The 107500-nt window shown below is 42.1% G+C and overlaps 6 protein-coding genes and 1 long non-coding RNA gene across 8 annotated transcripts in view; 2 read left to right on the top strand and 5 right to left on the bottom strand.

The window, feature by feature from the left end:
- The window catches only part of LOC308168767 (DET1- and DDB1-associated protein 1-like), a 2496-nt gene extending 989 nt beyond the window's left edge, over positions 1–1507 (top strand). The window contains exons 4-5 of the mRNA XM_080543405.1: positions 1–59; positions 610–1507. The exon at positions 1–59 is cut by the window's left edge and continues 3 nt beyond it. Of these exons, the coding sequence (XP_080399531.1) occupies positions 1–59; positions 610–714 (164 nt within the window). The 3' untranslated portion in view covers positions 715–1507. The remainder of the gene's footprint in view (positions 60–609) is intronic.
- Positions 1508–4594: 3087 nt separating this feature from the next.
- LOC308168584 (anoctamin-8-like) lies at positions 4595–16854 on the bottom strand (the record flags this gene model as incomplete). Its single annotated transcript, XM_080543183.1, has 18 exons — positions 4595–5311; positions 6226–6336; positions 6765–6896; positions 7119–7310; positions 7535–8197; positions 8913–8987; positions 9247–9302; positions 9439–9565; positions 10553–10705; positions 11594–11755; positions 12230–12357; positions 13100–13216; positions 13514–13610; positions 13950–14061; positions 14591–14720; positions 15244–15354; positions 16304–16558; positions 16803–16854. The coding sequence occupies 18 exons, from the start codon at positions 16852–16854 to the stop codon at positions 4595–4597; spliced, it is 3390 nt and encodes a 1129-aa protein (XP_080399309.1).
- A 7303-nt stretch (positions 16855–24157) lies between these two features.
- Positions 24158–25127, bottom strand: LOC308168645. Its single transcript, XR_013937738.1, has 3 exons — positions 25024–25127; positions 24877–24934; positions 24158–24288 (listed from the first exon to the last, which is right to left on the bottom strand). It is a non-coding gene; the product is annotated as an uncharacterized lncRNA (long non-coding RNA).
- Positions 25128–43374: 18247 nt separating this feature from the next.
- Positions 43375–54302, top strand: nr2f6a (nuclear receptor subfamily 2, group F, member 6a; the record flags this gene model as incomplete). Of its 2 annotated transcripts, none has more annotated exons than XM_080542786.1 (4): positions 43375–43646; positions 44782–44876; positions 45470–46054; positions 51222–54302. In XM_080542786.1, the coding sequence occupies 4 exons, from the start codon at positions 43375–43377 to the stop codon at positions 51494–51496; spliced, it is 1227 nt and encodes a 408-aa protein (XP_080398912.1). In that variant the 3' UTR covers positions 51497–54302. The 2 variants fall into 2 exon arrangements, with proteins under 2 accessions (XP_080398912.1, XP_080398913.1); XM_080542787.1 differs by having other exon boundaries at positions 43467–43646; positions 45473–46054.
- A 633-nt stretch (positions 54303–54935) lies between these two features.
- Positions 54936–62057, bottom strand: LOC308168343 (occludin-like; the record flags this gene model as incomplete). The annotated part of the gene is made up of 7 exons (XM_080542903.1): positions 54936–55080; positions 56141–56182; positions 56850–57021; positions 57263–57496; positions 58027–58169; positions 60893–61054; positions 61314–62057. 7 exons carry the CDS (start codon positions 62055–62057, stop codon positions 54979–54981), a joined length of 1599 nt encoding a protein of 532 aa, XP_080399029.1. The 3' UTR covers positions 54936–54978.
- A 2831-nt stretch (positions 62058–64888) lies between these two features.
- On the bottom strand, positions 64889–72619 carry LOC308168220 (MARVEL domain-containing protein 2-like). Its single transcript, XM_080542725.1, has 6 exons — positions 72604–72619; positions 69307–70474; positions 67163–67362; positions 66586–66757; positions 65889–65939; positions 64889–65566 (listed from the first exon to the last, which is right to left on the bottom strand). The coding sequence occupies exons 2-6, from the start codon at positions 70432–70434 to the stop codon at positions 65441–65443; spliced, it is 1677 nt and encodes a 558-aa protein (XP_080398851.1). The 5' UTR covers positions 70435–70474; positions 72604–72619; the 3' UTR covers positions 64889–65440.
- Positions 72620–82290: 9671 nt separating this feature from the next.
- On the bottom strand, positions 82291–106154 carry kcnn1a (potassium intermediate/small conductance calcium-activated channel, subfamily N, member 1a; the record flags this gene model as incomplete). The annotated part of the gene is made up of 8 exons (XM_080543368.1): positions 82291–82596; positions 85097–85166; positions 90427–90554; positions 90772–90882; positions 91545–91686; positions 101402–101820; positions 103039–103131; positions 105789–106154. 8 exons carry the CDS (start codon positions 106152–106154, stop codon positions 82291–82293), a joined length of 1635 nt encoding a protein of 544 aa, XP_080399494.1.
- Positions 106155–107500: the final 1346 nt, after the last annotated feature.

The raw sequence follows: 107500 nt of genomic DNA, 5'->3' as shown, positions 1-107500 counted from the left end.
TCGTCACAGAAAAGACAAACATCCTATTACGTTACCTTCACCAACAGTGGGACAAAAAGGTACGCTGACGAGATACCATGCAATATTTACTCACACTTCACTGTTTATTTACATGTTATTGTTACTATAGCTCTTACTTAAGCAATATCACACGAGAGGGAGTGTGTTATACTGAATATCAGCACGGCTGTGATTCGGTTGTAGGTACACTGATATTCAGTATAACAGCACGACCTCGAGTGTGATATTGCTTTTATACAACAGTTCTACAGCGCAATTTATTAGTTAACAGTAATAAGCGACAACAGATTATGATTTGTTTGTTTATTTAATCATAAAAATAAATAATTTCGCAACTGAACTTCAAATGGACTGTTGCCTAGTAACCTGAACACAAACATGTAGTCTAATTAACAGTCATTTAGTAGAACATCTGTGCGGCGGAGTGATACATATAGTTAAAAGACCCAGTGCTGTTATACTGTATATCAGCACTCATGGAATGCCTCTTGTCCAATCAAATCCAATCAAATGACTTGGTCGGAACTAACTGTTGTATAATGTATATTAACTTGTTCTGAAACCTCTCCATCTCTTCTGCCTTGACAGAATGCGGCCAAAAAGCGGGAGCAGGAGCAGTCCGAGGGGGAGAACACAGCGCCGCCGAGGAAAATCGCCAGAACAGACAGCCGGGAGTTGAACGAGGACTCGTAGAGAGATGTGTCATCCACATGCTCACCCAAGACTCACACAGATGTACACACAATTGCAAACAGAACTATGGATAAAGAAGCACACAAGCAAAGCTGCATTTGACAGACAGACAGACAGGACAGACCACTGCCTATATTTTTTTCAACATGATTTTGGGATGCTGACAACTTTGTCTCTTTAGTATTTGTTTTTTTGCTTTTTTGCATTTTGTTTCTTTTCTCTTAAATGCTATCCTCTGTAAGTCTTCTGATTGGCATATACAGTAAGCTGCAAAGCTCTGTATTCATAACAAAAGGCATGGCAACATATCCTCTCACTCGTGGATTCACATTAGCTGTTGCTGAACCATATTTTTTACGCTGGGAGGATTTCAAGTGTTCTGTTTCGCTTTCATTAGTATACTTGTACTTCATGTTCTCATGATCTGCATGTTTTACGTTGTGTTTATTTAATCATTTAAGTTGCATGCCATCGTACATCATCCTGGGCTTGGAGTGGGCCTCCACAGCCTTGTCGTTTTTAGTAAAAAAAAAGAAATGTATCTGATGACAGAGGTCAATACAGTAACCCTAAATGATGCTTGATAGATCCCCAATAGGCCTACTTATTACTGAAGCTGGCCATGTATCAAATGAAGGCCATGTATCAACTTGTGACGTTAGAATTATAAGGTTCTATCTCAATTTGTTAAAATTGAGTTTTTTACATAATCTGATCCATTAGGTGTTTATTAATGCCTGTGTGGTGTTATTTTTAAAATGTTGACATTTCTGAATAAAATACAAAGGTTCCATCTCACAAAACATAATCCGATTTAAATGGAATGTAAAAACTTTGACGCTCAATATCTTTGAACTGCCCTTAACGGAGATAGAACCTTATAATTCTAAAATAGAACCGTATAATTCTAAACTCACGAACTGCTTAGATTGAGTTAGTCTCAGGTAGTGCTTGTGGGGTAAGGCTGTCTCAAAGGGTTCTGCTAAAAGTTGTGTTCTCCCCTCTTCTGAGTGATGATGAATTGCCTTAATGGAAATGTATTTCTCTAACAGTTTATGGCTCCTCCTTCTGTTAACATTGTGATTTACAGTGGAGGAAGTACACACACTTTTGAACTAGTGAGTGGATTTTTTCTTTTGGATGTAGAGATGATGACTGCTACAAGGTTAAATTGGGGGTTAATTTAAAAGCTTACCAGGTAACAAACCCTTTCACTGTATAAACAATTTTGTAGCGATACATAATAGGAAAATTAATTAATTTAAAAATGACATAAGACATTATGCTCAATATGGCTTTATCAATGTGCATAGATTGTCATCACGTCTACATTTAGAGTTTTAATTGATACATATGTGTCTGTGGATGTAGGCCTAATAGGAATATTTGATTAACCTGACTGTTAACGTGAATTGGCTCCACGAGCAAAAGCATAGCTATCCAGAAGAAACTTGGCTTAAGTTTGTATAAAGACTTATACCATGTTCGTTGCTTCAGGACTTTTAAATATTATATTAATGTGCCGTTCAGGCGTAGAACCTTGTTTCAAAAAGTGATCCACCATTACAAAGCATGATGTTTAACTGTTGAAATATGATGTGTACGTAGTAGTGCTTGCAACATATGATTGACAACTGTACATACGCAACCACATGGGGAATATTGTTCAATCGTTCTGCTCTTTCCTCCTCTGCTGCTATTTACAAAGACCTGGTATAGTCAAGTGAACCCTGTCCAAAAGTATGGTTTATCAAGTCTGTGTATACGTATGGTTTGCTTCCTCAAACCATTATCAGGTAGTAGCGCAAGGGACTTGCTGGGCCCAGTACCTTTTAGATTTTTAAATTTTATTTTACCCGAAACAGCCACACCTAATTGTTATTTGAATGCAGGCCATATGTTTTAGGTGGTGTTGGATCATCACCTATGAGAGACGTGAGGATAGGCTGACTATCAGCAACCGTTCCTTGGTAGTAACAGGCTACATGTGTTCATGTGGAGTTTGTTTTCACAGGGTAGACAAAAGTGGGTTGTTGTTTATGGTGTAAGATGCACTCCCTCTCCTAAGCAGTAAACAATATAATGACCTGAAAATACATTGTGTGCTGTGATATAACCGTGGCGATGTGGGGTCATGCCAAGATTTCAGGATCATTTTGAGTCTTGATATGTCAAGATATGTCATGACATGGATAAAGGTTAATGGAATCTTTCCAGTACAAGAAAGGGTAAGCATAAACGCTGAATTTCTTTTGATTGATCTCATATGGAAATGACCTTCTGCAGAGACATTCTTCTAAAGTATTTTTATGTTTCAATTCGAGTTTAATACTTTGATCATTGTTCCCAATAAAGTGATCTGAGTATTGTGTCAGAATTTTCTTGTTTGTTTCTGCACTTAAATATACATTTACATTTTGGGCATTTAGCAGACGCCTTATTCCAAAGCGACTTACAATCAATACATTTGAATACCAAGCATGTGAATCATCAATCCACCATTCGTAGCAGGAAGAGTAATCCAGCTCAGGCCCGGGTCATTGATAGAAGGACAAACCTTCTCCTATCACCTCTCTCTAAACCTAGTTGTTTTCTTTTTTTACACTGGAGAAACAGAGAAACAGTACAAGGGGGGCAATAGAAGTTCTTAGGGACACAGTAAAGGGGAAAGCAGGTGTCTTTCGGAGACGTAGTGCTGAGGGGCAGAAGATGTCTCAGTAAATATACCATCAGAGCTGAGGTTTCAGTTTCATTCATGGATTAGAATGAACAAAAACTGAACATAATGAAATAAAAAAAGTGTCACGCTAGCAAAGTCTGTAAAGAAACCTATTTAGATACGCCAGCTGTCCATGGTCTCATGATAATGTTTATTGAAGTGAGTTTTTTATTTGCATCATTGAGGTACATTCACTACTTTATGTAATAAAATAATTCTTAGAAAAACAAAGTTAACAAAAATAGAATATCTTTCACAGTCACAATGAATGCACAATTCTGTGCTATTGCAGGAATATACAGTACAGCGGCTTTCAAGGTGCTCAATAACTGAGGACATTTATGCATGCAGAAGACTCATGCTTTTCAAACAGGCATTTAATGAGAATATTCCAATCTGGATTTTAAGAGCTATATCCAGATTTAAAAAAACACATTAAATTAAGATGATTAGAACCACAATGCCGTTTTGTCATGCAGCAGTTTTATCACTGTTTTATGTGGGGCTCGCTGAAGGGATTAATATTCTAACTTTTAAATGCTAGTACAGTATATACACTCATATAGAGTATGTGAGAACATATTTAATTGTGAGGTCATTTGGATTATGGTGAGTGAACCGAAACCAGCAGACCTTATATACGAGTCATTTGGCTGACACATATCTAGAGTGATTAACAAGAAGTGCAAAACCTTATCAAGTTATCAAGGGTGAATATTTCTCATATTCCTTTCCTGTATTTTCTGTATTGTCATGATGGACTAACACTTCTGGCCAGGGGTGTCAGCATCGATAGATTGTCTCTCACAGATTGTCTTTCTCCTTTTTCACTCGATCGAGGGGGGTAACTCCTCTAGTGGGGTATATTCACAGTAGCCTACTGGGTAGCACTGTGTTTTGGTGTTTGCAAAGTTATGTTCTGACGACAGACTTTACAGTGTGTGTGCGATTGTCAGTGTGAATGGCACATGTCACTAAAAACTACAACACAACATTGAAACAGTGTGGACCTCAGTTCTTTCATAAGTTTATAATAATAACATTGGCGACGAGGATGGCGTAATGAGTTTACATTACCACCACCGGCACCTTTCTTGTCTGTGCCCGGCGGTGAGCGATTTGAAGAAACATAATAGCTGGACACACAGACATCAATGTCAATCATGGCTTTTTTCCGAATAATAACGAGCAACTTCTGGTAGAATCTGTATCTGTTTCTATCGCATTATCTGTGCTTTTCGATTTCCGAATAAGGTGTTTGTATTCGGGCACATCCCTAGTATTCAGATCAGGCTTGGTGGGCCGAGGGTTCTGAGCCTGGGGGCTCAGATCGTCCAGTTTAAACGGCTGAGCCCCGTTCACACACACCACACTGCCCTCTGACCTGCTGAAGTTGCTGAAGAGTTTACCTGAACTGAAGGTCCTGTTGGGAGACTGTTGGGACCTCTCCTGGCTGCCAGATGTGGCAGTCACAACTGTCCCTGCTGATACTGCTGCTGTTACCAACACTGGCTCCTTCTTCACTTCAGGAGACTTAAAGAACTTTAAGCTAAGGAAACCAGGCAGTTTGGCGGCTTCACTGCCTATCGGGGACACTGACTGAGGGGAGCGGGCCGTGCCAGAGCAGAACTTCCCTTGCAGCGGGATGATCTGTTTGAGCTTCATCACGTTGTTGTTACCCAACAGAGAGCTAGGTCTCTTCGGCTTGTCTCCAGGCTTCCAGGCTTCCCCCTGCTGCTGGCTCTTGTCGTGCTGGTGGTGCTTGTGGTCCTCGCTCTCTTGCCTCTTGAGCTGCTCAGTCTGCCTCTGCAACTCCTCCTCCTCATGCCGCCACCTCAGCTGCTGCTGGAAGTGCTGCTGGGCCTGACGCTCCTGTTTCTGCTCATACATAAGGGATTTATACAACAGTTAGTTCCGACCAAGTAATTTGATTGGACAAGAGGCATTCCATGAGTGCTGATATACAGTATAACAGCACTGGGACTTATAACTATATGTATCACTCCGCCGCACAGATGTTCTACTAAATGACCGTTAATTAGACTACATGTTTGTGTTCAGGTTACTAGGCAAAAGTCAATTTGAAGTTCAGTTGCGGAAATATATTTCTTGCATATATTTCTTATATATATATATAAAAATATTTTCTGTTTATTTTTATGATTAAATAAACAAACAAATCACACTCCCTCTCGTGTGATATTGCTTAAGTATGTCTCAGTGAGAGAGTAGTTTATTGATTTGAGAGGGAAAGAAAGAAAGAAAGCAGTGGCTAAGCTGGATAAAAAACAGTTTTGACCAGTTAGCTTACCCAAACAACAGTTTGGTAGCCTCATGCCTATCAACCTTTGTAAGGTTAGTTTCATACACTGATATCAGCTGCTGCCACAATGAAAGATGAAAAGATGAAATCTGTGTGTTATGTAGCGATAAAGTAAAGTGATGCCCTATTAGCATACAGTGACACACACAGTGATATCCTGATGGACCCAAGCATGGTTTTATCACTCTGAGACAGTTGGATGAAGAATGCAATCAGACACAAGCATACAAAGGGATTCCAAATGACATTCCAGACACTGTTGCAGGACACTACATAATGGTGAGATGCGCATTGTCTATAGTCTCTACTCTTTATGTTTTTATCCCTGTTGTAAAGCACTTTGAGCTGCATTTCTTGTATGAAAGGTGCTATATAAATAAAGCTTTACTTACTTACTTACTTACTTACTTACTTACTTACATGTTGTTCTGGATTTGGCCAAAAATCTTTCAAGCTACATTGACTTTACCTTCAAAGCGTCCCTTCGACGGTACTCCAGTTTGGCCACCCTATCTGCCACCCATCCAGGGATATCAGGGATGGCCACATGGATGACATACTTTAGGAGGATGGCAAAATGCTGTAACCAACGACAACAATGGATGGGCTTGTCAAACAGTGACACAGAAACACTGAACTGGCTATTCTATATTTTGTGATTGAAATCAACATGGATGTATTACTGCAATACAATAAATACATTCAAAACGAGACAACATCTTTGAATGTATATACCGTATGTTACGGTACATGTGGGAATACGGTACATGTGGGAAAACTAGGGTTAGGGTTAGGTGCTACGTCGACTTGGTACATGCTGGCATGTCTAACCCTAACCTTAATCCTACCCCTAACCCTAACCCTAACCCTAACCGTAGCACCCTAGCACCTAACCCTAACCCTAGTTTTCCCACATGTACCGTATTCCCACATGTACCGTAACATATATACAATCTAAACTATAGAGGCTATCATGGCTGCCCCCCTGCAAAGTGGCAGTGGCTGTACCTCAAGCAGTACGATGGAGATGATGATCATCTCAGGGCTTAGCCAGGGGAAGAGACGCTGCAGCTGACCACACTGGCCAATCAGGTAACAGTTCACTATTATGGCTATCAGGCCCATGGCCTCCATTGCTGTCTGCACAAACAAGAGAGATAGGAGAAGAGTTTCCTTGCAAAATGCTATATCCACCATTTTCTAAAACGTACTTTCCTTTCCATAAAATGATTGCTGTCCTGACCTAAAAAGCCTTTGTGATACATTTGAGACAGTAGCTTTATTACGTTTGTTGCTTTAGGTTTACAAGAAAGTTTGAACACATACTTTATCTCATGTCACAATTCTAATCCAAAGACTGACCTGCCACTGTCCGATACTCTCCACTCTCTGGCCGAAGGGCCTCTGCATGCCTGTGCAGAGCTTTAAGGCGTCACTGCGGATCTCGATGATGTTGTTGATGAGGGCACACATGGCAGCCAATGGGAAGGCAGAGGAGAAGAGCACCACATAGCCAAACTGGATGAACATCTCCTGGTAGTCTTGCAGGGTGTCCTGCCAGGTCAAATGTCACACAACAGAGGATGTTGTCTTAGAGAGAGCATTTGTATTAAATCCTTTTTTTTTTCTCGTATTTTGTCAATGTGGTCTTAGCCGTTATATCATATGTGGCTGATTCAGGCTCGTACAAAACCTTTCTATTAAACAGAATGCACAAGACAGTGTAGTGGTACATCGATTAAATAGACAGAACAACGTATGTCAAGACAAAGACGGACCTCATAGGTCTGCATGCAGCCCTCCATCTCAGCTTGGGTGAGGGTAACAGACTTGGGCTCCTCGGGTGGGTCAATCCAGGACTTCTTGACCCCCTCTCCAGGGATTGGAAACTTCAACCTACATCCATTTGTAGGAGAGATACCACTGTCCATTGTCGTCTCAAAGGACTCACTGTCACTGTCATCGTCACATATCTCAAAGATTTCGGAGGAATCCATGTCTTCCTCCACCAACGTGGGACTGTCCCTGAGGAAGCTGTCCTCTGCAGTCTGGGCGGCCACCATGGCAACATCCTTGTCGTCATCCACCATCTCTGTGAAGCTAACCTTCCGTTGCCTCAGCCCACTGTCATTCTGTTCCCATTCTTCCTCTGTTAACCGGAAGCCAGCCTTTAGTTCACCCCTCTTCTTGTGATCCGGCTGTCCGTCGCTGGGATGATTGGCACCGTTTAGCCCTTTGAGGCCTAGAAGGGACCGGAGGGTCAGCGAGGCCTGGGCCTTTCCTAGAGCCAGACGGCCGTACTTCAGCACTATCGCCTGGAGCAGGTCCCAGAGAACCTTGGGGGTGAACACCCCCAGTTTGTGGTGCTCGTACACGTAAGGTCGAAGCACCTCGTTGATGTTCTGTAGGAACTGCCGGAATATCAAGAGAGTGGCAAGCATCTGTGGAGATAAAGGGAAAAGTTCTATGCAGGAAAGGAGGAATAATACCTCTCATACCTCAGTTTTAGATTCAGATTCAGATTCAGATTCAGATAACATTTATTGCCATTATGCATACACATATAGGAATTTGCTTTGGCATTACAGTAAGTGCGTTTATACTTTTTTCACGTGTATACATGAACAAAAACAAATGCAAAAAACAGGACAACACAGGACAGACAACAGTGCATTGGATAGTGCTACATATATAAAAGTGCAGTGCAGAGTTTTTACAGTGAGTCCAGTGCATATCCAGTGCATATTAAATCATCCTCCAGTTCCTGTAGTATATTTCTACTTAAACACACACACATGCATGGATTGTATATGGTATGGGCCTGTATGTATGCTATGAAGGAATGTCTCCTGACTGTTATAAAATGGCTCTTGTGATCTGTGACCTGCCCCCTGACTTAAGGCCAGGTGACATCATATTGGGGTCTCCTACTTTTCACACCTCAGACATCTATGTAGTGACTGTGATAGGATCATTGTTGTACGTAGATGTTTGCATACGAAAGGACATAAAGGAGCGCTCAGGGAGAAGCTCGGTCTCTTATTCACCCCAGCGGACCATCAGACCAGACCAGAGCCAGACCAGACCATCTGTATACTAAAGTACTTTGTTCTTTGATTCATAACCAACAAGAGAAATAAACTACATTCCCCTTACCTCTTTCAGACGTTCCATATCCTTGAGGTAGAATCCAATGTAAAAAAGGCTAAGATAGGAATTTATAAACTCAAACTGCAATATGAAAAGAATAAATTAGAATGCTATTTTTGTGGGAGACATTTCTAAACATAGATGTCACAGAAGTCACACTCAATATTCCTTTGGATAATCATGGTAACAATAATAGAATAGAAACATTTAAAGGGACACTTCACTGATTTTGTTATCTCATATTTATTATATCCCACACAATACCAGTGTACATATTTGAAAATGCGATTTGATCTAACCCCTTAATATAAATAATATATAGACTTCAAGTCTCACTTACAAAAACCATTTTGATTATGAGATTATTCTCATAGGCACTCTGAAGTCTGTAGTTCTCTGCAATAGAAAGAAGATATAGCATCAACAAAGCATCACAAATGCTAGTAAATATTAGTACATTTTCTATATCTACACTTTGGGACCTTTTGTAAAAACCTATCCAGATCAAACCAGTCTGTATTGCACATCTTACCTATGTCATTCAGCCAATAGGCAATCTTCTTATACACCTCATCACATATAGACACAGTGATGGCCAGCATTAATTTAGGAATGAATCTTGTGATACTGGGTAACTCCTTAATCTCCATCACTACCTCCTGGAAAAAAAAAGGAAAAAAAGGAAAAGAAGCAAAACCACACCTGAGCCATTTTTGTTTATTACAGTTGGACAGTTGTGCAGATATACAGCTGTGTAAAAACTCAAGAGACCACTGCAAAATGACCAGTTTCTCTGGTTTTACTATTTATGGGTATGTATTAGAGTAAAATTAACATTTCTGTTTCATTCTATAAACTACTGAGAACATTTATATCATTTTTTTTTTTTTTTGTCATTTAGAACATTTATTTGCAGAAAATGACAACTGGTCAAAATAACAAAAAAGATAGTGTTTTCAGACCTCGAATAATGCAAAGAAAACAAGTTCCTGTGAACGTTAGTTCTGCGTGCTGCCGGAATCGCCTCCATGCCTCAGGTAAACACGTCGACTCCCAGTCCATCTGTGGAGCTGGAACACCATAGGACTCCATCTTCTTTAATGACAAGTGGGTAATATACTCCTCTACTCTGACACCATGGTATTGTTTGCCCTCTGGCACACTTTTATATATCTAGTAATTACTTGTGAGGTCGTGAGGTCCGTTTTATAGCACTTGTGTTTATTGATTCCACCATATTAATTCTGACCCCCGTTCCTTGGTCTCGCAGGGGAATAGCCCACGTCTAACCTATGGTAAACAGTTTGGTATAGTCTTATCCTGTATCACATATCAGGATGTTACAATGACCACAGCAGTGGTTTTTAATACTTTTTCTTATGAGAATGAGGTGTGTTGTCCTGTGTTGGAATGACACTGGAATGGAATGGCTGCTATACATCTAGAGATTCTGATTTAAGAAACAAGCTTTTTTTAGAGCTGTATAAGCCACTATAAGCAACAGGTTTCTGTTTACTTAAATGGGAATGAAAACAAAAATACCTAAAAAGGTTGAAAAAAATCAGAAATACATGAATACCACCTATATCACCACCTAACTAATGATTTATATATTTATTGTTCCTAATCTGTTTCCTGTCTCTCACCTGCAGCTCCAGACAAAGGAGCATGGCCACGAAGACGAAGCAGAGACAGAGGAGGCAGATGGGAAGGCTGACCAGCCATCGGAACATGGAACTCTTCCAAGGAGGGTAGTAGAGCTCCTCACAGCCTGTTATCGGGCTGCACCGCTTCACACCCTGACAAGAGATCATAGATTCATTGACACTACATAAATGTATATAGAAGGATCTCTATAGGTTCTTCATACATAATACACTTAAAACCAGATAAGGCCTTATCTAACTTACGTACAGCACAGACACTCTCTGCTTCATTATGATAAATACGAAACGTAATTGAGGGGAACAATCTAAAGACCTCCCACCCAACATGGGGCTTGAACCCACAAGCCTGAGATGACGAGTCTCACGCTTTACTAACGGAGCTAGCCATGCTGGTAGAGACAACAGCCTCCAAGACAAAGCGTGACGTTAGAATTATAAGGTTCTATCTCCATTTTTGGTCAAAATTGAGTTTTTTTACATAATCTGATCCATTAGGTGTTTATTAATGCCTGTGTGGTGTTATTTTTTAAAATGTTGACATTTTTGAGTTAGTAATTCATAAAATACAAAGGTTCCATCTCACAAAACATAATGGAATGTAAAAACTTTGACGCTCAATATCTCTGAACTGCCCTAAACGGAGATAGAACCTTATAATTCTAAGCTCTAAATAATTCTAAATGATCATATTACTCATCACTGCACACATGCAAACCCTTGCTCTGGCACAGTCGCCTGAACCTGCTGATGTTGTCTCTTCTCTGGAGCATATGAGGGTAATATGCACATCCCAACACCGGTAGAACAAGTCTTTTACAGGGTAAACATAATACAGACAAAGAAAGAAGTGTTACTCCATGACCACAGTCATGGATGAGAAAACTGCACTTTCTTTCTTTCACTCTATTTCTGGGGGACGGAACACCAGTGGTTGCATATGTTAGTGTTAAAATGTTTAAACAAAAACTTACTAGGTAGCCCATTCAGTAATGGATTGGAATCTGAAATAAAGTTACTCACCCGAAACTGAGGCCGGGGCTCTTCTAGGAATTCGGCGGTGGTGTCCAACGTGCCCCACCGGTACGCCAGCTCCGCCTCTCTCCGCTTCCACTTCTCCAAGAACAGGGTGGCCCACACCACGTTGAACAGGGCGAACACCACACAGCAGATGTCCTGGCTGGTCTGTGTGTGAAGTACATGGATCTATTGAAAATACACTAACAATGGAAATATATCACAGATGACACAATTTAAGACATGGCTGAAAGCCATGGAATTCAGCGGTGGTGTCCAATGTAACCATGGTTACAGAATGTACAAATTAATTAATTGTTTATGATATTTATACTGACAGTAATATTGAAAATTCAGTGGTCTCTGCGGCTGTGGCACAGGAGGTAGAGCCGCCGTCTAATGATCACAAGGTTGGCAGATCAGCGGTTCGAGCCCCAGCTGTCCACATGTCGAAGTGTCCTTGGGCAAGACACTGAACCCCCAAAATTGCTCCCAGTGAGCGGGCCAGCGCTTTGCATGGCAGCTTGCCGCCATTGGTGTGTGAATGTGCGTGTGAATGTGTGAATGAGAGGCTGTTGTAAAGCGCTTTGGAGCAGCAAAAAAGTGCAGTCCATTTACCATTTACCATGTTGGGCAAATCACCTGGTCTGCTTCAGCAAGGATCCACAGTAGGAAGCCAATGACTGCAGGGTACAGCATGTAGTTGGTGTAGAAGCCTAGCCAGGCAAAGTACATGGCAATCTTCACCCCAAAGTAATCGCAGATATCATCTGACACAAAGGGATAAAGACATTAACAAACAGAGACAGATACCATGTGCTGTTCTGTCTCAATTAAACTAGTTAGGCTAATGTGTTGCTTTGTGGGATGGGGTGTGAGGGGTTGCCATTGGGGGTGTGTAGGAATGGAGAGTTTCATGTGGTTTGTTTGTTCATTTTTTTATTTTTATTTTTTTATTCAGATTTAAAAAATCTTGCTATGCATGTTAAAAAAATCAATACACGCTTTCACACCAAAAATAAGAACTTTCACATCTGTATGTGTTGAACATCAACAGTTCGTCATGAGCATTTGCCTGCATTGCCTGCATTCACGAATCAGGCAGGTGTACTGTTTCAATAACATAGAGGACATACAATATTCAGAATATTAATCCTGAGTCAAAACTCTTGACACATACTATTCGGTTGTTAAGTCTGACGTCAAACGTGACGTTTAGCAATTTCCGGGTCCAAACCAGAAATTCCCTGCACCAGAGTACCAGTGTACTACAGTGGTAGAATGACAGTTCAATCGTTTTTAGACTCAGATCTATTCATACAACAAGGGACACAGCACTTTCCCGTTTCCCCCATATTGTCAGGGTCTTTGAGCCTCGGAAAAGCGCTATATAAATATAATGAATTATTATTATTCGAAGAGAGGCATTTCGAAGAGAGCGCCTCAGCCAACTTTGGACCCGGAAACACGTCACGACTTAACAACCGAATTGTTTTATCTGGTGGTGCTCACCGATAGGCTGCCTCTCACAGACAGCCTGGACCCATGATGTCATCAGCTGACTGAGGATCCTTCGCTCATGAAGAGGAAACATTTGATGGATCACTCCTCTGGCAACAAGCTCTGGGACTGAGGTGAACATTATTAGTACATATTACATACATGAACATATTAGTCACTATTAATATATAACACACACACACACACACACACACACGTTTAGGCCAGCCAGTTGTGCTTCCTGGCACCGTGTGGCAACGTTAGTTATTCACAGAGCTATTTGGGAAAGTAACAGCAGATACAGCTAGGAGCAATTCTCAATAAAATGTGTCGAAAGGTTCTTTGAGTCAGTCGCAAACATGCTGGTGAATGGGGTTGGGAGGGTTATATTGTATTTGTCTGACAGTCACATAAAAAACGGTTTACTGATAGGCTGCCCCTCCAGGAAGTGGATGTTGTGAAGAACCTCCCCTTGTTTGGCACGTAGATTATCCAGCCAGTACTTGATAATGCTCTGACGCTCCTGAGGACAGATAATGGTAAAACAATTAAATAAAATCAATGACATGCCATGTAGAGTGGCAAAAGAGATGTTTAGGTGATGTAAAAGTGAGTGTAGCCTAACAGTATACAGTACACGTGACAGGGTTGGATGAAAAGGTCCTCGTGTCGGGAATTGTGAAACCTCGCAATCGAGCCAAACTTTTGTGAAGAAAAAAATCGTTTTAAATAATTATACTATTATTTAATATATTTCTCAATGCTGCAAATATGATTCTTTTCATAATCTGGAAAAAACAGAAAAATGACATTGCCAGACTTGCAGACCTTTTCATCAAACCCTGTCACACATGACACTAACCTGTGAGGTGAAAAGCCTACTACTCTTTATGTTCTCCTCACAGGAGGAAAACCTGCACATTCCTGCTCTGTATTGTGGTTTGATGCCCATCTGCTCGGCACCATGCTGTAAGCTAAAGAGAAGAAGGAGAAGATGAGGGAGAGGAAATGAACCTGGTCAGATATGTTACTGACACTGTGGTGGAGTTCCACTACATAATATGGTGTCATACCGTGACGTTAGAATTATAAGGTTCTATCTCTATTTGTCAAAATTGAGTTTTTTACATAATCTGATCCATTAGGTGTTTATTAATACCTGTGTGGTGTTATTTTTAAAATGTTGATTTTTTTTAGTTAGTAATTAATCAAATACAAAGGTTCCATCTCACAAAACATAATGGAATGTAAAAACGTTGACGCTCAATATCTCTGAACTACCCTAAACAGAGATAGAACCTTATCATTCTAAGCTCACGATACATGCACGCACGCACGCAGGCAGGCACGCAGGCAGGCAGGCACACACGCACACACACACACACACACACACACACACACACACACACACACACACACAAATAAACGTATTCTATCATAATAGCAATGCAGCCAATTTGACATTTAAAACAACCTGGTCCGTAGACAGGTTCGGTATCTTACTTCTCAAACGTTGTTGTGATGAAGAACGCATTGCCCAAGTGTTTCTGCTGTCGGACCTGGATGGTAACTTGTGGGATTCCAAGCCGGATCTGGTCAAGCAGCCACTGCAACGTGTGGTCATCTATGGTGTCTGTGAGGAATAAAGTGCTAGTCAAGTGACTGATTCAGAGCTACTGCATACTCCATGTCATTTACTTGTCCATTTGCTATTAATTTACATTGAACCTATGGCGAAGCTCCTTCAAAGCTTGTTTACGTTTCACATTCTAGTCACATGGACTCTCTTATCCCACCCGATAAACTCACAATAAGTGAATTTAAAGGAGACAGATTCTCCAAAGACTTACAAAGGTAGGGCCAGTCAGTGAAATGTCGATCCAATCATGTATGGTATCTGTTTAGTGGTAAGGCACCACAACAATCTTTTGTAGACCAGCTACATTTTGAATGATGTAGTAAACTTTGATTAAAGACATTGATCCACATTCCTGCATCATGAACAGATTACTGTAGTGCCTTAATCTGTAAACATGTAGATAATGGATTTTATTAAATCCTCCCTCCCAGACTGTTCCTAGTCATGTCTCTGAGAGATTGGCTGATTGTCCTCACGAGCCGGTGAGATGCTTATGACTTGTGGTGATTAACCATACCTGAGAATGTCATTAGGACATCACAGTTTTCCGTGGGCACCATTTCCAACCAGGATTTACGGGATAGGATGTACCGTCTGACCTGCATAAGGCGTTTCCCAAACAATTTGTCTACAGACACAGAGAGAGAGAGAGAGAGAGAGAGAGAGAGAGAGAGAGAGAGAGAGAGAGAGAGAGAGAGAGAGAGAGAGAGAGAGAGAGAGAGAGGGACACTGTTGACAGAGTGAGTGGAAGATTTTGCCAAACTTGAATCCCAGATAGAGTGTTACTCGTCTTCCAATCATCGAGGTAATTGTCTGTACTGACTTTCTATAACTCTAAATATGTAGACATGTGCATAAAATCTGAATGGATTATCGTTATTATTATTATTATTATTCCAGCACACCTGTCAGGGGTGTGCTGAGGTTGCTTTGTGTTTGTACAATAAACAGGCCACACCCACACGAAACAGGCCACACCCACACTAAACAGGCCATGCCCACACTAAACAGGCCACGCCCACACTAAGTCTTGGTGTACAGCCTCCTGGTGTCCAGGACTTTCACAGATACATAATTTGAAAATTTACAATCTGCACTTTCATAATCTGCAATGACCATGCCCTACTTGAGGACTTTTTAACCAGACCATATCACATTTGACCACCTGCTCAACCACACTGTTGAGGCATTCAATAGTATGGACACTCCCCCTTTTCTTTCAGTCTGAGGTCAGGTACTCCTCAACATTGTTGCTTTTAAACTGCATGATGTAGTTGCAAGAGACCATGTTTGATTGCATACATAACCAGTAAGTACTTGGTCTCATTGATAATTCCTGTATAACTCTTGTGCATGGATATGCTAACCTGTTCATTCACTGCTTGTGATATGGTCTGGTTACTGCTTGTAAATTCCGTATCTGAATTTGTATTGCTTCTTACTATGGTAAACTGTAAAAACTGCCGTAGTCCTATTTTGCAGGACTATTTTGGTCAACTTTTTTTGGTTGATATGCAAAATGGCTGACAACTCACTTTCTCCTGCACTGCACCTGGGTCCACAGCACACACACCAACCCGTTACAGATCGAGTAACCGGGCCATCAGGGACCGGGAGGCAGGACAATGCCGCAGCGCGTTGGCAGCCCAGCATGCCCCGGAACCTGCGAGAGAGGACGAGGAACATCCGCCGGCGCCGACTGACTCTCTCCATGCTGAGCCTGGTGGACAGCCAGTCCACCCCCATCCAGGCAGCTGGTGGGGTGGAAGGGGCAGCAGCGGAGCCCTCCAGTTTCTCCGGAGAGGAGCGGACCACCTGTGTGCCCCGGTGGACTATACTGGACCCGGGGCTTATTAATATAATAATTAATTAATTCTTCTTATCGCATTTCCCCCCATTTAGTGATACCGGCACTTATTAAAGTGAAGTGCTCTTATGACACTTAACTCCTCCTACTGTCGCCGCTTGTTCCAGGTCTCTTGTGTATAGTGGAGAACGTATCCTACCCAGAACTTTTCTTATGCGTGCTGAGCCGAGCCGAGCCGAGCCGGTCAATGGAAAAGCGCCATTACATACTTCCGTCACCCCAACCATCCAGAGTCAGGATGTGCCGGCTGGTGCCGTCCATCGGGGGAGGGCACTGTTACGGTTGGTGTCACCGTATCCTTGGCGACTCCTTGGTGCCTCCCTCTGGCGGCCCCATGTGGCCTGGGACGCTACAACACTCCCTTGTTCTCTCTTCATTATGGACGAATGTGTGTCACCTGTGTATGTTTGGCACTTTGCGTGTATATATGTCCTCACTTCCTGTCGGTCGATCTCTGTCTGTTCAGTGTGTGTGTTCTGTTATGTATCTGCCTTGCACAGGGCAGAGTTGTGAGCTGCTCTAGCAGCCGGTGGTTCTGGATAGAACCTTGTGGCCCAGGTCTACAGAATTTTGCACCGGTTTTAAGTAGCGCCGTTCTCTCTGCGGGCTTCTGTCTTGTTTTAGCACAGGAAGAGGGTTTCTTCTTTCTGTGGCTTTTCATTCGTTTCCTGTTCCAGTAAAGTGTCCTTAGTTGTGCCATTGCCAACTGCTGCCTGCTGTCGTTACTTTGTCCTTGCACCACACCTGGGTCCGCAGCACACACCAACCCGTTACAGACATGTGCTTTTCAAAATGGCCAAACTTAAAATGTCCATGATTCATGTCACCGTGGTGATATTGTCAGCCATTTTGCACATTAGACAAACAAGTTGACCAAACAATGAAAACCAGGATTAAATACATTGACGGTTAACTATACCATATAATATAATACAGTAATGGGTACACTCTACAACTATGGTAAATGGACTGCACTTATATAGTGCCTTTTTTGCTGCTCCAAGGCTGCTCCAAAGCGCTTTACAACGGCCTCTCATTCACCCATTCACACACCAATGGCGGCAAGCTGCCATGGAAGGCGCCGGCCCGCTCACTGGGAGCAATTTAGGGGTTCAGTGTCTTGCCCAAGGACACTTCGACATGTGGCCAGCCGGGGCTCGAACCGCTGATCTGCCAGCCTTGTGATCATTAGACGGGGACTCTACCTCCTGCGCCACAGCCGCCCCACTAGAGTGTCAGCATCAGTGGCAGAGGTGTGTCCACTTTAATGCGTCCATCCAATTTGGCTGAGCATTTTTTTATGAGTAGGTGCTCCCGATGGGTGTATAAATAATCCATAATAGAGAATCAATGTACACGTGCTATCCTCAGTCTTTGCTATCCAACTTATCCAACAATATCACTTCAGACCATTCTGCCTCCTGTGCAATATTTTGTTGTGTTGCTCTGTGGGGAGTTTTCTCAACCATTGCAAAGAAAAAGTATATCAATCAGTCAGCTCTAAGCCTCTCACCTCTGCCACATAGGCTACTTGAAAAGTGTCTGTGTTCATCTGATAACTGTAGGCCCACTGTGACACTCTTGATAAGTCCAGAGACTAAATGTCTATTTGACAAAACCGCAAATCGGAACATTTTGCAGGAGGTTTTGCGGCCATCGATATGTGTTTCAGTAAAATAAGAATGTTACATGTAAGCTGATTGTTGTTGGTTGCTGAATGTTATCCACAATGCACTTCTTTTTCGAGGGGAACTGGATGATTCAAGTGGGGTTGCATGTTTGCATGTTTTCACTAGTCACACCTTCCAAAATGTAAAGAGCTTTTTGTCTCACTGTGTTAAAATATCCAATTTAACTGTAGCCTATGCGCTGAAATAAATATGCATGAATCATTTTTAAGCATAATATAACATTGCACTCTGACTCTTGGGTGGATGAAGAATTGTCAAATATAGCCGCACTGGACCCATACACCTGTGGACACGACAAAGCCTTAAAGCAGTCACTTTGACTTTTCGGCCCCTCTAGCATTTAAATGCGCAATATTATGGACTCGACGCACCAAAAAACTCATAACAAATCGACTATCGCACCCAAAACATTGATACGAATCCTGCATCCTGCATCCTGCATCCTTGCACGGAATTCATTCAATCATTTCGAATTTACGCATCAAGACGATACGAGTAGTTAGGTTTCTCACGACAGGCTACTCACCCAGGACACCAGACGACATTGAAGATGTTTCTGGATGAGTTATAATATCCTCATCTGTTCTCTCCGTCTCCATGTCCTCCCGGGACATCTCGTCGTCCGTGGTAGTGTTTAGAGAAGCGGCGGGATTCAGCTCCTCTTACGGTGGTGATGGTGCATGCATTGAATCATGCAATGAATTGCAATGCGTGCATGAATCCTCAGTCGGAGTGCTGCACAGTGCTGAACAGACTGGAGAGGTGATGCTGCATGTACGTACGTTGCATGACCAGGGTTGGGGGTACCCCAGGCTACCTGATGATGGGCTGCACGCGCCAATACGTGACGCGGAGTTTAAGGGGGACACCGCGTGACGTCCCGTGCAATACAGACTGTCACTGGACTGAAGAAGACAGATTAGGTGGATAAATAAATCAATCGCCCTTTTTAATTTATTTCATATACAGGTGCAACTCAAAAAATTAGAATATCGTGCAAAAGTCACCATTCATTTCAGTAATTCAACTTAAAGGGTTAAACTTAAATATGATATAGACTCATTGCATTGTACATATGCATGATTATACTTTTCAGAGGGCTGACATTTCTGTATTTAAAATCCTTTTCTTATTGATTTCATGTCATATTAAACATTTCTGAGATATTTAATTTGGGGTTTTCATAAGCTGTAAGCCATAATCATCAAATTTATGACAAATAAAGGCTTTAAATATCTCGCTTTGCATGTAATGAGTCTATATAATATCTAAGTTTAACCCTTTAAGTTGAATTACTGAAATAAATAAACTTTTGCAAGATATTCTAATTTTTTGAGTTGCACCTGTATACCCCACAGAAAGATAGAGCGGGTCAAATTAACATGTCAGCAGTCAAAATGATCAGGTAGGCTAATGTTCATTAGAGTCAGGGTTAGGGTTAACATGTCAGTACACAGTGTCAGCAGTCAACATGATGGCATCGGGTAGGCTAATGTTTATTAGAGTCAGGGTTACCTTAATTCTGATTTCTCAGAAATCCACTTTTTTCACTTTACACAGTGTTTTTTACAATGGCATAAAACAAGCTTATATTTTGGGTTCTGATAGGGTAAGACAGTTTAAATAAACTCATAAGGCATTTATAATATTCCTCAAGAATCAATTCCTATATACACTCACCAAACACTTTATTAGAAACACCTGTACACCTTTTCATTCATTCAGGTGGTGTAATGGTGTGGGGAATGTTTTCTTGGCACATTTTGGGCCTGTTAATACCAATCAATCATCTCTTGAAGCCTATTTGAGTATTTTTGCTGACCATGTGCATCCCTTCATGGCCACAATGTACTAATCTTCTAATGGCTACTCCCAAAATGATAATGCACCATGTCACAAGTGAAGTGAAGTGAAGTGAAACTTTATTTATATAGCGCCTTTCGTACACGGATGCAACACAAAGCAAAAGTCGTCTCAAACTGGTTTCATGAACATGACAATGAGTTCAGTGTTCTTCAGTGGCCTTCCCAGTCACTGGGTCTGAATCCAATCGAACACCGTTGGAATGTGGTAGAATGGGAGATTCACAGCTTGAAAGTGCACCTGAAAAGTCTGCAGGAATTGCTTGATGCAATCATTTTCATCATGGACCAAAGTCTCAAAGGAATGTTTCCAACATCTTGTGGAATCAATGCCACGATGAATTGAGCTGGTTTTGGAAGCAAAGGGAAGGCCCTATCCAGTATTATTATAGTGTTCCTAATAAAGTGTTTGGTGAGTGTATCATTAAATGTCCAAAAATGGATGTACCAATCCCAGATTGCCCCTTTAATGGCTGTTTTGTCTATCCTAAATGAACTTTTGTATTTTCCTTTTTCTTTGGTTTGCTGGATTTTTTCAAGTGGCACCCTTACAAATTATTTAATTTGTTGATGGAAGTTTTGGTCATTTAGTTTTGGTGTATTGTTTTTTTTACTCACTTTATGAGAGTCATATGTTTGTACATAATGCTCTTAACGTTTTTAGCTCAGATGTCAAGAAGAAGGTGTAACAGGCTCTCTCTGTAGCTTACCTGGAAGGCTTCTTGTACTCAAGAAGGGGTGACCTGCACAAGGATAGTAGACCTATTTTTTTTTATCACAGGAGCCAATTATTGGCCTGAGCTGTCATCATTACATCACAGGTACGAAGAAAGTGTAAAGGAGTCTTTGAGACAGACCCATTAGCATTTAGGGGAGGGCCAGGAAGATCATGGCTGACCCCGCACACCCAGGCCACGGTCTCTTCGCCCCGCTCCCCTCAGGAGGGTGCGGTCCCTAAAAACTGTGAAGGCCCGACACGCACACAGCTTTTTCCCCACAGCCATCCGGCTCCTAAATGCTGCTGCGTCCCCCCCCTAAATGCTGCTGCCCCCCCCCCTGACCTGACCCCTATCTACCTACCCTCCCTCCACCCCCACCCAGAGAGCTTTGGACTGTCTGGACATGAACACTTGAACACTTGATCTTTGCACTTCTTATATTTATATTATTTATTACTCTTGCACTATGATGTTGGGTTGCACTGTCTTGCACCTGTCCTGCTGTAAACCGTGCTCCACTGTCCCAAACCAAATTCCTAACATGTTTACATGTCATGGCAATAAAATCTTCTGATTCTGATTCAGCTTTAAAAAAAAAAACTCTAAAAATCCCCTTAAAGCCCACTAGAGGGCATCAACTTCTGGAGGATCCTACTCAATTGCTGTACTTCTGGTTCTGCATGGTCGTTAGGGTCCAGTAGTGGACAGAAGTGTGAGAAGGAAAGAGGCGTTATGCTGCCCAGAATCATACACATTCATAAAGCAGATATGCTTCAAACAGGTCTGACATTAGTTCATCTTCTGCCTACATCATCCGTCTAATCTTGGCTCTTTGCAGGATGAGGACTGGAACACATGGGTAGTAGAGCCAATGAATTGACAGTTTTGATCAGCTGAACCAACAAGTCTTCAGGTCACAGTTACTTGCTACTGTTCAAACCACATATACCCCAAGGTTGACCCCCTCAAGTGATTGACCTCACCAATCTCTGCATTACATCATTCTTCTCTTCTTTTCTTTTTTTCAGAGTAGGGCCCACTCATATTTTTCATTCTATTTGACGGAGATAGTGAAGACAGACAGGAAAGCATGGGAGAGAGGGCATGTCAGCAGGGCATGGGCCAGATTCGAACCCATGCCGACATGGGCATATGTGTGCACTGTAGACCACGGTGCTAGGCCACTGGACCACCCCAGGCCACGTCATTCTTGTCTTCTAAAGAGGCCAAGGTGATACCAGGTTGGACAGCTTACAACCAGGGACAACCATCGTCATTAAAGTCCATTGTTTTTCCTCCCAGCTGCTGTTACTGTTTACCTCTGGCTCAAGTATCAACAAGAGAAAGGGCTATCCCTCCTAATGTCTTTACCAGTCAGGCGACCATGGGACTACAGAGCGGGCCGGGCAAATAGGAAGTGCAATTAGCACTCATGGTCAAGAAGGAACATAAGTGGCCAGAGACAAAACAAACCTGCTTTAGGAAGGAGGTAGTAATAATATGCGTATATCCCATTCCCTTCCTGCTGTTGGGGTGTGACGGGGAGACGTGGTCTCTCTGGCCCTGGGTTCCACAGCACCTAAAGAATCCCCCTAACCCTCTCTGTGTACGTTCTCAGTCTCTGTATATGTTCTCAGTCTCTGTGTACGTTCTTAGACGTTCAGTCTCTGTGTACGTTCTCAGTCACTGTATACGTTCTCAGTCTCTGTGTACGTTCTCAGTCTCTGTGTACGTTCTCAGTCTCTGTGTACGTTCTCAGTCTCTGTGTACGTTCTCAGTCTCTGTGTATGTTCTCAGTCTCTGTGTACGTTCTCAGTCTCTGTGTACGTTCTCAGTCTCTGTGTACGTTCCCAGTCTCTGTGTACATTCTCAGTCTCTGCAAAAATCCAACTACTCAGTATCAACATTACAGTTTCTTTCTTTTGCACACCTCTTTCAACTAAGAGGCAATGTTGTCTTCTAGCTCAGTGTGCAAAAGTGGATTCAGACCACCGACCTACGATCCCCTCTTGAGACACAAATGTTCTAATTGGAAAAACACTTGATGTTAAACAAAGGATATCCTTTAGACAGGATAGAGGTTTCCCTTACTGAACTCTACTATTTATTAATTGGCGTCCAGTCAATCCACTTTAATTTTGTTATTCTTTAACAGTCTGTTACCTTTGGCGTCCTCCCCAACAGGATGTTTGTTATCAACATGTTGAGTTGTTGCGCTACCTCTACCTTTCAATCAATTCCTCCGACTGCAGTTTGTGTCAGTTCCATTTTATATTTCGATTCAGGAAAAGGCTGTGCAATTTGAATAGAATCCTATCATGTGAATTGTATATACTGAATATACTGTATGAGTAGTTTTCAATATTAATTTCTTTTCCAGATATGAATTCAAATAAAAATTGACCCTGACCCTTGACCCACAAACATCTGCATATCACCATGTCATTTAAACATCAATGCCAGCCAGCTCATTGAGTAACAATACTGTTTTAGACTGATAAAGTATGTGTTGGTATTATGGGAGAAGGGGTTGCTTGGATGCTATTTCCAACTGTTTATATCCCATAGATGGAACAATAACAATAGAAAACGTTGTTTGGTGGCCAAGGCTATTTTAATGCCACTTTTTGGGAAAGGACATACTGAAAAGTCTTGATGGATAACTTCATCCTTCCCTCCCTCAATGTTTTCATTAGACTTTCATGTTAAGTGTATGGAAATCCGCGGCCAACGGAACAGAGGGTATTGTTAAAAATGTGGTCTGTATACACCGGTGTTTGTACCTCTCCCTCCCATCTGCCCCCATTGGCCTGTTGACAACAGGTTGGCAGATAAACATAAACATCTCAGTTAGATCAAATGGTTTGCTAGTAAATGATGTATGAAACATTACAAGAGGGATGGAGGTGGCGCCTGTGGAACAATTGCCCTCACAATGGGTGACGCAAATGGGGACAAACAAAGTCTTGGATGAAGTAGCCTATGTCTTAAAACAAAAACAAAAATCTAAAGTCAGAGGTGTGAGATTTATTTTATTTATTTTAAAAGAATAAATTGGACATTAAAGTTGTTTTTAATAAAATATATAATATATATATACGATTATATATAATATAAATTGAATACATCATATTTACGACAACCTATTTAGAATTTGCTATGATTAGATCAACATACTCAAATAATACATGCATTGCTGATTATGGCCAATAAATTCTAAAAAGTGCAAATGTTGAATACTAGTAGCAGCTAGTAGCTCTTATGATATACTACAATGTAGCTTCTGGTGGTGAAAAAAAATAAAACACAAAATCATACATAGTATATTGACATACGAGAACTCAATATGAGGAGTTATAATATATATAGTTTTGTAGATGGAGCAGAATGTATCATTTCATCGATTACCCGGATGGCTTATCACTGAAGAAGAAAGAAAAGAAAAGGAATTGTTGTTCAGATCAATGTCATACATATTGCATCTGACTTTTCTTTACATACTGTGTTGTCAGTATTGTCAGCCACTGAAGTTGAATTAAAGTTTATCATTAGAGGTCGTTCAAAGGCTTCAGGTCTTTGACATGTTCAAAACCAACACTTGTTGATCATGTTTTATCTTAAATGTTATTCTTAACCTGTGTAGAAACAATGTAATTATTGTAGTAACAACCTTGTATTAGTAGCCTAATCTAGCAATTGCGTCATAATAGCTCTACTAAGTAACAAGATTTTAATTTTACAATTTTAAATAAGGACCTACCTGTTACCAAAAAACCTAAATACAATGTTGTTTGTTTATTAATTACATTGTTACTACACATATAATCTGGAGTGTCTGATTTAGACTAATTAACAGGCATAAATAGTGTTAAGCCCAATGCACACCACCGAAGTGAGTGGGTGTGAATGGAGAATCGAATGTTGTTCTGCGACAATATCGCACGCCATGTGCATTGGGCTTTACAGACTTATTTAAGGGTCTGATCAACAGGGGTTTTGTTCTGTACTCACACTGAGCCAGAGGGGTTGGAATAGCGATCCAGGTCTCGTAAGTGTTGTTGGAGAGGGCCTATTAGAACAACAAAACAACAATCATTCACCAAAAAACAGGATATAGGAATAAAGTGATCAAAGCTATTAAACGTCATTGAGTCTTACTTAAGATGTAGTTGTTTGTGCCGACCATGACTGGTCCATTCATTCTTCCTCCAGCTGATGATGGCAGGCTTGATCCAGCCCCACCGATGCCACCTGAAACTGACCCTGCACCGCCTAGTCCTGTGTTGCCCAATCCTGTGTTGCCCAATCCTAATCCTACACCCCACCCACCTGTAGACCCAAACCCAGTTCCAATCCCTGTGTTGCCATATCCCGTCCTAGTTGACACTGGCTTCTTACCTATTCCTAGTCCACCAACCCCTGTGCTACCTACTCCTGTTGAACCCATCCCGGTTGACCCAATCCCAAACGACCCCTGACCTGTTGAGCCTATCCCTAGAGAATTTGTTATCTTGGGGAAAGTGTTTGATGCTCCAGGGAACTGGAATCCAGGCTTAGGTGCACCAGGCTGAAACATAATGAAAGATGGCAATAATGCATACCATTAATGTTTACAGATCGTGACGTTAGAATTACAAGGTTCTATCTCCATTTTTGTCAAAATTGAGTTTTTTACATAATCTGATCCATTGGGTGTTTATTAATGCCTGTGTGGTGTTATTTTTTAAATGTTGACATTTTTGAGCTAGTAATTCATAAAATACAAAGGTTCCATCTCACAAAACATAATGTAATGTAAAAACTTTGACGCTCAATATCTCTGAACTACCCTAAACGGAGATAGAACCTTATAATTCTAAACGGAGATAGAACCTTATAATTCTAACGTCAAGAGATGTCTTAGTCACACTTAGTGGCCAGTGACAAAAGGGCTGTAAAAACGACAACATAATAACACATTTATATGATACATGCAAATTCTAGTGCAGGATGATTATGCTGTGGCTAGGGCTAAATAGTGAATAAAACGATGGGTAACCCCAGTGTGCGAATTAAATCACGGTGTGCGGGGGAGCCCAGGGATTAAAGCAAAAAAAAAAAAAAATCTCCTGACGGAAAAAAAAAATCAGGCCAAATCGGGGCCGGTGGCTTTCCGTGCGCAAAGCGCGCGTGCGATTTTCCGTTCTACGTTCTAATGCTTTGACTTTTCTTTCGAAAAATGTGAATACATTTCCGCGTTGTCGAAAATCAATGACACATCGCTAGTCAACTAACACGGCTTGTTTTGTGAGCCTGCTAACAATGTAAAGTAGTGTTGTAGTTAATTAGGTAACAATGTAAAGTAGTGTTCTAGTTAACTAGGTAACAATGTAAAGTAGTGTTCTAGTTAAAACTAGGTAGCAGTCCAATCCATTTCGCTGCTGTATTTTGGCTTGACTAGCGAGTTTGTGTTGTGATTCTCAACAACGTTTCACCCTTTTCCATAGTTTTGAATAATACATGTGTGGACTGACGATGTAGCGCAGCCTAACTTATTCTAATAATTATTTAACATAGTTTTATTCTGATAATGATTCCCCCCTCCTCCCAGACTTACAAGGTCACATTATTATTGGATTGGTTGTTTGGTGCCGGGTGAAGTTGGCTAAACATTTAACCTGCTAGCTAGCAAGAGAAACATCATGTCACTCTCCAAAGGTCTAAAGAGGAAAGTTGACGGTGAAAACAGGGCATTTAAAGAGGAATGGACAGCGAACTATGCGTTCATCCTACCTGGTTTCATCAATGCAAAGCCGTTATGAGAGACTCGCATTTTCCGTGCTCACAATGAATGTTCCCTTCCACCTATACATGCGAGTCGTCCTTTTCGTCAATGAATGTGATAAAGACGCGCTAGAGGAATCGATTGGTGCATAAAAACCTTGAGAACTGCCGGATTAAAGTGACGTCCATAATAATAATAAATAATAATAATACATTAGACTTATAGCGCTTTTCTAGACATTCAAATACGTCCATATCACCAGATAGCCAATAAATAGTGACCGATGGGAGATGCCAGTTTTCTCATTAAGTGAGATTTAATAGCCTAATATTATTTTTTCTATTTTTAATGAATGGCTCATTGTAATTATTATCCCTAGTAATGTAGCGTGTTTGCTCTGTCATTAAATGTTTTTCAGGAGCATAGGCTAAGCAGATTTTTTAATATTTTTTTTGCACCGATTTAGTTGTCAATGTTTTTCATAAAATTAAACTGCATTTGCTTTGTTACTGTTCACATGTGTGGTGCAGTCACATTCACATAGCCTATAAGTAAACATTAAGTTTGAATTATTTACTGAGCTGGCGTTACTTTTTTCAAACCACACACCGCATGTCGGCTATTTCAGCACCACGCGTTGTCCACCTACTTATCACTATGAGGGGTTCAGCGTCAGTGCACCCCGCTGCAAGTTACTGTCGCATAGTTGTAGCCAATAAAGGCCTATATGTAGGCTATAAAGGCTATTATATCATTTATATACCTAATACCAACATCAAAATAGATTGTATGCCTCTACAAATCATATTACACAAGGTAAAATCCGTCACAACTTGGAATAAATCCATCGCAATTTTTTTTTATTTTAGAGCTCCCCCAAAATTTCACAAACCATGTTTCCAGGGGAGCTCATGTCACCACTAGGGGAGCTATAGCTCCCCGAGCTCCCCCTTATTTCGCACCCTGGGTAACCCCTGAAATCCCTGAAGTCTACAACACTAATGCTAACAATGGCAATGTCATGGAGCAGGTGGATTAACACAGTTCACCATCAAAACAAACAGGTCCATAAATGGGTTAAATGGTTTTATACCACACTACATTTTCTAAATAAAAAAAGATTATTGACAAAAAGAGTTTTGGTATAAACCACACAGCAGCTCTTCCCTTACCCTGGGGACGGAGTTAGCCAGGGACGCGTTGAGACGCTTGATCTTGTCGTTGAGGATGTTGATCTCCCCCTCCTTCACCTTGAGCGCTGACTCCTGCAGCTCCTTGTCACCATACAGCCTCCTCCTTTCCAACAGCAGCTTCTCCGTTTCCTTGTCGTGCTTCTCCTGGGTCCTCAGCTGCCTCTGGCTGTTCTCCCAGGCCATGTCGCTGCGGTTCTGTCTGCACCATTTGTTGTCCTCGTCCAGCCGGCTGTTCTCCACCTGCAGATGGCTGCTGCGGCCCTGGATCTTGGACACGTCGTTGCCCACGTCGTCCAGGTAGTGTTGGAACTTGGTCTCCACCTGTCGTGAGAGGCTGGTGCAGTTGTTGCGGATCTGCTCCAGGTGGTCGTGTTGTTTTTCGCAGGTGAGCTGGAACCGGGTGAACACGGGGAACAGGGAGTCGATCTTCTCCAGGAAGGCCTTGGTGACGTTGGAGATGCCGCTCAGAGACCGGACGAAGTCCTCCTTGCACTTCCTGCCGTAGACCTCCAGCTGAGTCTTGAGGGAGGCCTTGTCCCTCCGCAGGCCGATGAGCTCGAGGTGGTGGTCGTTCCGCTCTTTGACCGTGTTCTCCATCTCCATCCTCATCAGCTGGACCGTCTGGGTGAAGTTGAACACCACTAGTTTCAGCTTGTCCTGCAGAAGAAGGACCTGGTTGCTGTTATTGTTGCCTGTAAAAAATAACAACAAAACATTTCTTCAGAGATCTTTGATTCTACTTTGACACCAAGGATGAATCCAAGAATCTCTCTCAAAGTTATTGCCCTTTGCTTTATTCTACAGTACCCTATTGATCTAGTATTCACTTAATAACTACATGATATAACAGTGTAACTACATTATTATTACTACCTAGTAACTACTCCATTGTCACAAATACCAGAAAGTCGCCTACCAATTGGTAACTAGAAGCTACCAATTTTGGGAGGAAAAAAAAGTCAGAACTGAATTACCTCGAAAATACCAGTGGGAATAAAAGTGTAAAATAAAGCATTACTACTCAGTGAATTATTCATGTTCTCTTACAGCATGTTCTGTCATCTGGTTTTTGAAGGATTCAGATAATCTCTCCTAAAATCATCATGATATTGAAATGATGCTACCAGTTTGATTCATAATCAATCAATGTAGAATGGTTAAAAAAACTGCTTGTTCTTGTCCATAGAAACAGTTGGAGGAAATCTGTGAAAAAGGATGAAATGGGAGTGGAGTGGAAGTTGGAACATGGAGAAGTACAACTGGAGATACTTTAAAAACGTATGATTGTCTTACCACAATTATGGGACATGAGGCATGGGGGGCAGCCACTGCGTAGTATCTGTGATGTTCTCCTCTCCATTTCACACTGACCCTATGAATTTTCAACAATGAAAGACATGCATTACTTTATTCACCAAATAGCAGTAGTCAATTTAGTTGGTGTGTTCAGACTTTTTATTTTCTTAATTTTCTTCATCAAGCTCTTAACTTTATGACTATAGAAAAAACCCTGATTTGATGTGCTTTATCCTGTCTTATCCTGATAATAGCCAATAATGTAACATATTTTGTTTTTGTTTTAAATGTTATATCTTAACAAATGTATAGATCCATAGGAAAGTCAGCAACAACTTAAGCAAAACTGTTCTGTTCTTATAATAGTTTTTATTTAATTGTATTTGTTTTGCACATTTGATAAGCAACAAAAAAGACAACCCACTACTGTATATGCACTGTATCCCTCTTTTTAGTTCAACTATAAACTAAGACACACCACCATTTATCTCAAAACTATTTAAAATGATGCATGCTTTTCCCCACAGGTTTCTCCTAACATCAACCTCAGAATATGGACACAATTAACAACCTCAGCTCTTACCATTCTTGCACTCAGAGTCCTGATAGTTGTGCCGGAGATGTTGGACAGGTGGCGCATTATAAACAGGTCCTTGTTGTTGAGTTGTTGTTGAGTCAGGGTGACATTCAGGCGCCGAGTCAGGTTGCTGGTCTTCTGCCTGAGGGCCACGTTGTCCAGGGTGAGGCGACTGAAGCTCTGCTCTAGGTCCTGGATGCGCTTCTCGCCCGCCGAGTCCTGGGACTTCCCATAGACCAGGAAGAGCACCAGGCTGACGATGATGAGTGACTGGATGAGCGAGGAGAAGAAGAAGACAATGCGCATGTAGTAACCGCAGCTCTTGCCCTGCGGTTTGTGGAGCTTGTTCTTGGCCTCCAGTCCGAACTTTGCCTGAGAGTAGCTGCTATTGTACATAGCTGCTTATAGCAACAGAGGTACAGTACAGTACCTAAACCCTTAATTAGAAGCAGCCAAGAAGTCCCGTTCAAATGGGGTCCAACTATGAACTAAGAGGGTGTTGTAATCAAAGCACTATGCCGCTCCAGAAGTCTCCTTTAAATTAAATACCTGAAATTATTTTCAGGCAGGCAAAGCAAGTCCAATCCCTGATAGTGTTGTGGTTTTGAGAAAGTAGAAATCCCTCTTCTGATCTCCAGTTCCAAAAGTGACAGCCTAAACACTACGCAGCTCCAGACGTTTCCTCTCCAGAACGTAATATCGTGCGAGAAGATAAGATTGTGTCTGAGGTGTAAACACTGTGTGGAGTTTATAAATGTCATGCCACACTTCCCATTCTGAGAGTCCTTCCTGGCCCCCTCCCTCTGCACCCTGGCCCTGGACATCATGCCAGGGGTTAACACAACATCACGCACACACACACACTTGCACACATGTAGGCACACACATATGCACACACATTCACACACACATACACACATGCAAGTACGCACACAAACACAGAAGGGGCGAGTTCAGATCATATTGTTTCCAGTCCTGCCCCCCTACAAAGCCAACCTCTCCTGTATATACTGAATACTGTAATATCCTTATATTCTTGAGGAGTAGGTACTGTATATGTACTGCATGCGGCCTGCCATACTTTTGACACTTATAGGTTCCTCTGTAAATAACAAATTAATGTTTGCTTTAACCAGGTTGTTGTTAATTACATTTAATGCAGGCATGAGAAAGTGGACAAAGATTAAGATTCATTGAAGACAAAAAGGCCATTTCCAAATCACAAAGTGGAGTTTCAAATTGTCTTGTAAATTGTCTAAATATAATTGGTTCTATTTCTACAGTGGCTCTTACCTTTCATACATTTACACCCATAAAATGACAGGTTGTAAAGACCCCATGTTGACATGAAGTAATTTCCAAGAAAGATCCCACCTTTCGTGAGCATAAACATGGTTTCCGGTGCAACGGCACCAGTTGTGAAGTGACAGGACAATAGCACATGTTGTTCCACAGACACTCTCATCCAGTATTTGAGCCAGCAGCTCTTTGACATTGTGTGTCTCAACCCAACTTGATGACGTGGGCAACTGACAGCCATAGTAGTTCTTTAAACAAGGGAGTCGAGGGAACGCCGGCTCTTTTCCTGCCAGCCATTGTTGCCGGGCCAACCCCTGTCTTAAGAGGAAGCTGTAATTCATGGACATGCTCTAGATGGGCCAAATTCCTAATTACAATCAGAACAGTTCTCGGATAAACCTGGGAAACAAAACAGGACATCAGGGAAAGATGCAGACACATACAAAGTGTTGACTCCACTGAGGATGGACTTGACTGTTTATCTTTATCCCAAACAACTGGTTCTGGTGGATGCTTGCTTGTTAGAATAGCTTTGGGTTTTGGTGTTCAAATGTTGGACATTAGGGTTAGGGTAATAATTCGTCTATGACGTTTCAGTTCACACACAAAGAAATGTGCATTCATTTATCAGTTGTAGTATACTCAGGCACATACTATTGGAAATTATCATATGTTTAGGGTATGGTTTACACAATGGCTGGGTGTACTTTTCACCCTTTAACTTGCCCCTATCCAGTTCTAAAACCTCTGGGTGGCAGGTAAAAAAGGGCTGAATGTGGGAGTTGGACCCCTTTCTTCATAGGCCAAGCTGCAGCGGGTGATACGCTCGGCGGAGAGGGTGATTGGCTGCCCTTTGCCCCCCCTTGAGGCCCTGTTTAAAAGTAGGGCTCTGGGGAGGGCCAGGAAGATCAGGAAGATGGCTGACCCCGCACACCCAGGACACGGTCTCTTCGCCCCGCTCCCCTCAGGCAGGAGGGTGCGGTCTCTAAAAACTGTGAAGGCCCGACACGCACACAGCTTTTTCCCCACAGCCATCCGGCTCCTAAATGCAGCTGTCCCCCCCCCCCCCACACCTGACCTGACCCCTATCTATCTACCCTCCCTCCACCCCCACCCAGAGAGCTTTGGACTGTCTGGACATGAACACTTGAACACTTGATTTTTTGCACTTCTGATATTTATATTATTTATGACTCTTGCACTATGATGTTGGTTTGCACTGTCTTGTCCTGTCTTGCACCTGTCCTGCAGTAAACCGTGCTCCACTGTCCCAAACCAAATTCATAACATGTTTACATGTCATGGCAAATAAAGTCTTCTGATTCTGATTCTGATTCATCTATCAGGTCTGTGCCTCTTGTGTCAATAACACGAACTGCCTCCTTGTGGTGATAGTAACAACTGCAACCAATGTTCCATATTCCATTGCTTACGTCAGACACATTACTTTTCTTTTCAATAATGGTATGTAGTCTACCAGAATAGGAATTCTTGAAAGAGAAAGAGGTAAATATCAACAAAGCATGAGAATATATATAAAGATTGAAAACTGAAGGAAAAAACAACACAAAATGATACAGTAAAAGGTGGTTGTTAACGTATTAATGGTTTGTCTTATTTAGATCAGATTTGTTGTTGTTTGTATTTGTTAAACGATGGCCTGAACCACAGATCTTCTACAGCACTGAATAATTAAACCAGAAGTTCCCTAAACATGAAACATGTTTCTCCTCAAGACAGTCCTTGTGGGGGTTTTTCTTCTTCAAAAGAGGTCTAGTCGATTGTAGACTTTCCCAAAACTTGCCACTCATATGTATGCTCAAGAGGGGCAGGTAGTCCACTGAAACATCATATTTTATCCTACAGTGGAGTGACCAAGCCCCACCGGTTACAAGACTAACCATGTTGTTCCTTTTCATTCCAGCAGTCGGAGACATGCACTTGACTTCCACAGTCATTTTATCCATACAATGTTATTGCATCTTTTTGTCAATTGGAACACATTTCCAATGTTTGGGATGTAACTAATATTAAATAGCAGATATAGATCTAACAATAGAGCTAGAAATTCTAGAAAAAGGCTCATTGTAATGCATGGAATGGAATCAGGAATAGTATTTGATTTCTCCCTCCACCAGCCTCCACTCCACATCTAAATAGAGCTTGATATATAATCAGCAGGTGTACATATTTGTTATTCTGTTGAGCCAGTAAGGGTCTACCCTCCTCTATTCAATTGTGTTGAATGTGTCAATGCGTCGAAAGCTTCGTTTCCCCCATCAATGGCTGTAATGTTTCTTCTTGTTAAGAAATAAGAGTTCATCTACAACTGTTTCTGACTCGTTCTAATTGCCTGTAGGTGTAATAACTCTGAAGACCTATAGCGACCTCTGTAGGTCGATGATATATATATAGCCGAGCGTAGACATCATAGATAGACAACATAAAGACAACGTTTTCAATATTAAACATTTGTCTAACCTACAACCTTTCAATTAAACTCTTAAAACGTGTTTGTTATTTTCCTTGTTTTCCCAAAGCTCCCTATAATAACATTAATAATTATGTTACGGTACATGTGGGAATACGGTACATGTGGGAAAACTAGGGTTAGGGTTAGGGTTAGGTGCTAGGGTTAGGGTTAGGGTTGGGGTTAGACATGCCAGCATGTACCGTAAGTCGGCGTTTTATGCTGCCATGTCCCCGGAAATGCCAACATAAACCGTTTTCCCACATGTACTGTAACATATATATATATATATATATATTTTTTTACACATACATTTCTCTTTAAGGTTATACTTCCTCTATCAGTCTCTCTGGTGGTCTAGGTAGGTCTAGCTAACCTTCTCACAGCTGGTGTGTCAGTCTTTGTGGTTGGTAGAGGAGAATCATCAGTGAGTTGGTCAGGACTTACACTGAGCTCAGGACCTTGTTCCTGAAAGTTCTCCTGAGTCCTGAGTAAATTCCTACCGTTCCTCTCGAGCACTTGTCCATCTTCAGATTCTACAATTAATGATCTGGTATTCACTTCCTTAAGGACAGTCGCCTTTCTGTTCCAGGTATTGTGATCCTTAAGAGTTCTTTTTCCAAAAGAGCTTCCATAGTTTTGTCATAGTTCTCTTTCTGTTTCGGCTAAAGCTGTTGCTGTTTCTTAATCACTCCTTTTGTTGTCCTTTCCAGATGGAATGTGTGGCAGTGTGGTACGCAACTAGCAGCCCATGAGGGGATCAGCAAGAGAGGCCCCACCACCCGCCAATGGTGCAACATGGTAGCTCAGTAAAGCTAGGCCTAGACGAGGATCAGTTCCACTGTCCCGTGACTTTTTCAGAAGTCTCTTAACAATTTGGACCCCCTTTTCAGCTTTGCCATTTCATGACGTTAGAATTATAAGGTTCTAACTTGGTCAAAATTTAGTTTTTTACATAATCTGATCCATTAGGTGTTTATTAATGCCTGTGTGGTGTTATTTTTAAAATGTTGAAATGTTTTAGTTAGAAATTAATAAAATACAAAGGTTCCATCTCACAAAACATAATGGAATGTAAAAACTTTGACGCTCAATATCTCTGAACTGCCCTAAACGGAGATAGAACCTTATAATTCTAAACTCACGATTTGCCTGTGGGTACAGAGGACTGGAGATGTTGTGCTGAAACCCATACTGCTCTGCGAACTGCCTGAATTCTCTGCAGCTTCAGTCCATTGTCACTAACCACAGATTGTGGGATGCCATGTCTTTAATGTGTGTGATAACACAATTAGCTGAGCAGTTAGCAATTAGCAAGCTGTACTACTTCAGGATAGTTTGAGTAGTAATCGATCACCACAAGATAGTCGTTGTCCTTCAGATGGAATAAATCAGTTCCCACCTTTTGCCAAAAATATGATCTCTTCAATGGCAAACTGGTATTTGTCTTTATCGAGCTTCAGCCTACATGTTGCTGACGTGTGCTTCCCCATATCACAGGTCATCCATGTACACTCTTATGCCTTATAGACCCTCTATTATCGTCCCCATCACTCTGTGGAAGATCTCTGGCGCTGAAATGATGCCGAACGGGAGCCTGCGAAAACAGTATCTCCCAAAGGGTGTATTATTAAGGCCAAAACCCCTGTGAAGCATCGGGTTTACTGAAAAACGTTGCACCAGCCATCTCACTGGTGGTCTCTTCCCTCTTTGGAATCTGATAACGTTCTCTTTTTATGTTTTTCATTCAGATCCCTGGGATCCAGGCAGACTCTTAACTCACCATTTGTTTTCTTCACACAGGTGATGGAGTTAACCCAGTCCGTCGGCTGTTCAACCCGTTCAATGACCCCCCATCCTATCCTATCCAGCTCCTTCTTCAGACTGGCATGAAGTGGTGGTGGCACTCTCCTTGGGGCATGCACCACAGGCTTGGCATCACTTTTCAGTTGGATTTTGTAGGTGAATGGTAGTGTTCCATGTCCTTTAAAGACATCTGGAAAACCATTTACAATGTCACTTTCCCCTTTTGCATTGTGTGTCCAGTGTTACATTTCCACTGTTGATCTGATAAATCCTTTTTAACCAATCCCAGTTCCTCACACGCTTTGTCTCACATTTAATTGTGCAGCTTTCCTTTTACAGTCACTTTCAGTCTAAACACAGTCCTTTTGTTTCTATGGGCAGTTTATTATATGCTCTAAGTGGAACTGTGTTATCTGTCTTATCGTCTTAGGTTTCTCTCTTAGTGCTTTGACATCATTTATATTAATTTAATTGGCCTTCGCCCCTGTGTCAAGCTGAAGTGGAACCAGTGTCCCATTGGCCACAAATGGTGCAATCCATTTGCTCGTATTCTCTGTACTCACAGTTCGACCACTGTCTGCACCTTTCCTTCTTCCTACCTGGATACCACATTGATGAGTAATGAATCACTGGGGTCATCACTGTCATCTGTGTTATGTGTTATGTGTTAGGTCATTTAACTATGTGTACCTTGTGTCCTTTCTTGTGTCTTCTCCTTGGAGAAACACATTTTCACATAATGGTGTTGTTCCTTGCATTTTGAACATGTTTTTCCGTAAGCAGGAAAACCACTGCCTTGGTTTATGCGCTCATCACCACACCACTTGCAACTGAACACATTATAGGATAATTAATATCCTTGTATTTGAACCTGGCAGGGTTCTCTTACTGAAATGGCATCTACTGCCTCGTGACTGGCTGCTCCACGTGTGTTGTCGTCAAATGTCTTTACATGCTGCTTCGCTAGCTCACTAGCCTAGCATATCTTTTACTGCTGTTGTTACCAATGTGAGTTCCATTTCCCTAATAGCTTTTCCCTAATCTTTTTGTTATTAATTCCAAATACTATCTGGTCACAACAAATCATAGAGTCTCTAAGTTCACTAACTACTTTTAGCTTGAGGTCTGTGAGGAAACGATCAAACGACTCCCCTTGCTGCTGCACACGCATGCGAAACATATGTTTAATTTTTCTTCGACATGCAGTGCTCACCACATTTCTTTCAGACCTTTTCAAACGTATCTTTGTCCTCTACCTGAGCGAACACAAAGGTGTTGAAGACTTCTTCTAGCGCTTCAGGTTCAGGTTCAGGTTTCCTGCCTTGAAAAGGCTTAGGAGAAATCGCACAAGAAATCCATGTAAAAACTGAGAATAAAAAAATGAATTGTCCCGTAATTCGGTCACCGCAGCAGCAGGGGGTGCTAGACTATCATTACGTTATACGCAATACCTGTGGAAGGTTAATTTGTACGGAGCCTCTTATGGGACATAGGTAATGTTACCTTTCCAGCTTATTGGCCCCGAACGCGAACCGTAGTTTAGCCAGGCTCGTAGCTGGTAACTAGCCTTAGCAATCCCAGCCGCTCTGCTGATGAAGGATACTAGCGAGATGCTAGTGTTGACGTTCACAAACAGGAGCTTTATTTCCTCTGCAGCATGAACACAATTCACAGCCATATTATAAGGTAACACTGTTATTCTGTAATCCTATTATATTATAGTATGTTTATAAGTTTCTATATCTATGTAGTTTACCATATTTCGGGTCCTATCGCGTACGCGTACCATCACGCTCCACCTCCCTGACAGAGCGGGCGTTTTTTAGTTGTTTACAAATCCTTCTATAAATATTTAAAATATTCACATCTTGAATGTTTTGAATCGCATTTAATTTGTTATACATCTCAATAATGGCAGCACAACGATTATAAGAACAAGCACTGGGTTTGCAGGTGCAAAGTTATGTTACGGTACATGTTTTTTTGCTTCACCTTCACTTCTACCACCTAACCCTTATTTTGAGCCAGAAAAAACCCCTGGTTGTGTTGAGGTTAAGGTTTGAAAGGTGAATTCTGGGAAACCACAGACCAACACAGTGGGGAGAGCACAGTACCAATCGCTCAAGCCTTATTTATTTCATTCAAACTTCAATGGGGGCACTATCAGTTCAGAAGATAAGACCAAGCTATTTGACTTCCTGCTCAAAATCTCAATAACAGTACAGCAACACATTTGAATGAGGCCTTGCAGTTAAAGGAGTGACAAAGACTGTACTATGACAGAACTGCAAAAGTGCTTCCACTATTCGGTTGTTAAGTCTGACGTCAAACGTGACGTTTAGCAATTTCCGGGTCCAAACCAGAAATTCCCTGCACCAGAGTACCAGTGTACTACAGCGGTAGAATGACAGTTCAATAGTTTTTTAGACTCGGATCTATTCATACAACAAGGGACACAGCACTTTCCCGTTTTGACCCATATTATCAGCATCTTTGAGCCTCGGAGAAGAGCTATATAAATATAATGAATTATTATTATTACTGAGGCATTTCGAAGACAGCGCCTCAGCCAACTTTGGACCCGGAAACACGTCACGACTTATAAAAACCGAATTGGCAGCTCAGGACCTGCACCTCATTAATATACAGTCAGAACTGAGGATGGGACTGTGGATCTGTGCGACAGGCAGGGGTTGCTGAAGAATGGTGAGTCATTTCAAGCTCGGCAGGACATGTACATAATGCCAGCTATAACAAATGAACGCTTCAACAACCATAGTACAGGTTAACGACACTGCTGCACAGACCACTGACACTCTCAAAGTATTTGAGTATCTTTTTGGCTGATCCTACTTATTGAGACCAAAAAAAAAGAAAAAGAAAAATTAATAGCAGTACACATTGTGCTGCTGCAGCAGGATTGTGTTAAGACTATTGTATCATTCCTTATGGCTAAGAGCTGTTATAAGACACGGTCGGTGGTGGGTTGTGGGGATTGGTTTCCATCAAATACTTTAACTCAGAATCAGAATCTATGGAGTCCCCCTGGGGTCACATGGTAGAAAACAATTATTTGATGTGTGAATCCGCTCCCGCGGTTTAGTAATTCGTTCCCTTGGTTTAGTAATTTGTTAGGGTTAGGGTTAGGGTTAGGCCCTACGAGCCAGAACGATCGCAAGGATTCTAACCCTAACCCTAATCCTTGCGATCGTTCTGGAACAGAATCTTGGGAACAGATTTACTAAATCGAGGCAACGGATTCACACATCAAAGAATTGTTTTCTACCATGTGACCCCAGAGGGGCTCCGTAGAATCAGAATCAGAAGTGTTCTGTGAAACAGAATAGTGACTCCCCAGGCTTATGGCCCTGGCAGATGTTTTCCTTAGAGTGGAACAAAAGGCCCCTGTTTTTGTTACCAGGTTCGCCCATTCCTTTGGGGTCAGAGGTCATCTGGTCTCCGCTGTCCTGGCAGGTCAAATGGTTTGACAGCCGTCGGAGCACGATGAAAATATTCTAGTCATGCATCCATGACAACCATTATTAGTTTATGTTGAGAGCCTACTTTATTATCGTTAGCCTCATAGCATAATTGCCTAAGTCATATTTTGGCCAAATTTAGATATCTGCCTAACTCTACTCTCCTAACACTGCTGATTCACTGTGCATTATTGCCTATGCCATCAGAATGCTTGTTACATTCCAAAATCACTATCTGCCCAAGTCATCTCTTTGACATTGACACTACATACTGGCTCGGCTGACCACAAGTGAAGCATGACTTAGGCAATTATGCTATAAGGCTAACGATATGATATGCTGCTTGAGGGTACATTTACCAACAACACAGGAATTATTAGGGCTGCCTTAGAGATTGGACAGTGTTGTTGTTATTTATAAGACTTATGGAGGAATTCTGGTTTGTCATTGGAATGCTCACCATCACTTTATGGGCAACTTCCTGGATCAATTGAAGCAACCTACAACTATTCCAACAAACACACTTCTTGTGGGGAGGTAGAATAATAATATGGGATATATGAAATGACAGCAAACACATAAGTTAGGCTTATAGGCTGCTTTAAGTCTACTGCCGCCTGTTTATCAGTCAGCTGGTTTGATCTGCAGTAATGTGATGGAAGCCTCACTGCTACTCTGCGCTGTAATGACTCAAGGATGTAATTCCTGGCTTTTAGAGAGTGAAACTCCCTAGGACCATAATAATACCTTGTGTGAGTGACTGTGTTAATGACAAATATCAGGTTCCACTTACAGAGTTTCCTGTAGGCATCAATTAGGCCATGCTGCCACCGGATGTGTGTGTGTGTGTGTGTGTGTGTGTGTGTGTGTGTGTGTGTGTGTGTGTGTGTGTGTGTGTGTGTGTCATGGTGTGTCATGTTTATGCCTGGCTGTCGGCTCAGTGTCAATGGGAGCTTGGCAGACGTCGTTTGCAATCTTGGCTTACTGGACCCTTCACCGAGAGCAACCACATTCCTGACTAGTGGTTCAAAGGCCAAGACACCCCACCACCAATGCACACTTATACACACACACACACACACACACACACACACACACACACATTCTCCAGACCAGATACACTAGATAGCAAGTATAGATAGGCCTAATCAAAATGAAGAGAAGGAGAACCCAACTGTTTCAATGTCCTCCATCCTCCCATCCCCCTCAAAACACACTCCCACACACATTCACAGAGATCCATTATTTGGGAAAGCCTAATCTTGACCAACAATAGAGGTGACAATCAACAGACACACAGGCCTAATTAAAGGAACTTTTGTTCAGCTTAAAACACACCTCTGACGAGCCATTAGCCACACAATGGACAGGACAATGCTATACTGTGACTCACAAACACACACACACACATGCACGCACGCGCACACACACACACACACACACACACGCACACACACACACACACACACACACACACACACACACACACACACATTCACACACACACACACACACACACACACACACACACACACACACACACACACACACACACACACACACACACACACACACACACACACAGAGAGATTGAGAGAGAGCCTGGCAGAAGGATTTTGACTTCGGAATTTATTTTTTAATTATCTACATCTACATTATGATTAATAATTATATGAGTGAGCTTTCGTAGAAGAATGCATTTCTGTCACCATCTCTCTCCAAATGCCACAGCCATGCCATGATGTCAGTAATCAGATTCCTTACATGTTTCTCTGCTCTAAACCATGATTGTTTTTCTTCTCTCTCCTCCCCTTTGTTTCTTTATCTGCGGGTGACCCTGGGCTTAGCCATGCAGGGGTGTGAAGGCAGTTTGACCTTTTGGGATAACCTCAAACACAAATCACCATGTGCTCCTCAAAGGCAGGATAGAGGACCTTTTGTGAGATGGCGTGGCAATGGTCGAAATGTTCCTCTGTAGCACAATGATATGGGTCTTAAGTCGGGCTATCTGTGAAATAGGGACTTAGAGATCAAAGTGTAATTTGCCAGTCTGAGAAGGATTCAGCTCGCATAACTTAAGGAAGGAACGTCATAGGAAAAGAGTAAACAAATATGCAAATGTTAGGCCTACATTTGTCAAAAAGTAAAACCAATCTAGCTCAAATGTGGTGGGAGATGAGACTAAAACACGATAACAACAAGATGTCTTATCTATTTGTTCGAGGGCGTTAAGGTTATTCGGCGTTGTATAGGTTAACTTTGGCCGTGTGCTTTGAGTCAGGCCTTAGGGTCATGCCTCTCTGAGGAGAGCAAACCTCCACATTCTTCCTGTGTGTGTGTGTGTGTGTGTGTGTGTGTGTGTGTGTGTGTGTGCTCAGCCCCACACAGCCCACTCTCTCTGCTCTTTGACTTCAATGTCCATATAAGGCAGCCGGTGCCATGGCAACCGCAGGGCTTGAATAGCAGTGTCAAATCCCTGAGCACACACACACATGCCCCCGCCCCCCTCCCCCTCCCCACACACTCCCTCCCTCCCTCTCTTGCTCTCTCTCTCTCTCTCTCTCTCTCTCTCTCTCTCTCTCTCTCAGACACACACACACACAGGCTGAGGAAAACGGAGGGAGAAGGAAGCAGGGAGAGAAAGAGACAGAGAGAGAGACAGAGAGAGAGAGAGAGAGAGAGAGAGAGAGAGAGAGAGAGAGAGAGAGAGAGAGAGAGAGAGAGAGAGAGAGAGAGAGAGAGGACGCTCTGTGGTGGCCTCACAACAGCCAGGCTGTCTAGAGGGCTGTGCCTTCTTTTTAAAATCTTAATTCAATTTGTGGACACTGGAGCCCAAAGGGAGGGAGGAGAGAGAGAAAGCCCTGTCCCTTCCCCCCCCTTCCCTTTTGCCTGAGCCAGGGGGAAAGAGCACACACACCACACCACGGACCGGCGGAGCAGAGGGCTAGGCCGCAAGTCGTTAGTTCTCGGTGGGCAAGCACTGACAAAAGGCTGGAGGGAGAACAGCTTTTACCAGCTAAAGGGATTTTCTGAGGGCTTGTAAAGCCAAAGGAGGCTTTTTTGGGATTCTATTGCTCATCTGCTCTCTCTATTTTTGGAGAGGGACTGAATTTGCCAGCTGGTCTAGTCTAGTACCACCACAGACAGAGGATATTGCTACAACCTAGCTCTCTTGCCTTGCAACAACAAACAAGGAAGAGTGCCACTTCCTTGCTTGGCTTGAGCAGCCAAATCTACACAGAGAGCAAAAGAGAATGAGTGAATTAGTTTAAACAGAGGGGGTGTAAACAGTGGATGTTGCAGCCGATGTTGGGACTTAGCTTTCGCCTGTGAGACATTTTTTGACACACATCTTACTTAAACCAAACCGTAAACCTGGTCGCTACCACGTTTGTTCTGAAGGATTGGTTGCAAAGTTTTTTTTTTGCCAAAAAGTGGGTTGTTGCATGGGAACATCAAGTTGTTTTTGCCTGTGGGTGACCTGGAAGAGCCTCTTTGTGAGTCAGAATGTTGTCGTGGCTGAATGGATCTCTGGAAAATCTGCCTCTTGCTGTGCTCTGTCTGCAGTCTCAGAGGTGGATGTAAAAGGGGTGATCTAGGGAAAAAAGACTTGATATTTTTACCACGTTCCCCTGCCTGAATGAAGGAAAGCAATTGTTTTCCTGTTTTATCTTATGTGAATGCACTTTCTTTCAAAGGTAAGCATTTTTAATATTGTGATAATATTATGAATTAGGTTAATTGAAAACAGATGTGAAAGGAAATACCTGGCTGTAAAGACTAATGCCTGTTTTAGTACGAAGGGTGCATGGCAACATCTTCTCCAGGCATGTGCTAAGGGCTACCGAAGGTCCTTTTTCAGCCATTATTGTTGCTAGAGAGAGAGCAAGGGGGAGTGAAGCAGGAGTAGTCCACCATTCTAATAATTTGCTACGTATTATATTATATAGTATATATTGCTGAATGGATTGTGTTTTGTAGAATTTGTGTGGTTGGAATAATTGTTTCCTGTAAAATGTTCTGTTTGGTTTGGCTGAAGGGTGAACCATTTTACTGTTTTTATTAACAGGAAGCCCTTCCTAAAGACAGGCAATCGCAGGAGGTGGACCAACAGAAAAACAGAAAAAGAGTGAATAACATAACAGAAAAAAGGAGAAAGAATAAAAAGAAAAAGCCACAGGCATGCAAAAACAAAAGTTTTCTAAACTGAAAAGGAAAACTATTTCCAGGTCATAGTGGAGAGGGAGGAGACAAAGCAAGCAGCCCTAGTGGGGTTTTTTTCCTCACATTCTTCACCACATTGTTTTTTAACCCCATTTTACTCTCATTTTACCCTTGTTTGCATGGCTAAAATGAGGGTGTGGACATAGTTACCTACCTTTTGAAAAAGTTGGAAAAAATAAATTCAATGAAAGAAACTTCTTTGAAACTATGTTTGTTAAGCATGGCTAAAATGAGGGTGTGGACATAGTTCTACCTTTGAAAAAAGTTTAGTATCTTGGAAAAGAAATACATTCTATGAAAAAAACTTGAACTGAGAAGCCACACAGACAGAAAGTTTTTTATACCACAACCCCAGAGGCTTTGGCTGTCTCCCATTCCCTCTGTGGTCTGTTAATCAAGCAATGGCCATGGTGAGTGGGGGGTGGGGAGATCCCAATGGGGGCACCAATGGGCTGGGGGGGGAGAAGGGCTACCTGAAGGGTGAGGAGGAAGAGGGCTCCCCCCAGGCTGGGGGCAGTGACATGGAGGCCGGGGACGATGAGAAGACCTGTGTGGTGGACTGTGTGGTGTGTGGGGACAAGTCCAGCGGGAAGCACTACGGTGTGTTCACCTGCGAGGGCTGCAAGAGCTTCTTCAAGAGGAGCATCCGCCGCAACCTCAACTACACCTGCAGGTGAGAGCATCTTGGGTGATGATGATGATGATGATGATGAAAGCATTCGATGAAATCTTAGGTTAAAGCAGTTTACACAGTAAAGGGGAACTCACCTCACCCACAACCAACTTGTAAGACCCCATCTAGGTACATCCTAATATGTTTCATGAGAAGTTATCTTAAATAACTTTTATATTTCATCCCGTAGTCTATTATGGATATCCCAACTGTACAAAGCAAATGGATGTATTAATGAATGTGACTCATTCATTAATACATTGTTGACTCTGTGCAGAGCTGTTAGAATGGTCCACAGCCGTGTGTTTACTGGATGTGTGGGTGTGTGACTCATCATTCATTTAACCGTGGGCTTGTTCATGAAATCTCTAAAGAGACTAACATACTTATACAATACCACATCATCAACAATCAACAACATGTAGGCTATTTAGATTTTCATAAAAGCATCATGCAGCAATTAAAACCTATGAATATAGTTTCCTATTGTACTAAATTGGATTGTTCATCATCATATTATAAATGATTATGTCGTGTTGTAGTGGGTTTTGCTATTTGCTTAACATAGTTTGTCGTATCTCACATAGGCCTGTAACATCATACATAATACATCATACATCATACAATAAAGTCCATTCATTCATTCATTCATTCATTCATTCATTCATTCATTCATACAAATCAACACAACTGGTTTAGAAATCAGAGATGATTGAAACATTTTAGCCAATGCTATCTAGCCATCCTTAGGACAATCACTCTGCCCATATAAAACATCCATGAGCATGATACAATATTTATGAGTCATGGAAAGAAACAGAGTGATGCACACTTATATTGTCGGATAAACCAGCTTATACTATACGTATGTACAGACTAGGCCTACATACATTCATGTATTACAGTTAAAGAGGCTTATTTTGTCTCCCATCTTGTTTATAACTGCAGCTTTTAAATCGGCCCTCTAGTCATATTTCTTATGCATTCAGAGTTAACCTAAAATTGCCTAGGATTTTTAAAATTCTTTACTTTGAAGTGATAGGATGTTATACAAAAGATCCCTGAGGGGAAGATATGTTTGGCTGCTTTGTAAATTGGCATAGTAGTTTACGAAATATCTTGAAATTCATTTCAGGTCGAATCGTGAGTGCCAGATCGACCAACATCACCGCAACCAGTGCCAGTACTGCCGCCTGAAGAAATGTTTTCGTGTCGGCATGCGCAAAGAAGGTACTCATCCATCCTGTCCAAAGTAGTGCATCACATTGGCCCCACAGAGCATGTAGCATGGATGTCCTAGTCTTATCATAGCTAAGCTTGGCAAGTGGGCCGGCTTGATGCCATGTACTTAGTTGCCTAATCTACCTGTCGTAAGTGAGGTAGAGGGATGCAGGACTGAGATACCTGCGTCCCTGAGCACCTGTCACATCTCTATCTAAACTTCCAGCTCTGGTGGGGATATCAGTCATGTAGCTATTTAGTCCCTTTGACTGAATGGTAAGATGTAGTGGGCTAAATGGTTATTTTACATTAACCATTAAGTGGTGAAGCTGTGTGAAGTTCGGTCTCATCTTATGATAAAAGTGCTATGTTCCACTGTGTCCCCCCCAAATTTAAAATCCTGGTTTTAAGACAATAATTCTATACTGAAACCAAAGTAATATTGCCCCCTCCCTCCCACCCTCCCCCACCCCCCACCCCCAATCCTAATGCCTTCCGGCCTTTCCTATACTCCACTCTCCTTCTTAACTACGAACCCCAACACTTTCCCCCTCTTCTGCTCCGTCTCCCCGATCCCCCTTGTTCCTCCATCCCCACTTCAGCAGTTCAGCGCGGACGCATCCCTCCCTCACACTCCAGCCTCAGCCCCACTGTCACCCCGGTTGGGGCCCCCGGTAGTGGAGTCGGAGTCGGAGGCGAGTTCTACAACAACAACGGCGGGCAACCCGTGTCTGAGCTCATCTCCCAGCTGCTTCGTGCCGAGCCCTACCCCAGCAGTCGCTACGGCCACCAGTACAACCAGCAGGGCCAGGCTACCGGCGCGGGCGGGTCCGTCATGGGCATCGACAACATCTGTGAGCTTGCGGCGCGTCTCCTCTTCAGCACCATCGAGTGGGCCCGGAACATCCCCTACTTCCCCGAGCTGCCCGTGTCGGAGCAGGTGGCTCTGCTGAGGCTGAGCTGGAGCGAGCTCTTCATCCTTAACGCCGCTCAGTCCGCCCTGCCCCTTCACATGGCCCCTCTCCTAGCCGCCGCGGGCTTCCACTCCTCGCCCATGTCGGCCGAACGGGTGGTCTCCTTTATGGACCAAGTGAGAGTGTTCCAGGACCAGGTGGATAAGCTGACGCGTCTGCAGGTGGACTCGGCCGAGTACAGCTGCCTGAAGGCCATCGCCTTGTTCTCGCCAGGTGAGTTGTCTGTGACATAATCCTAATAAATAAGGCTGCAAGCAGGCAGCCATGACCCGGGGTCCTAGCCTTTTTCCCCATTTTGCTTTCTTTCAAACATAACACCCTCATTTTATGAATCAGACAATTTAGTTTTGGTACAACACCCCACTAATCCCTCCCTGCCAAGGGATGGTGGTCTGAGGTCATGTTCTCACATGAAAGTCCGAATCGAGACCCGGCGCGAGTGGATGAGTTTGCAACATTGTTGCATAAATTATTTCTCTGATTTGCGTTCTCACAGCCCTTCGTGTAAACAAAGTAACATACGCAATCGAAGCAACAGACGTGGTAGTTGATTGGTCAGAAAAAAAAGAATTGCCCGTTGTCCCTCTCTTTCTCTTTTCCAGACCAACACGCGTGCGCTGTTGTTTTCCTATGGACTGCCTCGAGCAGCATTCTCACCGAAAGCGAAGCGAAGCAAAGTGATGCATGCGTCGTTTCTAACCGAAGCGAAACCACCCTTTTCAAGCGGAGCATCCGACGGGTATTTGCTCCGGGAGTTACTTCGAATGCGCGTTCTCACAGCTCCAAACGACGCAGAGCAAAGCGAACTTTATCCTAAACTCTGTTTCAAGTGAAGCAAATGTTCTAGTGAGAACACACCCTTAAATTGGTGGTGCCAGCGTTTGAACCCCAAGGGCACTAACCCCGTGGCAGCGTTAATTATAGGAACTAGGCCTATTTATTTTTGAGACACCATGTCAAGTGAACCTTTGGAAATCGTCATGAAATCTAACTTTTAGTTAACTAGCTGACTAGTTTTAATATCTTAAAATCAATCAAATATTGTTTGGCTGTGCATTATGCTATCTGTCATTTTGCTATTTTTGCTCACCTGTCCTGTACGCATTTAATGTGGAAATTACGGATGCATGACGGTGCTTGCTCTCGCTCACAGGTAATGTGGGGCTGGTGAGAGGCTTGATAAGCCTCATATAATTTCTATATCGCCATTAAATAAATATGTTGTGTTTCGGCTCAACGGTGAACTTGTGACATACTATTGTAATGAACCTGTATAAGGTGAGTTAATCCTCTTGGTGTTGTGGTTAGCGCAACCGGCGGTTATGCAGGAGATCGGGGTTCGACTCCCGCATTGGGGCGAGTTACACTTCCGGTTTCCGTTCGCTACATTGGTGTCAGAAGTGGGATGGGAGAAAGGCCATCTGAGAGCCGTGTCCATGTGAGAGACTTGGTATAGTGAAGCGGGAGGGCACGCTCTCCCGAATGGTGAGGATAGTGTAACGAACCTATATAAAGTCCGTTAGCAGCTCTACCAAGTGAATTCATTCTCTTGGTGTTGTGGTTAGCGTGGCCGGTGGTCATGCGTGAGATCGGGGTTCGACACCCGCATGGGGCGAGTTACACTTCCGGTTCCCGTTCGCTACGCTATGCAATTATTTTGGGGGAAAATCATAAAATGGTGGGAATCTAACCCAGTCTGCATGTATTAGCCTACCAACCATGGGGACTCTGTACTACGCTAGCCTCATGGCGGGTCTGGGGCTTGGTCAAATGGTCCAATATTGTGTCATTCGGCCACAAGTGTACACTATACCACCACAATTATGATACGTTTTGATGAAAAGGTCCGCAATTTTCAAGTCGTGCAAATGACCAAAATCATTTATTTTAGAAAACAATAATGATTTGTACGTTTTTTTTTTCTTCCGATTACGAAGGTGTTGAAGAGCCCACTCAATATAACAAAGAAGAATTTTAAGATCACTAAATACTGAATAATTTGTGAATTACATTCACCGTATCATCTGCTGTCCTGCTTTGTAGGCTACTGGTTTAGTGATGCATGTAAACAAACTTACATTTGAGGAAAAAAGTGTTCAAAAGCAAGGACTGTGTGATCATCTGATTATGTGTAGTTGTGTGTTTTAGCATGTTGATGTTCTATCAGCAAGTTTTGATATGGTAGTACATAGCAATGTTTTCTTTTTAGCTGCTAGATAGCTACCATGCGATGGTTGCAACGCATGTTTTGATTCAGAGCGTTTTTCTCCAATTCTCCGTTATAGGTGTGGCAACATTCATATAAGCGTATCTCCTTCAACTATTGTATAACACATCATTTGAAAGTTTACAATCTGCACTTTCATAGTCTGAAAGACCGTGCCCTACATGGGCCCTATTCCACGAAGGGCGATTAGAGACAATCCAGACTAGTTTTGATAATTCTTTGCTTTGCAACCAATCCTTCAGAACAAACGTGGTAGCGACCAGGTTTACAGGCTGGTTTCAGTAAGAAGTGTGTCAAAAATGTCTCACAGGCGAAACCTAAATCCTGACAACAACGACAGTTCCGTCAAGTGTCTTTTTGGAAATATTAGTTCCCACCTTTTACGAGATAGATTGATAGTTTGATAGTGTGCTAGATAGATACATACATACATACATGCATACATAGATAAAAAAGTGTAAAAAAATCGGCCTGTGTATCAACTTGCATCAGTAGTATCACAGTGGTGTGTTTGGCGCAGGGGTTAAGGCAGCCAGCAAGTTGTCCAAAGGTTGCTAGTTCGATTCTTGATTTAATTTAATGCCTGATCAAAATAGCAAAACTTTTGACCAATGTGCTTTTGACATACACACGATATTGAACGCTGATGCATCACCATAACAACAGAACAATCTAACACTGAGCGTCACTGTTATCCCAAAGTGCAGACATAACATTTCTCCCCCCCGGCAAGATTTCAAACATGAAATGTGAAGACAAAGGCCCAATCCCGATTCCCTTCCCTACCCCTACGGCTCGTTTTGGAGTGCCACTCGCTTTGGAGCCAAGACCTCTGAACAGAGCCACCAGGCATAGTGGTTGACATCTTCCCCTATGAAATGGGACAGTCCTTCAAGACCCTGATAGGTCATCAGTAGTGTCATAGAAAAGCATTGACACTCGCGATTCATTCACAACTTTTGAAAGTTTTACAGTCAACAGCTTTTACACGGGGGGTTTTGGATATCTCTTTTTATCATTCCATAAATCAGTAATACTGTCAACAGCCATACAAAGTAAATTTTCGCCATGTTTTTAGATTTATAATGTTACATGAATGATATATTAACAAATCCCATCTGTAAAAGCCTTCAGAATATAGATAGGAATAAAACTAGAAAGTTTGGTGTATGTAAGTGCAACTGAAGTGGAGATTTCTGGCTCAGAGAAAACTCATTTTTAGTAATATATAAGAGTTTGGTTTTTATTTTTTTATTTTTTTTATCCTTTTATTATGATGTATACAATGTTTACAATTGTCTGTCTGTATGTTACGGTACATGTGGGAATACGGTACATGTGGGAATACAGTACATGTGGGAAAACTAGGGTTAGGGTCATCACGTCGATTTGGTACATGCTGGCATGTCTAACCCTAACCCTAATCCTAATCCTATCCCTATCCCTAACCCTAACCCTAACCTTAACCGTAGCATTAGCTAATGTCATGGCATTAGCTAATGGGGATCCTAATAAACAAACAAACAAACAAACAGGTGACGAGGGTGGGGCTGGAGATGTTGAAGTGAGTCAGCACTGAAGGTGATGTAAGCTTGGCTTTGAGGGCCGCGCACAGCCTCAGTGCATGCCTAAGAACACACCCATGCAGGGTTCCCGCGGGGTCTTAAAAAGTCTTTCATCTTGGCGCTTAGGTGGCGTAGCGGGTTAAGCGTTGACCATGTAACCGCAGGGTCCCCGGGTTCGATTCCGGCCGAGGACATATCTTGCATGTCATCCCTCCTCTCATTCTCACCCATCCTTCCTGTCTAAAATCTCTACTCTGTCTGTCAATAAAAAAAGAAAAATATGACTGCCCCACTCAAAAAAATTACTTAAAAAAAATACTAAATAAAAAAAAGTCTTTCATCTTAGAATCTGAATTTTAGAGTCACATGGTCAGTCAGAGGAACACAAGACCTGTCAAAAACAGGTTCTGTGATCGCCGCTTCTTCAGGAGCATCAAGTGTGTCTGCCAGGGGGCCTCAGTCTGCGACAACAGCTCATGCAACATCGGGGATAATTGACCTGCGGACGACATTTGGGTGTACGTCAACCCTAAATGCAGAGGTGCTATGGGTGCTAAATACTGTAGCTAAATACCAACCCTAAAACAGCAACGATGGCATAGGTGAGCTTTTTAAAAAGATGTTCTGAATACCAATTAACCAGAACAGAGCAATCAATACATCACAAATATATAGGGATCATCACTCAGGCGTCACACCACAATCACAGAGCAATCGAACACTGATGCATCACCATAACAACAGAGCAATCCAACACTGTCAATCCATCACTGTTACCCCAATGTGCAGACATAACAATACAAAAGACTGGACACGCAAGTTAAGACTTTTCATTTCATTTCATTTTTCTGATTGGAAAACTGCATCTGCAGATGTTATATAGAGAGGAAGCACCAGTTGACTGTATACGTGGGGCGGATGTGGCGCAGGAGGTAGAATCATCTAATGATCGCAAGGTTCGCAGATCGGCGGTTCCAGCCCCGGCTGGCCACATGTCGAAGTGTCCTTGGTCAAGACACTGAACCCCAAATTGCTCCCAGTGAGCGGGCCGGTGCCTTGCATGGTAGCTTGCCGCCATTGGTGTGTGAATGTGTGTGTGAATGGGTGAATGAGAGGCCGGTGTAAAGCGCTTTTTATACGTAATGACATGCAGTATATTGTTGACCAAAGCCTAAACATGGGTTAGCTTCCTAGCTTCTAGGTTAGAGTATTGCACCCTCTTCTGGCTCAATAAAGTAAGTGCAGAGCACAGTCACAGGCCTTGTGGAAATGTGAGATTGTGCACTACACATTATGTACCCATGATCTTCATTTAGGTCAAGCAGACAATATAACATTTATTGAAACTTTACGTTTTCTTCGTTATTATTATTTTCCTCTCATTTGTACTTCTTCTGTAGCTTATACCAGTCTGTTCCATTATTCAATGCTAAGATAGATTCACTAGCCAGCCACCATCCGTTATATGTACGGATGAACACAACCATGGCTCATTATGTAAGCCTCCCCCTCAATCAAGTAGTGCTCCCTCCCTCCCACTCTGTCCTCACACCATCTCTCTCTATTTCCTCTTCTCCCTCTCTCTCAGATGCGTGTGGGCTGACAGACCCGGTCCACGTGGAGTCTCTGCAGGAGAAGGCTCAGGTGGCGCTGACCGAGTATGAGAGGATGCAGTACCCGGGTCAGCCCCAACGCTTCGGTCGCCTGCTGCTCCGTCTGCCGGCCCTTCGCGCCGTGCCCGCCAACCTCATCTCCCAGCTCTTCTTCATGCGCCTGGTGGGCAAGACGCCCATCGAGACGCTCATCCGCGACATGCAGCTTTCCGGAAGCTCCATCAGCTGGCCGTATGTCCCGGGACAGTAACCCCAAGGAGGGAGGTCTCCGACCTGGGGCAGTGACGACAAGGGACGACGCATACTCCTCTGACTCATCACGATCCATGTGTGTGATTCTAGTGCCAGCTGGGATGTCATACATACTGTACTGTCCCCATGAATCGAGCTCTGTCCATACGTAACAGCCTAGAGAACAGCTGGGCCTTTGGCCAGAACACCGGCACACCTACGGTGCCCCATTCTGGCGGTTCTGAGCCAGCCATGCCATCCACATACCATAGTGACGAAAGGACACCACACAATATATGCAGTACTGTCCTGCCAATGAAGGTTATTGGAACCGTGTCTATTTTGCCACTTATCCTCACCGGCAAACGACTTTCTACTTCTAAAATCTAACTGTGATGGTGTGTGACAAGTAAAGGCAGAGCTGTGCAGATTACACACATTGTGACACTGACAGGAATGTGGAGAACTTTGGATGAATGAGGTGAACGTTCTAACTCAAGGTCAAAGTTGTAGTTTATTTTTTGGTCCTTTGTCCTTTAACTTGTAGGACCTTCACCGTAGAAGATGTTACTCCATATTGCTTTCACCACCTGCCCCTTCAGACCTACTAACACCAAATGGCAGGAGCTCTGGACATGGACATGGGCTGAAATGGAACTGGAATATCATCAAACTCTTATCATCTATTATAGTAGATCAGCCAGGCATACTGAATTAGCCTAAGTGGAAAGGGCGAACAGATGGATTAATTTGACTGTTGCTATTTGCATAAAAAAATGAAATGTGAGCAATGTATGAAAAATACATGAATAGGGCTCTCACTGTTGTTGTATTGGTTAATCTTACAAAAAAAAGCCAAAATCACATGAAAATGGACAGATACTGTATCTCTCACAAGACATAAGAATGCTTTGAGCAGATTTCTCCATCATGTAACATCTTGTCTTTGTACAGTTGTTCACCACAAGCCGCCTTCTTTTCAATGACTGCCTTTTATTCAGTATGATTTGGTATGAACACTTCTCTATGAATTCTAGAAGGAATATAGTGCTCCAAAATCATTCATAATGGACACATTCTTTAAGATCCAAAACAGCACTGGCTTTGTTTTTAAACTTTCGATACAGATCGATATTTCAACTCAAACTAAATTAATGCAGCTGATATGTAAATGACAGGCTGATTGTTGAAAGAAGAATGTTCTAAAAAAAAATCATTCTGTGAGGTGGGAGGCATGTATTGAATCAAAATGTTTCGGCCAAATGCTTCACCTATGACAAATGAACTAGTGGAATACAAAGAGCAAATACAGATGGTACTTCCAAAATGCCAAGAAGTTACATCAGTGATGAATTATCATGTCAACTTAAGCTATCAGAATTGTACATATACGGTTGATGTGGGGAACCTCCAGAAATTGTATTGTAATGTAAAACCTTTTTTGAGGCGAAAGTCCTGCTGCATGTCACAACTTTATTATCTGTTTTAATTCAAGTTTCATCTCAACATGATGGGTTAGACAAATGTGTCTTTCTTTTGTAATGTTTGGCTCTCTGGTTCTTTAAAAAAAAAAAAAAAAGTATATTGATATTTTACATGAAAATACCTCTGCCATCCCTTGAGATGTAAAAAAAAAAAAAAAGACACGACGAGTCTCTGTGACAGTTAAAACTGACACTACATAGGTGCAGAACAAAGTGCTACTTTTGAGCCAATGTGTTCCCATCACGAAGTATCTCAGTAACTCACTGCACTAAACTGAAGTGGAGGCTATGATGCCAAAACATCACACTACCTGTGTGTGTGAGAGAGAGAGAGAATAGGTCCAATATCCTAGCAGAGACTAGGAATTACCTCATGCCCTGAGGGGATATCCTAAATGTGGGATAACCTAACTTATCACTCAACACACCGTGTCACCAATCATATCTACAAAAGATAAAATGTATGATTCATGTTTTACTATCTTTGTGTTGCTGAGTTCTTATGTTTTGGAATTTTCATGTGTATGAAAGCGTTATTAAAAGGCCAAAAACCACAAGGTGAGCACGTTTTTTTATTTATTTCCCTTGTTTTTAAATCCATGAATTACAGTTAAACCCTTGCCATTTTTCTCATCAGAATACTGTCATAGTGGCAACTATTGCTTTTAAGAGAGACATATCTACTGCTTCCTATAAAATAGTTCAATGACCAGTTTTCTTCTTTTTTTATGTTGTATAATTAAACTGTCATCAATTACACTTTGACTTAATTGTTGTATTCCTTCTCATTATTTTTATTCTACCATCTTGGTCTACCTTTTATGTTAAATTACCTTGGTAAAACAAAGGTTCAAACATTGCACCTGATGCAGTTGCTTAGTGAATCTGGCCCCATGTAGCTACACAAATACCACAGTACTACAATGTAGATACCACAGTACAGTCTGACAACAATGAACAAACGATTATAAAGATCACAATAACACTTAATCAGAATCAGTCAATCAAACAAGAACAGAACGAGACAAAACATGAAAATCACAACAGAAATACACCAAAATAATTATCTTGAAAAATAAGAATTAAGCAAAAAGTAAAAATACTAAAACAAAAATATATTAACGGGGTGTATAGCAAGAATATGGTTTTTTGAAAAGGAACTTAAAGGGATAGTTCACCCAAAAATGCATAATTTCTTACTCTTTCACATACCTTAGATGTATGTTGACCAGTAGTGACCATCTGTGAACCTTCTGTCATTCCATTTGCCATAGCAGCTGAGACCGAGCATATACAGTAGCTTCAGCTGTTTAATATGGATTCTCAATCTAGCCCAATAGATTGTCCAAATAAACATACTTAAACTATCTAAAAACAAAAGTAACTTTACCATTTGCCGATAAGATAAGATTTTTTATTTTAATTTTATGGCTATAAAGAAACAATACGTTTCAGAACTACTATTTGTACTAGCTACGGTTTTCACAGAACCTTGAAAAGAATACTAAGAACATCTTGCCAGTGTATCTGAAATTACCAAAAATAATGATGTCACCTTTATGAAAAAGATATATACAGTTTGGGAACATGCTGCATATACCAGTTCAGTTCGCCTACCGCAATAACAGGTCAACGGAGGACATACAAGCAACACTTACGCAAGGATGCTGTTCATTGACATCAGCTCAGCATTAAACATCATCATCCCCTCCAAGTTGGTCACCAAACTCATAGGGCTTTCACACCGGCAAAGAACACCTCCGAACGTTGGCGCTGTCTGGCGAACGAGCCCGCGTTCAACGCTCGTTCGGAGGTTCCCAAACGCGAACGCGAACCGGCACGGTTCTTTGCCGGTGTGAAAGCCCTATCAGTGACCCAGTATCAGCACCTCCCCCTGCAACTGGACCCTAGACTTCCTAACCAACAATCCCAGCTCGTGGTGTCATATCCTGTAAGACTGGATCGACAGTCAGCTTCGTAGGACATGATTGAAGATAGTACAGAGATGTTGGTTGATTCAGCAAAGGCCATTGTCATAGTTCTTCACTAGACGCTTGATGTGGAACAGTTTTTGTCTCAGCTCTTTGCTCTGTTGCTTCTTGGCCTGATAGTCTGGCGTCTGCAAAGGAGAAACAGACCTCAAATGTTCAATCATGACGTCAGTCTGACAAGGTGTTTACAGTAGCAGCAGCATCATTTTACATGCTTAAAACAAAGATTACACTACAACATATTTATAATTATGTCATCATAATATTGTAATAACCCTGTATACGGCCTGTTAGTATCTCCACCGAGGGAATTAAATTGAAACGTAACTTTTGGGGCAGTAGCTAGCTAGTGTGGCCAGTTGGCAAACGGAAGGGTGTGATTTTGATCCCTGCTGAGGGAGCAGTGGGATGGTGACCCGACCGTATGTGCCATCAGAGAGGCATTAGTCCATGTGAGAGATATTGTGAAGCACGAGGAGGGCACGCTCTCCTGAACGGAGGGGATAGTGTAAGGAGCTGTATAATTAAGCAATATCACATGAGAGGGAGTGTGTTATGCTGAATATCAGCACGGCTGTGATTCGGTCGTAGGTACGACCTCGAGTGTGATATTGCTTTTATACAACAGTTCTACAGCGTGATTTATTAGTTAACAGTAATAAGCGACAACAGATTATGATTAGTTTTTTTTATTTAATCATAAAAATAAACAAAAAATAGTTCTGCAACTGAACTTCAAATGAACTGTTGCCTAGTAACCTGAACACAAACATGTAGTCTAATTAACGGTCATTTAGTAGAACATCTGTCCGGCGGAGTGATACATATAGTTAAAGGTCCCAGTGCTGTTATACTGTATATCAGCACTCATGGAATGCCTCTTGTCCAATCAAATTACTTGGTCGGAACTAACTGTTGTATAAGGCTTGTTAGCATCTCCACCAAGGGAGTTAACCCTCTTTGGGCAGTAGCTAGGGTGGCCGGTTGGATGGTAAGCGGAGGGTTGTGAGTTTAATCTCCGCTTTAGGCAAGCTACTCTGCTACTCTGCTGTGCTACTATCCTGTGGTTCGCTACAATATTATGTTCCTTAAATCACTCACTTAAGAAAAACATGTGGGATTATATAAGGGAGTGCTTAATGTAGGTCTTTTACAGGTAAACATGGAACAGGAGCGATTCTCACTCACCCGCTTCAGGTCCTTTAGTCGGCTATATTCATCAGCCACTCCCTGAGACACATAGATTGTAACATCAGTTCCTTTGCAATATTTAAAACAAATACACACAGCCTAGCCTGATATATTGTATTAATTAAAGATTTGAATAGGAGCTCAATGTATCCTGTAATTGTTTGATTTCAAATCCAAACTGTTGGAGTATCGACCTAGAATAAGACAAAATGCTTCCTCTTTCCAATACTTATGGAGGGCACTGTATATTTCTTTATGTATTGTATTTCTATAGTTTTTCATTGCTAGTCAAGCTGAACAGGTTACTCCTTAACTGCTCCTCCTGAGACATCTTCTGTCCCTCAGCACTGCGTCTCCTAAAGAGACCCGCTTTCCCCTCTACTGTGTCCCTAAAAACTTATATTGCCCCCCTTGTACTGTTTCTCTGTTTCTCCAGTGTCAACATTTTTTACAAATAAAAATAAAAAACTAGGTTTAGAAGAAGGTGATAGAAGAAGGTTTTTCCTTCTATCAATGGCCCCCGGGCCTGAGCTGGATTACTCTTCCTGCTACGACTGGTGGATTGATGATTCACTTGCTTAGTATTCAAATGTATTGATTGTAAGTCGCTTTGGAATAAGGCGTCTGCTAAATGCCAAAAATGTAAATGTGTATGTATTTCAATAGTTTTTCATTGCTAGTCAAGCTGAACAGTCTCCCCCTTCACCTGGTACTTCAGCGTCCCTTCCTCCAGCGTGTCCAGCTCTCTGCTCAGCTTGTGCATCTGGTCGCTGGTGTCGTCCATCTCTGCACACAGGCTCTTGTAGTGCGCCAGGTCTGAGTCAAACTCCCTTTTATACTGGCGACGCTGTCTGTCTGACGTTATCTGTGGGTACTTGCTACGGAGGAATGTTACAAAAAGGACAAACAAGTTAAACTCCAATAGTGTTTTCAGTCACATTCCTCCTTTATATGAAGAGTGAAGCATCTTAGAACAATAAGGCTGTCACTATCACAAGTTCTCTTATCTGGCCTCTTCATCCCATTGGCACATGGCATGGCTATATATATTTTTTTTTACATACTGAAAAATAGACAGTATATTGATATAGTAGGTTTAGGTTAACGTATATGACCCACCTGTGCCAGTGGTCACGTTGGTCCTGATCCAGTTCATTGCCAGTATCCCCCCCAGTGGTGTAGCCAGTCTCATACGGGGACTCCTCCTCCAGTGGGGGGGTGTAGTCCTGTTCCCTCTCGATAGAATGGGGGGGCTTCTTCAGGCTGTCAGCCTCCTCTGATTGGCTAGAGCTTACCATGGTGTTCTGGTACAGGGGCTCTGGAGCCACACGCTCATTGGTGTTCCCTTGGCAACTAGAGACACAATATCAATCAGTCAGTGAGGCTCAGCTTAATACAATACTGGGTACATAGCATCTTCCTTATCGTCTTTATCTTTTTTCCTAAACATTATATGGGCTTCAAATACTGCTGGAACAGTTGTGCACATTTGCACAAGTTGCACATTTGCGAGACAGACAAATATCAGTTTTTAATGTTATGTTTTTATTCAAATACATTAATTTGTAAACTGTTGTGAAATCATTGCGGTTTAAAATGTTTCCTAGTTTCTAACCAGGCTTTACAACTACGCTACTCATTACCTACAAGGAGACATTGGATATGCACTGTCTCGGCAAGGACTAATCACTTTAGACTAGGACTAATCACTATGCAAGGACTAATCACTTTAGACTAGGACTAATCACTATGCAAGGACTAATCACTTTAGACTAGGACTAATCACTATGCAAGCCTTAGGATTACTAGAATTAGTCCTAGTCTAAAGTGATTAGTCCATTGCAAGGGTTAATCACTCTGAGCCTCCAGGGTTAGGCACTCACACATTGCCATTGTAGGTCCCCTCACTGTAGATGCTGACAGACACAGCACTGTTCTCTGCTCTAGAGAGGTCAGGGACGGCCCTCTCGAATAGGACTAGAGGGGGCGGCTGCTGTGTGCTTCGCCCGTCTGCCACATGGTTCACCTGAAACAACATACCGTCATTGGTCACCATGAATTACAGTACATACTTCAAACATTTGGTTGGCATTTCTGTGTTCTGCCTTCAAACTGAATACCCGATTGTAAATCAAGAATTCCCTTATTAACTAGAGAGCCTAGGTAGGAGGACGCTTAACATTGATCTTCACATAAAGAGTGTTTTGTACTTTAGTATTTCCCGGTTTACTACGGTACTCATCAACCACATGAGCAATAAAGAGCAGGACATGCAGGGTAACTGTAGATTGTCAATGGGTCCTCAACAGTACACTGAACTCACAAGCCCTCTTCACAAGAAAAATGCTTTCTCTCTCACATCCGAGTGCACACGCATGCACATTGCACACACGCACGCAAGCACACACACTCTCTATTACACATTGCCATGGCTGGCATGAGTCATAGTGGGACACACTGAGAGAAAATTAAAAGGGACTCCAACATCCATCAAAGATGGTCGACGGACATATCCTGCATGTCATCCCTTCTCTCTCTCTCACCCATCCTTCCTGTCATAATCTCTACTATATCTGTCATTAAAAAGAAAAATATGAGTGGGACTGCCCCACTCAGAAAAAAATAACTTTGTCGACAAGTATGCAAGACTAACAGGCCCTTCCTCCAGCTGCCCAGGATGATCAGTGTCTTATCTGTCAGACTTTCTCTTAGCAGGAAAAGCACCAGTCAATGGCACTCCGGGGAAGGAGGCACACAGAATCTCCCTGAACTGCTTTCTGCATGAGTAGAAGGGTTGTATATATATGAGAGGTTGAAAGAAAGTGTCTGTATCACCAGGTAACAGAGAGATAAAAAATAGAACAATTTCATTTGTGGTCTTTCCAAACCTTAGAGAAAAAAGCATGTGCGCAATAAAATAAACCAGATATTTTTTATTCATACTTTTTATTAACACCACCTGTGTTAATAGTGCCTTCTTTCACACTCATTGCACTTTATAAGACATATTATAAACAGTCATTACAGACCAGGTCCCCTTATAGCTTTTATTAGGCTTATAAAGATGCATTACACACAGCATAATGTTCTGTAGACGATATAACACGACATGTACTGAATGCCCTGGTGAAGTGATTGCATCATAATCGAAGAATACCATGACAACGAAGCTGTCTGAGCAGAAACATAGTAGTAAGTTTGTATTGAAAGCTTGATCGGAGACTAGTAGTTATGAGACTAAATGTTAATTATTTTAACAAATTTTTGAGCGTGACAAAATATTTTTATTTGATATTCGAGATGCATCTTGCCCACCCAATCAAAAGTGAAGGGGGTGTGTTTGAATGTTTAACCTCATATTTGCATTTACTGTAGGTTCATATACTATACATTTTGCCTATATAGCGATTTTGCACTGCCCATAGTCACCACCGGCTTTGCTAACGCTCTTTACAAATATTGGCGTAAAACAAGCTAATATTGTAGGTTCTGATGGGGTAAGACAGTTGAACGAAAAAGTCCCCAAAAAAGTCAAAAAAGTTATGTACCAAGGAAATGTAGGCTAAAAAAAGCAATTTTGGCCAATTTTCACTAACACCTTTTGTGTGAAATAAAGGTGTACTAGTGCTTTGCAGACTGAATGATTTAATGCTGTATACTATAGAGGTTTGCAGCAACACTGAGGCGACTCAATGTTTTCCATTATACATGAGACATACATTATATATGCCTTCCTGCAAGGCAAGCAACCCATTGCAACGAGAGGGTGCCTTTCAACAGTTTCTTCTTTTCTAATAGCTTTGATTAACACACTTTGTTTGGCTATTTAGATTGAGTGTGTGAATAAAAAAATAAAAAAAACACAACCACGTCCATGTAGGTAGCGTGTGCAGTACAGTTGCTCAATTCTGAGATTCTCAGATTGGAAAACACCTTCTTGAATCACTACACAGTAATAAAATGACTTGATTACTTGACAACACCTTTCATGTCACAATAGCGCTGTATAAGACTGTTTTTCTCAGTTTGCACAGCATGCCTATGATCAGTTGGCTAGTTAATGATCAACCAGAGTGAAACCAGGTGTGCCATAGACAAACACCTGTTGGTCCTTGAGACATTCCCACATGACACAGACATTCTAACACCTACGCTACAACACTATTGGGGCTTTCACGTTAACAAAAAGTGATTGATGTGGATACAATACATCAGTATCATCACAGTGTAGGGTGAAAGCCCATACAAATATCCCACCATGGGGCCACGTTAAGCCTACTATCCCTGACATCATAATAATGTGTTTCAAGCACTGTCCTGAGATGTGATATCTCCACTAAGTTACACTTATAAAGAGGTTTCCACCCCTGTAGCTTTTATTGTGCCAGAACGATCGCAAGGATCAGGGTTAGGGTTAGGGTTAGGGTTAGAATCCTTGCGATCGTTCTGGCTCGTAGGGCCTAACCCTAACCCTAACCCTAACCCTAACCCTAACGAATTACTAAACCGAGGGAACGAATTACTAAACCGAGGGAACGGATTACTAAACTGAGGGAACAGATTTACTAAATCGAGGGAACGGATTCACACATCAAATATTTTTTTTCTACCAGGTGACCCCAGGGGGGCTCCGTAGAAATTAGATACATGTGGATAATGTTATAAATAAAGTAATAGCAACCACATTATATATCTTTTGTAGAAATGTGATGTTAGTAAACTCTATACTCCAAGAAACTGTCTACTTACCCAGTCTTGGACATCCTGTCCCTCTGAGGCCCTGACCAGCGGCTGGTCCCAGTAGATGTTGGGTTTGCCATGATGCCATATCTTACTGCGGGTTTTGTAGGCATAGTATGCAGCTATTGTCAGTGCCACCACAACAAAGATGCCCAACACTAATGCCACTGCCTGAAACAGGGAAACGGTGTGTAAATGAGTAAAGTCAATGCCTGTATTCCAGTACTGCTCATCTCTGCCTGCTGCATGCATACATGTAACGTTCAAGTACTGTTAAATATTGGAAATGATCAACATTGATTTCAGTGATTTACATCATCAGTTCAATTAAGAAGCAACCTTGGAGAGAAACAGGGAAACATTTCACAACAAAACAATAGACCTACAGGTTTAACAAACAAAGCTCTGGATTTCAGTTACAGTATCCTACCTCCTCAGGGTCCATGTAGCAGTAGTGTTGGAGATACTGGGTGTACATGGGGAAACCCCCAGGGAACCCCGCTCCGATACTGCTGGGGCTTCCCTGCATGTTCTGGCACATCATCAGCATAGGGTTGTAGAGCATGCTCTGAGAGCTCTGGGACATGGGGTTGACCCCGATCACAAACACAATGTCAATGATACCCTGGAGGACCGCCAGGACTATGTTGCAGATGAACACAGTCAGGTAGAACCGACGACCCCGCATGGCCCATGACCGCGAGAAACTCGCAACAAGGAACCCCAAGGACACCAGGAAGTTAATGGCCGCCATGGAGATCATAGCCGACTTGGCAGAGTATGGGGTCATGTAGGAACTCGAGTAGCCATAGCTGCCTCCGTAGTAGCCTGAGCCACTACTGGCACTGCCAGACCCTGTCCCGTAACCCCCTATTCCTGCTCCATGCATGTCCCAGACTAACGTGGAGGCCACACAGGCGAAAATGAGAAAGCACATGATGACAGTGGTTCCCTCCATGGTTTTGACGAGTCCAGGTGGGGAGAACCATTTGTAGAAATGCTGTGGCCTCTCCTCCATGTAGAAGGAGTCAGGCGGTGGAGGGTTGTTAGGGTGGCTGTCGTAGTTGTTCACTCGTGTTGAGTGGACGCTCCTGGGGGGGTAGAATCCATTGGAGGTAGCGCTGTAAGGGGGGCTATACACAGGCGGGCTGTCATAGTGCCGCGCCTCATACATGATTCAGTGAGAGGGAAGGCCTGCGAAATCAGAAAATATAGTATGTCACCTTTATCATAATAATGATAGTATATAATCATTTGGTGTAGGACCCAAGAGTTGTTGGTGGTCAAAAACAATAGGCACTTCTCCTGTACATAGTGTATGATACAGATACATCACATTATATTACAACCAATTAGAATGACATGTCTTGTCAAGTGTCTTTCCCCCTCTGTGGTGTGTTCCCCCAATCCACTCTCTTGATATTGGTTGCCAATGTGCCCTCTACCTTAGCGACTCACAACTCATCAGTGCACGGCAACTCAACCCCATAGGCCTCAATAATTCATTGTGACATCAGAAGCCAGTGGGTGCAGTCATGCGTGGTGTTTTAACTTTCCACAAGGTGCACCACTCACTGTGCACTTCTAGTTTGCTATACTTCTTTCGGCCACGTATTTACATTTACATTTTTGGCATTTAGCAGACGCCTTATTCCAAAGCGACTTACAATCCAATACATTTGAATACTAAGCAAGTGAATCATCAATCCACCAGTCGTAGCAGGAAGAGTAATCCAGCTCAGGCCCGGGGCCATTGATAGAAGGAAAAACCTTCTTCTATCACCTTCTTCTAAACCTTTAGTTTTATCATCATGTGTCCTGTTTGTAGACCATGTGATGAACAGTGATGAACTACAATATAAATCTCACAGGTAATGATAGTGACTATGCAAACTTGTCACTCCTCAAACCAGAGTACAGGAGCTCGTGAGTGCATACTAGGGCTGCACGATTTGGGGAAAAAATCGAATTGCGATTATTTGGACAGATATCGCGATTGCGATTAATTTGCGATTATTATTTTTTAAAATAGCAAAAAAAAAAAAAAAAAAAAAAAGGAAGTTTTTGTAAAGTGTGGCCATATCTCCGGCTAGGAAGGTCGTATCAACGTGCAGTTTGTTTGTACGTCTTCAGGGGACTTAGAGGCTCCCTCCTCTAGCACCCCCACAGCCCGAGCTACGAGTGAAAGAACTAAACTTACATTGGGTTGCTTTAAAGTTGGGTTGCTTTAAAATCAAGCTTCAGATTAAAACATGTGATGGAGCATTACTAACCTGACTCAGGTGGTTTGTTTCACACAACCATCTAGGAAAGCTTAATTGGAAGCTGTTTGGAAAAGGGCAGGTACTTTCACGTGCGATGTTGTTGGTGTGCGTTCATTGACATTGACGTTCATTGACGTTCATGTTCATTGTTGACGTTCATTGTTGACGTTCATTGACGTTGACGTTCATTGACGTTGAATCCGACGCGCTGTATGACGTATCCCATACGGGTAGTGGTGGTCTAGTGAGTTGGACTTGTGATCGGAAGGTTGTGAGTTCAAATCCCGCCTGAAACCACACCACTACTAGTGTGCCCTTGAGTAAGGCACTTAGCCCTCAGTTACTCCAGGGGGAATGTCCCTGTAATTCGTAATTGTAAATCGCTTTGGATTAAAAGCGTCTGCTAAATAGCAAAAAAAAAAAAAAAAAAAAAAAAATCGCAGGCAAATCGCAGGCTTTGCGATTAACTAATCGCATCATTTCAAATCGCGATTTCGATTTAAATTCGATTAATCGTGCAGCCCTAGTGCATACACGGACACACACACATACAGACACCTGTGTTCTCGGATTACCAGTGTGCAGTAATTAATTCAAAAGCTGAAATGGGCAAACTCATGAAAGGTTGATACACATCGAAGCAAGCAAGTTCAAGGTTTTCAAAACACATAGACCTAGCCCCCTCTGCTTTGTTCACTGTCAAGTAGCCTAAATTAAATGAATAATTTCTTAAAGAGGCCATCTGTAATCTGTACATGGATTTTGGAACTTTTAAATTAATGATAGATATAGGCTAGACATTGATTCTTGAAGAACACACTTTATAAATGCCTCATGATTTTAGATTAATATCTTACCTCATCAGCAGCAAAAATATAGCCTAAGCTTGTTGAATTTGTTTAAAACAATTATGGTTTAAACTATCATGTTGATCTCATGGATGGTCAGTACCGTACTTTAATCCATAGCTCTGTCTATGAATAGCTCTGTCTATGAATAGCTGTGTCTTTTATTATTATTATTATTATTATTATTATTACACCCACTGCAAAGAAAATGCAAGGTACAATGAGATGAGATGCTATAGGCCTATCATAGAGTCCAGTAGTTAAGTAGTCAAGTAGTTTACAAGCAATCCAGCAGTGTGCAAGTAGTTATAATAATATAATATCTTCATTTCTGTAGTGTGCATGGGGTTGGTTTGGGGGTATTGTTGTAGCTTACATATAGTTTTTTTCTCATAAAAACACTAAACAGACAACTTTATTATAGCAACACGAGACATTCCTTATCTATCATCGCCGTTATCAAACTTGAGTTAAGAGTAGGCGTTGTTTAATTGGGTGAAGATAACGTTCACTTACCTGGGACCTTTTATCTAACGGATACAAACGCTCCAAGTTCCTTCCCGCATGATCTCAACATTCTTCAATGTTCGTTCAAGGACCAAGAATTGTATTTCAAAGTGTAAAATAACACTTTTCCCCTTTATTTCGTGTATTTCGACAGCTTCCATGGACAGTATTCCTCACGCCTGCAGGTGTTAGTTGACCGGGCCAACAAGTCTTCCACTTCAGTGCGCATGATCGACGGCTCCCGTGGTGTATGTCCCAGTCGATGATATAAGAAAATAGTGTCATGTTTTCCCTTTCAAAAATGTCACATTAGTAATTGACGGGATAAAGATCGAAAGATAAATGCCATAGATTTGACTGAAAAGTCATAGTACTTTTAGGTGAATGATTTTGTACAATTATGTTTTATTCTTTTTTCTTTTACACATGATTCTCTGTTGCATAATGTCATTATTGTGTTATAGACCAAAACATATTGACAGCTGTTGGTTTTTTGTGATAATCAATTCAGTGCAAGAATAATATCAGCAGAAAACACGCAAAAAACGTTTGGTCTCTGCACTCCACAAAAGTCCAAAGTGTACATTATGTTCTTAAACTGACATCACCCAAAACAAGTAATCTTTACATGCACAAAAATAGAATGTGTGAGTTGCAAAAACAATCTTAGTGACCAGAAATATGAAATCTAAGTGACCAAACACACAAAAAACACTACATTTACATTTGTACATTTTTGGCATTTAGCCTTATTCCAAAGCGACTTACAATCAATACATTTGAATACTAAGCAAGTGAATCATCAATCCACCAGTCGTAGCAGGAAGAGTAATCCAGCTCAGGCCACACTATTGGTCGCCATAACTAATCTCACTGCTGGGAAAAGAAATTCAAAGATTTTATTTGATAATAATGGCCCTTCTTATTCACTTTGTATGCTATTTGTTCAAGCCCCGACCATTTGCCATGGTGTTCTGGTCAAAATTGCGGATCATGTTCTTGATGTGGCTTAGTTTAGCTTTCAGATAGTCACAGCGTTCCTTCTTCTCCAGGAATTTAGGATCCTGTGGAGTCACACAGAAACACACATTATGTCGATTGTAGCACCATTATTCAACCCCCCCTCCCCCCTTCATATAACCTTCTCTTTCTGTTATGCAGATGTGTTACATTTAAATTCCAGAAGCCCCATTTCAATGAAGCAGCAATATTATCCATATGAGTGGGCAGCTTTATTTAAAAAAGAAAATAGTATAATAGTTTCCACAACAGTGACAATTCTAATAAATATTGGTTAAATGGTAAAATGATTACTGATTGATTTTTGGATTTTTGGAATTGTCTTAGACAATGTTAGAGGAATGTTAAGGGACCACCATCACTTACACTCTTTTTCTGCTCATATTTCTTCAAAACCTGCTTAATTCTCCTCTGCTCCTATACAAAATAATCAGAACAACAATACACAATTGAATTGGATGAAATATGAAGATGACAACATAACCAATTTGGTTTGCAATACAGCAAAGATGACAATATCACACTGTGATTTTTTTTAGCAGAACGTTTTGTGCATGATGTGGCATGTAGGCTACTGTACCCTAATTGAAATTGAAATATCATGCTATCATGTTTAACCTTGCTTTACAGAGGAGATCATGCTTGAGGTGGGATCATTAAAACAAATGTGTTTGCTGGTTCACAATACACACTAAATACTGTGAACAGATTTGAGCCATTTTAAGCTACTAGCATGGATTGACATGGTCTCTGCTTGTCTATATAGTACATTACCACCGTCTCAAAACTACACAGTGCCTAGGGGGTAACAATACAATAACGACACACCAGATGAGCCTGTCTGTCCCTTTGTGTGGGGGTCCACCGCTGGGTGCTGGTAGGCAAACTGGTTAGTAGTCGCTCTATGTGTAGAGGGCTGCAAGGGAATTTTCCTGGCTACATAGTGTACAGGTTTTTACTTTTGCCTGCTTGCGTCTCTGTCAGTATGTGAAGGGCATTGAGTTGCATCTTGTAAGAAATGCGCTATACAAATAAAGTTTGATTTGATTTTGATTCGTCTCACCTCCTGGCTGCTGCCATCTCTGAGGAGTTTGCCCATCATGGTGTCCAGCTCTCTGAATTTCAAAAGGGTGACGCTGACGTCTTTGTGAAGGTCCTTGTATTCCTGATACTGGTCATTAAAGATAGCTTTGTATCTCTCCCTGTCCTCTTCAGAGGAAATCTCTGGATACTTCCTTTAGGGATAAGCACAAAGTTATGTTAGACAATGTTTGTTAAATTACATTCTATTAAAGCAAATTCGTACTGCATGTCTCTTAAATTGTGTTAAGGCCAATGCACACGGCATGCGATTTTGTCGCATGACAACATTCGATTCTCAATTCACACCAATGAATGAATGAATGTGAATGGAGAATCGAATGTTGTCGTGCGACAATATCGCATCGCACGCCGTGGTGCATTGTCTCATTGAGATGCATTCAAAACAATGGAATCGAATTCGGCGGTGTGACAAAATCGCATTGGGCTTTACAGTATGTAATCATCAGTCATGGAACATGGTATAAAACCATTACATCTTGAACTAGATTCTTCTCTTGATTGATCTCGGACTTGATTTGTTGTTGTTCCACACTCACATGATGTATTGTGCAATGACATGGGGCTTGGGTACATAGCCTGTGGGTATAGCTCTGTTTAGGGAACCAGGTTCCTCCTGCACCTCAGTGATGTGGTGCAGGATATGTTTGCTGGGCCTCAACGATGGATGATCCATCTCATCCTCAAACACGATCCTCTTGGGTTTAGCCTGGGCCACGGGGATGGAGCGATGCTGCTTCTGAGGTCAGAGTTGAGTGGTTAGATATTTTACGGCAAATCACAATCACGTTAAAAACCTCATATTATCCACCATCTGCACTGTCACCTTCAGAAGTGCTTCCCTCTGGAAGAAGGTTGCGGCTGCCTAAAACAGTAAAGGCCCGCCACAGGCTCAGTTTTTTCCCCTCAGCCGCCAGGCTGCTAAAGGACTCTGGCTTCCCCCTCCCCCCGCCCCCAAGTCTGCTCAGGACTGAATATGCACTGGACCCATTGAAAAACTCTGCACTGCACTTTATATATATATAGCACTATCCAATGCACTGTTGTCTGTCCTGTGTTGTCCTGTTTTTTGCATTTGTTTTTGTTCATGTATACACGTGAAAAAAGCATAAACGCACCTACTGTAACGCCAAAGCAAATTCCTATATGTGTCAAGCATAATGGCAATAAACGTTATCTGAATCTGAATCTGAATCTGAAGTGTTTATCTATGTCCCCCAGTTGACAGACCTGAAGCTTATTTGGCTGCATTAGCTTAACTGGCTGATGCAACCGTTGTTTTCACCCGTAGCCTTCCACCCTTCCTTATCTGACATCGAATATATTAGCTCTGTTGCTTTTCACCCATAGGTGGTTGCTGTGCAAGCTGATAACATGGATTCCATTTAGTAACGATAATAGACTTGGCTGTTACAGCCAGCTGCAGTGCTGGATATATGAACCAATAGTGTCTTCTCCATATACACACACATCAGTAGTATTGCTCTCAAGAACAATGTTGACTCATCCTCACTCATAAAGACATGTTCAATGACCTCTAAATGCTGTATGAGCAGGACACCATCCTCCGAAAGTACTTCACATTTTGCAGTGCAAAGAGTAACTTTTCTAGCATTGAACTGTAAACATCAGAATTGTTGCATTGTTGTCATTGTTTTGATACCTAAAGCATTGATGATGTTTACAGTCATAACGGTAACTTCCATGACCTCTAAGTGCTGTTTGTATTGCTCCAAACAATGAACGGATGTTCTTTTAGACGGCAGTGAGCAACAGTGATGTCACAATGAGTCAGTGTCCTTTCTCAGAGTGTCACACCTTAGACTAGGAAAGGGCAAGGCAGCCAGAGAGACGCAGAGTCATGACGTTAGAATTATAAGGTTCTATCTCCATTTTTGTAAAAATTTAGTTTTTTACATAATCTGATCCATTAGGTGTTTATTAATGCCTGTGTGGTGTTATTTTTTAAATGTTGACATTTTTGAGTTAGTAATTCATAAAATACAAAGGTTCCATCTCACAAAACATAATGGAATGTAAAAACTTTGACGCTCAATATCTCTGAACTGCCCTAAACGGAGATAGAACCTTAAAATTCTAAGCTCACGTCTTGTAAGTTGTTTACAATGATGGGTCATTCACATGAAAGAGGATGTTATTATAATAGGATAGGAAGGATGAGAGTCACTTTGGCATTTAAGAATTGACTTCGAATGACAGGACATGCAAGAGTGCAGAGAGAAGTGATGTGGATGTTTAAAACTGTGGTGGAAAGAAATCTTAGGAGTCATATTGAGATGCAATGTAAACATGTAATAACACTGACAGTGGTATTTACGTATCTTTTAACCAATGCTATTGTTGTTGTTGTTGATGGAGTGCTGTAGTATACTCAGGACTAAATCCAGTTTTGGATAGTACCATTGTAGCTCCATATACCACAGTCTCAACCACCTACCTGATCTTTTTTTTTTTTTAAGTATTTTTTTCTGAGTGGGGCAGTCCCACTCATATTTTCATTTTTATTGTGACAGAGACAGTAGAGATTTGACAGGAAGGATGGGTGAGAGAGAGAGAGAAGGGATGAAATGCAGGATATGTCCGCGGCCGGAATCGAACCGGGAACCCTGCGGTTACATGGTCGACGCTTAGTCTACTACGCCACCTAAGCGCCCCCACCTACCTGATCTTTAAAGAACTCCATCTCTCTGCGGGCAGCCTCATGCCTCCACATCTTCAGACACACCAGGAAGCTGACCAGATACATGAACATATTAATGAAAAGGAAAACCGTGCCAGCCATCTGGCCGCCGTCCACCCGACACATACTGGACATGATGGGGTTATTGCCTATTGTCATGTGACAAAGCCCTCCACGATTGAGGTCATTCAGGTATACGATCCCAGCCGCCATATACAAGAGAAACAAGGCGAGGTTGATGAAGGCTTCTGTTAGTGGCCACCAGGTGGAATCCAGGAGGATGGCGCGGTAATACATGGTCATCCCCATCATCAATAGAATGACGGTTACTATCCATGACAGCCCAACCATTGCTAATATGAAAGGAGTCTTAGGTCCATTATAGTACGGTCCAGATCCATATTCATTGTTAGTGTAAAGTCCAACATTTGACCACTCACTGTCCTTCTGGATATAGGCACAGATACAAGCTAAAACCATACCCCCAAAGAGAAGCTCAAATCCGGCCAGAAGTCTTAATAATCCCGGCCAGGATTTCATATAGGAGTATTTCAACTTGTAGACTTCCACCTTCTCTGCATAGTACTCTGCTGGGTGAATACTAGTCAGCACGGAGTCCTCTGGCGGATAATGGAATAGGTCATCCTCTGTGGGGTTGAACTTTAACAAGGGTTTAGAGGAGCTCTTGCTGGAGTTTCCCAGTGAGTCTGCAGTGTCCCAGTACCTCCTCTCCAGTATAGGACTGACAGGTGGACTCACCCTGGTCCCGTTTGGTCGGATCTTGACCTCTGTGGAGCCTAGGTCAGAAGAGTCACTATCCCCCTTCCTCTTCCACTTTTGGAGGACACTACCCCATGATTGGGGAAGGAGTGTTGTCAACCTCTCCCTGAGGGTGCTGTCATCCCGTCCACCCTCTTTTTGGGCATATGGAGGGGTGCTTGGATTTGAATGGGCAGTGGATTTGGCATCGTCTGATTGGTCCTCGGCTGAGGTCATTTGAGGCACCAGCTCTATTTGGGCTTTTCTCAAGGACGTTGTCTTTGAAGATGAGGAGATCCCATCCACACGGTCGGGGTCTCCTCGCTTAAATATCCTACTCAAGCTTTTCATACTATGTGCTAATGTGAGGAGGTCTGGGCGTAGGCATTCACTAAGGATGGAAGAAAGATAAAGGATACAGTTAGGTCCGAAAATATTTGGACAGTGACACAATTTCCATAATTTTTACTCTGTATGCCATCACAATGGATTTTAAATGAAACAATCGAGAAGCAATTGAAGTGCAGACTTTCAGATTTAATTCAACGGGTTGAACAAAAATATTGTATGAAAAGTTTAGGAATTGCAACCATTTTTATACACAGTCCCCAATTTTCAGGAGCTCAAATGTAATTGAACAAATTAACATACCGGTAATCATAAATAAAATGTTCATGGTACAAAGTTAAACATGACACATTTCATGTTTCAAAATAATAAAACAAGGAAAAAGGCCTTGTGCAAAAGTTTGGGAACCCTGTCAGCTAGTACTTTGTAACTCCTCCTCGGGCAACTATAACAGCTTGCAAACGCTTCTTGTAGCCAGCTAAGAGTCTTTCAATTCTTGTTTTGGGCATTTTTCCCCATTGTTCCTGGCAGAACACCTCTAGCTCAGGAATATTCTTCGGCCTTCTTGCATGCACAGCATGTTTGAGATCTCTCCACAGAATTTCAATAATATTCAAGTCTGGGGACTGTTGATGGCCATTCCAAAACCTTCATCCTTCTTTCCTGGAGGTACTTCACACAACTTACTCAAACTCAACAGTGACAAGACAGAACTCATTCTCATCAGCACCAAATCCACACTCAATAAAACCGGACCCATCACACTCACCATTGAGGACACTACCATCACCCCCTCCCCCCTGGCTCGCAACCTTGGCGTCATCCTGGACCCCATCCTCATTTGATCCCCACGTCAGCTCCATCATGACCTCCTACTTCCACCTCCGAAATATTGCCAAAATTAGACACTGCCTCTCCCCCCCCCCCGCTGCTGAATCCCTCATCCACGCCTTCATCCCCTCCCGCCTTGACTATTGCAACTCCCTACTCACCGGCATCACCTCCCACTCCCTCCATAGACTTCAGATGGTTCAAAACTCAGCCACCCGCTTGCTCACAAACACCCTGTCCCGCGACCACATCACTCCTGTCCTCCACTCTCTCCACTGGCTCCCCATCAAAGAACTTATCAAATTCAAAGTACTCCTCTTCACCTACAAAGCCCTCCATAGCCTGGCCCCCCCTTACCTGACTGACCTCCTTCTCCCCCATCGCCCTACCCGCACCCTCCGATCCTCATCCACTGTTCCCCTCACTGTCCCACCCTCGAATCTCAAAGGCTTCAAGAGACTGTGCTTTTTCATGAGCTGCACCCCGCCTATGGAATTCTCTCCCTCAGCCACTTAATAATAATAATTATTATTATTATTATTATTATTATTATTACTTCATGGTTGATTTTGAGGCATGCTTCGGGTCATTGTCTTGCTGGAACACCCAACCTCTCTTCAACTTCTATTTCTGGACTGACCTTTGAACATTAGCCTCTAGAATGTCTTGATATTTGGTGGAATCCTTTCTTCCTTCCACCTTCCTGCCTGTGCCCCAGCTGCTACACAACCCCAAAGCATAAAGGATACACCTCTGTTCTTCTCTAAAAATGCTTTTTTGCACCCTACTGTATATGGTAATATCTCCTAGTCAGTTCTTCTCTCTTCACAATGTGTTTTTCAAAATGATGAGGCATAAAAACATTTTTAAAAGCAACATTTTATGTCATCTATAGATATTGCTCCTAATATTTGACCTATACAAAGACAATTAGGGTTAGGGTTAGTATTGGCATAATTATGTCACACTTGTTTTCTAACAGTTTAGGTTCTCTATGAGTTTCCTCAATCGCTCCCAGATCAAAAAAGGAGAGCACGAAATGTACACACTCAGTTCCAACAGTTCTCAAGACAATAACAATGGAGGCTAAACTGAACTTTGGCTCAAAGTAGACTGTAAACACTGGATAACAATAATTACATACGGTACATACAGTAACTGTCATAAAAACAAACTGGACTTGAGTAAATAACTGTCAGACAAAAACAGTCAAACTAACAGACTAACACTGAATAACAATAATTACATACATAACTGTCATAAAAACAAACTGGACTTGAGTAAATCCCCTTGAAGATTTTCTTAACATTGGCCCAGCAAAATATACCACAGACAGCTTACCTGGCAAGCTGCACAGTGACCAGTTGTGGAGCAGCAGAACTTTGAGAGCTGTGAGGCAGAAACTAACTGTTGTTAAAATGGCAGCCCCTACACCGGCCCAGTCAGCCCCTCTCAGGTGACTCAGCTCCCTTATCATGGGCGGTTGAGAGGGAAACAGCAGCTTAATGATTAAACCTGCACAGACCTTTGTGTCGGTGCTACTGGGTGGAACCTCTAGGCTAGGCTAATCTGTGGGAGAGTTCTGCTATTAATGTTTCCATTTAGAAAGCCAGATAGAGAGGGAAGAACACTGCTTAAGCAAAAGTGTGTTGTTCTTCAACAAGTGTTTTATGAGTGTTTTGAAGGCAATAATATTTCACATCCAGCTTCATGTTATTCATTTAGTTGTCATTGTTATAAAATAACAATGCTCCCCTGTGTCACTGTCTTAAAACATCCAAATATGAAAAACATAAAAGATAAAAGAAGAAAGAACATTGATGAAAATGTTCATATTAGTATCATGACTAGTTTGTGCAGAGTAAGGACTTCAATAAATTAAAGAGGGACATTCCTTGTGGATGATATCAATTCTACTCTATTAGTCACATTAAAACCCACTATCTAAGATATGCAAAATAGCTTATCTCATATCATCTATGAATAATTCAATTCCCACTGTATAATTATGAACACATTGGATATCTGACACAAGATGGCAGCATACTACAATGTGTGTGACCCCCCCCCCTCTCTCTTTCCCTCTCACACACTCTCTCCCTTTCGGTCGGTCTGTCTCTGTTTTCTCATGTCTGTCCCCCACTGTGGCACTGAGAACACCACCCAGCAGCCATGTTCCTACCTCCACTGACTGTGTTTTCTCAATCATGTGTAAAAAAAGGCTTCGGGCCTGATTTCCCTCCCTCTCCATGGTGGACATGGTTGGATTACAGGGCTCAGTGCAGACGATGCGGGCCAGATTCTACTGCTGTGCCTCGATCCAAACCTGCAGGTATTAGTAGTAGCATTAACCTGTAACGGTTAGGTTGGAATAAGTTAGAATCCATTAAAAAGTGTTTTTTCCTGTCAGGAAATTGCCTGGCTAAAGTGACAGACTTTCTGTCTGACTCCAGAGTCTGGTGAAGCTCTTTAATGAGGGATGTGCCCTATGCTGGTTGAACAAACCATTTAAGATTCACATTTAAGTCATTTATGTCACTTTTAAGTCACTTTTATCCAAAGCGACATACAATAGGTTAGACCTACAATAGGAAGAAAATGCCAACGGCAGTCACAGTGCTATAGAAAAAGGAAGATTATTTATTTTTATTTTTTATTTTAGTCAAAGTTCTGGTTATGTAGGGTGTTAGGGTGCATGTTTGTCTTATAATAATTAATAATTTTGCAGACGCTTTTAATCCAAAGCGATTTACAGGGACATTCCCCCTGGAGTAACTGAGGGCTAAGTGCCTTACTCAAGGGCACACTAGTAGTGGTGTGGTTTGAACTCACAACCTTCTGATCACCAGTCCAACTCACTATCCACTAGACCACCACTACCCCTTATGAACCTTGTCATCAATTTTCAGTCCAACGTAAGGAGCAAGGAACAAGGACCGCTGGGTGCTGGTAGGCAAACTGGCTAGTAGTCGCTCTATGTGTAGAGGGCTGCAAGGGAATTTTTCCTGGCTACATAGTGTACAGGTTTTTACTTTTGCCTGCTCGCGGCTCTGTCAGTATTGATTGATTGATTGACTGATTGACTGAACATTTTCATTGTGTGAAGCGCATTGAGTTGCATCTTGTAAGAAATGCGCTATACAAATAAAATTTGATTTGATTTGATTTTGAAGAGGCCTCACCTAATGCAAAAACAAAGTGTGAGAACTAATGTGTGCGCCTGCACCAAAAAAATGGCTTGAATATTGACCGTTAACATTTCTTTGCAGTGTATAACATGAGTCTGCGCCTCATCCAGGCTACTCAGGAAAGATAGATCGACCCATATGTACAGAAGATTGTCTTAATAGTAAGAGAGAGTAAGATGCTGATTGTGCTTGTGCCCTGTTATCAGTACTTCAGGGTGTGCAATATGATTCAAAAGAATGTCACACACACCACACTCAACTGACTTGATGTGGCCTAACTATTAGCCAATAAATCTCAGCACTCAGAGGGTTAACATTGAACTAATCACAATTTACGTGCAGAGTATAATTTCATAATAACGAGGGCAAGATACAGTATCTTTCGCATCTTCTCAGACCTGAGTGTGAAATGGCATAATTCCATTGTCCAACTTTTCCCTCGATAGTCGACAGTATATGATGTGCAGACTTTCAGAGAGAAGAAACCTCAAGGCAAGGACATCTGACACACACACACACACACACACACACACACACACACACACACACACACCAGGCGGCAGCACTGATTCCCCCTACGGTCTTACCGTCACGCAACAATCTCATCTGGTCCTGTCCTCTGTTGTCCTCTGCTGACACCGCTGAGGCATGTTCAGTTGGGAATAACATGTACACCACTGCACATGAGCATGTGACATATAGAATAGACACACGGCTGTGTTCTACATCGTGAGCTTAGAATCATAAGGTTCTATCTCCGTTTAGGGCAGTTCAGAGATATTGAGCGTCAAAGTTTGTACATTCCATTATGTTTTGTGAGATGGAACCTTTGTATTTTATTAATTACTAACTCAAAAATGTCAACATTTTAAAAATAACACCACACAGGCATTAATAAACACCTAATGGATCAGATTAGGTAAAAAACTCAATTTTGACCAAAAATGGAGATAGAAACTTATAATTCTAACGTCACGACATGACAGAAGATCGTGCCTGTTCTATTCATTACATTTCTACCCTGGCTGACTAATGTGCCACTGTACTTTAGCTCTAGGTGAAGGTCACGTGTTCTGTTGATAACAACGCTCAGAGTGTTGCATTATAGAAATGGAATGAATAGAATGGACAGGTGACTCTCTGTTCCACATGACAGAGGATTTCGTCTGTCCTAACATTTTTTTTTGATTTGATTTATTTTACCTTTATTTAACCAGATCAAATCAGTTGAGAACAAATTCTCATTTTCAATGGCGATCTGGCCAAGGGGCCCCGCCCGGCAAGAATAAAAACGAACATATAAACAGAAATACTCATGGTCAACATAAAACAAATACATACGATACATGAGAACGGCAAAGACAGTGAAGATACAGTACATGAATAATAGCAAATAGAAACAAAATCAGCTAACCTATGTGTGGAAAGAGAGCCAGTGTGTATCCATGTACCCAGAGTCAAATCAATAAGGCTCTGACGTTATGTTTCTACTTTCCCCCTTGACCTTCCCTGTTTATTAAATGGCATCGGTATTGCTGACTTTGACCACTAAGTAGAGGTTGATGTATTGGATGACAAAACACCAATCTAGACAGCTGCCGAGTGGACGCCAGTATTCGATATTATTGCAGATGGACACATTCTGAAAACCAATTTGCAAAATTGCATGTGCGGCTTTCTTAATGAGAAGTGAGATATGATCATAGATCTGAATCTCTGGCCTTGTGGTTGGAGTGATTGAGTCAGATGGAGGATATGTCCAACACACACACACGCAGACACACACACACACACACACGCAGACACACACACACACACACACACACACACACACACACACACACACGCAGACACACACACACACACGCAGACACACACACACACAGAAACACACACACACACACACACACACACACACAAAGACACACAGAAACACACACACACACACACACACACAGACACAGACACACACACACACACACACACACACACACACACACACACACACACAAGCTCTGTCATGGCTTGAGTCCTGACACATGGCTCGGGGCTCTGAAATGGGCCTCTCTCTCTTCACAGCTAAATGAAGCAGCGGAGCCACGGCTGCCTGCCACAGACAAGCTCATTTGTAATGCTCATCCCTCAGACGTAGAAGAGAGAAGGGGATGATGGATGCCAAAATAGGAGATGCTCGCTCAAAAAACATCCACCACTGAAAAAAGCTCCACTCCACTTCCACCACCACCACCACCACCACCACCACCACCACCACCACCCATAAAAACAAGAAGACAGAACAAGTGGATCAATTCCCAACCTTCCTTTAATATCCCCAAGTGTATGCCCAACCACATTAGCAGACAGTGATTGGAGGAGCATTAGCATATTGCAGCTGGTAGTAGCCTCTGGGGCAAGACAGGGGAGAGGTAGTGGGCACATAATTCGATAAATGGCTTCCTCTGCCAGTGTTGGCGTCCCAGAGGGACCTTTTCACACTCCGGGTCCCTGCGCCGCCTCTGAAGGAGGAGGAGTTGCATAACAGCAAGGGAGTGAGTGGCCACACGGCCTTATGGGAAAAGGGCTTGTCATCCTCTCTTTTGTGATTAGCCTCTAAGTAATGAGTCCGCTGAGTATCTTTCATAAACATGAGCATAAACTAGCTACTTGTTAAGTCAAGTTTATACATTAATGGGTGTGGCCAGCGCATATTTCACCTTGGAATCAGGCCTAAGCAGCTGGATGTCCCTGGAGGACAATGTTTATGTTAATATCAATACAGAATCCTTTAATCATGTTTTAGGACATTGCCCTCTGCATTGTTTGTTTATCGGAGTAGCACATGTTAGTCTCAGTATGTCACTGCACCGTTCGGGTTCTCTGTCAGCGCAATGTTCCTTGGCTCCTTGCTGCAACTAGCCTAAAAAACAAATGTGCTTAGGAGAATTTGAAAACATTGTAATGGAGGTTGTTTTTTTTCTAACAGAGCTAATGCCAAAGAACACTGGTGAGGCTCTTTAATGAGGACTTTTGACCTACGCTGGTTGAGTACCCTCTGTATCTTTTTGAATGAAACGAACCACGATGCATGTTTGTCTTATGAACCTCCTCATCACTTTTCGGTCACAAGCAAAAGGAGCAAGGAACATGAGGCCTCGTCTAAATGCAAAGACAAAGTATGTGAGAACCAATATGTGACAGGGTTTGATGAAAAGGTCCGCAAGTCTGGCAACGTCATTAATCCGTTTTTTCCATCACCGAGCCGAGAAATTCACCCTCAAAGTATTCACAGCCACATTTCACAGGTAGGTAATGGGTGGGAACAATACCTGGTTAACTCCACCCCAACCACTCCCTCAAGACAACCACTCCCCCATTACACTATCTGTCATTATCTACCTGTCATCTCTCAGTGCGGTTGTCAGCTAACCCTCAGGAAACAAACTTGCAGGGCTGACATGTTTAAATTACTAAATAATAATAATAATAATAATTCAAGATTCAGTATTTTTTAGTATGTTTAGTAGGTCTGCAACAAATGTATTTATTCATTATGTTTTATCTTTGGCAACCTATTTCTTCCTCCCACCATCTAGCCTATTAGTTTCATATAATTCTAAGTATAGGGGGAGGCATAGTTGTTGTGAGCACACAGTTTCAGTGGTTTGATAGCTGATGCTAACAAAGGCGCTATCTACCTTATTCACAAAACAACAAACAACTGTTTGGCTAACAGGTTAGGCTAGGTTACGGTAGCCTAGTAAACAACACATGTAACCCACTAAAACTTACCCAAGAACACAGCAGAAGGTCTGTCTGCAGACGACTGTGCCATGAATAGTGAACTGATGTTGAGATCAATGTCTGAAATTCCATCAGTCTTCTTCGTCATCGTCATCTTCAGATTCCTGTTATGTATATAGTCCAATATGAAGGAGTTCATTAATTGCCCACTGTCGATATTTCTGCCGGCTTCTGAAATTCTGTTGATAGCATTAGTGAGAGCGTCAGCATCCATCTTGTAAACTTGTCAACAAACAGGTCCACACGCACATGGCTACTTAAATACAGCTGGGGTGTGGGTGTGGCTACACACACTGCCACACTAATACCCCCCACCCGACTTTGCTAACTAACTGTAGGTATTTAGTGAATGTAAAACTGTTGGTTTATGATATCGAGTGGGTTCTTCATCGTTTCAATTTTCGTCCTATGCCAAAAAACGGAAAACACATTTTTTCACAACAAGACTTGTTTGGCTCGATTACGAGGTTTCACAATTCCCTGCACGGACAATGGCTTGGATATTCAGCAGAGCTAACGCCAAAGAACACATGAAAGAAAATGGAGAGCATCAGACAGTAGCTGAAGAAAGTTTTTTAATGACCAGACCTCCTCTTGTTGGTACAACTGTCACCTGCAAAAGAACAACATATACAGAGAACATACCATCACCGGTTGCCATCCATAAAAAGTTGGTTTATTCTGGTCCTACATTATGTGGCAGTGTACACATAACAATGGTACATGTATACATTACTTTTGAAAGTTTTGACCCTGTACAGTCTGTTAAGTACAGTCTGATGCTATAAGAAAGTAGCCTATTCTTATTAATAGATAGAAAAGATTTGGGGGTGTATTTAGATTGTTTGCTTGTTCAGATGTCATCAGCGTACTGACAGGGGTACTGACATTCATTTCCTTACCTCTCCATGTTTCAATATTTAGATGTTTTTGGCTACTTTGCAAAACAAGGACTTTCATTAAAAGCTATTGAAATGATGTTTGGGCATGGAGGAAAAGGAAGAAACCGACCTTGCTGTAAAAAAGAAAAATAAAGAAATAAAATGAACTGGAGCATACCCTATTCATGCTGAAAGAAATATACAGTATGTCTGAATGGAAATTCTCTAGTATGATGTGGTAGAGAACAATACTTTTAGATTATATTTCTATCTGTAATGCTCTGAATGTAGTGGTGCCCCCACTAAAATATGCCACTGTGATATCCCATTTGTCCCATTTTGCTCTGTGACAACCACAATGAGGTCATATTCACGGGACACCCACTCGTGCTGCTTCCAACCCCCATGGGCCAAAACGGACATCTGTCACTAAAATGAGGTATGGCTCTAGTGTTTCTCTTCTTTTTTTTCCTCAGCTTTCCCTCTCTGCCAAATGAAGTACCTAATGACAGTGCTCTCTTCTCTCTGAAGTAGCACATTCAAGCACCTGTGATGCCTATTGGTAGTGCACTATACAGTACACACTACAGGCAATCTGGGGAAGGAGGACACTGGGGTTTCCCCCATTCTGAGCGAATTCTAAAAGCAAGGTCTTGGTAGCAAATTTGGCTGAATACAAGTTGTTGGTTTGGAGTCTGTAGTGTTTCTTATGATGATGATGAATTAATGAATGAAGAAGTGAAATCTCCCACATACTGAGGAGGAGCTTAAACCCTGGTATGCTGGAACAACAAGTGAGACCTCAATCAGGTACTCCTCGAATCATCTCATAGGTAGAGTCACTGATTGAAACAGAGACCATGGTGGAGGAGTGACTTCTCTTAGATGGAGTGGACAGTATGGGGGCAGTGAAGAGTCATGCTTGATTAACTCAAGTAAAAAAAACTCCGAAAGATTCATGCTTAATTAAGTCCTATTCACAGCAACCTGAACATGTAATTAAGTGAAGTGCTCTCTGGACAACCTGACCTATAAACGGATTCTTACAGGTGTGCACTTGGAACTCGAATTTGATGCGGTGATTTGAAGACTCTCAGACTACAACATCTAACCAACTTTTCTGACATGCCAGGTGATCGTACTGCTCAGTAATGACTGTAGTCAGACTTTTGGGAACACAAGAGTGAATATTATTGTTACTTTAACCAAATATTTTTGGTTAAAGCAAAGTTAGGCCAAAACGTTTATCGTCTATCTATCCCTGAATGAAATAAATACGAAAATGAAACATTGGGTCTCCTATTTTGATTGTGGATCAGCTACTATTGTTTTGGAACTAAATACTTCACACATTAAATTACCACAACTCTCAGTTAAGGGATCTGCCACAGTGTATTGTTTTTTTTGTCAGTTATCTGTAATAAATAGTTTCCTAATTGATGGGGTTCAGTGTATTTGACATGACTCAAATATTTATGGATTTTCTTAAGAGGTAATTTATTGAGGGCCTTGGAGTTTTTGTGTCGACGAATTCACTGTCTATAACCATCCAACTATTTCTTTAGCACTTTATTTGTATTCTTTCAGATTTTTTTTTAAATATTGATTTTCTTCACATCATTTTAAAACAGGGAATGCATTGTTATACAGTATCACATTACTGCAACTCTCTAGATTTGCAACTCTAGAAATCCTAGGTTCCTAATAAAATAAAATAAAAACTCAGTAAAAAAACAAACAACCAACAAAAGTAGCATAAACTCAAAATGTTAAATCATCAAGCCATCCAAAAGGTTTTGCTCCATCGTCATTTTTGCACAGAACCATGCAAGGGGTGGGGTTGGTTTCTCAGTTCGGTCGGTATCGTGTGCCTGTCGCCATATCCCAGCTGACTTCAAGCCATGCCATTATCTGAAGACCAGTGGAAGCTCTGATTTGTAGTGATGAGAAAGGTAGACTACATTTTTCGTAATTTTGTGAGTATGAATGTGCAGCATCTCTCAAACACATCCTCAAATGCTTTACTTCCTCTCTCTCTCTCTCTCTCTCTCTCTCTCTCTCTCTCTCTCTCTCTCTCTCTCTCTCTCTCCCCCTTGCGTTCTCTCTCTCTCCCCCTGACCTGTTCAGTGTTTTTAAATTGGTTAGTATAAGTAGAAAAAGAAAGAAAACGTTTTCCAAAACATTTTAAGATATTGTGTAATGGAGGCAATGTTATGCATTACATTAAGACAATTTCTTTGAGTTTTTGAAGAGGAATGTATCTGAAAAAGGAATGCAATGCTTGTATTCAGAGTGTTAACATCGTAAAAAACTTGCTCTGAAATTAGTAATTAAATAACCCTCTACTATTTGTACATTCAGGCACTGAAAAATCACATGTCAATATGTAACTAAAAAAGATAGTCGCTCTCAACTTTCCCTTGGTAAGAACAAGGAAACTGAAACTTTGAAGTTGGCATTCGTGTAAATTTTCCTACTCAGTAGTAATGTCATGTGCATCCCCCTAGCTCTCTGTTGAGTTACCCCCCTCCCCCACTCCTTAAGTGCGTTTCAATACGGGACTGACGTCAGAGCTTTCAGAGGCCCTCTTAAATCGTCACCTTGGCTTACAGGGAAAAACCATAACGCTTGTCTTGTAAAAGGGGAAGTCCTCTGTTTGACTTGCTCCTCCTTGTAGATGCAGGTGTCCTCCTTGGTGCCTGTAGGTGACCTGTTAAGCCAGGTAAGCCAAGACCCTCAATGGGCAACTCTCTCCTCCCCCCACTGGGTTAAGGACTCTCTGGTGTGGATAGCCAGCTCTCACCCCAGCAACCCTGAACTCAGTCAAGTCAGTTTAACTATACAAGGGCTTTTACAAAAAAAGCTAACTTGAACAGCCATACAATGGCTAAAACATAAACCATATCTCTACTTATCTTGGTTTAAGTCGTTTAGGTTGTCATTTTAGGATGTTTTCGAAGGTTTTCATTTGGCTCACTTTTTTGTGAGCGGTTTTTTCGGTTTTTCAGTCCTGTGCTGGGAGGTTCAGTCACAGCAGTGTTGATTTTTGGATGTGGCAGCGGGAATGGGGGGGTTAGGGTTTTGGAGGCATGTTTAAGGGGGGGGGCTCCAAAGGAGTCGTCTGGGGAAGTGGGGAGAAGTTTAAGGGGAGCGGTTTGTTAGCCGCTGTCGGAAGAGGTGTGCGGTGCTGTGGAGGGCGAGCGGCGCCGTCGGGCGGTGGAGGTCCAGGAACGCTCGGAGCGTTCGGAGCGCTCTGAGCCCAGCGAGGCGGGCCGGAAGCGGTGCACAAAGCCGTCCAGAAACTCCTGCTGCTGCTGGGTTATGGCTTGGGAGATGAGGCAGGGCAGCGCTTGCAGGCTGCCCGTCACCGAGTCCAGCTTGTCCTCCAGCGTGCCGATGCGCTTGTCCAGCTCCTCGCTGCGCTCCTGCAGCTCCGACACCAGATCGTACATCACGTTCTGGGTCTGGACGAGACGAGACGAGAGGAACGGGGGTAGAGAGAGAGAGAGAGAGTGAGTAATTATAATAGAGTCCACTGAACTATCTCTGTTTGGTGATGGTTGATGTTGTGTATAACGTACCATGAGGACCAAAGAGATCTTCAATGAAAGTAATTTCAAGGAAGCCTTGATTATTATTAGGCTGAAATATCAGAAAAATCTGATATATAGGCAAAACCAAAATCTACAGTTTGTAACAGTTTGCACTGGTGAGCTCAGCAATCGCAAACAGGCTGGTAGGCCAAGCCAAGGAACACTTTATACATATAATACGTCACCACCATGGCGCGCTTTTATGACGCGTAACTCCGCCTACTATCTCCTACTCCTCCTACTAGTTCCTGGTCTGTTGTGTATAGTGGAAAACCAGAACTGTTCAAAAGCGGGCCGAAGCGACCCGAAGCGACCCGACCCGAAGCGATCCGGGCCGATAATGGAAAAGCGCCATTTCACAGTGGATGACCGAAGAGTGCAAACCATAAGTAAGAAAAGGGGTAAAAAACCTTAAACACAATACCTTTTTCCAGACCTCTTCGGCCTTTTAAGGTACGTTTTAGCAAACTGTATCCTGTTTGTGGTATTCACCTTGCAGAAAAACGTCTGTAGTTTGGCTGGTGACGTATTCTGCAGATCGTAGTCCCTGACACATTCACACACATTCAAGCCTACCTCCTGGAGAGTGTTCATGATCTGTAGGACAGTTGTTTTGGGGGATGTACGATCTGGTGTCAGAGCTGCAAGAGCGTAGCGAGGAGCTGGACAAGCGCAAGAACTTTGTAGAAGTCTTCCTTGGCCTACCAGCCCGTTTGTGATCGCTGAGCTCACCAGTGCTTTTGTTCCTTTTTAATGATGTTCCAAATTGTCGATTTTTGCAAGCTTAAGGTCTTGGCGAAGTTTCTGAGTTTCATGTAGATCTTTTCAGCCTAATAATGGCTTCTTTGACTTTCATTGACACCTTTTGGTCCTCATTTTGACAGACATTTATAGCAAACTCCAAAGGCACATCCAACACCTAGAATCCCTTATGCCTGTACAAATGAACCCAATATGTACAGAAATCCCATGAACTAAAAGCTAAGAATATCTGCTTTAACCTCATAGTAATTGTTTGATTTCAAATCCAAACTTTTGGAGTGTCGAGCCAAAAGGAAAACGCTTCACTGTCCCATTACTTACACAGTGCATTATACTGTATGTCATTAGATGAGGCCTACCAAATTAAGGAGATATGTGGCCTTACAGAAAAACTAAACTCTACTCTGCTCAACTTCATGGCTGAATGACTCAACTAATGATTACTAAGTTACATTACATTATAAGTATATGATCTCTTCTTTACCATTGCATTACTCCCTTGAACAGTGTTCTTTTTATCTTGGCACATTTTTGTTGTCGGCCAGCACTAAAACACCAATGTGTGAAATATACAGTTACATTTTTCAGAATAAAAAATCGGAACATTTTGATTGGTTGGCGACTTGTTCCCGGTTTCACCAGCTGCTGTCACAAATGTGTTATGATTAAGTGGAATAAGCAGAATCTGGTATGTTAGAGCAGGGCTAGAACAAAAATGTGCAGCCAGCCACCATATGTATTCAGGAGCACTGCCCTTAGACACACAGCTTTTACTAAAGGCTGTTAGGAGAACGGGGTGGGGGGGCAGACAGTATAAACGCACTATTAAAAGCCCCAGGTTTTGAACATTTTAAAAATATACACCTGGAGTGCAAATGTCATCCACATCAATTGCGAATGCCTGCTGCCCACATCCCTTTGAAAAAGCCCTGGCTGGCCTTTCTGAAGTTGGCCTGGGCCTTATTGGTAGGGACCTACGGAATTCTTGATTTGTTTTTCCTGTTGTAGTCCCATCCCATCCATAGCACCAAGGGGACGACGTAGCGCCCTCTCAAAGCAGGTGTTGACACATGTTGCAAACCCATTATATTCACAATACTTTAAACAGAATGCATTTATGCAACTATCTCTATTGATGGATGTTCATAGGAGGATTCCAAGTGTAAAAATCGGTTGGTAACGCGTGACGTTAGAATTATAAGGTTCTATCTAAATTTTTGTCAAAATTGAGTTTTTTACATAATCCGATCCATTAGGTGTTTATTAATGCCTGTGTGGTGTTATATTTTAAATGTTGACATTGTTTAGTTAGTAATTCATAAAATACAAAGGTTCCATCTCACAAAACATAATGGAATGTAAAAACTTTGACGCTCAATATCTCTGAACTGCCCTAAACGGAGATAGAACCTTATCATTCTAACGTCACGAACTGTCTGGAGTGTGAAGGTTACATGCAGTGCTGCCTTGAGGATATGCTCATGTTGATAATGTCACAGGTCAGGTGGTCAGTAATATCTCAGCTCTTTAATCATCATTGGCACTAAGACTAATTCTTATCAACCATTAATTGATTGGCAATGAAGTTGACATTTAATTAAATTCTTACCTTAGCCAGGTCCACCAGCGTGTTGGCCTGATCATTTAGTTTCCTCTGCTCCATCTTCACACTGCGTAGTCTGGACGGAGGCACGAGGAAAGGGGTCGGAGGGGGGAGGGAGGGAGTGGGGGTAGGGGGCAGGGGTTGGTAGGGTAGTGGGTGTGGGTGGGTGGGTCATCAGGGGTTGAGAGGGGTCATTGGAGGAGGAGGAGGAGGAGGAGGAGGAGGAGCAAGAGAGGGGGACAGGGCGGGGGGAGAGCAACACATCTGTCAGGAGCACTCTCTCTATGATGGTGTGGAGGAGAGAGAGCAGCCTGCATGCATGTACAAGCATTCCCAGTCCTGGTGATACCGCAATACCAACACATGCAAAAAACTAAACAAATCTATGAGTCGAATAAATAAAAAAAATCCAAACTTAACCCCCCCCCCCAACATGTAGACAAATTGAGCATTTCCGAAGGTGACATGCCCTCTTTGTGTGCCTCCAGCTGTAACACCTTTATAGTTTGGTGCCAGGCCATCGGAAACAACACACCAGTGGGTGAGCTTGTAGTGAATGTGAGTGACATGTGCACTTATGGTGGAGGGTGTGTGTGTGTGTGTGTGTGTGTGTGTGTGTGTGTGTGTGTGTTTGTGTGTGAGGGTAGGGGATGAGCCTGTGACTGTTGCTTGACTCAAGAGAGATTACCTTACTTTATTAAAGATGGTAAGTTAAAACGGTAAATGGTAAAGAACCTGTGGCTCTGACAGATAACATTGAACTAAGTGTAAAAAGGTTAACTCAAATGTGTTGCACTATAGCTACAAACACATATTATATTATATCCTTGTACTTGGGAGCAGATATGTGCATTTAGTGATGTTGTGGATGATGATATCACATACTCAATAAAATGCGACATGGTCTGGTGAAAACGTCCGCATGTCAGCAATTCTCTAGTCGCCCCCTTTTCTATTAAGGTTTTTAAGTGTTGTAAGTGTTGTTGTAAGTGAGCCAAGATGGCGTCTGTGTTGGCAAGCTGTCCGCCTCGTCTGCCTCGTCTGCTCTGCACACTGTTTGCAGTCACTCTATTTCTCTGTGTTTGCTGTCGGGGCATCTCTACCCTACTGGTCTACGATCTGCAATTCCTACTGAACATCAGAACATTTGCTGAAGTACGAGCCCTCTCTGGGTGATCAACCCAAGACGATCCCTCCTGTGCTTCTAGACGTACGTTCCCGCGGACTTACGTCGCCCCCCCCCTACGCCTTTCCCCCGGAAAAAGCACTTCAGAAGACGGGGAAAGCGGGCCGGTGTGCTTGTGATTACCTGGCTTCCTCCTCCATGACCGATCCTCGCCTCCTCCATGACGGATATTCATTTTAATAATTTTAATTTTGCCATTTAGCGGACGCTTTTAATCCAAAGCGACTTACAATTACGAATTACAGGGACATTCCCCCTGGAGTAACTGAGGGCTAAGTGCCTTACTCAAGGGCACAGTGGTAGTGTTGTGGTTTCAGGCGGGATTTGAACTCACAACCTTCCGATCACAAGTCCAACTCACTATCCACTAGACCACCACTACCCACCATATTACCTTCCTATAGTCCGGCGTTCCCTGTGCTTCAGAAGCTGCTGGATCCGTCCTGTCGACATGGAGCCCTGCTGTCACCGGCCTGCGGTCGCCACTCGGCTGCCACTCGGCCCCTGTCCTGCTCCGCCGTTGACCCCCGATGCCGCTGATGCTTCCTTTCCCGGCCTATTGACAATACCTGACCGTGACCGACACGTCACTGTGCTCGACTCCATCTGCGCTCCCTGGCCTGCTCGATCCCCCGGGACTGGTGTTGGGGCTCCCGCACCGGCGCTGCATGCTGCGACCCCGCAGAGGAGGTGTCGATCCTGACCTTCTTCGGCCGCTGAGACGCGCCTCGCCCTCGGCTAACGCAGAGTTACACCTCCGTTTCGCTCTACTGAATGCTAGATCGCTAACTAACGAAACTTTTTTACTGAATGACTTCTTCACATCCCGTGAACTGGATTTTATGCTCCTGACAGAGACCCGCTTTAGGAGTTTTTGCCGTTTTCCGAAATCCTTCCTCCTGACTGTACTTTTTTCAGCTCCCCCCGGTGCCTCCGGCAGAGGTGGGGGGATAGCCTCGGTGTTTAAATCCACCTTCCAGTGCCGACTATCCCAACCTGTAGATAGCTATTCTAGCTTTGAGCTGCAGTCTTTTGAACTGACTCTGTCGTCCTCCGTGTTCTGTGCTGTCATCTATCGTCCGCCTAAATTCAATAAGGACTTTATAAATGACTTTGCAGAGTTCCTCTCCGAGATCATGGTGAAATATGATGAATATGATATATTCAAGTCCTACCTGTCCGGCCGTAGTTTCTCAGTTCAGCTAGGAGGATTTTCTGAGGCCCCTCTCACCTGTGGGGTTCCTCAAGGGTCGATACTGGTCCCCCTTCTATTTCTCCTATACATGCTGCCCCTAGGCTCTATCCTGGCAGACCATGGCGTGTCCTTCCACTGTTATGCTGATGACGTCCAGGTCTATCTGCCACTAAAATCTAGAGGAAAGGTTGCACTTCAGCCATTGCTCAACTGCCTGACTGACATCAAAGCATGGTTGGGTGCAAACTTCTTCAATCTAAATGAGAGCAAGACCGAGATCATTTTATTTGCCAACACTTCTCTAGGCCCTTCTGTCGATGCCCTAGGTCCCCTTGGCTCAAACATCTGCTCCTCAGTCAGAAATCTTGGAGTGACTTTTGACCGTGACTTCAAATTCACCAAGCAGGTCTTCTCTGTGGTCAAAAATACATTTTTTTCACCTCAGACTCGCTAAAACAAGGGCCTACCTTCCACAGAAGGACGTAGTGAAGGTGATCCATGCCTTCATAACAACCCGGCTGGATTACTGCAACTCCTTGTATGTTGGCATCGACCAGTCTCTGCTCCGTCGACTGCAGCTAGTCCAAAATGCAGCTGCTCGACTCATCACCGGCACCAAGAAGCATGACCACATAACACCAATCCTGGCCTCACTCCACTGGCTCCCCGTCCGCTTCCGTATTGATTTTAAATTACTTTTGATTGTTTTTAAATCACTAAACGGGCATGCACCTCCGTACTTGGCTGATCACCTGTGCCACCATACCCCATCCAGAGCCCTGAGGTCAGCTGACCAGCTGCTGCTGGAGGTCCCTAGGACCAGACTAAAAACCAGAGGGAATAGAGCCTTCGCAAAGGCAGCCCCTAGACTCTGGAATAGCCTCCCCCTCCATGTCAGATCTGTCCAGAGCGTCAAGGCTTTTAAAACATTAGCTAAGACATACCTCTTCTCCCTGGCCTTTGACCTGAGGTGAGCCTGCCTCCCGACACTGCACTTTTCTGCACTTTTATTTCTGCACCTGTTGTACTTTGTATTGCATCTTGTTTTATCTGTTAAGCACTTTGGGCGGCTGTTTTGTCGCTGTAAATGTGCTATATAAATAAACATGACTTGACTTGACTTGAATTGGATTCACTGTATCGTCTGCCGTAGGCTACAGAAACACACCAAGTGATACATGGCTTGTAAACAAACATACATTTTAGGACGTGTCCAAAAGCAAGGACTGTGTGATCTATTATTATGTGTGGTTAGATGTTCATAGCGATGTTCCTTTTTAGCTACTAGCTACCAGCAGATGTATGTATGTATGTGTGTGTTTTGATTTTTCCGGTATTTGGTTTGAGGTGTACCAGCATATCTTCTTGAACAATTTTCAGATTTCAATGTACGACAAATCATTTGAAAAGTTACAATCTGCACTTTCATAATCTGGAAAAAAAATGAAAAATGACCTTGCTCTACTTGAGGACTTTTTCACCAGACCCTGTCACAAATGGATAAACATCCTGGTGTTTAGGCAGACACTCCCCAGTCGGGCTAATTCCGAGGAGATTACATTCAAGGACATTCATTCATGTGCAACGGCAAAGTGACCACTTTCAGCTCCATCTACAGTAGCTAGGGATGCTTCTAGCTTGGCTGTGTCTTTCCTTAATCTCATCTGTCTGAGAGACGGGGTCTGAGCCAGGTTAAAAAAAGGACTTAATGAAACTTAATCTACTGTACAGTGTGAGTCTAAAAAAGGTTTACAGTTTTTTTTTTTTACTACTAACAGATCATTGGCCCTACACCCAGTCTGTCCTACTATGATGATTAGAGATACTGGGTGACTTCAGTTGTGGGTTTTATGATCATTTGATTTGATGACTTGAGAGTGGATGGACAATAAAAAATAAAAAAACGCAAAAAAAAACAAGACAGGCATTTCAATCCCTCAAGATATGTGTTTACTACGACATCAGGAGCAAGGATGGGTCTGCCAATGCAGGTTAATATAGCCCCATATTGTTGCTATATTAATCATGGGGCAACATCATTGATGAATGGACTCTGGCCAAGCCGGGAAGTCCCAAGCTCATACTCTGTAAGATGCCTCTCACTTTCTTCAGACAACCCACTACCATGTCATCAGTGGTAATGTTGATGCTTTTTTTTTCATTCCATTCAGAGGATGGGGGTAAATGGAACATTAAAAGGAAAGTTAAACCAAAACAATCGCATCCAGGTTCATGCATGTCAAACGTAGACATGGAGAGAGAATGTAGAGGAAACAATAGGAGGAACATAGAAGACTCAACTTACTTCTGAGCTCTGCAGTGATAGAGCAAAACAAAGACAGAACACAGTACAAAGTTTTAAACCCCACAACATCCACGAAACACAGTGAACCGTTACACTTCTCACTGTAAGCACAGGGTAAGGGTTGGGGGGAGGGGTGGGGGGGAGGACCATTACAGTACATTGTAGTTTAGACTGATCATGGTGTGCGTGTGTGTGTGTGCGTGTGTGTGTGTGTGTGTTGTGTGTGTGTGTGTGTGTTGTGTGTGTGTGTGTGTGTTGTGTGTGTGTGTGTGTGTGTGTGTGGTAGTGAGTAATACCCCTAGCTTAATGAACATAGAGTACACGATATTGTCACAAGGAAATGGCAGAGAGTAGGAAAGGGGAAGGACATTATAACACATACACACTACAAGTGATGCTGCTGCTACGACTGCAGTGTAGTACGTTAAGGGCAGTACTACAGCTGCAGTACTAAAGTATCTACTGTAAGTACAATAGAAGTGGAACTAAAGCAACTACTATACTACTGTCTCTCTAAAAAAAATAACATTAAAGACAAAACAGCATATATTCAACAACTTTGAAACAGGTGGTAAAAACAACTTAATGTGTCCACATAGGCTTTGGCATGCTTATATAGTAATTTTTCCGTTGGAAAAAATGGTACTTACTGATGGATGGCCTGTAGAAACTTGCGCTGGTGTTTGCGCACCTTGGCATGATCTATCTTCTTGACCAGCTTAGTATGTTTATAGATGAGCCATGTTTCCCTGAGTACATTGGCAGCTGTGTTCTTTACCTGTGGACGGACAAGGAGAAAAGAGAGAGAGGCGACAGAGGTGAACAGAGGACAGGTGAACCATTAAAACCCTAAATCATCCTGCAGAAAACCATAAACTATGGTTCTTGTGGCATATTTGGATAATCTCCAAATAGGTAATGTGATGTTCACATTAGAGCTCAGTGGTGGAAGATGATGATCAATGAAGCCACTAAAAAATGGGCATGTGACTCACTCGTTTACAGAGTTGTGTGTCCATCATGAAGTTGTGGACATGCTTCTCAGCCTTGGTCAATTCCAACTTTCTGGCTACCACGGCGACTACCAGCGCAGTGCAGCCAGCACCCTATTGAACAAAAAGACATGGCCAGTTCCAAGGTCAGACTTATTGAAGAACACATATTACAATACATCTGATGTACATTTATGTACAAGTCTGTGTTAGGTTCATGTAGTCCGTGCTAACTTAAGCGTTATGGAACGAGAAGCTGTGGTATATCGTGGATATCGGCACAGCTAGCGGGGTGGTTAGGTACGACACGAAGCGGAGTGCTGTTTACACCCCCTAGCTGTGCCGATATCCACGATATACCAAGACTTCTCGTTCCATAACGCTTTTATACAACGGTTACCACATCTATCTAGCAATATTTCTCAAAAGAAAGACAAGACAAACTTTTAATTAATGTATTTTAATGTAACTATGTTTTATTGTAAGTCTATTCGTCCGCTGAACAGTTGTTTATCGGTTGCTAAGCAACGATAATAAGGTAACTTCGTAACATTCCATTTAGCCGTGCGTATATCATGGATATCGGCACGGCTGGAACGCGAACTGACCAATAGAGACAATGGACCACCTGATCTATCCGTTGTATAATGTATATCGTACAACTGTATACTGTAGAACTTTCTCCCAAAAAGGGGCATCTCATTATCCTGGTAATAAGGGTTGTATGAAAAAAAAAAAAAACACAAAGATATCATGTCAAATGAAAGATAGCATACCATGATCCCTGTAAGCAGACATACTCCTTTCCCACAGTATGTGTGAGGTACCATGTCGCCATAGCCAATGGAGAGGAAGGTAATAGAAATGAGCCACATGGCCCCTAGGAAGTTACTGGTCACTTCCTGTTTGTCATGATACCTAAAGTAAGGAAGAGAGAAACAGAGGAAGATACCCATCAGTGACATACTATATGGTAAAAGGAACACGAGCATGCTAGAGAGGCCGTGAACTAACACAAGTGGTTGGTAAAGGAGGTATAAAATACCTGTGCATAGTGTTTGACCCTTTTTCGTGATGTCTGTGCGTCTAAAAGCACCCAAATCCATGGCAGAAACAAAATGGTCAAACATTATGAAATTGCAGAGAATGCAATATCACATTCCAATCTATTTCTTTGAAGTAAAAGCCTCAATGGTATAGCTAAATGAAGATGACCTGCGTAAGAATGGGACAGTGAGGCATTTTTTCTTCTTTTGGTGTCTACACTCCAAAAGTTTTTTAAGGACAATTACTAAAGTAGAGATTCCTAGCTTTTATTTCATGGTATTTGTGTACATATTGGTTTCACTAGTCAGAAATGATAACACTTTGTATGCATAGTCCCCCTATTTTAGGGTACACAAAAAGTAATGGGCCAATCGGGTTGACAGGTGTTTTCTGGGAAGTCAGATGTGTTCCGTCACGTCACGTCATTTGTGCAGTCATAAGAGAGCTTGTGACGTTAGAATTATAAGGTTCTATCTCCATTTTTGTCACAATTGAGTTTTTTACATAATCTGATCCATTAGGTGTTTATTAATGCCTGTGTGGTGTTATTTTTAAAATGTTGACATTTTTGAGTTAGTAATTCATAAAATACCAAGGTTCCATCTCACAAAACATAATGGAATGTAAAAACTTTGACACTCAATATCTCTGAACTACCCTAAACGGAGATAGAACCTTATAATTCTAAGCTCACGAGCTGTCAATGCTTAGTATTGATTCTAGGCGTTGGATTTGCTTTTGGAGTTACCCATTGGCATCTGTCAACACGAGGACCAAAGAAGTGTCAATGAAAGTCAATGAAGCCGTTATTAGGCCCAAAAAATCTGAAACAATCCGAAAAGAACTATCAAAAACACAATCAAAATCTTAGGTTTGCCAAAATCATTAAACAGTTCATCATTAAACAAACATCATTAAAAAGAGGGAAAAAAAGCACTGGTGAGCTCAGCAAATTGCAAACGGGCTGGTAAGGCCAAGGAAGACTTCCACAGTAGATGGCCGAAGAATTCTCACCATAATTAAAACAACGGTCCCACAGATCAGGAACACTCTCCAGGAGAGTGGTAGGTAGTAGGTGTGAATGTGACTACCATCCGCAGAATGTCAGCCCAAACTACAGACGCTTTCCTGCAAGGTGCAGTTTGTGAAACCAATGTACACAGTTATACACAAATACCATGAAATAAAAGTTGAGAATTTCTACTTTAGCCATAGTACTTGTTTGATGAAAAAAAAAAACATTGTCCCATTACTTAGGCAGGGCACTATACATTCAATATATAGATACACTGAAATTGAAGGTTTTTTATCTATTCAATGAATCCTTACAAAAAAATATGATGAAATGCTGATTGTAGTGAAGTATCTGTATCGGCATCTATCAACCAACTTGAGAGGAATAGATGAGTGAATCCAAACTTATTGTGTTATGTGCTATTCAAATGTCCTATTCATTGGCATATAAATGATGATATTATGAAATATGACTGGAATGACGATGGGAGACACAAATTATTTTGCTAGGGCAAAGCATTATGAATAAAAACCAATGACTAGCATTCTAAAATACTACTTGATAGCTTGATCAGCATCAATCCCCCACACAAATACAAAATGTAAAGAATTTGATTCTACTCTAAAAGACAGAAAAAAAAATGTTTTGACCAAGAACAAGCATTTTCTTGAAAGAAAGGAGAATGTCAATTCTCTTTTCTTACTACATAGTGCAAATGATGGCTATTGTCCTATTGAGTTCAAAGTACCCAAACAAAGGTTTGGTTACAGTATCCACATCATCGCTTCCTTATATTGTTTGCTGAAAATGGCAGACAACCATGCGATAGCCCAAAGCCTCACAAGACACTACAGAAAACACCATCTCAAAACGTTATCAACACTGATGATGACATTCACACACCCTTGCATTGTGGCAATAAAATCCCCAAATATATTGTGCTGACAACACCATTATGTCCACTTTCTATTCGTTTACAATGTACTTCCCAGATGATTGATAGCGATCTGTCTAGGAGGAGTAAATTAATAGATGGATTTTTTTGTAGGCCATGAATCACTGACACCTACCTTTTAGTATAGTATTTGTACATAAAGGAAGTAGATTTCTCTGCTCCTAGAAATGGTCTTTGAAGGGGACCCATGCCATGCCAATTACGGATTGTTAATGACTAGATTATCCAGCAGTGACCCAGCATGTGGAATTAAAACGGCTGGAACAATTACATCTAATCAAGGCATAACATACAGTTTGCAACACTTGGGGCAGATGAAAGTATGTTTGAATTAAGTTTCCACAAAAGAGAGTTCTCCTAGACAGATCACTTTCATTAACAAACTAAACCATGCCCTCAGCAGTCGAAAGTTCTGCTAAACTCAACTCTGCATTCATGCTCAAATACAGGGAAAAACAACATGGTATTTTATCCCACGGAGCCACTCGGCATGCAAAAAAAGCAATCGGAACAATACAATGCAGGCATTGAAAAAAATGTCTGCATCCTGCATGCTGATAAAAGCCAGTATATTGAGAGCAAGGAGAGCGACAACAAAACCTGTGGTCCATTTACAAAATAAAACCATCTTTGACAAATATTGCAATTATCGTCAAGTGGATGGGGGGCTGTATTTAAAAGCAGACTTAAGTAGACTTAAACAAATAAAAAGCGTTCTGGGAAGCTCATTGTTTTTGACACCCTTATCACTTTTACCTGCAATAGCATGGCTTCTGATTGACAATGCTTTTAGCTAGGGGGGGCTGTAAAACTACTTAAGTTATCATAATTATAAGTGACTTAAGTGGACTTATTTGTTAATTTTATCAAAGCAGACAAAGACATGAGTCATGCCTACTGTAACATACAACCTATTCTGACAGGACCTACTGGGAGCACAGTCTCCACCAAGATACTGCATTGCTTCCTATTTTGTCCTGATTTATCTAAAGTTGTGATGCAACAGTGAAATATGTCCTTTTGAGAGTTGATTCTACATCATGTTAATTGGTCAGTGGATTGTGAGTTCTACGACATCACTCAGCTCATTACATTAGCTTGGGTAGATGTCTAGTTTACACGTTGGAACTGTCTCAGATTGGACAGATCCTCTCAACTGCAGAAATTACTGCTTTGTAGGCGGAGTACTTTAAGTGCTGTAGTGTTCCTAGCAAGCAATTACAGCAGGACACAGAATACAATAGGTCAGATTTAAAACCACCATAGCATAAAAGGTAATAGTGTTTGTCTGTCGTATGGGTAATGTATTCACGTTAAGATCACTATGCTTACCTTTCAAAAGCCAGATATGGCTGGATGTCAATACAATTCCTACAACTGGCAACGGACATTTTGTCTATGGACAACAGCGATACGAATAGAGGCTGCGAATACAGAAGCAATCAATGGCATTTTGAAGCTCTCAATATACTGTGTTGAGTATTGGCATAGCATGGAGAAGAGCTGGCACCACTTTCAACCTAGGCCGAGACAAGAGAAATTGTCTGCAGTGAAAAGTTTCCCACTCTGGCAAAATATCCCCAATAGATACTGTTGGCTTTCAAGACATCCTCGTGTTATAGACGTGTCATTGTTTGTATGATCACTCACTGAAGATCTTTCAAAAAGTATTCCCCTACTTTGTCAGCAAATCTATTCACAAGTTCAGGTAGATGAGAAAACTGGACACAGATGACACCATAGACAAAGACAAAGTGAGAGTAAGGAATAAATGAATAAAACTTGATTAACACTGTTTAAACAACCTAACCTGTGATAAGGTTACATCATCACCATCTATTCTATCTATCAGCCAGTACAGAAAAGAATGTTAATGAACATCAACATTCATGTATACAACGCCTGGCTGTTTCTCGGAATACACAAGCCACCCATGGCCGGAATGGGTTAAAAATAGATGCAATGATGTGGCTTTGGGCTGGTTCTTTCCTCTTTAAGTCATCCGGTCTTTTAACCCTCGTCGTCTCCCCAAAGCATTCTGTATCTCCCTCTCTCACTGTGCGAGGATGAGCTCATGCAAGAGATAGATAGTTTGTCCCGGGGACATACAGAGGCAATAGCTGACAATGCACCCTCTAAGCTACAGGAGCACTGACATGGGAACAAGGGATCGAAAGGCCTCTCACAGTCATAAGTAATCAAAATCTGCTAACCCCTATTGTCAGTGAGATGTTGTGCTAAAATGTACACACTTATGTCGAAAAATATATAATTATTTACAGTAAGAATATCAATAACTGTTACATACTGTACAAAGGCAACCTTACATATTATACAGTATACGGTATAATAATAATAATAATCATAATAATCATAATAATGCCATATACAGCAATATTTTTGCGTGTATGGCATGCAGCATGCAAATCTGATGAGCATGAGATTGAGAAAAACTGGTTCAACCTGAAATTGAAAAAGCAATACTTTACATGGAGCAACAAGCAATAATATTGTATATATCTCGAACACAGACAAATTGTTAGTCAAGCAAATTAGCTCTTACAAACTCTTACAAGCCTCCGCATATGACATAGTTATTTTCCATGTTCCTAAGCATATTCCTTCCATTTCCCTGTACAGCACTTATTTTTTATGTAACTCAATCACATCAAGTATACCAATTAAAAGGGTATTTTAAAGAGTACCGTATTCTTAAATCGTGTTGATGTAAATTGGAATTCTAGCAGTGGCAGATGGAGATTATTTTGGAAAAAATATCTTTAAATGTTCGGTGGGGGGTGGGTGGCATCAGCCACATTAAACACATACAGATAGGATTTAACTCAACTGGTGATGACCTAATTAAAAAACTGCAAACCTAATTGGGTTTTTTGTAATAATTTCAAGTCAAAATGGAAGTAAATTACGTAAGTAATTGCTATGGACTGAGCAAAATTGTTATTGAAATGTTTTTTAAGCTAAATCATACAATGGAGCCTTAGCAGAGCCAATGAAACAGTATCAAGAAAACAAACCAAAAGTATCAGATGACACAAGACATAAAACAGGGCATCCATACAGGTCACCTCCCTCAAACAGTATTCAGTGTTGCCTTTCAGTGAAAATGAGACCCTGTTTTACGATTTTTTTTAAAGTATGTTTTAAGCATTACCTGTCAGACTGTTTTAAGCATTACCTTTACAAAAGTGAGACAGTAGCATTTTATTTTACAGCACCGATAACTATTTACTTAGGGTTAAATGATGGTTAAATTACATGGTGATTACACAATAACTTCTTTGGTAATCATTACCACGCATCTAGGAAGTTACCAATTGTGTTGGATTAGGGGAGATAAGTACCAAAAGTACCCATTGTATACTACATGTCCTAGTATGGAGGAAGCGGAAGTGGAAACAGGACATTAAAATAAAATGCTACGCCCAAAAAGTACGGTAATGATTGCAAATAAACAGTCATCCTCCATTTTAACACAATACTATTTTAAGATCTATTAGGACATGCTCAGTGATAACTATTTAATTTCATGCAACCACAGCATGAAAAACACATGAGATGATATACTCTGACGGGTTATAATTGTATTAAAGCACATATAAGGGGGTGCTATACGTAGAAAGGAGTGTCGGCTTGAGGGTGGACCTATTCTCTCCCCTACTTACAATTGACAATAAACGCAGCATTTGTCTGTATGTGAGGAGCTAATCCCTCCTTCTTGTAATCATAAAAGGTAAATTTGAAGTCTATGAAAGGTTAAACAATGGAATGCTGTATGGTCGTATCCAAACTTAAGATAATTATATTTAGAATTATTATTTCATTGCTTCCTAAGGAAATATGTATGGAAGTAAAGTTTACATGCATATATCTAAAGTCAAGATACTGTACAGCCCTTCATTGCGTAGGTGTTTGATTCCTATCATTAAACCCTAACCGTAAGTGACGACATACACTGGATGTCAGTCGGTGTAACAGACCAGTAACTCAACCCTGTTAATCTGCGGTGAGGGAAAGTCTCCCTAACCTCCTCAAGCGTGTTACACGGCCAGAAGTCCTCTGGAAGAACAAGGTGAGAAACAACGGTCTCATGTAGCCTTAAAAAAGAGTGTTTCATTTCAGAGAGAGAGAGAGAGAAAGAGATAAGAGAGAGAGAGAGAGAGAGAGAGAGAGAGAGAGAGAGAGAGAGAGAGAGAGAGAGAGAGAGAGAGAGAGAGAGAGAGAGAAGATGGGACCAGGGGACAGGCAAGGCAGGCATGCAAGTGTAGCTGAGTTCTGACTGGATTAGGCCTGCTGGTTATGGATAAGGAAAAGGGAAATAAGTACTGGGAAGGGATGAGGAAGAACTGCAAGCATGCCACATTAGATGGGGTCCAGTAGTAGGATACCCACAAAGGATCATGATGCAGAGGAGTGGAGTTTGATAGGAAAGCCAAAAGACATGAGGAGCTTGGTTTACAGTATGGAGCTGCTCTGGAGCTGTGTCAAGAGGGGGCAGTGACCAGGATTGCTTCCATCTACTGTAGTACCATCACAGTACAACCTGCCAACTCCGCCCCCCTCCCACCCAATCATATGTCTTTCATTCCCCCTGTCTAGGCATATTCCAGACAGACTCCGTGCTCGTCCAATCTCACACCGTTCTGCCCTTTGGCTCAGGAGCGTTGGTAGATAGTAACAGCACATCAGCAGATTAATTTTCAAAATCACACAAAAGCACTTTGTGGAAACAAGCGCCTCTTTTTTTTTCTTTTGGGAGTGATGGGTATCGAGAGAAGTACGTAAACATGAAGACTCCCATGCTGTTTCATAGTTTACAATGGGTGAGCACTCAATCCATGTAGTATGAACATCTCAAACTGGAGACACTGCATTTGCCTCTGCGTGTGGTTGTAAAACAATCAAATGTTGTATTGTTAGAGGATCTTCTTTTTCCTCAAATCTCACATTAAAACAATGTTGTGTTCCAGACACATTTCTTTTCTCCTCACATTAAGCACAGATGTCTTACATGAATATGTATCTGGATGAAATTCCTTCTTACCCCACGTCTGAAGAAAACTGAATCAGCTGGGTTAGAAGTAATAAACGCCTGTCGAATACCTAACCATTAGGACATCATTCAATCAATTCTGCGAGGGGAGACACATAATGGGATGGTAATGTGCGAGAACACAAAGGACTAAAAAGCTTTTTGTTCCTCAGCGAATCTTCTGAAGTAGATGCTAAAAAGAGGTGGGTACATTATGGATCTATAACAATTGCATAAGGGAAGAGGCATAAAAAAAAAAGGAGAATTGCCCTCAGGCTCGCTCGTAAAGGTGACTTGAAGGAGCTGCTCCATTTTAGCACAAACCTCCCTCCTCCTCCTCCTCCTCCTCCTCCTCCTCCTCCTCCTTCCTAACCACAAAACAGTTGAGAAAGAGACGCTTGGTTCAAAGTGCTGCTCAAATCATAAGGTTTTCCCTATGCTCCTCCCAGTCACACTAAAAGCCTTGATGTATTTTCTGATTACATATTTTTGGGGTTATTTTGAGACACATTCATGCCAACTAAAGGGGGGGAAATACCTAGTCCTCCTTTGCCATACTCTGTTTTTGGAAAGGATTGCAGGTTGTTGTTGTTTTTTTTGGGGGGGGGGCTGCTGCCCCGTGCCCTGCGCCCACTCCCACCCCCACCCTCCCCCCACTCAGGGCAGCAGTGGCGCCAGCTCGGTGCAAATGATAGGTTTTTCCACGGCTAGAGAACGAGGACTCACATGGTATCCCTATGGAGCAGCATAGTGGGGGAAAATAGAGAGTACAACAGAACATTATAGACACATGCACTCACACATACTAACAAAGAAAGAAACAAACAAACATTAACACAAAGACACACACCCAAACACACAAATCACACATGTTATTTTTTGGAGTTGAAAGCGTAACTGGACTGCCTCATAACATGCACTGCTACTAGCTACCTCGGAGGTGTGTGATGGGCGTATCATCTATCCTGACCCTGTTAGGGACACTAGGTATTTAATCAAATTGACTCCAGGTATATTGCTTCCAAATACCATAGAATTTAGAGTAGTAGAGTGTTCCCTGTGGTTATGATTTCCATTTACAGAACTTGAGGAGATCCCAAGCGTTTGATAAAAGACCATCTCAAATATCTATTTATGCTTTTTAACTGTACTTGGCAACACCTGTTTCGCTCATGGTAGAATTAATCTAGGACCTGGTACAAGAATTAGCAATTATGTCAATCCTTGTGGACATTCTAAAGTAGGAATCATAACCACCACTTTAAGTTGGGCTTTACGCAAGTACCTTCAGCAAGACAGTATTCATTTATGTAGGACAGATTGTAACTTTTGAGCATGTGCCAACATAACATTTGGTGAACTTGGATGTGAGTTGCACCTCACTGTAGTGCTTTTTTTCATGTGGAGGTGAAGGTCAAAGGTCAACACTGTTTAGTTCTCTTTGTCAGCTCTCTGTGGCTCCAATCTGGGGGGGGGGGGGGGGGGGGTTGTTAGTGAGAGGTGTTAACAGAGGGAGGAAGTTGGGAGGAAGTGGGAGAGGGAATGGGAGGAAGTAAAGTAAAGCAGGCAAGACGTATATTGGCTGACCAGTTGACTGACAGAACGACAACAAAGGGTTCCTGTAAGTTGATTGTTTTTGACTAGGAGCTCTTTTCCACTAATGACTTACAGGACCTGACGTCACCCCCCCCCCCCCCCCCACCCACCCCCCATCGCCCCCCACACTCTGAACTAAACAAAATCACTTAAACATCAAAGTTGAGTGATGACATTTTTCATTTCTTTTTTTGTTCTTTTTTAAAAAAAAATCTGAGTGGGGCAGTCCCACTCATATTTTGCATTTTTATTGATAGATACAGTGGAGAATTAGACAGGAAGGATGGGTGAGAGAGAGAGGAGGGATGACATGCAGGATATGTCCCCGGCCGGAATCGAACCGGGGACGCTGCGGTTACATGGTCGACGCTTAACCCGCTACGCCACCTAAGCGCCCCACATTTTTCATTTCCAAGATGCAAAGCGCGGTCTGGAAAAAAGTGTGCCTCTCCCTGCCTCTCTCTTTTTCTCGGAGATGTGTGAGATCCCCATCGCCCCCTTGAGATGGAGCCTGATCTGCAGTTTTTGGGAGAATGGGGGGGGGGGGGGGAATCCTTGGGGCTACTCAGCATTACCAAAACAAACCATTCAGCAAACAAACAATTAGACACTCATGAATTATGGAGAAGCTGCTAAAATAGCATAAAAACAATGAGTACGACTTGCTAAAGAAACGCAAGTTCTTATTTCTCACTCAGGCAGTGGTGGAGAGTGTGCGTGTGTGTGTGTGTGTGTGTGTGTGTGTGTGGGGAGGGGAACGAGGTTGGTTTCGACTTTCGAGACATTCCTTTGGACTAGTGCGGGTGATGAACGGAACAACAGAAAAGGTCACAGGACACCAAGAAAAGAAAGCAGGACAGAGTAGTGAGAGAGGAAGGGGGAAGTGTGGTGCAGCGGAGCAGTGGGTTTTGTGTGTGCTTTGCCTTTTCCCCCTTAGCAACTAGTTTCCTCTTTGGGGGCGTGGTTTTACCTCTCACAGACCCGCACCGTCCAGGCTGCGATGATCCAGGAGGAGATGCTGAAGACCAACAGCACGGTGCCGGGGCAGATGGTCATGAGGGTCTTCATGACGAAGCGCGTGTTGAAGTTGATCTTGTTGAGGGCGCCGATGCTGCGCGAGGAGGCGTCGGTGAAGAGCTTGCTGTGGAGCAGCATGACGCGGCCGATCAGGTAGAGGCGCAGGAACATGGGGATGGAGAGGATGATGTCCACGTCGGCGTCGGCCACCGACGGCGTGTAGGTGAAGGCCAGCCGCGCCGTCCAGGTGAAGACGTACTGGCCCGGGATGGGGTGGATGGCGCACACCAGGAGCTCCAGCACGATGAAGAAGATGCGTTCGTATGTCATGGCTATCCTCCAGTCGTCCGCCCCGTTGTCCACCATGAACAGCTAAAGAGGGTAAAAACAAGCTAGTTTGGTTATCCTTTATAATTTAATTCAGTCCTTTCATTTCTTTACCGTTCTTTCATAATTAATTCTACAGTCCCACTTTTGGTTCCACTCTATGACTATTGTCGTGAGCTTAGAATTATAAGGTTCTATCTCCGTTTAGGGTAGTTCAGAGATTAATTAATTAATTATTTTGCCATTTAGCAGACGCTTTTATCCAAAGCGACTTACAATTACGAATTACAGGGACATTCCCCCTGGAGTAACCGAGGGCTAAGTGCCTTACTCAAGGGCACACTAGTAGTGGTGTGGTTTCAGGCGGGATTTGAACTCACAACCTTCCGATCCCAAGTCCAACTCACTATCCACTAGACCACCACTACCCCTGGTATTGAGATATTGAGCGTCAACGTTTTTACATTCCATTATGTTTTGTGAGATGGAACCTTTGTATTTTATTAATGACTAACTAATAAATGTCAACATTTAAAAAAAAAAAAAAATAACACCACACAGGCATTAATAAACACCTAATGGATCAGATTATGTAAAAAACTAAATTCTGACAAAAATGGAGATAGAACCTTATAATTCTAATGTCACTAGTTGGGTTATCCTTTATAATTGAATGATCCTTTCATTTCCTTACCGTTCTTTCATAATTCATTCTACAGACCACTTTTGGTTCCACTCTATTGTGTTGCTAAAGCCAAGTGTATCAAATGTACAGTGTGAGTACAATGTAGTTACAAAGCACTTTCTTTTGTAAATACTAGTTATTTACTTCAAAATAAATTGCATGGTAAATGATAATTACACAACAATGACCTTGTTGGTTTCGTGAAATGCATAGAAACACGCACCACTAGATACTGTGACATTTAGTACGAGGTACAGTCGTTTTCAATCGTGATGAAGTCTTCACAAGAAATTACCAGAATTTTGCAATTCTTACCACATAGTTCATCTGTAACTATCAGATATACCAGTTAAAATAAGGCTAAAATATCCATTGACCTGTTTAAAATGTTAAAGGCCTCTGAAAAGCATAAAGGCACAATTTATTGATAATCATCCAATTCAAGAGGATGGGATCATCAAACTAAATTACACTGCATGCTTTTTTTGTTTGTTTTTTGTGGAAATCATCAAACCAGCTAAAAAATGACAGCATAATAAAATCGTCTTTTCTGCCACATAGCCACTCCTTCGACTCACCTGGATTTCTCGGGCATGGTACATTATTATAAGACCAAGCAATATAACAGTGGAAAGGCTGATAAGGCATTTCAGTGCAAATGAGTACGAAGATTCCTGTAGTGAGAGAGAAAGACATAAAAAAACACTGTTTAGAAACACATGTGTCAAGTTGGAAAGTTAAGTGGAAAGTGATTTATAAATTAACATAGTACAGTATAACCTACATTGTCAGCTATGACCATTTTGTGTAAGAAGAACCGAATGTAAAAGAAGCATAACTGTAAAGTGTACTGTATGCCAGCTAGAGCAAACACAAGTAGAAAGAGCAGCAGCAGCATTCAAGTGTCTAACGGATTAAACAAACAAGACAAAAATAAATCCATTTGAAACTAATTTTATCTTATTCAAAAAAAAACTCCTCTGGAGTGATTGTAGTAGCAGACAAAAAAACAACCATAGTAGCTGAGGAGGGGAATACACAGAGTGAGCATCAACAAACACTCCTATTATTAGCTTAAAAAACCTATAAGAAAGGCGTTTGTACTCAAACAACAGAGCCAAAATTCCAAATTCAGTGTCCAACCAGTATGGTTGCATGTGTAGAAAAGGTGTAAACATTTTCTTGACTGTTATATACTGTGGTAAACTACCAATTAATCAACCTCACCACTAACATCTGGTCTCTTCCACTTAATAGCAGGTGAAGAAAAGGCAACTCTAGCATTAGCAGGAAGCGACCACCCGTGAGTGATGCCGGTGATAAATTGGTTGTTTGCGATGCTAGTGCTGCAATGTGTGGGTTTACAGGGGCCATAGATCTTTGGAACGAGGACATGCACTACTCGAGTCCCCTATGTGGGTAAGAAGCTGTTTGATAAATCAGCTTCAATAGTAGCGGAAGTAAAACGCGTTATGGTGGGTGGTAATAATCACAGTTATGACAACCACACAACAAAAACGTCCAACTTGAATCATCTCTCATAATCGTCACAGGGATTGTAAAAGCTGCCTATTACTCTTGTCAAGTGCCGGCGGAAGGGCCAAATCGTTTTAAATGGATATTGATATGCTCTCAGGATGGGGGTCAAGTAAACCTTGCATTAGAATATAAGCCATTACACTGACCATTCAGCTAACAGACATAATAAATAGGCAGAGAGCAAATTAGCGAATGTATTTTTAGCAATCAACTAGATTGCTTTGCCCCTGAGGTCTTTCGGCACCACTCAAGACATTCTAATGTCTGAAATTGTTTTGAGAAGTCCCCTGTGAAATAACATTGAGTAAACCAATTAATCCACCTGACGGAGGTTCAAGGATGTTCGGTCCCAAAGCTCACTCACTCCTAAAGCATTCCCTTCCTCAAGGGCTCGAAACACCTTGAGTGACTCACATGTCCATAATGACATAATGATGTCACATGCACGATTGATAATGGCTTTTACTTATAATATCCATTGTATGTGAGAGGAGTACAGTGCTGTTCGGGCTAGGGATGGGGTCACTTACCCTAACCCTAACCCTATTTCAACTCACATCAACTTAAAATGAACTGACATTAAATGCATAAATTGCAAGTTCTATATAGACACCTACTAACATTTTTTAATTAACCTAATCATTGAATTCATGTTATGTACTGTGTACCGATTGACTCGAACTGAGATTGAGAATTGATTTACTTCAACCTTTATACACCACATGCAGTTGGAAAAAAAATTGAGCTGCCATTCCAAATAGTATCACTTTAAGACAATCAATACTGGACAATAATTACGTTGGAAAAAGTCTTGAATAGTATTTGTTTTTTTAACACTTGCAAAGTAAGGTGTGCTTAATTTAGCTTGTCTGGCGAAATGGAATAGACCAAATAATAAAAAAAACAAATACCAATTTGACCCAGGTGTGTTTGGCAATGTGCAGCCATGGGTCCAGCCTGGTAAACATTGGTACAGAACCTCGTGAGGTCATAATGATAAGGTTCTATCTCCGTTTAGGGCAGTTCAGAGATATTGAGCGTCAAAGTTTTTACATTCCATTATGTTTTGTGAGATGGAACCTTTGTATTTTATGAATTACTAACTCAAAAATGTCAACATTTAAAAACATAACACCACACAGGCATTAATAAACACCTAATGGATCAGATTATGTAAAAAAAACTCAATTTTGACAAAAATTGAGATAGAACAGTATCATTCTAACGTCACGACCTGCTAAGTGCCTGTGACAAACGTTTTCTGGAGAAGATATCTCTGCCCAAACTGATCTGACAGAGAAAAGGTCAGGGTGGTCAGGGAGTCGGTCACCATGACCAAGTCATAGAAACCCTGAAACCACACACAGACCTTCCACCATGTTGGGTTGTCTTGTCGCTGGTCAGTGGTCAAAGATAATGTCACCCACTTTGAAGCTCTCTCTATTGTGATTGGACAGCGTGTTTGGACGCTGGCTTCAAAGGGGCCCTCATAATACCAGCAGCAGTGGAAACAGTTATTTGGCCATACCCTCGAATACTACAGCAGTTTGTATATCCCCCCCGCCATACAATGTAATTCAACAGTTCATCAAATCCTCTTAAATCTTTTTAAATGTTAAATCAATATGATTGAATAAATATAGATTTTGGATTGCTTTCAAGATTTGCCATTGTATTTGTGATTTGTTTCTCTGTGATTTTAGTTGTTTACTTGCAATGCTGACACTTTCACACAGCAGATCTATATTCAAGCTTGAGGTAATCAACAAAGAAGGCCACAAGCCCTTACCTTAGTGTAAACCCCCCAGGACAGTTCAGTTTCCGTCACCATGACGACAATCCCGAACATCCCGAAAATGAGGGCGTAATCACTGAGTCTCTTCCGCTTCTCAAAGAGCGCCCTCCTATGGCCGAGCTTATAGCCGATGTCCTTGTTCTTCTTCCCTGGACCAGGCCCTCCCTCCCTGACCAGGCTCTCATTGGACGCCTTGCTGGGGTCCTCGCCGTTACCCTTAGACACCACCACCTCCAGGCCGGAGCTGTGCAGCGTCTGGAGGGGCTGCGTCTCGGAGTCGAGCTCTGCTAGGTTGCGTCGCGACGACGCCAGGCTGCCCAGTGGTCTCACCACGCCGCCATTGTACTTGCAGGTGTTCATGGCTATCTGAGGGAGTCGGCCGCTGCTCTCGGAGAGGGAGGGCTTGGATCCAGCATGGCTCAGCTTCGTCCACTCAGTGGTTGCCTGTTGGCCAAAAAGACAGAGTACGTATGTTAAAAACCAAAGTGATAGATAAGAGATAAACAGAGAGCACCATTGTCTGAGGGTGGATATAACCTCTCAACCTGGTGTTGAGATAATAATCCTCCTTCTTCAATGTCATCATCTAATGACAGCTGCTTCAGGTCGAGAACTGAATGAATCAGTCAGCAATATGCCTCAGATCAGTGTTGGTCCACACATGAGTAAATCACCTTGGTCTGGGCCTTAGTAATCATCTTCTCAAAAGGTAACAAAGAATAATCCAAAAGGGTTCCCAAACGTTTGCATTGGGCCCTTTTCCTTATTTTATAATTTAAAAACTCTGAAAAATGAAAATAAACCTTGCTTTAAAATTAGCAGAAAGGTGTCATATTTAACTTTGTAGCATTTAGTGTTCAGGTTTGCTTTCAATCACTTGGAGATTAATTGTAACAGACATTTAAACCAGGGGTGCCCAAATGTTTGCACCCCACTGTAGTTGTATAAATAAAACCATATTACTAATAGTGAACCCTTGAATGTGCAGAAAATTGAATCTCTGCACTGCACAAATGTAGGTATTAAACATTAATGCACTGCATGGCCTTGTTTCCTGTTAATGAAACACTATTTCCTGCAGAGATGGGCGATGAGGTCCATTGTGAGGTCACAGTGAGAGAGCGGTGCTTTCTGAAGCGTTTTGACTGGAAAATAGAAACACAAGTTCCTTCATCAAAGACATGGCTCGGACTTATCTCTGTTGACGAAAAAGGTAATCGAAATGGCAGAGGATATCTTGTTAAAAACCTGTCTGTTAAACTGCAGCAATTTCAGGGAGAGGCAATAGTTAAATTAAATGAGAGAAAATAGTGCAGAAATGCAAACATGTTTTCCTTCTGTTAATTAATAATTTTGCCATTTAGCAGACGCTTTTAATCCAAAGTGATTTACAATTACGAATTACAGGGACATTGCCCCTGGTGTAACTGAGGGCTAAGTGCCTTACTCAAGGGCACACTAGTAGTGGTGTGGTTTCAGTCGGGATTTGAACTCACAACCTTCCGATCATAAGTCCAACTCACTATCCACTAGACCACCACTACCACTACCCATAAAGAATGTGACTGCAGCACTGATTCAGTCATGCGTCAAGAGTTAAACTGGATGGGGGAAAAAGAAGAACAGAGTTCCACAAACCTTGGGTGGACACACAAGTTTACAATGTGTTTATATGTGCAATGGCAGAAAAATACTAAGATATTGGC

The sequence above is a fragment of the Nansenia antarctica genome, assembly GCF_963989245.1.
Source record: "Nansenia antarctica genome assembly, chromosome: 12".
NCBI classification, from domain to species: domain Eukaryota; kingdom Metazoa; phylum Chordata; class Actinopteri; order Argentiniformes; family Microstomatidae; genus Nansenia; species Nansenia antarctica.
The sequence above is the reverse complement of the archived record's forward strand: the minus strand, read 5'-3'. Positions and strand labels throughout refer to the sequence as shown.

Bases quoted from the DNA above. Each gene is read 5' to 3' on its own strand.
- LOC308168220 (XM_080542725.1), bottom strand. From the start codon at position 70,434: ATGAAAAGCTTGAGTAGGATATTTAAGCGAGGAGACCCCGACCGTGTG. The intron at 67,363-69,306 runs GTAGGTGGGGGC...CTCTGACCTCAG, and splicing joins TGGAGTTCTTTAAAGATCAG to AAGCAGCATCGCTCCATCCC. The intron at 66,758-67,162 runs GTGAGTGTGGAA...TTATCCCTAAAG, and splicing joins GTCATTGCACAATACATCAT to GAAGTATCCAGAGATTTCCT.